Below are 133,483 nucleotides of genomic sequence, written 5' to 3'. Positions count from 1 at the left end.
ATTTTAATATTATTATATATGCATTATTTAGAATATAAAAAGCCTCTCTCACTCGTAAGATGTAGGCTTAATGTTAGCTGAAAAAGCAGTTTTCGTGTTAGGATAAAAGTCTTTTACAAGAACATGACAAAATACGGAATCACAACATATTAATAGGTTAAAAGTATAAAATGTCTATCATAATACAGTTCAATCAAATTCATGATAAGCCACAAATTACGTAAATGTCATAAGCTGAACGTCTATCCTATACTCTACCATAGTATATAAATCAATTGTTACTACAGATGCCAAAGGCTTTTATAGAGTTATCCAGATGGCAAAAAAATCGCCGCCTTTGTGCGTACTGACACATCTGAAAATCAAAATTCGGGCACTATTAACGTCACTGAAGAATTCAATTCCACAAAATCATATGAAGGGCTCTTAATACTACATGAAGATGAAACTATTCATAATATTGACGATTACAATGTGTTATTATCTGAGGACGAATGGAACACGATTGATGAGGAGGATGAAATAGCCTATACTCAAGAGGAGTTTCTACAAGAGAAACTATCACTTTTAAATAAATTAGCGAATTGGGCAATCACCCATAAATTAACTCTGACTTCGGTAACTAATTTATTGAAAATATTGAGATTTTACGGCATGGTGGAACTACCAAAAGACGCCAGAACGCTTTTACAGACGCCCACTAAAACCAAAATTACCAAAATGGGAGAAGGACAATTTTGGTACAATGGGATAAAAAACAATCTATTATCAGCTCTTTCCGATGGCGAAGTTCTACAACCAATGACAAAATCGTTAATTTTTAATATTGATGGCATGTCGCCATTCAACAACTCTGTGTTGCAATTTTGGCCAATTGTATTTATCATTGACGAAATGCCTCATTTACAACCGATGGTTGCAGCGATTTATTATGGCGAAAGCAAACCGCCACTTCAATTATTCTTCGAACAATTCGTTGAGGAATTAAAAGATGCGAATTTTTACTTCAACAATGTGAAAGATTTATTCCAACAATCCAAAGTGAATTCAGTTCATAGGAGTAAAAAATCACTGCAAGTAGAACTGGCGCAATTATCATTTTCCATGCAGTGAAATCTCACTTCTCAAAATGTACAATGTAAACATATTAATTACATTAGTTCATTATTTAAACTCATGAATGTCACACTTATGTAATTTTGCACCATGGACAATTTTAATCCTTTACGATTTCGAAATCGATTAGGTTATTTTAGATCTTTCATTATATAACTTTCCGCTACAACCGCTACAACCTTTCCGTTTCGAAAATCTATGTAGAAACTTGTAATTTGAATAGAATTACTCAATATTTCAAATAGAAGGAAAAAAAAGATCAATTTCAAATAAAACTGCTGTATGGTTTCGTTCAAGTTTTGTGTTTGACTTCGTACTTTTCTAACAAATGATTTTTTTTATGTTATGTAAACTGTTGGATTCCTTGGAAATTTTTACCCTGAAAATAGACACAATAGATTTATTGCAAGCAAATTCTACTAAGTACTCAAAATTTAAAAAAATCCAAAATGGAAATCGCACTTGTGTGACATAAGTGTTGACTGATAGCCTGGCATATAAGAATTATAATCATGTAACAATCGTTATTTGTATCATATTATGGATAAATAATAAGAACTCCGGGCTCAAATGCGGAGTACAGAAGTTGCATGAAATGCACAGTAGTTGGCGAATGGGATCAAAAAGGAAGGCACATGAGTTACCCAAGAATTGATTATTTTCCTAGAACTAATGACAGCTTCCGTAACAAAACAGACGAAAGTCACCATAAAGAAGATACTCCTTTGTTACGTCCCGATCAGACTCCACGATTCTTTTCTTTTTGAATAAGATATAACATTAAATACCAGACCTAGTAAACGCGGGACCAACAAAAATTTTTAAAGAATATTATAACGCCACAGCTGCTTTTCTCACGAGACACCACGAGCTCGAGCCTTCTCGCAGAGAAAAATAGCAGGTGGTATCAATATTTCAAACGACCTTGGCCGCTCAGTGTGCCTATCGGCGCCAGAAAAGTCGTAAAAGTCAAAACTTTGCTGTAGCTGGAGTCTTCAGCCGACTTCAGACGTTTAGAGTAAGAGATAAAAAAAACTGATACCAGCTAGCCCATATTCTTGGGATTCCACCTACAGGAATCCTAGCTAATAGATAGGGTGTTACCGAGTAATGATCGGGCAATGACCGCAGTCGCACGCTGAGAAGGTGTGACACTTGACACGGCGCACGTGTTCAGTAGGTGTGGGAAACCGAGATGCATTAGTCATAGGCCGGTATTCATAGTCCGTTCTTATATTTAAGATTGTCTTAAGCACGGACTTATATTCGCTCTCTTCGTCACACATAGATTGTGTCTGACGAAGAGAGCGAATATAAGTTCGTGCTTAAGACGATCTTGAATATAAGAACGGACTATGAATACCGCCCATACTCTCTACGCGACTCCAAGGTCCGTATTTATAGTCAAGTCTCAAATCAATACTTAAGATGATTTTGATGAAGTCGATCTTATTCAATTCAGACCGCCTTAAGGCTAGTAGATTTCATAGGGCGGTATTCATAGTCCGTTCTTATATTCAAAATCGTCGTAAGCACGGACTTATATTCGCTCTCTTCGTCACACATAAATTGTGTCTGACGAAGAGAGCGAATATAAGTTCGTGCTTAAGACGATCTTGAATATAAGAACGGACTATGAATACCGGCCAATAGTCATAAAATAAGATAATTTTCGCGAAGATTTTGCTCAAGTAAGTCTTATTTGATTTGAGATCGATTTGACGAAGACGTACTTAAGACTATGCTTATTCTCAAATCGGTTGTTTCCGTACTATTTCTGTTAGTTCCTCCAATAGAAACACTGGGCCGTTTTATGAATTATACGTCCTATCTTATGCATTATTAGCCATGATCATATTTGATACTTTTCTAACCTCTGACACTAATGATGGTGACTAGACCTTTGCGCCGCCGCACCACGCCGCCGCCGCCGATAAATTATTATTCACCGATTTCGCCGCCGCCAATTTTGAAATTTTTGCCGGACGCCGCCGCCGCCGCCGCCGAAAATTAATATGACACGCCGAGAAAAAGCAAAATGCTATATATAGCTTCCTTATCCGGATAAATTTGTAAAATCGCATAAATATATGCATAAGGAAATTGATTAGCCCATAAACAAATGCATAAGGAAATGAACTAATCAATTTCCTTATGTATATGTTTATGCGACTATGCAAGTTCGTCTGGATAGGCTCTTAAGGCCATAACATGTACAAAAATTTTAGTCGTGATCGTAAGGGTGCCATCACATGAAGCGTAACTTGCGTAAGCGTATCTTGTGTTAGCCAATCAAATCGTTCAGATACTATACGCAAAATTTTGCATATGATAGCTGAATGATTTGATTGACTGACATAAATTACGCTTACGCAAGTTACGCCTCATGTGAAAGCTAGAGTTCCTATAAGTAGAGTTAAGACACCGGGCTATCAATTGCTGATTGGTTGTTCCAAGCCGCCATATGCAATAGCCAAACTAGCGGAAAATGTAAATTTATAAAGTCGGAAATTTATAGATATGTGCTTTTATTAACAAATATTGTTTTCAAAACAAAAGATATTAATTTTATTTTAAATAATTAATGTCTATATAAACTATTTTTATACAAATAAAGAGTGATCTAAAGAAAATTGTAATTTATACCGATGTAAACATATACTATATTCTCCTTGCTACGTTAGCAGTCATAGGTCGTAGACAGCCACTTCTGAAATGTTTCGTAGTCAAGCCTAGCAATGCAATATAAAATTAGTTTGTGTTACTGTTTATAGTGTATTTATAATGAACAAAATTTGCGTTAATATTATTTGGAACAGATATTATAGAAAAACATTTCAATAAAAAGTAAGTTTGTTTAATTATTTTCATTGAATTGTGAAATAAAAGAAAGTAAGAACATAACCTTAAAATTAAGTGTGCAATTAAGTAGTCAATGTAATATTTTTTAGGTTGTAACGTCCCACCCTATCACTCTCAGTGGATGGACTGAGACCATCGACAAAATTTATGGTCGACACGGGCGCAGGGCCAAACCTAATAAAACTTAAAAACGTGGATCAAAACACTCGGATCGACCCTGAAAGGTCAATATCACTCAGCGGGATCACGGAAGGATCCATAAGAACCATGGGAATAATAAACGTCAAGTACCAGAATTACAACATCGAACTACAAGTGGTGAGTGACGACTTCCCCATCCCACAGGGCGGGATTTTAGGATCTGATTTCCTGTGGGGGGTCGCTACATTGGACCTGGCCAATAGGATCCTTATTTGGAGGGGCACCGAACTCCCCCTCGACGATTATGAATCAGTAGTGATACCAACAAGATCCCACGGGGTCCTCCCACTTCGTGTCAGTAACCCAAAGGTGATAACGGGGTACGTGCCACGAATCCAATCCGACAACGGCATCTACTTAGGAGATGCTGTCGTCACAAACCGAGACGGCAGAGCCTATATTGGTATCATAAATACCAACGAAGAAGCTCGTAAGATTCCTGTGCCCACCGTCGAAATTCAAGAGATCGAATATTACGCGTCGCATCCCGAAATTGATAAGGTCAATGACAAGGAGAACCCGACCTTAGGGTACGGGGAAACCGAAATCACGAGACCGGTAATGACCACAACGTCCGCTGAACCAGAAGGGAGCCGAAGCGACAGAGTAAAACCTCTGTTACGCTTAGCCCATTTGAACAAAGAAGAAGAAGACCACGTGATTAAACTAATCGACGAATACCAAGATCTATTCTGCCTCCCGGGGGATAAACTACATTCTACAAAGGTATTAACGCACCGGATCCCAACGACTAACGAACAACCGGTGAATACGAAGCAATACCGTTTTCCCCCGATACACAAGGAGGAAATCAATAAACAAGTAGGCGAGCTCTTGGAGAACGGGGTAGTAAGAGCGTCCACATCACCATACAACTCCCCTTTGTGGATAGTGCCTAAGAAGGCCGATTCAAAGGGAAACAAAAGGTGGAGGATGGTGATTGACTACAGGGCACTCAACGAAAAAACCATCGGAGACGCCTACCCCATACCGATTATCAATGAAATTCTCGACCAGCTGGGGAGCGCCAAATATTTCAGCGTGTTCGACCTAGCATCTGGGTTCCACCAAATAGAGATGGATGGGGCACACGCACATAAAACCGCTTTCTCGACCCCATATGGACACTACGAATTTACCCGTATGCCATTTGGGCTTAAGAACGCACCAGCCACCTTCCAAAGGCTCATGGACCAGGTTCTCACCGGATTACAAGGAGTCGAATTGTTTGTATATTTAGATGACATCGTGTTATACTCCAGCTCCCTCATGGAACATGGACAAAAATTTAGGAAGTTGGCAGAAAGATTGAGGCAGGTAGGGCTGAGGCTTCAGCCGGATAAATGCGAATTTCTCCGCAAAGAGGTGACGTACTTGGGACACGTAATCAGTAGGACCGGGGTAAAACCGGATCCTAATAAGCTAAAAGCTGTAGAGGAATTCCCCGTCCCCAAAGGAGCCAAGAACATCAAACAATTCCTAGGCCTAGCCGGATACTACCGAAGATTCATTCCTCAATTCTCAAAAATTGCAAAACCTCTTACAAATCTTTTGAAAAAAGAAGTCCCCTTCGAATGGGGCGAGGCGCAAGAGGAGGCATTTACCACATTGCGCTCGATGCTATGTGCGGAACCAATCTTACAATACCCAGACTTTACAAAACCATTTGTAGTAACCACAGATGCATCAGGATTCGCGATAGGAGGAATCCTTAGTCAGGGACCGATTGGTAAGGACCTCCCCATCGCATACACATCCAGACTCCTGAACTCCGCTGAACAGAATTACTCAACGATCGAAAAAGAACTACTCGCCATTGTTTATACAGTACATCAATTCCGACCATACCTATATGGAAAGCAATTCAAACTAGTGACCGACCATAAACCACTGGTCTGGTTGCATTCCGCCAAAGACCCGAGTTCGCGCCTAGTTCGATGGAGGCTAAAACTGTTGGAATATGAATACGAGGTAACGTACAAGGCAGGTAAAACCAACTTGAACGCCGACGCACTGTCAAGAAATCCCGTACCAATCCTACCCCTAACCACAAACCCTTTATCCTCTAGCTCAGGCTCAGAAATATTCTCGTCTAACCGCGCAAAAACTACAGTAGGTCCTAGCACTAGCCGCGCTATTAGTACATCTCGCGAAGGGAATAACGACGGAAACCATAACTATCCTAACGAGACAAACGAGTCACACTCTGACGACGATTCGGTATCCATCATTAGCGAAACTTCCAACGAACCAGAAGACTCGGACCACGGACTGACCAACGATAGTTCCGACAGCAGTGACGAAGACTGTGACTCGGAAATATTCGAGGTAGGAAACCCATATTACGAAACAAAAAAGCCGGAATTAATCTTCATTCGAGATAACTTTCTCACTCGGAAAGACCATTTGGTCACCTTCACAACCTCGCGGGGTGAACCTTGCGACGAAGGTGCCCAAAGGATTCTACAAGCAAACGATGGATTGGACCTGTCCAATCCATCAATCGGTCGGGCAAAACTAATAAAAACTAGCAAATACAACATAATTTCATTGAATATCAAGGAAAGAGCAAACCAAACAACCGATATTGAGGTTTTTAAAGAAGCCATTCACTCCCTGCTTGACGTTGTAACGGAATTAGGCTTAAACGCTATTTCCATCTGTAAAACCAACGTGGCGGAGATTGAGTGGTTGGATGCAAAGTCTTACATTCAAAAGACTTTCAGCGGGTTACCCGTCAAAATTAACATATGCGAGAATGACGTTCGTATCCCTGATGCGAACGAGCGGCTAAACATCATAAAGGAGTACCACAGCACTGCCATCGGGGGGCATAAGGGTATCACCAAGACCTTTAATCGTGTAAGGCAGAATTACCACTGGCCGTTCATGAAGCGAGATATCGAACAATTCGTGAATAGCTGTCACGAGTGCCAATTAAAAAAATTAGTAAGAGTCAAACCAAAACAGCCAATGGTAATCACCGACACACCGGGTCGCGCTTTTGACAAAGTCTCAATGGACATAATGGGTCCATTATCAGTTACAATTTCCGGAAATAAGTACATTCTAACGATACAAGATATTTTAACAAAATATTGCTTAGCGATACCCTTACGAGAAGCATCAGCAATCCAAGTTGCCGATGCTTTCGTAAACAACTTTATATGCATCTACGGATCCCCTAGGGCGGTACTGACCGACCAAGGTACTCATTTTATAAACAAACTCATGCACCTGATTGCCAAGAAATTCAAGATAACACAATATAGAACCTCTGCTTACCACCCGCAATCCAATGGTTCGGTCGAACGGTCGCATCACGTCTTGTGGGAATATTTGAAACAGATTACCGAACGTAATAATTGGGACGAACATCTCAACCTGGCGTCATTCTCGTATAACACTTCCATACACGAAGGTACAAAATACACACCGCACGAATTAGTATTCGGAAAGACTGTTCGCGTACCTACCAATGATCCACCGATCTCCGATACGATAAACGAAAGTTACGTACATTACCTAACGAACCTGTTTAATCGTCTCAGAGAAGCGCAAGACAACGCTAGGTCTAACCTCATAGCCGCAAAAACCCGCTCTAAAAACTACTATGACAAACGCATAAAACTAAGTAATCTCAAGGTAGGAAACAATGTATACCTATTGAAAGAGCCCCGGAAGAATAAACTATCCGACCAGTACACGGGCCCCTTTAAAATCCTAAAACTCTTACCTAAAAATAATGTAAAACTAGAGATAAGCCCACACAGGGCAAGAGTAGTCCACATGGACAAGGTAAAAATAACTAGAGTATAAGATCCCCCTCCACCATGACAAACCCCCACCCTACTAAGCTAAGATAATATATAAGCGCCACTCCTCATCGAGAGCGACCAGAAAGCTCTGGACCATCAACCAACAACATGCCTCTAAGCATCATCGTCTTCGTGGGAGCCATCTTGGCCACGCCCATCGCCGCCCTAGTCGGATACGACTGCGGAGGAGAAGGCCTGAATATTACGACCCTAGCGCTGACAGGGATCGGAGAGTGCCAAATGGAGTCGCTAGAGCCTCGTTCCGAGAAGACCTACGTCCAATTACTACAACTAAGCGAGTTCGACCACGCCCTAGGGATCCAATGCCGAATAGAAATAGATCGAACGATCTATTACTGTGGTATGCACTCACACATATCAACAGTACAATACGCCAAACGGGAATACCTCCAAGAAATTTCCGGAGACGCCTGCAAGAAGCTCCACGACACTGGGACCATTGGAATAGGAGCAAACACTTGGATCACCGGAGTAACACTCAACTCAACAGCAAGACGCAGCATCACGTTGGCCGGAGGAGTGAACGTGGATGGAAAGTGCATGGGGACGCAATATAGCGACCCATTCGGAAGCTGGGATAACGTGGTGGTACAAGCATCTATAAGGATCACCACACGGAAGTTAGAACTACCGATAAAATACTCCACTAACGAGGTCATCCTACCCGGAGGAGCAAGATGCAAGGCAACCGACAACGAATGCAACGACTCCGACGGGATGACCACATTCTGGGTGACGCTACCCCCGGATAGCTGCCAATTCCGCCGATACGACGTTCTCTACGAAGGAGCCGCCTTTAGGCTCACACAAACAGATCAACCTACCGTCTATACAGTGACCACTAAGGAAACGACATTTGCCTTAGCAAAAACAGTGGAAGAGAAGTTGTGCAGGTATAAAATCATAAAGACGGAACACCCAAAACTATTTATCTTGGAAACGCAACCAGGACAAACGTTCAAATCTCGGACAAAAGTCACAGTGGATAATTTGGACATTTTTTCCTATGTTAACTCCAAGTTTATCTATGTGGAAAAACACTTTAAGACTCAGCTGACCCAACTATATCGTGATATAATGAGTCAAAAATGTCAATTGGAAAAACAAATCTTAGAGAACGCTTTGTCCCTTGCAACCATCGCACCAGACGAGATGGCATCACGCCTGATGAAGGCGCCCGGCTACACAGCCATCACAGCCGGGGAAGTTATCTACATTATAAAGTGCGTGCCAGTAATATGTAAAGTGCGGCAAACGCCCCTGTGTTATAACGAGTTACCAGTGACATACAACAACGCGTCGTATTTTCTGTCTCCGAGATCAAAAATCTTGATTAAAGGAGGGACAACCAGAGAATGTAACGGACTCCTGCCAACGATTTACAACATCGACGAGGGTTGGTTCAGGATGACTCCAAAATCCGTGGAAACTCTCGCACCGCCAGTGATACGACCACTAACCAAACCAAAGTGGAAGTATGTGAGCCCAACAAACCTCGCAACCAGCGGTATATATTCTACCGATGACTTGGACAGATTGAAGAGTCATATAATGTTCCCAATCGAAAAACCTTCTATGCTAGACACCCTAGCACAAGGAGCCATGGGGCGCGCCATCCCACATGGGAGCGTCTCCATGTACAACTTGATGGACCAAGCATCATTGGAGAAAATCGCTGAAAACGCGGGCGCTCGAATCTGGAATGGATTCATCACCTTCGGCTCAGCCAGCGCAGGAATATTGGCGATATTTCTGGTAATTCGGCTAATTAAATTAGTAGTCGACTCGTTGATACGTGGGTACGCACTCCACTCTGTATACGGTTGGAGTATGCATCTTCTCGGCGCCATATGGAGCTCAATCACTCACCTCCTACTGCAGTTGGGAGGCAAGCGACGACCAACACCAGAACCCGGGACACCCGAGCATGAACGACCTCAAGGATCAGCACCACCCGAAGATAGTGTCAGTACCGGGAACCAGAAACCCAAAGACGATGAAAGAAACTATGATGACCCGAATAAGCATCTACAACCCCTACTAGATAAGTAACCTAGCGCGAAAAGTTTGGAACAGTACGTCCAAACTTTTCCTTCTAAGGGGGGAGGTGTAACGTCCCACCCCTTTTTCTACTTATTTCTTTTCGTAATAGTCAAGTAACATGCGCAGAATATAGCCTAGAATGTAGTCAAACAACATGCGTAGAGTATAGTCTAGAATATAAGTCAGGTAACATGAATAGAGTATAGCCTAGAATGTAGTCAAGCAACATGCGTAGAGTATAGTCTAGAATATAAGTCAGGTAACATGAATAGAGTATAGCCTAGAATGTAGTCAAGCAACATGCGTAGAGTATAGCCCAAGGAATGGACAACTAATATTGCGTAGAATATAAGAGTATAGCATAGCGTCTAGAATAAGCTGCGTAGGAGATAAGCATCAGCAAGCGACCCTTCCTCGACCCTTTCCGATCGTAAAACTTCCTCGACCCTCTTCGATCGTAAACCTTCCTCGACCCTTTCCGATCGTAAAACCCCCTCGACCCTTTTCGGTCATAAAACTTTTATGAGACCACTTCCCAACTCCTCGCTCGAAAAACCTTTTCCCCCCCCCCCCCACCCACATGACCCTTTTTCCCTTTCTACCAATGGAAAACCTGTTCACCCACTCACCGAAGCGTTTTCCCTTCCGCGGTGCCCTCCCACCTACGCTAGGCCTTCGAGCCGCCGAAACTATTTCGCCGCAGCTCAGGGAGAGGCATCTCAAGATCGAGTCAGTTCCAGCTCCGATCTCGACCTGAGACCACTTCCAATTCCAAGTTCGAATATCTTCTAACTCTAAAATTAGACTATTGTATCGGTATATATATATATATATATATTTGTGTAAGACTTTAACGTAAAACGCAAGTGTCTCAAGTCGTAAAATCAGACCCTTTCGGGTCGGTCGTAAAAACGCACTCGTCTGAAGTCGTAAACCCAGACCCCTTGGGTCGGTTATAAAAACCCACGTGTAGGGAGGACCACAAGCCTAAGTGTGCTAGGGTCGGAGCCATAAGATCTTTATCAGTCATCGGGACTCTTCTTAACTACACGCCTACGACATATTTCCCCTTGGGAAATCGGTAGGGTTGCCATATGGCTTATCGCCCTATCGCTTGGTGTACTATAGATTTCCTTCACGTGAATAGGGATAATAACCAAAATTCTGAACATTTATGTCGAAGCTGTTTGAGTCTTGATCCTTTAATCTCCACCGAGTCCTATTGTCTTCTAAGATGGCATAGTTTAGTTATTCACCCCCACCCCGAAGTGCAACGGTGCAGTATCTGTCGACAGGAGTTGACTATTACTCGTCCCTCTAGTAACTGTTTTACTTGCTGCATCGTGCTAGCTGATTTCCTCCGGGCTCACCCAACATCAGAAGAAACCGCATTTGAGCCTACCAACATAGCCTTAAGCCAATCGCGCACAACTATCAGGCCATAAAGTCCTCAAATCATTCGTGTACGTCCCTGGGTAGGATCGCGTAGATCCAACAACCCTAAAATTCGTAAATATCCTCGTTACCCACGATTAACATTTAAAATCAAACCCGCGGTCAACGAGGACGTGACACACCACAAATTCATACTTTTATTGTTGCGTCCGTCCGTATACCTGACTCCGCCCCTTTCCCTCCAGGTTAGGATGTAACACAAGAACAAGTTTAATTTCTTGCCAAAAGAGTTCAATATATTACATTATCTTCAAGAAATTATATTATCCAGAAATTATGTCGTGAATACTACTCAGGCTGCATGGGAATGGTTAGAGCAAGCTCCTAAGAGAAGTAATTTAAAATCATTTAAAATAATGCATTATCACGTAAGTTGCACTATCTACTTACTCAGATTTTATGATATTAACTATTCATTAATTATTAATTAGTAACTAAAAGATGTTCTTTAAATCTTCATAGAACATTCAAATGAGACCAATGTAAATATTCCAGATAGGTTGAAAAAATATTCTTTATTATATTCCAGGAATATTCAGAGAAGATGTTTAATACCATCTAAAGAACATTCACTGAATATTCTACTAAATTAGTATAAGTTATAAATATGTGTACGTATATGTATTTGATACAATTTATTAAATACATATAAGTATAAGCTGTAATCTTATGTCACAATTGTCTTTTTAGTATGAGTATATGATAAGACATACGTTAATGTTTTCATTTTTTATCTCTTTTTTTTTATCAATATATGCATTTTTTATTAGTATGATCGATAATGCAATAATAGAAGCTTGTATGCACAATAGAAATCTGAAATATATTATTTCTTTATTACCTTTATTATTGTTACGTCCTGATAGGACTCCACGATTCTTTTCTTTCTCGCGAGTTTATATTTTATTAGAAACGAAACCGTATCCCAAACACGGGAAGTAATAAATTTTAAACTGTTTGAATAATGTCGACATAGTCTAACGAAGCCTCTTTCACGCTGCTTCCGACAAACAAATCAAAAATTATCATTTAACTTACAGGAGCAATATTTAAATCTAAGCTTTTGACAGAACTGACATCATAAATTGAATGTTAAATCATCGCAACTTAAACTTCCTGCAGCTCTAAAGCTAAGACCAATCAAATCATCAGCTCCGCTAAAAAAATTTTTCGCACAAACATAAATAATGTCAATCAGAAAAGTCGACACCGGTCGAGTGTTTGTCAAATCGAATATTTCGCACTGTGAAGGTGTGGGCAATCATAAAATTTGTCAATCAAATTACACTGCGTAAAGACTAAGAAACCACCCTACCATACTCACGTATCACCAATAGAATGCATAGATTCTTCTAAATGTTAGCATTTTATGCCCCACCGAGATTAAAAGGACCAATTAATTTTTCCATTAGACCAACGTCTAAAATTATTAAGTAAGGATGTAAAAGAGAGGAGTAACAATTATAAAAACTCGTGACAGCCCTTTCCGGACGACTAATATATCGGTAGAATTCAGAGTGCGCAGTTAACATTCAGTTTTGCAAAAATTGTTAAAGGAAAGTACATAAAGTGTGAACCAAACCGTGCCAGTTAAATGGGCAACTACCATCAGTAGCAACAACTGAGAAAAACCGCTGATTTTGCTTCCGGAGCCAGAGGCCCCCTCCCAGTCTAAACCGATTAGCGCTACGTGGACTTCCGAGACTTCGCAACAATCTTCAACCAGTAAGTCCCTCTATCAAAATTTTCTTTCTTTTGTTGTACACATTTCCCCTCCCCCTCGAGTTATACAACCAGATTCAGTTCAGTTTTTTTTTCTCTTCATTATAGTGAACTACGATTTGAGTTCAACTTTTCAACCCGTCCGCCGTTTACGCCCGGCTCGATCTCGAGTGATTCAAACATTGAAAAATTTATTATTTATCTCCGGAATAATATCGCTCGCGTCACCGTATTTTATATTTAGAATTAACCGCCTCCGTCGCTCCGCTCGTCATTCCACAACACCAATCACACATACACACACTATCGAGACAAGTCACAAATAACCGACATGACATACAGTCTCCTCCGTCCCCCACACCTCGACTCCACTCCATCTCTCCAGCTCCTTCAGTAGAATTCCTCGAACAAATAATTCTCCTGAGCCTGGGGTTTCACCTCCAAATCAACCCTTCCCTGATTATGTTATAAATCAACCCTTCCCTGAATATGATTGGCTAATAGATTTTCTTCCTGACGAACTCCTCCCTCCAGACTTTTATTTGATACCCACTCGTCGCAATTCACCTATAAGATATTCCACTCTACTTCCACCTTCCCCCCTTTCCCCGCTTCCTCTAGAATATCAATACCATGTAAATTTCTTTAGTCCTTACGAATAGACCTTTGCGCCGCCGCGCCACGCCGCCGCCGCCGATAAATTATTATTCGCCGATTTCGCCGCCGCCAATTTTGAAATTTTTGCCGGACGCCGCCGCCGCCGCCGCCGAAAATTAATATGACACGCCGAGAAAAAGCAAAATGCTATATATAGCCCCCTTATCCGGATAAATTTGTAAAATCGCATAAATATATGCATAAGGAAATTGATTAGCCCATAAACAAATGCATAAGGAAATGGACCAATCAATTTCCTTATGTATATGTTTATGCGACTATGCAAGTTTGTCTGGATAGGCTCTTAAGGCCATAACATGTACAAAAATTTTAGTCGTGATCGTAAGGGTGCCGTCACATGAAGCGTAACTTGCGTAAGCGTATCTTGTGTTAGCCAATCAAATCGTTCAGATACTATACGCAAAATTTTGCATATGATAGCTGAATGATTTGATTGGCTGACATAAATTACGCTTACGCAAGTTACGCCTCATGTGAAAGCAGTCTAAGAGTGAAAAAGGAATGAACGAGGAATTAGCGGGATAACCGTTTAACGATCGAATCAGCGATGAAAATTGATGGGCGATTAGCCTCTTTAATCCAGTACAATCAGTTTTCGCCAAAAAAGTGGACGAAAAAGAGAAAAATTCTACGTAAGTAATAAATATATACTTTACTTATATACTTATATACTTTACTGTATCAACTAATCATAGTCAAGCAATAAAATAGTATAAAACAATCACTGCCTTACTATTGTATGTTTGTGCTACTTAATTTAGGTTATTCTGTTATAAAATTATCAGACTTATTGGTATTTTATTGTTCTCAGATTGTTTATATGCAAAATGTCATTTTTCAATGAAATTGAAGAATCAGCTGAAATACAGGATACCGATGAATTCAAAGAAAATAGAAATCTGGTTGTGAACATCGAGAATTCCTCTCGTACTCGAAGTATTGCTAGAGAATATTTTGGAATGCTAAAAGATAATGAGAAAGGTGCTTTCGTTGACAAATGTCATGTATATTGTAAAATATGCTTTATGCATCCTGATGGACGAAAAGTTTATAGATATAAAAAAGCAGTTAGCACAGGAAATTTACTTACTCATTTGAGAGAAGAGCATAATATAAAAGCAACACATTTATCAAATGAAAGAATCAATATTAAAAGATTCTTTGAACCTAAACAATCTCAACAATCAAGCAAATCTTCAAAAATTACTGACAAACAAAAAGAATTATTTGATAGCATGACCATCTGGTTTTGTAGAGATTTTATTCCATTCTACGAAGCTGAAAAAAGTGGACTAAGAGATTTTTTAAAAATACATGGTGTTATACAAAATGAATCAGATCTACCACATCCAAGTACACTATCTCGAAGTTCACTCTCAAGAGTGTACAATGACTGCGTATTTGCTGTTAAAGCAAAAATAAATGAAGACAATCCAAGTGCAATTTCTATAACTATGGACGCATGGACTGACAATTATCGTCATATTCCATTTATGACTTTTACATTACATTGGATATCACCTACAGAAACACAGTTGAAATCATGTACGTTACAAACAAGTTTTTTGCCACATCCTCATACAGCGGATAATATTGTTGAAGAATTAAAAAGAGTGCTAACGCAATTTAATTTAAGCAACAAGATTATAACTCTCGTAACTGATGGAGGAGCAAATATGGTCAAATCTGCAAAAGATATGAAAGTTGACAGAGTACCTTGTATTGCACATGGACTCCACAATTTAGTGACAGTAGACACTCTTTTTAAATTACCAGAAATTAATAGTTGTATAACTAAAGCTAGAAGTATTATAAAAATTCTTGCTTTTAAAACTCAAGAAATTGAAAAAACAAAAGAAATTATACAGCAAGAGGAAATAAACAACATACTTGATAATGTTGAAAATCTAGAAGAGATATTAGAAGCTGATGTAAGATTTAATTCCACACTTAATAGTAATAACGAGCATTCCTATGCGCAGACTTTTCCTTCATTTATGACATCTTCAGGATTACATAAAGATGTATCAACTAGGTGGAATAGTACACTAGAGATGCTAGCGAGTTTACTTAAAAATAAAGGTAAGTTGAATGTGTTAATGCATATATTCAAATGCAGATATAATTTATTTATCTGAATTTGAATATATTGCACTTATAATATTAAACTTGTAAAATATTATTTAATATAATTATATATATTTACTATTAAATATAATTATAATTTATTTTGTAGAAATAGTAATACGCTGCTTGGAAATGCAAAAACGTTATGATGCAATTCCCACAGATAGTGAATGGAAGAATATTGAAGATATAGCAAATTGTTTAATAAGTATTAAAACAACAACAGAAATTCTTTCTGGAGTAGAATATCCTACAGTAAACTTAGCACTTTTATTTAGGTTTGTTATTTTATTTAGATTTTTAGGTTTAATATATTTTTATATTTTATATCATAAATGTATCTTATTATAAATTTAAAGAAGTTAATTGTTGAATGTGTTGCATAATTTTTTTTTCAGGGCAGAAATTGAAAGCAATATGTGTGAAAATGAAGATGATTCATTTATAATAAAACAATTTAAGAAAACTATTTTACAGAACTTAAAAAAGCGATTTCCAATACACGAAGCCCATGTTTGCGGAGCACTTCTAGATCCGACTCTTCAAAATGTTAAAGGTGTTGCAGAATATCTTGCAGATAAGCAACAATCTGCTGAGGAATTTTTAGTATATATGATCCACAAGATGGTTCCTTTGAATATTAGAAATAAACAGGTAAAATTATTTTAATTAACATTAAGCGATATTTTATTAAACAATATTTAATTATTTAGATCAAATTAATTAGATCAAACAATATTTTAAAAAATTTTTATTAAAATAAATCATATAGTTTACTAATAAATATAAAATTGTTGTTTTTATAATATAATTATATTTTCATGTTTAATTCTGCTTTTTTACAATAGGTATCTAAGAGAGAAACAGATATTTATTCTAATAAATCATGTCAGCTTCTTGGAGTCAAAAAATTACGTTTGGAATTAGCTGCGAAACACGCAAATATTATTCCTCCTGAAGATCCTATTCTTATTGAAGTTAAGAAGTATTTACATATATCAGAATCTATCGAGGATCCTCTACAATGGTGGAATAAAATGAAGTTATCACTGCCAAATTTGTACAAATTGATGTGCTGCATTTATGCTATTCCGATCACTAGTTCAGCATCTGAGCGTGCATTCTCTTCTGCAGGTTTACTTATCACAGCAAAACGTTCTGCGTTAAAACCGTCAAAATCTAACAAAATCCTATTTATTCATGATAATTTTAAATTAATAAAAGATATATATTTAAAATCTATAAAATAAGTTATATATAAGTTATCCAAAAAACATTGCTACAGTTATATAATTATTACTTGCAATTTCTTATTAATTAATGTATAATTTTTAATGAAAAAGTCTTTCATATGTAAAAAGTTAAAAAGTGATTGATATTTTATTTTTGTTACATATGATATTAATGATTAAAAAATGATGTTATTTTGTTTTTTCACGAGTAAACATTAATAAATATATTTTAAAAATAAATATTGTGTTTCATCTTTATTTATCTTATAATCTTATTATAAATGTTATAATATGTATTGTTATATGTACGTATGTAGTTGTACGTAAGTTATATATGTATATGTATGCATAATTATATATTGTTTGCTATTTTTATTTATTTATATTATCTGTACTTATTAAAAACTAAAATTAAAGTTTATTCTAAATTAGAGAAATGTAATTAACTTTGAAATTTAATATATAATTTCTACCATTATTGAACATAATAAACAATTAAAATAATTGAAAGGTAAAAGATTTTGAAATGTAAAAGTTAAATAAAACTAAAGAGAACAATATAAAATAAAACATATATTTATGTTTCTTGATAATTTTCAAATATTATATATCTATAATCAGTCTGTTTATTAAATTATTATATAGTTTAATTCCTTTATTTAAAAAAATATATATATATACGTTGACGCCGTTATTCGCCGCCGCCGCCGATAAATTATCATCCGCCGATTTCGCCGCCGCCGAAAGAAAAAATTGTCGGCGAATTCGCCGCCGCCTAACTATTTAGTATCGAACGCCGCCGCCAATATAAAGTAAAACGGCGCACAGGTCTACTTACGAAGAGTAACATACACATAATACCCACACTTGTAGTTGTAACTGTACTTATCAGATTGTTAACTTTAATGATAAGTCATATTTTTCTTTTGCGTTACGTTATAATCACCTATTAAGTCATGACTCAAATTTCAGTGTTTCACAAATCAAATAGGGAGCTATAATAATTTAATCAAATAATCAAAGAAGAAAATTATAATTAACGATGTAAGTAAAACCTATTTATATAAAAATCAAAATGATTAAATAAAACATAAACAGTTAAAAGTTAAAATACGAGTTCATTAACCTTTAACGAACATATCAAACTTTTCTGGATGTTCAGAACTTGGTCAATGAGTCTCTGATTTTCCTGAAAATCTTTTACAATTAAAACAGCGAATAAAAGTGCAGATTACATTTTAAATCATGTCAACGGATTGTAATTATTTTCAATGGATCCTTAACACATATCCTTAACATATTTTATTATAAAATAATTGAAAATGCAGCATTAATATATCAAATCTGAAGAAATATTGTCAAACTAGTAAATTAACGTTAAAAATATATTTATGTAAAACTTAAATAAACTTGAAAAAGGCCTGATAACATAGGCTGAAACATTTTTGTTTTTATAAGCTATTTTCAAATACACAAACGTGATCATCTAGCTCTGATTGTTTGCATCTTATTTAATTTTGATTTTGAATTATTTACAGCCTTAGAATATATTTTATTCTTAATTTAAAAATTATTTATTTAAAGCTATTTGTAATTAAACTATTATTTTGTTAACAGAATGTCATGCAAAGAAAAAGCTCCTAGAAGTAGAAGTAAACACTACACAAACATGGAGAGAAAAGTATTTGGCCAATTTGTTTCAAAATTATTTATAAGTTGCGACAAAAGCTACCGATATGTCACGGACTGTAACATTATATGGTAGAGGGCGTCAGATATGCATGTGGCGAAACATCTCTGAACCATTGCACACCAAACGCGATGGGCAATGAGCAATGAGCGATATCCAATGAGAACTCTATTTTTTCCGGAAAAGTAGTTTTTAGTAAAGTTGCAAACTATATATAAGAAATATGTTAACCTAAACTTATAATCGTATTCTACAGAATCTCATTTTAAAAATATGTTTTAGTTACAAAGAAAATTGGAACTATATATTACTTAGCACATTTTGGAATCTAAATGCTCTATTGAAGCTTACTAAAATAGGAAGCATAATTCGAAGAATATTAAGTGATCGTAATTATATCATGAATGAGGTATACTTATATTATTATAAATATATTTCTTAATATTCTAACTTTGATTACCTTGTTTATTTGATTATTACACAGATAAAACACCAAAACAAGTGCACATTAAATAAACTAGATACATCTGAGTCTAACAATAAGAGAAAAAAGAATTGTAAGTTTGTTAATGTTTTATTCTAATACAGATAAACAGATATGCTAAACATGTCGGCGCCTCATCGTTCATGCCCGAATTGGTGCCATCTCCTCTTACGTTCGTAATTAATTAATTAACTAAAATTAATTCTTATAGTTCGTGACTAAACTGTGACCATGTGACCAAACTCCTTTTACGTGAGAGCCTGACGCCACCTGTGATAGCGTGCGGATGCATATTTCTCTAAGAAAACAAAATTTAACTGATTCTTGTTAGTGTTACGTAATCTTTCAGCTGTGATAGTTGTATCTGCTTATTTGGAATCCTTCTTGGATTGAAATAAGGTCGAGCTCACATCCAAGGCAGCGATTACGGCCAGCCGTATTCAGGATTTCTCTAACCCTTCCCGTCCACGTGCGCACCATGCCTCGCACCCATCTCTAAAGCGGCCCAAACAAGGGTACCCGGGTGAGTAAATCTCCTAATTCTGATCCTAATTCGCAAATTGTTTCGGACTACAGCGATTCGGATGCTGACAAACTGATGATCCTCCACCTCCTTCGAAAAGGAGGTATGACGCAATTAAATCTGTCACTGACCTTTCGACAATTTCTAACATTATCAGTGTCAATCCCCAAAGAACGACCCCCGATTCAGATTCCTGTTCCATTCGAACCTCTCCTAATGGTAAAAAGGCGTGTCAAAAAAGACCCGCAGACAAAGATCCTAATAGATTTGTCATAGATTCGGTTTCTATTCCTAAGAAGTCAAATAAAGATTCAGATTCTGATTGTAATCAGAAACAAGAACCCAAAAAAAAAAAACATTCTGGACGACTTGATTGGTAATAGATATGCCCACTCGAATCAGGGTCCATATTACATTTATGTAATATTATATAATTACCCTTCTCCTTAGATTCCCTCTCCTCTTTTTCCTATAGTATTACATGCCTTCGGGTCTTCAATTTTAAAATGTAACATCAACTCACAGTTGAGAACATGGTGACTTCAGATTAACACCGCAACTGCAATTTCTCACAATTACATAAGTGATCACCAGTATAGACCTCAATGGTGAATTGAATCAACATAGTTTTAAGGTATGCGACATAATATTAATTATTTATTAAAATAATTTTAAGCAAATTAATATCTTGACCTCAATTTTACATATAAAATCACTAAGATGTATAAACATTTAGATTTAAAGGAACACTGAAGATGGCTGAATGATCAGCCGAAACGTTTGTTCTAACATTGGTGTAATAAAGAATATTTATCAAGAAATACGATCTACTTTGGCTTGAGATCCTCCTACCACTATATCTATTGAAAATTACAAGCCTAGACTTCAAGTTTATTATATAATTACATTTATGTAATATGGACTATGTTTAATCCAATACTTAATATGGGCTATGTTCAATCCAATACCTGCCTCTTCCCCTCCTCCCCCCCCCCGCCTTGCTCATCAATCCACCCTCTATCTATTGATCGATCTCTTAATAAATATGGGAAAAAAGACATCAAAGAGATTAAGAAGCTCGGCCGGAAGCCGGAAGCAAATATCAAGCTCGTAAGCTACTCGCTAATTATCGGTTCGGACCCGCGGACGCGAATTGCATTAATCATCTTGGAGTCGACGATCACGAGGACTTTGAATATGAAGTATTGTTCGCGTCGCACAATCCTAGTATTTGTGACTTCGATCGACGTGAGGGCTACAACCGCACAAAGCCCTGGCCGTATACACTGATCCCGCTGACGCTGAACCTATTACCAAAGGTCACTGGAATCAATCCTGCGGACCCAAGGTGGACTACCTATTCCAATCGACAGCAGGAGTCAAGCAGCCAATAATAGCAGCTATATCCAGTGTTACGTCCTGATCAGACTTCACGATTCTTTTCTTTTTATTAAATACCAGACCTAGTAAACACGGGACCAACAAAAAACTTTTAAAGAATATTATAACGCCAGAGCTGTTTTTCTCACGAGACACCATGAGCTCGAACTTTCTCACAGAGAAAAATAGCAAGGGGGATAGATATTTGAAAATACCTTGGTCGGTCAGCGTGCCTATCGTCGTCAGAAAAATCATAAAAGTCAAAACTTGCGGTAACCGGAGTCTTTAGTCGACTCCAGATGTTTAAAGTAGGAAATAAAAACTGGCACTAGCTAGCCATATACTTGGATTCTGCCTACGGGAACCCTAATAGATAGGATTTTACCGAGTGACGATCGGGTAATGACCACAGTCGCACGCCTAGAAGGCATGACACCTGATACGGTGCACGTGTTCAGTAGGTCTGGGAAACCGAGATGCATTAATCGCACTCTCCACGCGACCCCAGGGCCACGCGACAGTCGTAAACTGTCAAATTTATTAGATCAGTGACCCAAGGCCTCGCGAACTCATATACCGATTCTCAACCCTCCAATCCGAAAGCCGGGAATCGGGGCAAGCACCTCTATAGACCACCCTTCATTCCGTCGTACGGTCTAAAGACTACGCCCACCTAGATCTTAAGACACTGAGATGCACCCCACCTATACTAATTAACACCAACCGGGTTACGCCACCTCAAAAACCTACCCCCATCGCATATGGACCCGAAACGACGCTATTCCTTATTCGTTAGGGCCCCTTTCTTCCTACCCCCATTCCAAGTAACTTAATTACCTAAACCTAATCCTATTAGTTAAAATTGACGCCATCCTCCCCCACATTAAAAATCTTCTCACAAGACTAATTCCTATTCGATCCCCGCTTCAAAAACCTAAGATTTTCCAAATGGATCCACCCCAAGGAAAGGGTATAAAAACCCGTGTTTTGGTGGCTCCAAGAGCAATTATACCCAATTAGTCACTCAGTTATCAAGCAAGTTTTGCCAAGTCCTTAAGACAGTTTTCCGAGTAGTTCTGGCCGCGAAATAAAAAAGGTCGATACTTTGTCACGACCAAGTAGAGGGTTCATCACCCTGACGACACCATCCAGCAGCAGGGTGCCCACACGTTGACAAAAGGGTCCGACGCCTACACACCATCCCTCAACGGGGCGCCTGCTCAAAACCACCGTACACATTCAACTCAATCCGAAAGTATCCTGTAACGAGTAAGTTAGTTCATTTGTTTTATTTTTCCTCTCTTTATTATTATTTTGTGCTCCGTCCCTATAAACTTTGTTGTGCTATTTATCAGTGAGAACTAAAAATTTGCCGCGACTCAACAATCGGCGGAATCGCTCGGACCTTTCGGCATTCGCTCTCTGCATAGCTATATTCCTCCCACCATACCTTAGATACGCGGCGAGGGTCACCGTAAGACCCGTTAGAATTAGGCGACACACCCCACGTATAACCACACACACTCAAACCGACCCACCTCCCGTATCACCATCGATTCCTCAGGAATCTCCTCAACAATCTCCTCAACAATCTCCTCAACAATCTCCTCAACAATCTCCTCAACAATCTCCTCAACAATCTCCTCAACAATCTCCTCAACAATCTCCTCAACCCTTTCTTGACCTTTCACCACTTCCTACCCCCAGGTCCATCTCTCCGATCCTTGAAGAGCTCCTGGACTACAGACCCCCTTCGCCTGTCCGTTTCCACCCTCCTCCAGCAGAGGCTCAACTGGAGGAACTCCCACATAACGATCCGGAGTTTGACAACATATCCGTCAACTCCGAAGCCACCACCATTGAATACGTCGAGCCTCCTCCGCATCTTCCTAACCCTGAATTTACAGGGTTTGATTTCTTAAATCTAGTCCTTTCCCCTGAGGAATAATCCACATACACACACACACACACACACATTTGTAAAGAATACACAAATAAAATTATTAGCACCTGCAATTAAGAATTAAGTTTTGTATCCTAATTATAAATTCAATCAAATTAAAATGTTGTCTTTAATAAATTAAACTTTTGTTCTTCTTCATTTAACCACACCCTCCTCGTTCGTCACCCCCCTCACACCTTCCCTCTCAAATTGCGCACAAAGGTTCCGCCCCGGGTAATAGGGATTCAATTCCTTGACCCAAAAAGGGAACCACGAGCGGTTGACTTGTTGACGGAGTAAAAACGACTCTTCCAGTCGCTGACCCGTCGCAAGTCCTAAACGTGCCGCTCGGCTCGTGCGGTCAGGTCCGTTTACGTCGATCGCCGAGCCCAACGAAAAAAATTCTACATCTATCAGGACGTAACACCAGCAACAACGGCACAGTTTAGTGATTCACCAACATCCAGAAGTGCAGCGGTGTTACATCTGCCGCCAGGAGTTGATTATCGTCCGTGCATCAAACAATTGTCTTACTTGCCGAGTTGTACTAGCTGATTTTCTCCGCACTCACCCGACGCAGGGATCAGAAACCGGGTTTGAGGCTACTCACATAGCCCTGAGCCTAACACGCATCGCTACCGGGCTCTAGAGGCCCCCTAAAATACTCGTGTACGTCATCGCACGTATCCCCGGGTAGGATCGCACAGATCTCGCGACCCGAAAATCTGCGATTGAGTCCCGCTATATCCGGACAGTTTACTTTAAACACCCGTGATTTGCTGGGACGTAACACCTGACTCGATCTCAGAATATAACACTCTTCGTCGGATCAACAACACTGTAACGATGCAGCATACATCGTTACGACTACGGATCGAACATCGTCCGTAGTCAATAAGGGCGCATCGAGCGCCGATCAACTTTTATCATAAACACCGGTGGTCAATCGTCAGACGGTCCCCCACAACCGACCATTCCGAAAATTACCAGGTGGGGGTATTGGGCAATTACTTAATTTCTGTACGCACTGGATGAGCAAATAAAGACACACTGGAGCTTTATGATAAATACACTTTAGAAAATATATTTATTCCTCGAATAATGTCGTGAAAAGTATAAAGAGAGTATGAACTTTATATATTGTAGTGATTGCGACTGTAAGTAAGAATTACGTGAAGAAGCGAAGAACAAAAGAAAGAAACATGGCCGCTGCCATGGTAATAGATAAATAAAATATAATTGGTGGAAACGACAGCATGACCATTGGCATCTATTGGCAAATGGAATTACTATTCTAACACTCCTCCTTAATTCCATTCGACATTCATTACTCCAAATAGCCTCTTCAGTCATTCAAATTGCACATGTCGCGCAGTTTCATAAATTTCTCCTTTGGCAGTCCCTTGGTGAATAAATCCGCCAACATCTCCTCGGTTAGGCAGTAGATGCATTCTATCAGCCCTGCCCTGATGTGGTCCCCGATGTGGTGCATCCGAGTATCAATATGTTTTGACCGTCCCGCTGGTTTCTTAGTTTTGACTCAGGTCAAAACGTTTTGGTTGTCCTCCAATATTTTGGTGCAGGTTTTTCCCTTCCACGAGAAATCACGCAATAAACGCTGCAACCATATTGCCTCCTTGCATGCTTCGGATAAAGCGATCAGTTCAGCTTCCGATGATGATAATGCAACACAGTCTTGCCGCCTGCAAGACCAGCTGATCGGTCCACCCAGCAAGAATATATAGCCCGAATTTGATTTTCGAGTGTCTCGACACTCCGCCCAATCCGCGTCCGCATATCCGATGAGATCAGTCCGATCATCATCACATCCAATCCTTAGTCGCAGGCGAATTGTCGATTTCAGATATTGGAGTACTCGCTTCACTTCCTTCCAGTCTTTCATCGATGGTTCAGACACTCTTTGTGACAATATTGCCGTTGCTGCTGCAATATCTGGACGAGTATTCATGCTGATGTATAGTAAACATCCAATTGCCGCACGATACTTGTTATTGTTAGGCAATTTCTCGTCGCTTGGATCCGAACGATATGATAGGCCTAATGGAATTTCGGACCCTTTTGCACTGTCAAGCTCGAATTTATTAATTACACATTGGATATATTTTTCTTGATCCAATGTGAACGCTCCATCCTGCTTCTTAATTCGTATCCCGAGATAGTTTTGCACTTCTCCTAAATACTGGATGGCGAAATGTTTCTCCAACGATGCGCGTAAGACCTTGACGCAGTTTTCATTGTTGCTGGCCATCAGTATGTCATCGACATATACCAGCACATACGTCATTTCAGTGTTTCTTTGGAGCACGTACAAACAATCGTCAGCGTTACTCTGTTTTAAGTTTGCTCCGATCAATAGTTTGTGCAATTTTTGATTCCATACTCGTGCCGACTGCTTCAAACCATATATGCTTTTCTTCAACAAGCACACCTTGGCCTCTTCATCTTTCTTCACGAAACCCGGTGGTTGTCTCATGTAAATCTCCTCCTCAAGCTTACCGTTGAGGAAGGCCGTTTTCGCATCGAAGTGATGCACTTTCATATTGCGGCTTGCCGCAACTGCTAGCAATGTTCTGAAAGTCGTTTGTCGTGCCACTGGTGCAAATACTTCATCATAGTCAATTCCGTATTTTTGACTAAATCCTTGCGCCACGAGTCTCGCCTTGTATTTTTGCAGTTTTCCGTCTGCGTCCGTTTTGAGTTTGTAGACCCATTTACATCCAACGATGTTCTTTCCCTCTGGCAGGTCTACAAGCTCCCATGTTTCATTTTTCTTCAGTGAATTGATCTCGTCCTCCATTGCCTTAGTCCATTTTTCTGCATCTTTTGATGTGACGGCGTTGTTATACGATGAAGGCTCGCTGTTGGTTACCAAACGAACGTCGTGATACCGCTTTGGTGGCACACCAAAATTTGCTCTTCTTGAGCGTCTGAGCTGGTCACCTTCAATATTCTCTTGCTCAATCAATTCCGTAGACTCGTTTTCTAAATCTGGTTCATTCCGTTGATCTTCGTCTTTGAATTCGACCACTTGGTCATTTGGTGGGGTTACCATGATATTTCCATCCTTCTCCCTTCTTCTTGGTGGCGTAGCAATGGCGTCGTTAACAAATCTGACGTCTCTTGAGATTACGACTTTTTGCTTTGATGGTACATAACAGCGATATGCTTTAGATTCCATATCGTGACCCATCAATATTGCCTCGACCGCTTTCGCGTCGAGTTTTTGCCGATGTTCATTCTGCACCTTCACGAAGCATTTCGCCCCGAAATGCTTTATTTTGGAATACATTGGCTTCCGTTTGAACCAATATTCATATGGAGTTTTGTCCAATCCCTTCCATGGTAACCGGTTCTGCATGAATCCTGCCGTTATAACTGCCTCACCCCAAAAACAATTTTCGAGGTTGGCATCAAACAGCATACATCGTGCCATCTCGACCAATGTGCGGTTTTTCCTTTCAGCAACGCCGTTTTGCTGAGGTGTATCTGGAGCCGATCGTTGTATCCTAATGCCGTTCTTATGCAAAAACTTATTAAATTCAGTCCCCGTGTACTCGCCTCCTCGATCGCTACGAAGAGCCTTGATTCCAAATCCAAATTGATTCCGCGTCAGTTGGTGGAATTCCTTGAATTTCTCAATAGCCTCTGATTTTTTTTTTAGCAAGTAAATCGTTGTGTATTTTGAAAAATCATCAATAAACGTCAGGATGTACCGCTTACCTCGAGCAGTAGTCGTCTGCATAGGTCCGCAAACGTCACTGTGGATTAGATCTAAAACCGATGTTGATTTTGTTCCTGACTCTTTCGGGAATGGTAATCGTGTCATTTTCCTTTTTATGCAGATTTCGCATTCACGTTTGCAATCCGCCCCACAAGCCACGATCTTCATTCCATTAACCATTGATGGAGCTTGCTTGATTGCCTTCATGTCGCGGTGGCCAAGTACTCGATGCCACTCATGAATGCATAGCCCCTGCTCGTCCGCTACAGCATTTACCTGATAAATTCTCGTTCTCAATTTGTATAAGTTTCCATTTATGTCACCAACTCCGACTTGTCGTCTGCCATCTGTAGACCAAATTTCACACGTTGTTCCATTGAAGTTTACTCGAAATCCTATGTCCGTCAGTCGCTTTACTGATACCAGGTTCGTTTCAATTGACGGAACGAATAATACTTCATTCATCAACACCCGTGATGATTCACCAATTGCGTTTGTCAAGTACAGGCGGACCTTCCCTCTTCCGAGCGCTTGAACTTCATCACCATTTGCCATGGTGATCACTTCATCGTGTGTCTCATCCAATTCGATGAAATCGCTTCGATTGCAACCAATGTGGCACGTTGCACCTGAATCTAAAATCCAACCATCAGTCTTTCCGACTAAAAATAAAAGCTCACCTTTGTCGTTGAATTGTTGTATGCAATTTGCCCCGTGCTTGGATCCACCATCATTGTTGCCATGATCCGTCTTCCATCGGTTATATTTTTGGCAGTCACGCTTGAAATGGCCCGGCTTCTTGCAAAAATGACATGTCAATTTCTTCACTGCCGAATTTGTCGCCTTTTGATTTCCTTTCGCGATTATCTTGAGTGCTGCATCACCATTTCCAGCATTCCCAGCACTGTCGCGTGCTGATCTTCTACGGTACTCCTCCATGATAACACTCTTTATTGTGTTGATGTTGATTTCATCCTCACGTCGCGATTGAATTGCTAGTACAAGTCCATCATAGCTTTTAGGTAGAGAATTCAACAATGTTGCACACAACATAAATTCCGGTTCAAAACTGCCGAGTGCTAACAGCTTCTGAAACATCTCGGTCATTGCATGCACATGTGCCAAAATGTCGTCATTCTCATTGGCACGTTTTCCGACGATTTCTGTCAATAATCGCATTTTGTTACCTGGAGTATCTCGCTCATGTATCTCTTTCAATGCTCTCCACGAGTCTTTGGCCGTATCAATTCCACGAATGTGCTTGATTTGGTTGTCATCCACTGACAATCGAATACATGTAACAGCAGCCGCATTTTTCTTTTCCCATGCCGCGGCCAACGCTGCATCTTGTGGTTTAACTTCCGTAATTGCTGTCCACAAGTCCTTGTGTTGGAGAATCGTTTCCATGCGGAAACTCCAATTAAAATAATTCGTATCATCAAGTAACTTTACTTGATATTTTGAGCTGTTTTCATCCAATACGACCGACATCTTACTTATCCGAAATCTCGTAGAAACTTTGGGCTTGTTCGTTTTAGCTGCACTGGGGCAGCTCTGGGTCTGCTCTAAACAAGATAATACAGGACAAACTATTTATCTGTCCTGTATTATCCTGGGTAGAGCAGACCCAGAGCAGCCCCAGTGTAGCTAAAACGAACAAGCCCTTTATTTGCTCGACGCTGCTGGCCCATAACCTATTGGGCAATTACTTAATTTCTGTACGCACTGGATGAGCAAATAAAGACACACTGGAGCTTTATGATAAATACACTTTAGAAAATATATTTATTCCTCGAATAATGTCGTGAAAAGTATAAAGAGAGTATGAACTTTATATATTGTAGTGATTGCGACTGTAAGTAAGAATTACGTGAAGAAGCGAAGAACAAAAGAAAGAAACATGGCCGCTGCCATGGTAACAGATAAATAAAATATAATTAGTGGAAACGACAGCATGACCATTGGCATCTATTGGCAAATGGAATTACTATTCTAACAGGAGGTCCGCCGGTTAGACCGCCGATGCTTGCCAATCCTAAGTCAGTCGGCCGGCAGCCGGGTATAAAAGAGACCCGGCTGTACGCCTTGACACCAGATCCTGTTCGCTGCTTGCCAGCGAATGTCCGATCCCCTGCGAGAGAACTCGTAGTCCGAGCAATCTAAGTAACATACAACGCGCAGTGCGTAAAAAAGAAATCAAGAAGCCAGTATAAACCGAATTCAGAATTTAATTTTACGATATCTTGCTACAACAACTTATACCAACTGATTGCTACCTCAGAAATTAATGCAAAATTTACGGAAATTTGAATTCTCTATGCCTACGTTGAGAAACTGGCAGAAAAGAATTTTACATCGCATCAGTCAACAATTTACAAGACCGTCATAGAAATTCGAGTATTTTGTGAGCAATCTAAGTAACATACAACGCGCAGTGCGTAAAAAAGAAATCAAGAAGCCAGTATAAATCAAATTCAGAATTTAATTTTATATCTTGCTACAACAACTTACACCAACCGATCGCCACCTCAGAAATTAACGCAAAATTTACGGAAGGTTGAATTTTCTATGCCTACGTTGAGAGACTGGCAGAAAAGAATTTTACATCGCATCAGCCAACAATTTACAAGCCAACAATTTACAATATTTTATATACAACGTATACAATACACTTAATGATAGAGAATTTCTTATAGAGAAGCGTTTTAAAGAAGTGTCTAATAAATTATATTTCTAATTATATACTGCATACCTATCCAAAATGCAAAGCATTTATATTAAAATCTATAAGCAAACATCATTTTCAAAAATGGAGTGGTCGTAAAAATAAAAACACCAGAGCGATATCAGTTTTAGGAAGAACAGTAATAGGTCGAATACATCCTGAGGCAAAAAAAATTTAAAAATTACATGTTTTTTTCTATTTTAAAAAAAGATAAAACGCAGCCGAAAGAAACTACAGCGCGACGGAACTAGAATGCTTCGCGGTCGTCTGGGAAATTCGCCGGATGCGAGATTATCTCGAAGGATACTCGTTTACGGTAATCACCGACCACGAGTCTCTTCGGTGGCTCAAAAACTTCGAGACCTCCACCGGCCGACTCGGGCATTGGCTTTTCGAGCTGCAACAGTACAGCTTCGACATACGGTATCGTCGCGGAGCGTTAAACAAAGTTGCCGACACGCTTTCCCGGCAACCGGAAACCTGCGTTGTCCAATCAACAAACTGCGCCTGCGGCCTTGTAAAGAAAATTAAACGAGACCCGAAAGATTACCCTGACTATGTCATACGAGGGGGGAAGCTCTATTGCCACCTCCGGCACGATTTAGAGTTCCGCGACCACACCGAACACGAGCAGTGGAAACGCTGTCTCCCTCGCCAGAAACGAGAGGGAGTCATGCGCTGATTCCACAGCAAACCGACCACCGGACACTTAGGCGTGGCGAAAACGATTCACCGCATCACGCGGCTGTATTACTGCCCGAGATGTTTCGCGACATCGCCCGCCACATGCGGAACTGCAAAAATTGTCTCGCCCATAAGCCGTATCAAGACAAGTTTGCCGGACGCGCCCACGTGCATAACGTCACCGCGCCGTGGCAACAAGTCACGATCGACTTAGTGGGGCCTTTACCTCGCTCCGCGAGCGGCCAGACATGGTTACTTGTACTGCAGGATGGTTTTACCAAATGGGTTGAACTGCAACTTCTGCGCAAGGCCACGAGCGAGGCCATATGTAAGGCAATGACCGAGCGAATCGTATACCGACACGGCTGCCCCGAGCTTGTCATATCGGACAATGAAAGGCAATTCGTGTCTCGCCAAATTAACAACCTGTTAAAATCGAGATTAAGCACCGTAAAACGCCGATATACACGCCGCAGTGTAATCCCGTAGAAAGGACCAATAAGACCGACAAAACGATGATTGATCAATTCGTCGGACGCAACCATCGCCTATGGGACCGTCATATCCTCGCGCTTCAATACGCGTATAACAGCGCATGCCACGACGCGACCGAATTCACGCCCGCATTCGCCAATTACGGGCGCGAATTAGCGCCACCGCATCCAGAAGACCGAACGCACTCACACGTACCGATCCCAACAACGGCCTGGCGGCGCCACCTGGATGAAGCCCGGGAGCTTATCACCGTCAACCTCGCCAGAGCCTTCCAACGGTATGAGCCGTATTATAACATGCGGCATCGGGATTGGCGGCCGAAGATCGGCGCGACGGTGTGGCGCCGAGAACACCTGCTCTCAAATAAAGCCGGCGTGAACGCAAAGCTCGCGCCAAAATACGCCGGCCCGTATACGATAGGTCGAATCGTCACCCCCATTATCTTCGATTTAAAAAATAAGAGGGGACGATGACTGAGGCACATACATGTGCAGGATCTAAAGCCAAAGAGTGGGGAAGATGCCCCTACCAATTAGACGAACAAGGCCGCTCACCGGGCGGAATAAAAGGGCCGATTCCGAGAATTCCAGCAAAGAAATCACTTGAGATGTCTAGCGATTGGAATCTGCTCGACGAGATCGAGATTCTTCTAGCCGAGGACTCAACACCGAGTCCAACACCAAGGCCGGCGCCAAGGCCTATACCGAGGCCGACGCCGCCGACGCCGACGACGCCGTCACCACCGGCTCACCCGGTCCCCAGGGTGGTGACCGCGATTCAACGGTCCGATCGCCAGAACCAGCGCAAGGCTGCCTTCCTGGCTTTGCCGCCGCCACTACCAACCAAGGGGCGGAAACGAGAGGCACAGGACGTCGTGTGCACTATCATGCACACGGCGCCTCAAGAGAAAAAGCCGACCAGGTGTGTTGACCACCATCGTGTTGACCACCACACCAGCAGGACCAACCGCTACCGCCGCTAAACGGCCATTTTTGAAACTCAGCCAGCAACAGCCGTTGCCGCACCGCCGACCCCGGCCATCGCTACTCCACAACCACCGCCAGCCGCTGCACGACCGGCACCAGTCGCTGCACGGCAAACGGCAGTCGCCGTTGCATCACCAGCACCGCCAGCCTTCATGGTGGAATTCGCGAAAGAGGAATTCGCTGCGATCCCTTATTGGTCCGTCGTAGTTTCGCGCGGCTATAAACTGCAAACCGCCGACGGACGGCGGTACAAACTCCGCTTTTCACGAGACGGGCGGCTAATTAAGAGCCGTCCGCAGCCGCCGCAGGCTCCCGCCTCCGCAACAAGGGGGTGATGTAACGATGCAGCATGCATTAAATAAATTAAGTTATAATTCATTACAAGTACACCGCGAGTTTTCTTGATGTGCCCCCAACCGACCGAACTCCTGATCCCGGAGAACTATTCCGAGCATCAATAATCGCACCGTTTCAACACTAGCATCTCATATTTGAGATTTTGCATCAACCGTTACCCTTCGCGAATTAGACAATCAATTACTTGCTACACGCATACACAAACCACAAATTCATTACCCCCCTAATTCGCCTAGATCTTCTTTACGGCCCCCCTCACCTCCTGAATCACAGGAAAATCCTCTGGATGCAGTCCTATACCAACATTTTGCCGCTGTCCTGGAAATTAATCTAAACTATGCCAATCTCCTTTCCCCAAGCGCACCCATAGGTTCCATCCACGATGAGATAAACCTCCCAGTGAATCAAGATTTCTATAATCCACCCACTCCCCGAGATTCTCCGACTCTACTTTATGTTTCTCCAAATCTATCCCTTACACTTTTCCTGCTCCTTCCTCACATAAATAATTATTTTCCCCAAGAAGAATAGACTCCACACACATAAACGCACGAATACTTATCAAATAAAAAAATAATGTCATCACAGATCTATTATTTATTATAATTATTTTATTTTTGTAATTGTTACGTCTTACGTCCTGCACTATCTTTCCCCTACGAAACTTTCCCACGTAAACCAGCAAAAATTTAAAGGAAGGCTCGGTAACAGAAATTTTTTTATTAACCAAAAGGAAACAAACGCACGAACATCTGTTAAACAACTCATAAATACCATTCCGGACAGATGGTAATAGTAACAATAAAATAATAAAGATAATTTTTCTAAACCGAAAATTTCTTTAAATAGGTACGAAGCCTAAAGAAAATTTTTGATTCCGCAATATCTACTCAGAGCAAAACTCAAATGTGGAAATAATAAACAAATAAAAATGGGAAAGAAATGTGACGTGACGCTGCCCGCAGCTGGTCACACGGACAGCAGCCCGACCTTTGGGGTGGGGTGGTATCCGGAGTTGCCTCTCGCCCAGTGATGCGATCTTTCCCACAGCGGTCCCGGCTCGGCTGTGCTCGGCTGCCTCACACAACCTTACAGAAGCGCTACGTCACGTATCCGTGTGCACACGGACGTGACGTAGCGCTTCTGTAAGGTTGTGTGAGGCAGCCGAGCACAGCCGAGCCGGGACCGCTGTGGGAAAGATCGCATCACTGCTCTCGCCTCTGAGAGGGAGCAATCTCCGCCGCTTCAGCGATTGCATTAGTCTGTTCTTGGTATTACCGTATCGTTATTATTAAGTTAAGTGACAGGGAAATTAAGACTCCGTATTAGAACAAGTATATGTAGAAATCTATATAAAATAGACTTTTTTCAAAAATAGTATTACTGATTATATACATAGTAATAAAAAAAATATTAATTAGAAAAATATTTCTAGATATACTGATTTAAATAAATTCCGGTCGTGTGTACAATGTTTTAGTCTCACGATAGGCTTCTTACAGACGAGAACGCCAGAACAGTTGCAAGAAATATTCCAAGGGGAACCTACCGTAATTGCCATAGCTCAAGCTACTTATCCATCTAACACACACACACAAGGGACGTCTCACAATTAATTAAATGGGAAAACAACATTTTGATACATATCTCTCTACGAGGATGAGGAATTTATCCTAGAATTTAGAGGTTTACTTAATACAAATATTGTAATCTTAAACAATAAAATAGATATTAATATTTTAAGAGTTTCATTATTAGAAGATAAAAAAGTTGATTGGAAAGCAATAACTATATTTCAAAAACTATCAGAAAATTTTATCAAAGAGTTTAAGGGTAAAGTTGATTGGTGCGACCTATCTGCATGTCAAATATTATCAGAAGATTTTATCAGAGAATTTAAAGATCAAGTTGATTGGGAAGAAATATCTAAACATCAATATTTATCAGAAGATTTTATCAGAGAGTTTAAGGACAAAATAGATTGGAACAATATATCTATACTTCAAGAACTATGTGAAAATTTTATTAGAGAATTTAAAGATTAAGTTAATTGGACATTTATATCAATTGAGCAACAATTATCTGATGATTTCATCAGAGAGTTTAAAGATTAAATTAATTAGAAATCAATAACTATATTTCAAAAATTATCAGAAAATTTTATCAAAGAATTTAAGGACAAAGTTGATTGGAGCAATATATCTTTATGTAAAAAATTATTAGAAGATTTCATCAGAGAATTTACAGATAAAGTTGATTCGGAATATATATCAGAATATCAAAAACTATCTGAAGATTTTATCAGAGAATTTAAGAACAAATATTTGAACATCAAGTATTATCAAAAGATTTCATCATAGAGTTTAAAGATTAAGTTCATTGGGAAGAAATATCAGAATATCAAAAATTATCAGAAGATTTTATCAGAGAATTTAAGGATAAAATTGATTGGAAATTAATATCTGAATTTCAAAAATGATCAGAAGATTTTATCAGAGAATTTAAGGACAAAGTTGATTGGAAATTAATATTAGAATATCAAAAACTATCTGAAGATTTTATCAGAGAATTTAAGAACAAATATTTGAACATCAAGTATTATCAGAAGATTTCATCATAGAGTTCAAAGATTAAGTTCATTGGGAAGAAATATCAGAATATCAAAAATTATCAGAAGATTTTATCAGAGAATTTAAGGACAAAGTTGATTAAAAATTAATATCAGAATATCAAAAACTATCTGAAAATTTTATCAGGTATTTAAGAACAAATATTTGAACATCAAGTATTATCAGAAGATTTCATCATAGAGTTTAAAGATTAAGTTCATTGGGAAGAAATATCAGAATATCAAAAATTATCAGAAGATTTCATCAGAGAATTTAAGGACAAAGTTGATTGAAAATTAATATCTAAATTTCAAAAATTATCAGAAGATTTTATCAGAGAATTTAAGGACAAAGTTGATTGAAAATTAATATCAGACTATCAAAAATTATCTGAAGATTTTATCAGAGAATTTAAGAACAAATATTTGAACATCAAGTATTATCAGAAGATTTCATCATAGAGTTTAAAGATTAAGTTCATTGGGAAGAAATATCAGAATATCAAAAATTATCAGAAGATTTCATCATAGAGTTTAAAGATTAAGTTCATTGGGAAGAAATATCAGAATATCAAAAATTATCAGAAGATTTTTTCAGAGAATTTAAGGACAAAGTTGATTGAAAATTAATATCTGAATTTCAAAAATTATCAGAAGATTTTATCAGAGAATTTAAGGACAAAGTTGATTGAAAATTAATATTAGAATATCAAAAACTATCTGAAGATTTTATCAGAGAATTTAAGGACAAAGTTGATTGAAAATTAATATCAGAATATCAAAAACTATCTGAAAATTTTATCAGGTATTTAAGAACAAATATTTGAACATCAAGTATTATCAGAAGATTTCATCATAGAGTTTAAAGATTAAGTTCATTGGGAAGAAATATCAGAATATCAAAAATTATCAGAAGATTTCATCAGAGAATTTAAGGACAAAGTTGATTGAAAATTAATATCTGAATTTCAAAAATTATCAGAAGATTTTATCAGAGAATTTAAGGACAAAGTTGATTGAAAATTAATATCAGACTATCAAAAATTATCTGAAGATTTTATCAGAGAATTTAAGAACAAATATTTGAACATCAAGTATTATCAGAAGATTTCATCATAGAGTTTAAAGATTAAGTTCATTGGGAAGAAATATCAGAATATCAAAAATTATCAGAAGATTTTATCAGAGAATTTAAGGACAAAGTTGATTAAAAATTAATATCAGAATATCAAAAACTATCTGAAGATTTTATCAGAGAATTTAAGAACAAATATTTGAAAATCAAGTATTATCAGAAGATTTCATCATAGAGTTTAAAGATTAAGTTCATTGGGAAGAAATATCAGAATATCAAAAATTATCAGAAGATTTTATCAGAGAATTTAAGGACAGAGTTGATTGAAAATTAATATCTGAAATTCAAAAATAATCAGAAGATTTTATCAGAGAATTTAAGGACAAAGTTGATTGAAAATTAATATCAGAATATCAAAAACTATCTGAAAATTTTATCAGAGAATTTAAGAACAAATATTTGAACATCAAGTATTATCAGAAGATTTCATCATAGAGTTTAAAGATTAAGTTCATTGGGAAGAAATATCAGAATATCAAAAATTATCAGAAGATTTTTTCAGAGAATTTAAGGACAAAGTTGATTGAAAATTAATATCTGAATTTCAAAAATTATCAGAAGATTTTATCAGAGAATTTAAGGACAAAGTTAATTGAAAATTAATATTAGAATATCAAAAACTATCTGAAGATTTTATCAGAGAATTTAAGGACAAAGTTGATTGAAAATTAATATCAGAATATCAAAAACTATCTGAAAATTTTATCAGGTATTTAAGAACAAATATTTGAACATCAAGTATTATCAGAAGATTTCATCATAGAGTTTAAAGATTAAGTTCATTGGGAAGAAATATCAGAATATCAAAAATTATCAGAAGATTTCATCAGAGAATTTAAGGACAAAGTTAATTGAAAATTAATATTTGAATTTCAAAAATTATTAGAAGATTTTATCAGAGAATTTAAAGGCCAAAGTTGATTGGAAATTAATATCTGAATTTTAAAAGTTGTCAAGATTTTATCAAAGAATTTGAAGATAAAGTTAATTGGAATAATATATCTCGATATCAAAAGTTATAAGAAGATTTTATCAGAGAGTTTAAAATAAGTTGGACATTTATCTCTCAATATCAAAAATTATCAGAAGATTTTATTAGAGAGTTTAAGAATAAAGTTGATTGGGAAAAAATATCAGAATATCAAAAATTATCAGAAGATTTTATCAGAGAGTTTAATGATATAATTTTATCTAGTTTTATATTCAGACAATAATAACTTTTTATAATTAGTACTCTAATAGTGTTATCAAAAAAAAATATCGAAGTGTAATACTTTTTTTCTAATTTATTTGTAATATTTAATCTTTATAATATTGTAAAATATTTTATATTGTTCATATTTCTTCTGGTATTATATTTCCAATTGTTTTATTTATTTTATGTAATAGAGACATAGACGTGTTAATATCTTTAACTAAATAAATAGAATTATTACTATATATAATGTTACGTCCTGATCAGACTTCACGATTCTTTTCTTTTCATTAAATACCAGACCTAGTAAACATGGGACCAACAAAAACTTTTAAAGAATATTATAACGCCAGAGCTGCTTTTCTCACGAGACGCCACGAGCTCGAGGCTTCTCACAGAGAAAAATAGCAAGGGGCATAGATATTTCAAAATACCTTGGCCGCTCAGCGTGTTTATCGTCGTCAGAAAAATCGTAAAAGTCAAAACTTTGCGGTAGTTGAAGTCTTCAGCCGACTGCAGACGTTTAGAGGAAGAGATAAAAAAAACTGATACCAGCTAGCCCATATTCTTGGGATTCCACTTACTGGAACCCTAGCTAATAGATAGAGTTTTACCGAGTAATGATCGGGCAATGACCGCAGTCGCACGCTGAGAAGGCGTGACACTTGATACGGCGCACGTGTTCAGTAGGTCTGGGAAACCGAGATGCATTAGTCGTACTCTCCACGCGACAGTCGTAAACTGTCAAATTTTTTAAATCAGTGACCCAAGGCCCTGCGAACTTATACACCGATTCTCAACCCTCCAATCCAAAAGCCTGGAATCGGGGCAAGCACCTTCATAGACCACCCATCATTTCATCGTATGGTCTAAAGACTACGACCACCCAGATCTTAAGACACTGAGATGCACCAACCTATGCTAATTAACACCAACCGGGTTACGCCACCTCAAAAACCCACCCCTATCGTATATGGACCCGAAACGACGCTACTCCTTATTCATTAGGACCCCTTCTTTCTTACTCCCATTTTCAAGCAATCTAATTACCTAAACCTAATCCTATTAACTAAAAATGACGCCATTCTTCCCCACATTAAAAATCTTCTCGCAAGACTAATTCCTATTCGATCCCCGTCTCAAAAATCTAAGATTTTTCAAATGGATCCACCCCAAGGAAAGGGTATAAAACCCCGTGTTCTGGTGGCTCCAGACACAGTTCTTCAGGCAGTTTTTTTTTGCACAGTTCTTCACACAGTTTTATTCAGTTTCTTGAAACAGTTTCTCTAGTAGTTCGGGGCGCGAAGTAAAAGATAAAACTGGTCGCGAGTAGAGTCACCAATCGCCACTTTGCCGTGACCAAGTGGTGCATCTCGAATAGAGGGTCCATCATCTTTACGACACCATCCCGCAGTAGGATGCTCACACATTTACAAAGAACAGGGGGTTCGACGCATATACAGCACCATCCTTCAACGGGGCGCCCGCTTAGAACTACCGAACCTACTCAACCCGATCCGAAACTACCCTGCAACGAGTAAGTTGGTTCATTTTGTTTTTATTTTTTTTCTCACTGGTATTCACTTTATTCCTATTATGTGCTCCGTCTTCATTTCGTTTAAAATTTTTTTGTTATTTATCAGTGAGAACTGAACATTCGCCGCGACCCAGCAATCGTCGGAACCGTTCAGACCTCTCGGCATTCGCACTATGTCTAGCCATATTTCTCTCTCCGTATATTAAATACGCGGCGAGAGTCACCGTAAGACCCGTTAGAATTAGGCGACACTCGTCATTCAATAACTCCCGTACAACCACACATACGCAAACCGACCCGCCTCCTGTATTACCAGCGATTCCTCAGGAATCTCCTCAACAACTTCCTCAACCCTTCCCCGTGTTCGACCCTCCACCACTTCCTACTCCCAGGTCTATCTTTCCGATCCTTGAAGAGCTCCTGGAGTACAGACCCCCTTTGCCTGTCCGTTTCCATCCTCCTCCAGTAGAGGCTCAACTGGAGGAATTCCCACATAACGATCCGGAGTTCGATAACATATCCGTCAACTCCGAAGCCACCACCATAGAATACGTCGAGCCTCCTCCCAATCTTCCTTACCCTGTATTCACAAGGTTTGACTTCCTAAACCTAGTTCTCTCCCCTGAGGAATAACACACACACACACACACACATTTATACTCTCAATCACCATTGTAAAAAAAAAATATACAAATAAAATTATAAGCACACATGCGATTAAGGGTTAAGTTTATTTGTATCAGAATTAAAAATTCAATTAAATTAAAATGTTAAGCCTTTAGCAAATTAACTTTTGTTTTTTTTCATTTAACCACACCCTTCTCGTTCGTCACTTCCTCACACCTTCCCTCTCAAATTGCGCACAAAAATTCCGTTCCGGGTAAAAGGGATTCAATTCCTTGACCCAAAATGGGAACCAACGAGCGGTTGATCTGTCGACGGAGTAAAAATGACTCTTCCAGTCGCTGACCCGTCGCAAGTCTTAAACGTGCCGCTCGGCTCGTGCGGCCAGACCCGTTTACGTTGATCGCCGAGCCCAACGAAAAATTCAACTTCTATCAGGACGTAACAATACCAACACTGTAGTATTTTATTTATTTAAGGAAATAAGTGTTTTTAACGTTACTGATATTAAACTAAGACATTTGATAAATCAGAAGACTCAAAATATATTAAATCTCAATAAATATAAAAAAATAAAACCATCAGATATATGGTTAAACAAACTTGATAAATTGAAAAAATACTACAGTAATTATTAAAAAAGTATTAACAATCACATTAATTTATTAACATTCCGCTTTACTTATTTATCAATTTATTCTTAATTTATAACACATTTTAATTACATATACATATTTATCAAACAAATAAAATGTCAATAAAAGTGTATAAAGATTTGTTCATTGAACAAAATGAGGAGAAAATTACAAATAAAAAAATAAATGAAAAAATAGTACAAAATAAAAAGGAGGAAAAAGTAACTGAAGTGACTAAAATATCTATGTCAGATATAGATGAATATGATTATGAATATATAACTAATGATATTAATTATTATAAAAGAATTCTCAAGTAGCTTATATGTTAATTTATGGATATTCCTGTCGGTTCAAAAAATTTATATATGTATATTTAGTCAATATTAGACTCCGGAAGACGCTCCAGAAGACGCTCCCGAGAACGCCTAGGACTGCGGAGAAACAACCTTTGTAAGTCGCTACTCCGGTAACGTTAAGAACTAAGTCCGGACATGGCTGTACCTAGTATCGATGCGTGAGTCTAGTTTGTTTTACTAACTTTTATTTACCGAATTAGTTACCGAATTTATTGAGACTTACGCGAGTCATGAATTGATTGATTAACAATTCGCATGCATAACGTATCATTACCGTAAGGCCAGCCTGCCTCGGGTACCGTGTAAAAGTCTCTCTCGGGAAACCATCGTCGATAGAATAATATTGTCTTGTTCAATACAAGTTTACCTCACTTGCAATATAGAAATCCGGAGCATATACAGAAATGCATATATAGAAATTAAAATATTCATAAATTGATTATCCATTAAAAATTACATTGCGATAAACACAACGATATACCTCGATTAATCAATTATTATTTTTAGTAGAAATTTCCACATGAAATCTACAATGATATTTCGAGATTAAAGTACTTCGATGTAGTGATAAAAAAAGAACGTTGCATTCAGATGAATAATTCGTGAATACATCTACATCCACGTAGTCCACGTAAATGACCTGAATTCGACATGAATGTGACGTAACTGTTTTTGTTGGGTAGTCCACGTTATTTGATGTTTATCGTACCGTATCGTTGCGTATCGTATCGTTACAATAATTGTATGATCGTTTCTGATCTCTTTTGTTAATTGTACGGAATTTGCATGACACCGTCTTCCGCGAGATTGCAATTACCGCAAGTAGATTTCGCGTCTCTGCGAAGAACGAGCTGCACTACGAAATTGCTGCCGTCATCATTTTTCTTTTTGAGCAAGTTACCATAAGAGCGTCCGTTAGGATATTAGAGTTTTGAATCATTGTTTTTCCGCCTTCACGCCGCATCTGTGTACTTGGTCGTTTCGAGACCAAGTATCGAGTATCGAACTCACGCCAAACGTGCTACCGATCGTATACCGAGCTCGTTCTATAAATTATATATATAATATTTATTTTCTCTATCGACTATATCTTATACTTTTACAACCATTCCGAAAGCATATCTTTATTCGCGACTACGTTCCTTGTATTAGCCATCAGGATTATAACCGTATTATATCTGCGCACCACGTCGTATTAAATAATCATAAACATATTACCTGTTGAACCTACTGTACCCCGCTGAATATCCATAAATTTTGTAATTATCTCATCTCACTTTACACTGTTAACTCTGTCAACCCTCGTCTTTAGTTATGTTACGTCCTGATCAGACTCCATGATTCTTTTCTTTTTGAATAAAATATAACATTAAATACCAGACCTAGTAAACGCGGGACCAACAAAACTTTAAAGAATATTATAACGCCAGAGCTGCTTTTCTCACAAGACACCATGAGCTCGAGCCTTCTCACAGAGAAAAGTAGCAGGTGGCGTCAATATTCCAAACAACCTTGACCACTCAGTGTGCCTATCGTTGTCAGAAAAATCGTAAAAGTCAAAACTTGGCGGTAGTTAGGGTCTTCAGCCGACTGCAGACGTTTAGAGGAAGAGATAAAAAAAACTGATACCAGCTAGCCCATATTCTTGAGATTCCACTTACGGGAATCCTAGCTAATAGATAGGGTTTTACCGAGTAATGATCGGGCAATGACCGCAGTCGCACGCTGAGAAGGCGTGACACTTGATATGGCGCACGTGTTCAGTAGGTCTGGGAAACCGAGATGCATTAGTCGTACTCTCCACGCGATAGTTCTAAACTGTCAAATTTTTTAAATCAGTGACCCAAGGCCCTGCGAACTTATACACCGATTCTCAACCCTCCAATCCGAAAGCCTGGAATCGGGGCAAGCACCTCTATAGACCACCCATCATTTCATCGTATGGTCTAAAGACTACGACCACCCAGATCTTAAGACACTGAGATGCACCCACCTATGCTAATTAACACCAACCGGGTTACGCCACCTCAAAAACCCACCCCCATCGTATATGGACTCGAAATAATGCTACTCTTTATTCGTTAGGGCCCCTTTCTTGCTACCCCCATTTCAAGTAACCTAATTATCTAAACCTAATCCTATTAGCTAAAAATGACGCTATTCTTCCCCGCATTAAAAATGTTCTTATAAGATTAATTCCTATTCGATCCCCGCCGCAAGAACCTAAGATTTTCCAAATGGATCCATCCCAAGAAAAAGGTATAAAAACCCGTGTTCTGATGGTTCCGCATTAACACACAAAAAAAAAGCATCATCAGCAGCATCATAGACGCAGACTCACAGTCATCTTTATAACAGTTTCGCCATTTTTCGAGTAGTTTGGGCCGCGAATCAAAAAGTAAAACAAGTCGCTAGCAGTGTCGTCAAGTAACAAGTGCCGTGACCGAGTGGTGCATCTACAAAAAGAGGGTCCGTCTCCTACACAGCACCATCCCTCAGCAGGGTGCCCACTTTGAACAACCCGAACCTACTCTGCACTAATCCGAAACCACTCTTTCTCTCACCGTAACGAGTAAGTTGGTTTATTTTTTTTATTTTCTCTGATTCCTCTCCTTTTCACCGGTATTTTCATTATTATTATTTGCTCCGTCCTCATTTTGTTTTAAATTTTACATTATCAGTGAGAACCGAAAATTTGCCGCGACCCGTCTCCAGAAATCGTCGGAGCCGTTCACGAGTAGACATCTCCGCATACACACCATTCTTAGTTCTTCTCTTTCCGTATTTTAGATACACGGCGGGGGTCTCTGTAAAACCCATTAGAAATAGACGAATATAGATCGAATATATCGAGCCTCCTTCCTACCTTTTTCATCCTGTATTCACAGGGTTTGATTTCCTAAATTTAGTTCTCTCTCCTGAGGAATGACTCTCCCTCCCCCCCCCCCCCACACACAATTGTAAAATTACACAAAAGGGATAAATACACATATGTATATACTGCACACGATTAAAAGTTAAGTTTTTTTTTGTATCAAAGCCAACTACCCGATTAAATGTTAAACCATTAGCAAATTAAAATTTTGTTCTGTTTTTATTCATTTAATTACACCCTCCTCGTTTGTCACCTTCTCACCCCTTCCCTCTCAAATTGTGCACGAAGGTTCCGTCCCGGGTAAAAAGGATTCAATTTCTTGACCCAAAAGGGAACAAGTGAATGGTTGACTTGTCGACGGAGTAAAAACGACTCTTCCAGTCACTGACCCGTCGCTAGTCCTAAACGTACCGCTCGACTCGTGCGGTTAGGCCCGCTTACATTGATCGCCGAGTCCAACAAAAAATTTCTATCAGGACGTAACAGCGGCAATTCCTTAAGTATTTACTTGAGTCCGCGAACACGACTGACGCGTAGTATCTCGGGATAGAATCTCGTACCATGATCCCGAGTACGAATAGTTTTTCACACTCTACAACCCGTAGGAAATGGACTTCAAGCGACGCGAGGGATACAACCCCCGGAAGCAGTGGCCATACGTAACCTCTCACATTGGACTCTCCATGCATCTCTAACATCCTAGAAGACAATCCTCGTCGAGCTCTTTATTCTGTGTAAGATGATCAGAAGGTGGCAAGGAAACCGGTATATCCTAACCGACATGGACAAGAGATCCGAAACTCACAGTGAACAAACTAACACGCGATAACTTTAGTAAATATACCACTAATATTTTATTTCGAATAGTCTCGAATTTTTCACAACTTAGTCTGATGTCTAACCCAGAGCAATGCTGCTACAAAGATGAAAGTAAATTCTTTTGCGTTAGGGTCCAAGGGCAATAAAGCGCACCCTTCAGATAGAGCCATAAACTCGACCCTTTGGGTTCCATCCATAAAAACCTCCAATAAATACTAGACTAATTTTAGCATATGGCATAGATTCAGCAGCATTCGTACATTACTCAAACATCCCTAGTAACACAATATATTGGCACAATACTGAGAAATAATGTGAATGTAATATTATATCCTGGGTGCAAATTGATCCCCAACATTGGTTCAACATTGTAAGGTGGACGCCTCTTCTCATGTAGCAGCAATATTGGACCACTAGCATTGGGCCAATGTTAAGCAATAATATTCACCCAATTTTTCATATTGGACATTAATTGCATCCTAATGTGGATCTCATTATTATAAAATACATTGTTCCCTCGCCAACAGAAAAACACTGCACCAAGGAGGTAATATTTTTTCTCATGTACGCAGCCACTCGATTCGTATCCATGCACGTTTATGCACGTTTATTGCGAGCCAGTGATGTAAACTCGAGCTGGCTAGCGCCAAGAACCAACCACCACCACATGACAAAGGGGACACGCAACAAGCGAAAACCGTGTCCGTGAGCTTCGCGTTCAACTGAGTCTGCGCGGAGTTTACACGGACACGGTTTTCGTTTGTGCATGCCTTCTCCGTCACGGTGGTGGTGGTTGGTCCTTGATGCAGGTCGGCTCGAGCCTCGAGTTTGCATTACTGTCGTGAACAATGATGGTATACGGGCCGTCTTTTTACTCACATGTGTGGCGAATGCGAATTCAGTAAAGTATCTAATACAAGTAAAAATAAGTTATGCCAGTAATCATCTGTAAAATATAATATTTGGCGTTTTTCTGCTTAATTGTTTTATAATGCATATTACAAATATAGGTTTTATATAACGAGATCTTGGTCAAAGCACTTCCAATGTAAACGCAATACCATGGAATTATTGACACGTAACATTGACAGTACTTTAGCATTTCTTCTGTAATCAATATTCATCTTATACTAGGAAATCTTGGCCAATGCACTTCCAATGTAAATCCAATATTATATAATTATTGGTGTGCAACATCAGTAGTACATTTGCATTTATTCTATGACCAATATTGGCTTTCCATTGGGAAACATGGGCCAATGCACTCCAACATAACTAATGTTTAGCCAATGCAGAACCAATGCACTGTGCTATTAGGGATGCTTCATTGCAATATAAGGAAAAAATTTTATATATTTTTATAATCTTTATCAAAAATATTTGCATCTAAAATTTTTAGAGCATTACGATTGCTACTATCATCATTAGACGTAATTACTTGTATTCTTAAGGCTCCTGGGTATTCGTTGCCGGCCATGTAGAAATCGTGACATCAGAGGCCAGAAATGATACGCTGAGATTTCTTGCGTGCTAATTTTAAATAAAAATATATTTTGATGAAATAACACTATAGATCGCTTTAACACACTTGTAAAATTGTCCGAAAACTATGATTTTCTCTTGACAGTTAATAAATAACCATAAAATGAATGTGATACGAATTGTCAAGGGAAGAGTCGTCTGACGTTACGATTCCAACATGGTCGCAGCGAGTACCCAGGAGCTTTAGGCCTTGCGTACAATAAAAAAAATATTAGGAATACGAATAAATATTAAATATTAAGAAGAAGAATTTAGAATTATTTTACTTCAAATAAAGGAACGAAATGTGTATTAGTTATTTTTAATTTTTAATTTATGATACGTTAATACATTCCATTTGTTCTGAAATGAAATAATTCCAATTTTCTATTCCTAGCACGCGCCCTTACTTGGCTCGATGCAGCCTTCTTGTAAAAGATTGCGTGACGGCAAAAAACAGAAAATTACCTTTTTTTGCAGTTTTGGGCTAGGGCGCGTGAGCGAATTTCAGCGTAGGGGCGCCTGAGACAGTTGCAACGGCTCCGTCTGTAGCCTCCGTATCCTTATTTTCGAAATTATTATAATCACAAAAATCGATATATTTATGCTCTATCTCGTTCCATAATAGTTGCTGTCGTTCCTGCTTTATCATTCAATTCTTTTAAGCCACGTAATTGAAAAGAATCTGGTTTTGATCAACAACAGAAGTCCAGTTTCTTATAGCAGATGTATGAGGCAATTTAAATATTGTCCTGTAAAAATTAAAACATTACTAAAATAAATAAATAATGTCAAATTTTAAAAAATTAAAAAAAAAATACTCAGTAATTGTAATCATTTATTTCTTTGAAATTATCATGATAGTCTTTTTTAAACATGCTCTGCAATTCCAACTGCAATTATAATAATAAAAAAGAAACACTAAATTGTGATTATATATTTTTAAAATATTATATATAAAAATATATATGTATTATACGATTAGTTCACAAAAATATTTTTAATATCTCATATAAAACAAACTGTAAATTTATCACACAATATCAATAACTCTATTGTTAAATTTGAGTCCATTTTACACCGGCTAATAAATATAAAAAAATCATACTGTAAAAAAAAAATAAATATGTAGTACATAATTACAGCTAAATATTTTCATATTTTTAACAACATCAACATCACATAACAATTTATAACTTATAGTGCATGTTATGCATAAGCATATACAACATATTTACATAAATATATAGAATAAAGATATGTTTTAGCAATTATTAATTCATGCAGATTTGTTATAAATAATGTTTCATAACATTAAGAAAATATTATATATATAAATTCATGCTTTTATAAATAATAAACTTGCTAAAGAAGCAATTCACCTACTTATTAAAAGTAGTTATAATTTTTTATTTAATTTTTTTAATAGGTCTATTAAATAATTTTAGTAAAGCAAGAGCTTATTTGGAGAACTTATGTTTCAAAATATCTTTAACTCAAATTTGTTGAGATATTATATTATTAAGAAAATAATGTGTTGATATTAGTAATTATTGTAAAAATTAACATATATATATAAAATTGCTCACGCGTTAATGTAGTAAAATATTTTTAATTACTGATAAAGTTGGTAAAGTGAAATAGATTGCATTTCGTTATTCCAATATGAAAAATCTATACTTAACGTAAACTACAGATTTTCAGCACTGGCAGTGAATAATAAAATGCAGCAAGAATAGAAATACAGAACATGCTAACAGTATTCATACTTTACAGTATTCATACTTTAAGCGAATGGCAATGCACAGTGACAGCAAATCGTTTTGCCTACTTAAGCCTTGTGTCCACGATGCTAGAACTCAATCCGAGATCTCGGTCCGAGTCCTTGAACAATAATATTTATACTTGGCTGAATATAGTTAGCGTTGTAATCGAGTTACGATTCTTTACGATGATTTTCTGATCTATGTTATATTGCCAAGTTGGTTTATAGATATCATCAAGTGATGCACCGCTTGATTTCGAATGTTTTATTTTATTTAGATGGTCCAGATATTGTGATCTTAAATTATTAATTTTTTTTTTGCAATTTTAGTTGTTAGTGGTTGTTCTGTTAATTCTTTGTACTGATTACAGATTATCTGTAAAGCTTGATCTCGTTTCATACGATTATGATAATCAACACTTTTTGTAACATATAAACAAGGATGTTGTTGATATAACATTAATAAAATTTTAACATTTTCCTTATTATCCATTTTTTATTATAAAAGAAGTTTTTACTGAAAATCAATTTTATATATTATTATACTTTTCTTGTAAAATAATATGTATATATAGGTTATAATATATTTTTAATGTCTAATTTAATCTGCATTAAAACTAATAATAACTACTTATGTAAATCTTATTAATTATTAATCTTATTAATTTATTTTATTTAAGAATTATATTTCTTTTATTTTTTCAATTCTATAATTACTTACTAAAATATTATTTATATTATTCACAGTATCTCGTATCACTATAAGTATCTTATATTTTGTCTTGAAAGATAGTAAAAGAAACTAGTAAAATCTAATAACTCGCAATAACTCGTACCGAAAAATGGGACGCAACGCATTTTTTCGTTTGAGCTTCTTATTCGAGTTTTGCATCCAAATTCAGTGTGTACATGATCCGAGTTCTAGTAACTTTCCCTCAGTCCAAGATCTCGGACCGAGTTCTAGTATCGTGAACACAAGGCTTTAGAATAACGTCGGCCTTGACAAGATTTATTCTTATTCCTTTTCTCATTTTGCATTAAAGGAATAAGTAAGTCACCAAACTTATTACTCAATTTAAAAGCATCGTCTTTTGCTAAAATATTGTTATCTATTAAGATTTAAAAAAAAAGTCTTAAATTTTTAATATTTGTCTTTTTATGTTGTATGCTTTGGAAACTTTATTTTTCTTTTTCATAAATTCCAAGCTATTTTTTAATGCAGCTTTTTCATTATTAATAATGCTATGAAACATGTTTGCTTGTTGTTTTAATCATTCTTCATGTAATATTTTTAAATCTATTATTTTCTGTTTTAATATTTTATTTTCTAATAATAACTTGTCATAATTTGAACCTGTAATATATTATCAATAATTAGATAGTTATAAAATAAATAATTAGTATATGTATATTAGTATTAGTATGTTAATAAGTATATGAGTACTAAAAAATTACTTTTTCTATTGTAAAATAAAAAATTTACACATACAATTTGATATCGTAAAAATATTATTTTGTTTCTCAGTGGGCATGATATCACTTTGATTAACTTGTTCATCAATAGGCATGACATTATTTTGATCACTTTGTTCCTTAGTGATGAGCATGATATTATTTTTACCAATTTGTTTTTCATTAATAGATATGTCATTTTTTTATCTATAATAAATACTTATATTATTTTGTTTATTACTGTATGTAATGTATGTTTTATAAACTTTCAATAAATAATAAATAAAAAATTTTAATACACATATATATATATACCGGGTGTTTTAGACCACCCGTCCCACCCTTTTAAAACGTAGGGATGTGCTTGTACAAAAAAATGGTTCAGACGAAATTTGCATGATTTCGAGGGATCTATCTGATGGTGACCTTGACTTTGACCTCGCAGTTGATTTTCAAGGTCATTTGAAGATCAGAGTTATTTTTTTAAATGGAAACCCCTATTTTTGATTCCAAAATCTAATAGCTGGTGTCAAGAGCTTTTCAAAACACTATAATAAAGTTATTTTTCATTAAGTACTTTTCGAGTTATGAGGCTTGTAAATTACAGTATTTTGACATAAAATACAAAATATCTTGTAAAATATTCAATTTTTGGGAATCTTACCTTAATACTTTTATGCATAAAATAATGAGACGAATCAATTGGTATAAAGAAAACACATAGTTGCTTTCAAGAAAAAATATGTAGTTTGCAACATGCAACTGCATAGTATAGATTTTGGAATCAAAAATAGGGGTTTCCATTTAAAAAAATAACTCTGACCTTCAAATAACCTTGAAAATCAACTGCGAGGTCAAAGTCAAGGTCACCATCAGATAGATCCCTCGAAATCATGCAAATTTCGTCTGAGCCATTTTTTTGTACAAGCACATCCCTACGTTTTAAAAGGGTGGGACGGGTGGTCTGAAACACCCGGTATATGCACACTTAAAATACTGTTACTCACATTTGTTGATTTTATTTTTATTATTTTGTAGCATTTTAACAATATTTTGATGTACATGTTGCGTTGGAAATATATCAGGTTTCAACAACTTTTTGGCTTGATTTGTTGAAGTAAAATAATCATTATTTATAAAATGTAAACTGTATATTCGTGCATTCGAATATGGAGTTCAATCATTTCTTCCAGTAGCCGCAATCCAATACTTGAAACATTTTTCATATTGAAGTGCAAATCTAAAATATTATTAGAATATACCTATAACTTCTGAACGAATTATACAAAAGTTATGGTCAAAAAGAATATTGTACTCTTGTGATTATATGTATATACTTACTTCTTTAAAATAAAATAAAAAAATATAATATAAAAAATATAATATAAAATGAACTGTGACTAATAAAAAATATATATATTGCTATAAAATAATATATTGCAAAACAAAATAAAATATATGTATTATCTCCTTTAAATTTTATTCAATTATTTAAAAAAATACTTAACCTAAAAAAATAACTTAAAATATTATAGTTTAAAATTATGTTCTTTTGGTATGGTATAGTATCAATAATTTAATTCTAATACCCCGTAACTGAAAAATCCAAATTTTACAGGAGATGTTTTATTTATTATTTTTTTAATTAATTGATAAATATTAAATTTAGAAAATGTTTTCTAAATTTAATACTTATCAATTAATTTAAAAAAAAATAAATAAAACATTTATAAAATTTTAATTTTTTGTTAGGATGTATTTGAATTAAATCGATATTCTGAGAATATCCTCAGAATATCAATGGGCTTGTTCGTTTTAACTGCACTGGGGCAGCTCTGGGTCTGCTCTAAACAAGATAATACAGGACAAACTATTTATCTGTCCTGTATTATCCTGTGTAGAGCAGACCCAGAGCAGCCCCAGTGTAGCTAAAACGAACAAGCCCATTGTACTATCTGGGGTGTGATAAAATTAATTATTTTTTAAGCAAAATTATTAACATTATTTTAAAAATACCTTGATTTTTTTACGCTTCTTTGATTTAGGATGTCGTCTTTCCACTGATTTCATAGTTTTTTTTGTTTAATATCTCAATATATCAGTTATATGAACGAGCAACGTGTTAGCTACTTGACAGAAAGAAGCGCGTTATCTCATTTTCTTTCTCTCTATCATAACTTTTAAGCCTCAGCATGGCTTTCAATTTCCCATTGCGCAAAAATTTACAGCGGAACAGAATACGTGAAGCCATATAGAAGCCACGATAGATCTTTATTAATAAGAAAACACGTATATCTTGTTACACGTACTATCGCACAATGCCTCGAGACGAGATCACCGAGATTCGCATGTAACGGCTGGTTGCATCATCCTTGACCAATAGGCGACGAGTACACGGGCGCTTCTTGTAGTGCAGCGCCACTCAGCCAATCAGGCGCTTGACAACCGCAACGTGCGCAATACATAAGTGTGAGCAAGAAAAAGTAAATGTGTGTAAGAGAGATAACCTATCGGTGGACGAGTTCTCTCTTACAATATGCTTATGTAAGGCAGCGTTCGGAATTAGTTGCCGATTCCTGAGACTATTGGCCGGAGCACAGACTTTTGCATAAAGCATAACGCATAAGCATAAGGAAATTGATTGGTCCATTTCCTTATGCATTTGCTTATGCTTATATATAGACCAATCAATTTCCTTATGCTTATGCGTTATGCTTTATGTAAAAGCTTGTGCTCTCGGCTTATGCCTCCTGTTCCCCCATTACCGTTCGGCCACTGGCGATCTTAGAACATATAATATTAAGGCAAGATCTATAGCAGGGCTGCACAACTCAGGCGAGCCGACTAGCCAAGTAGTAACGCTGCGATATTTCCGACGTCCCCACGATTGACCACGCGCCTACCACTATATCTCGCGCCGACCTCTATATCTACATACGTATGCTTGAATTATTAGGTGTAAATAAATATTTATATTTCCAATTATTTTGAAAATGTCTATTTTCTTTATCGATTTTTCGCTGCATATTGAAAACTATGCGGTAGTTCTTATATAGCGATGCGTGATGCGCACGAAATAAAGAGCTGTGAGCTGTCTCGAGAGAAACAAAAACGATCGATGCACGGGTCGATATTACTACCACAACCATCCTCTGGCGGCTGCTCCGCCAGCGCTTTAGGCGATAGTGGGGGAAGCTTCTACGCTACGAGTGAAGGCAGGGGAACAAACGCAATAGCCAAGCGTGGCTACTGGGCCGCCAGTTGTGCAGCCCTGATCTATAAGCCGAGAGCACAAGCTTTTACATAAAGCATAACGCATAAGCATAAGGAAATTGATTGGTCTATATATAAGCATAAGCAAATGCATAAGGAAATGGACCAATCAATTTCCTTATGCTTATGCGTTATGCTTTATGCAAAAGTCTGTGCTCCGGCCAATAGGTTGCGTTCCGTTTTGCGCATAGCACGCATCGTTCGCATCGCTAATGCTTAGCGCATTGGCTGCGTTTCGTTTCATTATGCGCATGATACATGCTTGAAACGGAACGATATTGAACGCATTAGAAGCGGAAAATCAAAATGGATTCCACAATAAATTGCGCTATCAATGTGACAATGTTTTTAATTGATGAAATGAGTGACAGTATTAGTAGTGAATCATCAATAGGCTTGTTCGTTTTAGCTGCACTGGGGCAGCTCTGGGTCTGCTCTAAACAAGATAATACAGGACAAACTATTTATCTGTTCTGTATTATCCTGTGTAGAGCAAACCCAGAGCAGCCCCAGTGTAGCTAAAACGAACAAGCCTAATGACTCTTCTATTATGACTCTTCCTATTTTGACACTTTTTACAATATCGCTATCAATCGCCATATGCAATTACGCAATCGCATGGAACGCATAAGCTGCTGCAACTCAAACTTGAGGTAGCTGATGCGTGTATTATGCGCTGCAGGTGGTGGGGATCTAGGGAATTCTAAGCGCTGTTCATGCGCGCATTGAGTGAAACGGAACGTTTTCTATGTAATTCGTGCGCATAATGTGCGAAACGGAACGCAACCAGAATACAATGGTCGTGAAATCACCTTATATTCTTAGGGCGGTATTCATAGGGCGGTATTCATAGTCCGTTCTTATATTCAAGATCGTCTTAAGCACGAACTTATATTCGCTCTCTTCGTCAGACACAATCTATGTGTGACGAAGAGAGCGGGTATAAGTCCGTGCTTAAGACGATTTTAAATATAAGAGCGGACTATGAATACCGCCCATAATCCGTTCTTATATTCAAGATCGTCTTAAGCACGAACTTATATTCGCTCTCTCTGTCAGACACAATCTATGTGTGACAGCGAGAGCGAATATAAGTCCGTGCTTAAGAACCACTTTTCCAACGTCGGTTAACTTTAACCGACTGGTAACCCCCCAAAATAGCCAACTAAAAACTCGAAACTTGTATATACATATACATATACAAATTTCGAGTTTTTAGTTATTTATTCTGAAAAGTTACCAGTCGGTTAAAGTTAACCGACGTTGGAAAAAGTGGCCCTAAGACAATCTTAAATATAAGAACGGACTATGAATACCGGCCTTACACCGGGTGTTTACGATAATTCAAGTTCGAGTTAGTTTCACTAGGACCGAAAAATGAGATAGACATAACCATCTAGAACTTTTATGATTTATGACAACTCGACGCTGTCTTGTATTGCTTGAGTTAAATTCATTGAATTTGTTGAGTTTATTGAGCAAATTTTATTGTAATAAAAAAATGTCAACTGCAAATCAGTCTATGAAAGAAACAAATAATGTTGGTATGTATGTTGGTATACCTCTTTAATAGATATAATTTTATATATATATATATTTATATGTATATAATTATATTTATTAAACTCAACAAATTCAATGAATTTAACTCAAGCAATACAAGACAGCGTCGAGTTGTCATGAATCATAAAGGTTTTAGATGGTTATGTATATCTTATTTTTTGGTCCTAGTGAAACTAATAGCGTTTTCGAATAAACGGGGTTTGAACGATCTAGGATTGATCAATCACTATTTTACTATAAATGCAAGTCTTTCATTGGTGGAGAGGTTGCAATGACGTCATTAACCAATCTTGGGTCGTTCAAATCCTGTATAATCGAAAACGCTATAACTCGAACTTGAATTATCGTAAACACCCACCGTGAACTAGACCCAGCTAGAGTCCCTATATATAGAGTCTGGCCACTCGATTAGTTTTGGAAAAACATGGCGACAGTATACATGTGAACGTTGTTTGTGTTAAGACGTTTATAAGTGTTGTTTATAAAATAAATATAAGTTTTATTGCTTTGCTACAAATAATAAAGTAAGTAAAATTATTCTGTATGTGGTTTCTAAATTATAATAAAAATTATGGTCAAAAAATTGTGATGTCATAAAAAAATGTTATTTGTAATAAAAATTTTAATTTTAACCTCATATTGTTCGTAATAGTATCTGAAAAAAACAATTTTATAAAATAGTACAATAAAGCATGAATTTTCAGATTTCAAAATGCCGTCTTGTTGTGTTCCACAATGCAAAAATTATTATGAAAAAGGATTTTTGCTTTATTTGCTTTCCGCAGATCCCACTAGAAAAGCATATAATACAAGTTTTAAATATGCAAAATTTGTGCACTTAAAATGTTATCAAAATAATACTTTATTTTTTGTAACTACAGATGTTTTTAAATATTTTATTACCATGGAATTTATTATTCGTCAATATTTGCCTCATTTAAATAATATTAAATTTAATTTAATTAGTGTTCTTATGGAAAAAATGAAAAATGTTTCTTGTGCAAGTCTTAAAAATTGTTATCAATTAAGTTTAAAAATTATAAAACGATTTATTGCATATAGAATGAAAATTTCATGTACAAAAGGCTGACTAGTGAAACCAATATATAATAGTAAAACTATGGCTATGCAGTCTATAATTAAGTAATATTACAAAATGTTTATAGAATAAGTGTTTTATTTATGTGTTAATGTAAATTTTATTTTATTACTATGTTATTGTGGCATAGAATATATAAGTATTATTATTTTGAGTATTAATAGTAATTAGATTTTGTTTTTCAATTAAAAAATTTCTGAAAAAAGGAGTAATATTAATTGTTATTAATGTTCTCATTTTACTCCTTTTCAAATTATTATGCTTTCCACAATAATTTCTATTGGTTCCGCCATGTTTTTTCAAACCTTGTTTTGACCAATAAAGAAGAACACGCACGTGGCCAGACTCTATTGTATAGGGACTCTAGACCCAGCATGCATGCTTTGGCAGAACAGACAAAGAGGCAAAATATAGAGGAAGATTTCTTTCTTTGTTTGCGCAGGTAGGATGCGCAGTCGCTATTGACAGCGAGCGTGACAGCCATGTGACGGCTGTTAAGCCTTGTGTCCACGATGCTAGAACTCAATCCGAGATGTCGGTCCGAGTCCTCGAACAATAATATTTATACTTGGCTGAATATAGTTAGCGTTGTAATCGAGTTACGATTCTTTACGATGATTTTTTGATCTATGTTATATTGCCAAGTTGGTTTATAGATATCATCAAGTGATGCACCGCTTGATTTCGAATGTTTTATTTTATTTAGATGGTCCAGATATTGTGATCTTAAATTATTAATTTTTTTTTGCAATTTCAGTTGCTAGTGGTTGTCCTGTTAATTCTTTGTACTGATTACAGATTATCTGTAAAGCTTGATCTCATTTCATACGATTATGATAATCAACACTTTTTGTAACATATAAACAAGAATGTTGTTGATATAACATTAATAAAATTTTAACATTTTCCTTATTATCCATTTTTTATTATAAAAGAAGTTTTTTCTGAAAATCAATTTTATATATTATTATACTTTTCTTGTAAAATAATATGTATATATATAGGTTATAATATATTTTTAATGTCTAATTTAATTTGCATTAAAACTAATAATAACTACTTATGTAAATCTTATTAATTATTAATCTTATTAATTTATTTTATTTAAGAATTATATTTCTCTTATTTTTTCAATTCTATAATTACTTACTAAAATATTATTTATATTATTCACAGTATCTCGTATCACTATAAGTATCTTATATTTTGTCTTGAAAGATAGTAAAAGAAACTAGTAAAATCTAATAACTCGCAATAACTCGTACCGAAAAATGGGACGCAACGCATTTTTTCGTTTGAGCTTCTTATTCGAGTTTTGCATCCAAATTCAGTGTGTACATGATCCGAGTTCTAGTAACTTTCCCTCAGTCCGAGATCTCGGACCGAGTTCTAGTATCGTGGACACAAGGCTTTAGGCTTCTTCCAATATCCACACGCACTGCACGTCTTTATTTTTTAATATATTTATATATATGGTATAATAATAGGGTATAATGTTCGTACACATAACACGTAACTTATGATATCCGACTTTCACGTTATGACCAGTTGACAATTGTCGGCCATTATTGTCATGATGCGCGCGCAAAAAAAGGACAGAAATATCCCCTATGTTTTGCTTCTCTCTCCGTTCTGCCAAACCCAACGAATATCATAGGGTGTTTACGATAATTCAAGTTCGAGTTAGTTTCACTAGAACCGAAAAATGAGATAGACATAACCATCTAGAATCTTTATGATTTATGACAACTCAACGCTGTCTTGTATTGCTTGAGTTAAATTAATTGAATTTGTTGAGTTTATAGAGCAAATTTTATTGTAATAAAAAAATGTTAACTGCAAATCAGTCTATGAAAGAAACAAATAATGTTGGTATGTATGTTGGTATACCTCTTTAATAGATATAATTATATATATATGTATATAATTATATTTATTAAACTCAACAAATTCAATGAATTTAACTCAAGCAATACAAGACAGCGTTGAGTTGTCATGAATCATAAAGGTTCTAGATGGTTATGTATATCTCATTGGGCTTGTTCGTTTTAGCTGCACTGGGGCAGCTCTGGGTCTGCTCTAAACAAGATAATACAGGACAAACTATTTATCTGTCTTGTATTATCCTGTGTAGAGCAGACCCAGAGCAGCCCCAGTGTAGCTAAAACGAACAAGCCCATTGTCGGTCCTAGTGAAACTAACTCGAACTTGAATTATCGTAAACACCCATAAAGAAAATACGGCATGCTGGATCTAGTTATATATGTCTATGGTTTTACTTCTATTCCGACAGAGGTGCTAGTTTCACTCTTGTCGACCTTTGAATAGTCGAATTTAGTTCTTTTTTATGTTGGCAACTTTGAAAAATGGTAACAACGTAAAACGTCTCTAGGTAATAAGTTTCTAGTAATTCATATCCATTCGAAACGCACGTGCAGAACCGTGGAACCGCGCGCGCGCTTGAGTAGTGTGTCGCCCCTTGAAAAAGTTGGACATCGTTGACGCTCTCCGTTTCGATTGCACCGGACGGATTTAAAAGGTGTGTGTGCGCGTATCTGTGAATCAGAACGAAGGCCTGCAAAAGAACGAAAAGACACCGGGAAAACGAGTTTTATATGAAAAGAGCGACACTAGAAAAGAGAAAACCGTGCTTAAACCTTGTTGTCAACCTCGTCATTTTCTTCGTGCCGTTGTCGTTGGTATCGTCTTCGTCGTCGTCGTCTAAATGGTTGCGGAAATGGCAGTCGGTGCACAGATCGACACGTCCGAACGAGAGACCGGCAACACAAAAATCCCTTTGCTGAGCGGTGATCAGGAACACGAAACCACAAAAGCGATCGGTCAGTATCGATATATATTTTTCGCGCATCATACTAAGCGCACGAAGTGCTACAACGCTTGTTAAGGTTAATCTCGAAAAGAATCAAACGCGTTCTATCTCGCTTGCGTTATGTAATCTCTGACGAGGGCATCATTCTCGCACGCATTTCATTGTGGCTGTTTTTCGGATTGTCGGGACTTTTTCATTTCATCATTCGGTTCAATCGAGCAGTAAACGTAAAGCCGGCCTCAATCGAGCGAATGCGTAAGAGAGAGCGAGATGGAACACGACTCGTGTTATGTAACCCTCGAATTGCGCGAATCTCGGCGCATGGGGTCATGTGAGCTGCTAGTAAGCACGAGGAGGCGAGACGGGAAGGGGAAGCCTAGCAGAAGACACATCGCAGCGCCAATAAACGAATTTTTTTTCAATTGCTTAAGCTTGCATGCGAAAATATTTCTTAATTGAATATTGAGTGAAATTGTAGTTTTGGATTTCTGTTGCTTCTTCTTTAGAAGATTTATATTGAATATTCGAGATATTCTGCGAAGTACTCTGTCTTTGAAATAGTCGGAATATATATCAATGGGAATACATATCTCAATACTCGTGAAATAATTCAGCAAGATAGTGTGAAGGATAATAATGAACGTATTTAGTGAAACATTTTTCGAGGTTTCGAGGTTATCTTTTCGAGCGTTATTCGAGAACGTCTTACATAAGACTAGTGTAATGTTCGTCGAAATATTCAACAAGGAATTTTTCAAAATCTTTCGAGTCGCAGTCTCCAAAAGAGGAAAATACTCGACTTTGACGAATCGTATTATTTATTTACAAGATATTCAAAAACAGTTCACGTAATAATATTGGTAAGTGGAATATGAAATTACAGAATAGACTGTAAACCGCTTTTCATGCGGTCTTTTAATTTTATAAATATATAAATTGCAATTAAAATTAATATTTGTTCGCGTCTGCTAAATTTAGAAACATTAGCGAGGAATCTATCGGGCGAGTGAAAATATCAATAACTTTGCAAGCTGAAGCAGTAATGCAAATTATTAGAATTTCAACGGCGATAATTAGCCGGCAAACAGTCGGCGAATGATAAACTTGTCAACGAGTTTTTCGAACCCGCAAATTTTATTCTAGAAAAAAACTAATGATGGATTGTTGCTCGCACGATGAAGTGAACGGTATGGACCAACGCGTTGCAAATGCTTGCATGAACACATGTTGCGATTGCGTTTACGTAATACGTCCAGCTAGGCTCAATCCTTGACAATAGCACACGTTTTGCATGAAAACTCGATGTAACATCGACATTTAGAACGAATTTTGTTGTATGACGTAGCATTGTTTAAAATGTAAGATACAAAATATTAACAGTCGGGAAGTGAATACATCAATATTTGAGATAGGGAAGCTATTAACATTGCATTTATAAATCTCAATACAATGTAATGCTTAACGTTTCAGAATAAACAATTAGATATGATGCAACATTGAGATTTCAAGTGACGTCAGTTCATAGTACAAGTCATTAATATGTAATGAATATCAATCTATGGTGCAAGATCTACTGATATTGCAATGAATATCAACATGTAGGAACATCAATGATATTTAGAATTAATTTCAATAGATCAATCTTGAGATAAATAAATAATTATTGGATTATTGATATAATAATAAAGCAAAAAATACGGAATAATCTTCTAGTACCAATTTCACACAACTTTTTTAAATAAAAATTAATCTTTTTGTTAGGGTAATAGCATAAATTCTTAAAATTCCAACAATAAGTGATAATTGATTCTTTTTTCTTTATAAACACGAAAGATCTAAATAGGAAATTTAGAAAATACATGTTTCTCTTCTAAAAGAATTGGGAAGTTATTTTCGAAGATCCTAGCTCGTCTCAATATTGTTAGGCATCAAATTACTTTCTCTTTTCCCAGAACAAGTTTTTTCTGAACAGATGTCGAACAGATGAAAAGTAAACGCTCATGTCTGGCTTAAGATTAGATATTTCTAGAATTGATCTTAGATAGTGTCGCTAAATATCTACAAACAAGGATCAGTATATAATTGTCTTCTAAACCTACTAAACTGCAGTTTACAATCATCTAAACATGAAAAGTTGCCTGAGAAATGCATTTGAAGTGTTGGAAGAGTTAAAAAAAACTATTCAAAAGAGCGCCATTATTGCAGAATTATTTGCATACTTGCAGATGTAAGTAGAAATGAGGAGGGAAATGAGGCTCGGTTTAGCGATATACGCCTCTTACTCACGTGTAGTCGAGGGAACAATGGCGGTGCGGAATAGTGAACAAGTATCGATAACAGAGGTTATCAGTGCGTCGACTATTATATTGCTGCGGGATCCTACGTCAAGCAAACATCCCCTAATGATAACCGAGTTGCCGGGCTAACCGGTACAATTGCAGCGCACAGCGAGGCCCGTACTTTCACCTTTGAGCTTGCATGTTTAAATCGATCCTCCTCACGTGTCTCCGACGCGTCGTGACTCGCATAACTCTCGTACAGTAAACCCATCTCGTTTGGATTCTATATTTAGCAGTAAAATAGTTATCCACGGCATATCTATCTTTGAGCTCGCATTAACGCTTTCTAGTTACTTCACTCGGATTTTGTAGTTCCAATAGATAGTCTATCTTCTGGGAAAAAGAGCTCGGCAGATGTAAAAAGATATGTAAAAAAATGATACCTGAAAAATTAGGAGCGGCTTTGAAATTTCTCGATATTCGTGCTGTCTGAAATTAATCTTAGCAAAAATAAGCATGCTTTACAATTTTTTCCTTGATGTAAAAAAGTTCTGAACTCTCTCTTATTATCTATTTATTTAAAAATATATAATTTTCTTTAATTTATAATGTGAATTTTTCCCAAAAATTTATAATAATTACGTATGTCTTTCAATCTTTTCATTCCTAACACGAATATACATACATGATTACTATACTTTTTTATAATTTTAAATTCTTTAAATTTATTGAGCTACTTTTAAGATATCTGCTGATTTGTTGTTTTGTGAGGTAAATTCAGAAGGATGTTGTTGCGAGACTGATGAAAGTTATACAATCGTATAAAATTGTTTGAGAATAATGGATTGTTCTCTCACTCTTGCAAAGATCAATGGATGCCGCATTGCAGTTCGGGGGACACCATGAATTAAATTAAACGGTGGCGATTTAACAGGGAGGAGAAAAGCGCGGCGATTCGTTCATTAGCGGGAGCATCAATGGTCATCTGGTCGTAGATGTTTTATGAATGACATTAAAGCCGCGCGCGTTTTCGCGCTTTCGCGTGAATGAAACTAATGATACCATTTATCAACGTGTTTAAAGAAGCACAAGCGATAAACGATCGCGTTTGTTTGCCATAATTGTTAATAATAATATTCTGCCAGATGTAAACCATAAGTCGATTTCGTAAATGCTTAATGAATTCTATTTGCTAGTTATAAACGAATTACTGTGTAACGGCGAGTTTCATTATCACCTGTTGCGTCACTTAAATATCTCTATTTTAACGGGCTTTTGTCTCGAGATTCAATAATAACTAATTTTATTTATAGCAGTTAAAGCGTACGTAAGATAAATTTTTTTCTTACGAATTCAGTAACTTTTCAAATGTTGTTTTGATTAATTAATTTTATATTCTTATTTAGCAATATTTTGAATGTTGTTAAAATATCACGAAATAATTAATAAGCTTGAAACAAAATTTTATTTAAATTGCAGCCAATTAAATTTTCATTAAAAAGCCTTAATTCTACATTCAACATATTTTACACACCCAATATATATTAGTTTTAAATAGTTTTAAATTAAATCTTAATATTTTCTGTGATTTTTTGTAGTCTTTCTTTTCTCATTTTGTGATATTTTATCTGTATTCGATTACGTGCGTTGTAACAAGAGTACAATAATTTTACACCGAGCGATAGTAGCGGAACGCTACTTGATAACGGCGGTGATAAGATGACGAAACGGGCGATAACAGAAAACGAAAAGAAGTTAAGGGAAAGAAAAAATTATGTACGAAGTAAAATTCTGTAAATTTCTTATCTAACCATTTAAAAATAGTTCTTTTGGTTCATTACGCGAGACACGTGTGTCTCTCTAATCGCATCTAATTTCTTATTCAAATATTCACCTGCATAGAGCGTTGAAGCATTGCTGAGAAAAAAATAATTAATAGAAATAAAAACATATAATTTATTTGTCCTTGTGAAGTGCAAATTTTTGAAGATCCTTCTGTTGCTTTTTTATCGTAGATTTATATATCATTCTCTGCACTTGAATTATGACATAGTTTACTTATCAATTACGCAACTTGCTGATTATTAGTTGAGAATTGCTCAAGAAAGACCGATAATATTTGCGGAACATGGCTTATTGAAGCGCAAAGTTAATTGCGACCACCTGTTTTTATAAAGTTTTTCCTAGTAATATTGATATAATTAAACACTATCTGATGTAGTTAAACATTAGCTTAAGAATTCACGATCAAATTGAAAGTGTTAAAATACATGCGATAAATAAGATTGTAAAACGAAAGGCATTTTTTCGTTATTTATTACAATATAATGCGCATTATAAAGTATTTGACAGTGCTTTCAACTGAAAGAAACTCATTGCCGCCAAAAATCAATTAATAGAAACTAATATAATTAATAATTTGTTATTTTAATAATAGTATATTTATTTGTACAGTAAGAATCGAGCTATGATAAGTGATGAAAATAGAAAGGAAGAAACAATGGTTTAAAGACTACAAAAAAACATATTTTAGTCGATTGAAAAAAAACTAATTAAATAAAAAAATTAGTGTAATTTTAACAATTTATATAATAACGATACTGACAGATAATAAAAAACGGAAAAATCAAATATTACTGTAACAAAACCACGTCACAATAATTACAGTTACTAAATCAAATGACACAAATCATTGTTGCCGCGTGTCTCTTTGTCAGATATATTGCAAATACAGGCCCCAATATAAATAGTACAGAATTTCAGTGCAAACTATTAACTTCGTCGCTTATTTATATGCGCATCGATGAATGCAAGAGTGGCGAGAGAGCGCATAAGAGAATGCATGCGACAAAACGAGACCACTTTGAGACTGCGGTGTATTTATATCCTCTTCGCGAACGTGTCGCAACCTTTTCAGTGTCAGGGCGAGAAGTGAATTATTATAATATTTTGCAATTTATTTATATAAATTAATTTTATTCATCTTGGATGTTTAAACCGACCTGCTCGAGCTCCGATAATTGTATGTACGCATTTAACTGATTTACGCGATATATCTAATGAGATTTTGGCAAAATACATTAATCACAGATAGAGTATAATGAACTGAATAAAGAGCCAAAACAAGGTTATTGTGCTGCAAAAATGTATAATTAATTAAAGTATAAATATTTACATTAATTAAAGTATAAATATTTATACTTTAATTAATTATACATTTTTTTAGCACGATAACCTTGTTTTGGTTCTTTAATTCATTATACTATATATTTATTATTTTTCAAATAGAAGAGTCTTGACTTATTTTAATTTTTGATTGCCCATAAATTCTTTGAACACATTACAAAAGATTTATAAAATAATTTGCAAAATGATGTGTTTCTTATACGATGAACTATTTACAGAAGTGAAACAGAAAGCAGAGGAGAGCGGAAGTACAAGCGGAGCCACGGAGAACGTTGTAGAAAAGGGGGAGGTTGAGGCGACGAAGGAAGGCGAGAAGGAGAAGGATAAAGAGGATAAAAATAGCGGCAGGAACGAGAAGGAAACGGAGACTACTGATAAGGAGAAAGATGCCCCGAATGATCAGGAGGTTGTCTTTATTCAGGACATGGGCTTCACCGTCAAGATTGTCAGCCCAGGTTCCGAACCCTTTGACATTCAGGTTTCTAGCATGGAGCTTGTTCAGGTAATTGTATACGTTTTGATGATAAAACAGATGTGATTATTTCAGCCCGAAATTAATTTCACCGGCTTCGTCTTATCTATTACTCAATTTATTTCGCGTTTTCATCAATTTTATCGAAATATTTTGAAGAAATACTCCAAATCTGATTCCACCGATGCGTTTTTTCATCGCAGGAGATCCACCAGCTGCTCATGGACCGCGAAGACACTTGTCACCGTACGTGCTTCTCCCTGCAACTGGACACCAACACATTGGACAACTTCGCCGAGCTGAAGAATATCGAAGGCCTGAAGGACGGCTCGATCATCAAGGTGGTGGAGGAGCCGTATACGATGCGGGAGGCGCGTATACACGTGCGGCACGTGCGCGACTTGCTCAAGTCCGTGGACCCCGCGGACGCTTACAACGGCGTCGAGTGCAGCAGCCTGTCGTTCCTCAATATCGTTACGAACGGCGATATTCTGGAGAAGAAGAAGACCCGGGCGGATTCCGTCGACTGCACGCCGCCTGATTACATCATACCCGGTTGCAAGGACAGGCCTCTGTTGCCCCTTCAGCCGCAGGCGAAAGAACAGAAGTGTCCTCCGTGTTTAAAGGTTGGCGATTCTTGATAATAAATCCAGTTAATGATTCTTAATCAGTTTATTAACACGTTTCGTGTCACGTGGCTCGCGCTGAACTTTCCGCTCAGGCTGTTTAAAACAAAATATTTCTCTCATATTTGGTGTACGACGCATTTTGTATATTACACTTCTTTTTCGTTGATTTTCTAATTGAAATCTTGTATAACATATATAATAAATTTCAGGACACAAGTAGAAAGTCACGTAAAATCAGAGCACGGAACGTGTTCATAATTGTAAGACTTGAGCAGATAAAATAAAAGGTAAATTGATTATATTGGATAATATATCAGGGACAGTTTTTCTTCTTTTTTTTCTTTTTTTTTTTTCTTGAAAAGTTCAAACAAGAAAGCCGAAAAAGCTCCAAGTCTTTCAATATATTTTGGAAAATAAATTTTAGAAGACAGATTTTCTTTTAGAGACGAAGAAGTCTTGGTAATAAAGTTTAATTAAATTTATCAAAGAAACGTAGATATATTGTATAATATATCTAGCACAAAGCAACGCAGATTATTTGTTCCGAAAAAAGTTCATTAAAAGATTTCTTTCTTATTTCTTTCAAGATTCAAAACGAGATTTTACTTTCGTCTGAATAAGACGGAGACGAAGAGTTTCCAAGTTTCTTTTACATTTCCCCAGGTTCTAACAACGTCGGGATGGAATCCACCGCCCGGCCATAGAAAACTTCACGGTGACCTAATATATTTGCATGTAGTGACACTGGAGGATAAGCAGTATTACTTGACCGCGTGCGCTAGAGGCTTCTTCGTCAACCAGTCAACCAAGGAGATGTTCAATCCCAAACCGGCCACGCCTAGTCACTTGTGCCACAGCCTAATCGAGCTGCTGAACCAGCTCAGTCAGGCCTTCAAGCGAGGCTTCGCCGCTATGCAACGACGCAGGACTCAGAGGCATCCCTTCGAACGAGTGGCCACGCCTTATCAGCTGTATGCCTGGAGCGCGCCGCAAATCGAGCATACCATCGATGCCATTCGCGCAGAAGACAGTAAGTGCTGCCAAAACTTTAATGACGTACGCATATACATCGCCTTTGATTAATTCTAATAAATTCTCTTCATTCAATCGATCCCTTCTCTCGCCCTTAGCCTTCTCCTCCAAGTTGGGATACGAAGAACACATCCCGGGACAAACTCGCGACTGGAACGAGGAGCTGCAGACTACGAGAGAATTGCCGCGTAAAAATCTTCCCGAGAGATTGCTGCGAGAGCGAGCTATTTTCAAGGTGCGCCGTCGATCTCTCCTCAATATATCAAATGACAGATAGTTTTCTCTTCAACAATCAATTCTTCTCTTCCCATTGTTCAGGTTCACAGTGACTTCGTGGCGGCAGCGACTCGCGGAGCGGTGGCGGTGATCGACGGCAACGTGATGGCGATCAACCCGGGCGAGGAGGCGAAAATGCAGATGTTCATCTGGAACAATATCTTCTTCTCGCTCGGCTTCGACGTGCGCGATCACTACAAAGAGTTGGGCGGCGACGCCGCGGCTTTCGTAGCGCCTCGCAATGATCTACAGGGCGTCCGGGTGTACGCAGCTGTGGACCTGCCCGGTCTCTACACCCTCGGCACCGTCGTCATCGACTACAGGTGCGTTTTTCGAATCTTACGATTTCACTTTGCGCTTTTATCAAGCTTTAATTAATGAATCCTTTCGCAGAGGCTACCGTGTCACCGCGCAATCCATCATACCGGGCATACTGGAACGCGAACAGGAACAGTCGGTAGTCTACGGATCGGTCGACTTCGGAAAGACAGTCCTCACGCATCCCAAGTACCTCGAACTGGTAAATGTGCATGCGAAATCGTAGTGAAATCAGTAAGAAGGATGGTGAAAAAATTGAGATACAGATAGCACGCTAATGTCTACGTTGAGAAAAGATAATGCAATCAATTGAACACTCGATCGCTTTATTTAGCTGAACAAAGCTGGGCAGCAGCTGAAAATCCTCCCCCACAAAGTGATCAACGACGCCGGCGAGGAGATTGAATTGTGCAGCAGCGTGGAGTGCAAGGGTATCATCGGTAACGATTCGCGGCATTATGTGCTGGATCTGTTGAGGACCTTTCCGCCCGACGTAAATTTCCTCAAACGTGAGTCGAAGAATCCTACGATAATTCGAAAAAGCTGTGCGTATTCCGGTTATGCGAAAGATATTCCGCTTCAGTTGAAGGTGTGGAGCTGAGCAAAGAGGCGCGAGCCTTGGGCTTTCCGGTGGAGCACAAGCACAGATTGGCCTGCTTGCGTCAGGAGCTCATAGACTCGTTTGTCGAGGCGAGGTACGTTCAGTTTATCAAGCACGCGGCCGTTAATCTGCAGCAGCTTACGTCAGCTAGAAGATCTCAAAAGGAAAAGGAGGCGTCTGCTAAGGTAAATATGTATGGCTTTATCGCAAATAATTCGAGATCGTGATTATAAAAAAGAGATAATGCGAACGTTGGCGAACAATATGGGTTTTAGGAGGGCAAGAAGGAGGACTTAACTGTCGCCGTAGCTGTAGACAGCAACAAAGAAGACTGCACTCAGTCGTTGATAGAAGCCGATGAAGCTAAGAAAATCGTCGAGAGCATCACCGACTCGATCACGGGCGGTGAAAAACAAGAATGTGCGTATCATATCTTTTTCTAGATGTATTAATTATTTTATAGAGTTGATAAAAAAGAGTGGCTCTTAATAAGAATTCTATCCGAAGAAATGTTGCACGTCGAGAAGAAAGAAGGAAAGAATATCAAAAATTATGAATTGTAGAGAAATTATTATATAAAAGATTGCACAATTTAGAAGAGAGCGAGGTATTGGTCGTGTAATAAGTTTTGTCGCTTGGCGATAGTGGAGGAGAGCACGAAGGAGATAGTGCGAAAAGCCGCAATGGCGGTGGGCAGTCTGCGAGACGCCGAGTTCGACGTGAGATTCAATCCAGACGTTTTCTCGCCTGGCGTCAAGCATCCGGATGCCAACGGTTCCGACCTGAAGAAGCAGAAGCAATTGGTGAAGGACGCCGCGGACTTCCTGCTCACGATGCAGCTGCCAACATTCGTAAGTTCGTCGTCGGATTGCGCGAAATCTTGGCATTTTTGCGATTCGATTGGAAGCTACACGTATAATTCTTTATTCTAGATTCGAGAGTGCCTGGATCACACAGCAGCCGCGATGGACGGCAGCACGTTGGTGGAGGCTCTTCACGGCAAGGGTATCAACGTTCGATATCTCGGCAAACTGGCGGCCATGCTGGCCGCGGTGCCGCAACTGCAGTATCTCAATCGCATCGCCGTGTCGGAGCTGATCCTTCGATCCGCCAAACACATCTTCACTTCTTACATGCAGGTATTGATTACTTTTGGAGGAGCGGAGTCCGAATTTTTGGGAGAGCGGAACTAGAAGCGTATTGTTTTGCAGGGCACGGAACTGATGAGTTTGTCCGCAGCCGTCAGCCACTTCCTGAATTGTCTGCTGTCTTCGGCGCAGATTATACATCCTCAACAAAATCTGGAAGAGGTACAGCAAGCCATGGCGCATTGAATCACATGACGCGTATATTTAATGCATAATTCAGAAAACATCGCGACAATCGACAGTTGAAATTTTGCACTAATTACTTGATCAGTGATCGTTTCTTATTTCAGCTTCAAAGCAAAACTGCCAAACGCCGCAACAAACGCAAGGGTAGAAATAACGGGCCGCAGCAGTCGGAGGTGGAGTGGGCGTCATTGACGCCTAAATCGCTGTGGCAGCAAATCAAAGGTGATCTGAAAGCCTATTTCGACTGGGAAACGCCGAGTCCGGAGTCCCTGGATGCCACGATAGAACACTTTCATTTGCAAAAGATCTCGCTGCTGCGTGGCTTCTGCACCAAGGCCGGCATTCAGATATTGCTGCGCGAATACAACTTCGAGAACAAGAACCGGGCTACGTTCTTCGAGGAGGACATACTGAACATCTTCCCTGTTGTCAAGCACATCAATCCCAGGGTGAGCTGCTAAAGCACTTGAAAAATCTAATAGCTTTGAAACTTTACAAGTGATTAATTTATTGCAACAATGATCAATTTAAAAAAAAAAAAAACAGTTTTAAAAGAGTTTAATTTGGAGATCTAAAAATGTTTGAAGAGCTAAACAATAATTTTTACTCAAATTAGGGATTCGAGTAAATTCTAACTCGATTTCTTTCAGGCCAGCGACGCGTACAACTTTTACACCACCGGCCAAAGTAAGATCCAGCAGGGTTATTTGAAGGACGGCTACGAGCTGATCAGCGAGGCGCTGAATCTTTTGAACAACGTGTACGGCGCCATGCATCCCGAGATCGCGCAATGTCTCAGAATGCTGGCGAGACTGAATTACATAATGGGCGATCACGCGGAGGCGCTCGCCACTCAGCAGAAGGCTGTGCTCATGTCGGAAAGAGTCAACGGCATCGATCATCCGTATACCATCACAGAATACGTAAGTCTTCTAATGCAATTATGATTAACGTTATAATAGTGAAAAGATGATAAAAGTTTTAGGTTATTTTGTCAACTTTTGACGATAAAAGTAATATTAAGTGACAATATTATAATATACAACTAATAATCTACATTCGCAGATACATCTCGCCTTATATTCCTTCGCCAACGGCCAGGTGTCTGTCTCGCTAAGACTTCTGTACAGAGCACGTTATCTGGCGCTGCTGGTCTGTGGCGAGGATCATCCGGAAGTGGCCTTGCTGGATGTAAGTTTGCCGAGATGAATTTCACAAATCTCTTTCATGAGAAGTTCTTGTATATCCAAAGCTACATCTCCAAATGAACGTTTGAACGATGATACTCGACTCTTTCAGAGCAATATCTCGCTGATCCTGCACGCGGTCGGCGAGTACGAGCTGTCGCTGCGCTTCCTGGAGCACGCGTTAGCCCTGAATCTGCGTTACCACGGTCCGCGCTCGCTGAAGGTGGCGGTTTCCTATCATCTGGTCGCGCGCACCCAGTCGTGCATGGGCGACTTCCGGGCGGCCCTGAACAACGAGAAGGAGACGTACGCGATCTACAAGCAGCAATTGGGCGAGGAGCACGAGAAGACGAAGGAGAGCAGCGACTGTTTGCGCCACCTGACCCAGCAGGCGGTCGTGCTGCAGAAGAAGATGAACGAGATCTACACGGGCAAGTCGGGCGTGAGCTTGCCGCCGATTCAGGTGCAGGCGCCGAGCATGGGCTCGGTGCTGGATATGCTCAATGTGATCAACGGCATCCTCTTCGTGCAAATCAGTCAGCAGGACATCGACAACTTCAAAGCAGAGATCGAAAAACGGCAGAAGGAACAGTCGCCGGACAGCGGCGAGGCCGTCAAAATGATCACCGAGACGGACGCCAAGAAGGACGACAGGGAGACGAAGAAGGCGTCCGCGGAGAAGAAGATCGAGCAGAAACCGGAGACCAAAAAATTAGACGATAGCAAAGAGGACACCCTGGAGCCGGTCGCGGTGGCGGAGAGCTGAGTTCTTTGCGCACCGACGACGAACGTCAGTAGTCTTTCCTTTCTCTTTTTTTAAATCCTAGTCCTCTGCCGCGAGGGACGACTTCGCGCGCGCTCGAGGATCATTGCGTATATGGTTATGTGTATGTATGTGTGTTCTCATACGCAGCATACATATACATACTTCGTATTTGTACTGTTTTGTTGTACTTTTCAAACGCAATCGGGTTATAAGACTAGTTTAAAAAAAAAAAAAATGGAACGAGATGCAAGTTTCTCATCGTTTGCTAAGAAAGAGGCGAGAAGCGCATATATTCGTCGAGGAGTTGAATTCACACGCGATGCGCACACTCATTTTGTTATAAGTGTACATAACAGACAAGGGTGTCGCGTCGCTTGAAGGAACGATCTTCGATGCGAGTGCGTTAGATATACAACAAAGGATTGTTTCCGCTGCGCGTCGCAGAATCGAGGAGCAATATGATCTCTTCATCCGTGTGATCGCGCATTTTTTCAAGGAAGAGCTCGTTATTCGTCGCTGCAACGCCGGTGATACGATGCGTCGACGATTCCGACTGTTAATTCGTTATATTTATTCGTTAATCGGCGACGTTTCACTCGATCATTTTTAATAGGTATCGGAAATCATATGTCTCCTTTTTTTTCTATTTACAGCGAATTCGAGTGCACTAGTGTGCACTGGTGCACACTAACCCTTTGCGGTCGAATTGCGCTTAATAATGACTGTCCTACTGATCGCGTTATTAAAGATTGTCCTGCGAAAGACATGAAAAGATTTTGCTAAGAGATAAGAATACAAGTGAAATCTTGTGCGATCAGCCGCGAATGAGAAAAAGAGTACAGCTGATTGCCGTGTAAGAAAAATGCGCAGCGAGTCCAGTTTGTCACCGCAAAGGGTTAAATTATACTTAACTATAAATATACTGGGTCTGTCAAAAAGTTCGGTTCGATTTTTAGTATGTATCGCTAAAATTGTTTAATACAGGAAAAGCTGTTAAAAAATGTCTTTGCATTCTCAGCTGCAATTTTGATGCAAAATTAGTTTGTTTCGATTAAAAAATGAGCGTCGAAAAGCTGCATTTGCGTCGCATTATGTTCAAGTTTCGAGAAAATTCGAATGTTTCTGCCTGAAAGCTTTGTAAAGTGTACAGAGAGCCGCTGTAACTTCCAAAACAGTTAGAAAATGGTTTTGCAAAGTTTCGACGCGGTGATTTTGATCTCAATGACATGGACGCTCCACGGAAATGGATGATGACGCAATTTACTCGAAGCGAACTCGCGAATTTTGAAAGGTCAACGAAATTATTTCATTGATTAGCGATAAAGCGATGTGTTTATTAATAAAGCGATTGAATTTCCTTGAAAAATCGAACCGAACTGTTCGACGGACCCAGTACATAATGTATGCGAGCAAATTGGACGCACTGAACATTTTGGGGGGGGGGGGGGGGTTCGGTATAAGTTTTCCTTTTACCCAGATTTGTTTTTAGCAGAACGCATGTCGGACACTATGGGCATTACGTTACGTCATGTTATTACGATTAGAAACGTGTACAACGGACGATGCACCAGCGCGCACTGGTGCTTTCAAATGAGTTCAGCAATCCGGTTCTATCTGTCCTTTTCCGCAAGGTCGCCGTTTAGGCTGTTGTCGCCGCATCCTAATTAATACCAATGAAAGAAGAAAGTATCGTGATATCGAAATCCATGCAAATGTAACGCACCGTCTTTTATTTCGTACAGCAGTTCGTATGCAAAAGTGCTTCCTTTTACTTTCATCAGTGTCCTCGAATTGTGCAGGATTTTATTTTTAAGCAATATACTTCTCGTTGATGCATGGGTATATTATACATCAACACTCTCAGTCGTGAGAAGAGTGGTGATAAGAGTAAACGCTGCAAGAGCGAATGACGTTGTTACCCGATTATATTTGTTAATATAAAAAAAAAAAAAAAATACAGCGATTGTTGATGAAATTGCTGCGATTGTAATAATCGACTTCGAGTTTTACGATTATAGTCCTAAGACGATTATGTGAGAATTGAGAATGTTACCGTGCTGTTAATGTTAATTTTCGTTCACTTCGTCCGCTCTACGAATTTATCCGCGGTTCGATCGATGAGCGATACCGCGATCAATAATCTTAGCGAGTAGTGTGAGAGAGAGAGAGAGAGAAAGAAAGAGAGTAGTCACGGTGTCTCGCCGAAGAAAATAGTGCTGATTATTTTATTGCAGCCCTCGTCGATTCTCAAGCGAGAGTTCAGGCCTGAAGAGAGTACTAGCAATTTTTTTTGTAGCAAGAGTAGGAAAAAAAAGCGAACGATCGAACGATCGTTAACGAAATGTTGTATCGTCATATCGTGTGATCTCTGTCGTCCCGACAGACTCATTTTCACGTCGCAATAATAATCATTTATAGCGAATAAGTACAACGCGCTTGTTAGCCACATTGTACTATAAAAGAGGAATAGTGATTAATCATAAGGTCTATTATACAAATAAAAAGTTACAAACTTGGTTTACGTATATCATCTTGTTACTTTCAACATGTTGAATGAAATATACATTGTTTTACATACGTATCACAGCGTCAAGTTTGGTTTAAGAGCTATCGAAACTTTTCGCGTCTTCGCCAATCGACAAATCTTTCTCCGACTGAGATCGTTCGATTGCAGTACCGCCGCTTCCGCCGGGAGCGTTCCTCGTCCTTTTCCTCCTTTTCTTCACAGGCTTCGACAAACTATCGCCAATTTTTTCTCTCACTTGCAATTTGTTTATCAAGTACTGTCGCAGCGATTGTAACGCTTCCAGACCGCCGCTTCCATTCTCAAATAGCATCCATATTCTGAACACGTCCTGCATAAGTGTCTCTTCGTCGCATTCGGGACTTTCGATCTGCACGCAGAGTTTGCAAACAAGCAGGGGAACACGTTTCTCAGGTACTTTCTTAGCAAAATTTTTTTCATTCGAACTGCTTGTATCATTTCTGACTTGAACTGTCGATGATGATGGCTCGTCTGAAGGATTCTTATTCACTTGTTCATTGTTGTCATCTTCTTTCGTGACTGTGCTTGAAATCTCTTGAATTGCATTCGTTTTAATACACTCGTCACTTTCATTTTTTAACCTTTTCAATGCAGTTTCTCGCTGTGCTAGACGCCGTTTCCTGCGCGAGTGCTCCCATGACTTTTCTCCAGCAATTATTCGACACATCCAGCCGTCAAAATTGTCCTCATTAACGGGAACGTCTTGTAATTTAATCTGTAATAACAAACAAATAGATGATTACATAAATTTTTAATTAAAAATAATTAACAAATAGTAATTTAATACTAAAAGTAAGGACGTTAATGTATTACATTGATTTCTTCCGCCGTTGTTTTTAGGAAACCAATTAAATCGTCCATGCGGAGAAATTTCTCTTTCACAGGAACCGTTATCGAGGTTTTATAATTCTTCTTCAAGATCTGCGTCATAGATTTTCCGCTCTTTCTAATAACAGGTGCAGTGCTCAAGTCCACGATGCTTTTCGGTAGGAAACTCCAAGCTAAACCCCATCTATTGATAAACGCAGCTATAATCTCTAAAGACTTTATTTATTAATTTAATCATTTATTAAACATTAACTAATGACAATTTATATTACTAGTTTACTAGTTAATTACGCTATTAATTTGCTGCAACAAATTTTAAAATATCAATTTATTTACCGTGTCGTGTAACCTTGGCAAAATTCTGTCCACGTTACGTTTTCTATGTTCCTCGACTTTATCAGCTTTTTGATATGAAACAAATCGGCTTTTTTACCGATCATTGTACTGTAGATCTTTATTTGATCTCCCAGTTCGATACTTTCGTCAATCATTTTTGTCACGAAGGCCACTTCGCCGCCCTCGGTTTTCAGCTCACTGTCATTTCCGGTGGGCGCATTTCTCGGTGGCAGGGCCTTAGCAGTCTTTTCCCCGTCATCTTTGTTCTCGAAAAACGGCGGGTTGCACATCGAGAAGTCATAAACTTTCTCGTTCTCTATCGTGTCCTTAAAAATTCTATCGGAGTTCACTGTAATTACTAAATCGGAAAATCTCACGTGGAATTAAATTTTCCAACTTTAGTTCTAAACGATCCTTCAACTGTTATGAAAGTTACTAACAAATCTTACCTTTAATTAAATCTTGCAAGTTGTTTCTTCTTATGCATTTCTCTGCATAATCCGTGCTCTCTTGATCCACTTCTGTGCCAAGCACACGACATCCATAGATTTTTGCCAGCAATAGAGCATATATGCAAATCGCTCCTGTTCCTGTTGAAAACAAATCTTTTTCAAGCAAATGTTTCCCAAGTAATCTATATATTTATCTATAATTTACATATCTGGCAACCCACACACTAAACATTTAAGTAAATTGCAAGATGAGCAGTAGCAAAATATCATTATTACAAGCAAATTCTCTAAACTCTTTTCAAACTCCTAACTTTTCATCTTCGATAAGAAATCTTTATGACTGCTGTGATTAGTGTTCTAATTATTCTATATTCATTAATTTTTAAGACACAACTTTTGTTCTTTGCGATAAATTTCACACAAAAATGATCTGCTCAATACATGTAAAAGCGAGGCGCGTTAATTGATGTTGGAAAAGCTATTTTAACTGTATTCTTAATTGTTAGTCAAATAAACTTCTTGTTTCTCTTGTTATTTGAATTAATCGTCAGAAGTATTTTATTACTAACACGCCTTATAAGAATTAAAAGGATCAAGTAGCTTACAGATGTTTTAAAGATGCAATCATAGACTCACCAATGTCGACACCCATGACTTTATTCATTTCCAACTTGGAGTGTCTCATCAAATCCTCGATCCACAGAATGTAATTCATGCGCAAAGTAATCGCCGGATTTAGTTTGTTCGACGGTATGCTCACGTGAAGATCGAAGTCATGTTTCAGAAGTGTTTCTGTAAGCACGCGTAGACTCTTCTGATTTTGGAAGTCAATCCTGACTTTTCCTGTGAAATCCTGAGTGCCAACATGGATGGAATAACATAAAAAAGATATCATCATTATTGTAAAAATTAAATTGTAGAAAATTGTAAAAAATAAAGCATGAAAAAATGCACATAATCGTATAGAATGCATAGTTCTTTATATTTACAGAATTTCTAACCTAAACCACACATTATGTATACAAGACTGCACTATTTTGTAGATTAGAGAAAATATTACAATACCATAATTGCAACTTCGCGAAATTCTGGATACATGATTGCGAGTTGCTTGTAATTCGGCGGCTTCTTGTATTTGTTTCTTGGGTGAATATACTTCTTCACGTTCATTTTGATCTCAACAGAGATCAATACGGATTGATGTCAGACGACACACCGCAGACTTCTGTCACGAATAATCATGGAGCTTGATTGGTCAATTTTAAAAACTGTTGCTTGGATTGAAAAATCGTAAAAAACTTTCCTATTTCGTTTTTTGAGAACTTTCATGTTGTAATATCTTGATTTGGGAATTACGAGACACCATGTATAGAATAAAATTTTTATAATTTGCGCACGTGTTTTCAGATATGCCTTAGAAACAACTCTACATCCACAAGATAACATGTGTAAACATCGTCGAAATATTTTTGTTTACATTACAATGATAGATTCGACATTTGAATTGCTTGGACATAACATAAAAGAACTCAGGTCAAGAGATTCAACGTACAGAAGTTGAGTTAGGAGCAACTCTTATGTAGAGGACTTGCAGATACAAGAATAGCGTTAATTGAATGTACAACGTATAGCGCGTATAACAAGATTACTGCGAAATGAATTTGACTATTATCCCTTATTTTCTAGGTGAGTACAATTACTGAATTTACTCGCGTCAGTTAATATTTATCGCGCATAAAATCATGTAACTATTATATGCTATATTATATGCTTTAACAAAATAATCCAAGTTAAAAATATTTAGCGAAAACAACATTAATGAATTTATCTACTTTTTTTCGAAAATGCAGCATCCACTTGCATTCGTATCTTTTTTTCCTATTTTAGGACGATGAAATATCTGAATTAAAACAGTGTTTTTATTGAAAAAGAAATCAAGATTCCCTTAATTTAGACGAATCGTATACAAATCCAATTATAAAGATTAATGTTATATATTGATGGATATAATATTTTAATATTACAACTGATTGAACTTTCTATTTGTTTAGCGGCCACAATCGTTGATGACATGTCTTGGCCCTTGGGTCCAGAATACATATTTGAGGTAAAAAAGACCACGTTGTCATACAGGAAACCACTTACAACAGTAGAGATGACCTGTAAACTACTATGTCAACATAGAATACCGGACAGCCTAATCTGTTCTATGCCAGACATTCAATTTCAAACGATGATAACGTATGCGAATTCCACCAAGTACATTTCACCCGTCGAGTTGATCGATGTACCGCATTTATTCGAAATGAAGTTTAACGAGCACGGTGTGCGGAGTGTGTTGATGAAGCCTAGCACTTACCTAAATGCTGTAGGTATCATCAGACAGATCGCTGAAGTGTTCAATGTGAGCACCGATCTGTACAGCAGAAGAGCCACGTACGGACCGTCACAGTTGCAGGGTAATTTTTTCCTGATCGACGACTTCTTCAACTGGGAACAGACATTAAGAGGCAACTGCAACACTTACAACAGGGTCATGCATGATGATGATTATGAAGGGACAGTTGAAGAATCCAAGTTTTACCTCACCGTGGTGCCGTTAGCCGATTATTTAGCCAAGTGGAAAACCTGGGCGCCTGTTTTAATTGAGAAGTCTAGGGAAGATTGCATTTTTTCAGACCGATACGTGGAGTTACTAAACCAGATGAAAGTGGTACGTATTCTCCTCTTTCGTTCTTATAAAAATGAGAGAAAGTAATGATAAAATTGCAGCAGTTATGCCGATAAAATAAATATATATTCACTATTTTTTAGTGTAATAATATGTGGTTTCAACTTTCGTATCAAAACTTACTTATCTACGATTATTCTTACAGACGAACTATGCCAGTGCAATGAAGGTCATGCAGCAGCGGTTTGAAAGTACCGTCGAAATAGTTGTAAGTCTCATACCTAATCTATGGGAGTCTGAAGAAAGTCGTGTGTTTAGCGAAAAAGTTAATCTTTCACTAATCGAAGTGATACCCGCACTACAGACGTTGCCAGTTGTTACGAAAGGCGAATGGCTCACTCTAGATAAACTACTTTAGAGATACCAGACAACGATAAGAGACCAAAGACTAAAAAAAGACAAAGCATATAAATAGATTTTAACTAACTATGATAATTGCTCAAGTTAGATACATAAAACGATAAAAAGATATTATTAATGTAAAGTACAACATAAATAATATAAAAACATTACAGAGAGAGATGTTTTAATAAAAAATAGTCTTTATTATTTATTTATCAAATTTTATGACAAAATATGAATAACACAACGATTGATCAGTACATTTAAGCACTGATCAACAGTAGTTTATTACGAAGTGATTCCGGCATCACTCACAGTCACGTTACAAAACGAATGTTCATCCAATCTCAGATCCTTCCAAACCGAGATTCTCCGGATTTCACCGTGCCGTCTTGTTAACAGCAATCTCGTGGCTGGTATCCTCATCCAGTATTTTCCCAAAGCTGGTTTTACGGCGGCTAAATCCGTTTGCTCGGGAGAATTCCATCGAGTGATCGAGTTTACCGTAATCACCGTTGCACGGCACTCTGTTGTGAGAAACCGACATGCTTCGGCAAAATCATCGAGCTCGTATATTGTCTCGTGACCAACTTGGTGCGTGTCTCGCGTTACCTTGAATGATAAATAGATTGTTAGAAAATGAGCGCTCTCACATAAGAAAACTTAAATTCATAAAATATATTAATTTGTGACTTTACAAACATACGTACGAGTGCAGGAATGCAGAATATTAATAATAAAGCAATCATTATATATATTAGCAAAGACATAGTATTATTTTTAAACGTTATGTTAATTACAGCATGTCTAAAAAGAACGTTTCTCTTAAAATGTTAACAAAAAAATGCCATTCCTTTTAGACGTACTGTACTTATATCAATTATATGCTGTGGACGTGTGTGTTGATATACGAATATTCTATTAAGAAATGGAAATGAATATACTAATAAAATAGAACCGACAATATTCGAGGAGTTGTATGAATCGTCAATAGAAATCTATCTATTGGCACCTTGAAAATCACTGCCGGCAAAGAGTCGATAATTACAAGAAGCTTCCTTTTTTCAGAAGACTCGTCATCCTCCCCATTTTTGCACACAATTCGCAATTGTCGCAGGGCTCGTATTAATTCATCAGAAGAATGCACATAACAGACTTTTGTACGTTGCATTGCGTCTTTTATATTCTGAAAGAAAAGAAATATAGTTTGTCTAATATTCAGCAGTAAAAAATAAAATCCTGAAATATTGTTTGCATAATGTAATATGAAATAAGTCAATGTATCAAGTATTTTAAAAGCAATAAATATAAAGCTTTTATCTTACAGAAATTTACTATTTCTTTCTTTTTAAATTATTTTCTCTAATTATACAGCTATAATTGTGAGATACATGTGCATAAGTGTTCAATCTAAATTTGCATAAGTATCTATTTAATATTTGACTATCAACTCGATTTGCTAGCGAGTGTCAATATCATTAAACATTTAACATTACCACTTTTTGCTTAAAGTTTCTCGCTTTCAGAATCTCTTCATATCGCAAGCTGGAAAAGTCTCTCTTTGAGTCAAAGTACCATACAACGACATCTGACTGAATAACAGCATTGGCAGCTATTGTCAAACATAATTGAGTCTTTCCAGAAGATGACAACCCACACAGCTCATACAATTGTCCAGAACACAGGCCACCTTTCAGCAATTTATCCAAACTGTGCAAAACTCAGACATTTGATACTAGAAAATAAACCTTTACCTGAGCAATTATTATTCTTCTAAAGTGGTTTTCTCATTATTTAGGCATTAAGTATTTGTGTTCATCAAAATCAATTCCATAAAACACTGATTTGTCTCAAACATACCATGTTATATTGGTCGAAATTAGATGGCTGCGCTCTATTGCAAGAAGATCAGTCGCATTTCTTTCTATACCGCTAAATTTTTTCAATATGTCCTGTTTTATTTGTAATATATCCTGCAAATGTAAATAATATATTAAATTTGTGAGTGAGTGAAGTAACAATGTTCTATTAATTTGTTTTATTTTACCAATATTTGTACTGAATACATACCTTATAAGTAAGATCAGTAAAATTCATCAATGAAATTGGATTTGCAGTGACAAAATCCACAATTGTAATCACATTTCTCCGTCGTAAATTCTCTATAACCATCTCGGACAAACTAGGATGAACACTTGCATTCAATTTAGTCATCTTTGGTGATATCAAATACCTGAAAAGCAAAGTCATTATTTGACAAAGTTTATGAAGAATCATATTAAAGACAAGACGAATAAATATGAATAAGTTAAATTAAAATTTGTGTATAAAATAATACAGATCTTTCTGTTTACTTAGATAAATGTATGCCATCTAAATATTAATATAATTCTAATAATTTGACATTCGTAAGCTTCCAATATGTGTAAGAATAAATATTGCTTATACAATAAATTAATTAATTTTTAATTATTTAATTTCAGACGTAATATTTACCTCAAATGCGAGAATGGCGAGAACGAGTTATGACTTTAGTGTGTTCTAAAACAGCATCAAGTAAAAAGTTGCAATCTTTTTGCCACACTTGAAGGTACATTCACAAACTTGCATACGTGTTAATTAGTAAATTGACCAATCATATTTCTACTACAACTTCACGTAAGACATGTGATTGGTCCATTCCTGAAACATCGCCATACATATTCATGCAGATTCGTCTGAACATACTTTTAACAACGCCATGTTTTCATTGCGCGTATTTTAAAAAGTGTTATCGCGCATACTACGTGATTCAAGCCATTTCCCAGCGATATTTAGTGTCTCTGCCGCATTAATCGAAGAGTCGCGCTGGTGCGCGCGGTAGTGTTCGGCAGCGGTGTCGGTCATTTCGACGAATGTTCCAGATGCATGTAGTTCGTCCGTCTTTACAACGGTTCTCAACGGTGACCTAAGCTCATCGCGTTCTTCCTCTGTCCTGAGGAAATACCGGGCTCAGTGTCGAGATGGCAATTGTAATCGCGGCGGCAGTTTCCACATGCAAAAATGCCGCTCGGCGGCGGCACGCGTTCTCCCGTGAAAGACACACGTGCGCAGATTCAGCGATCGAACGGCACTACCGCACCGCTCGGCATCGACAACACGAAGCCTCGAGTCGAGCAGTACTGACGATTGTGGAGTGAAAAAAAGATCGATGCACGTAAGTTGATACAATAATATTACACAGTTCGATTACCATGAAACGAAACTTGCGGGCCACGTGGTTAGTGCTTGAGATTAAATCGTCGATACTTTTTAGCTTTATTTTCTGCGTGCTCTTGTATTTGCTTTTTCTGTCTAAATATTTTATTTGGAGTACGGAAGGTATGAGTAAACAAAATTTTTTTCTATTTACGCTCTGCAGCGCTTTTTATACTTTCTACACTTTAGAATATAAAATAAGTATATATTCAGAATTTGAAGACGCGAAAAAATAAATTAGAAAATGCAAGCAAAAGAATAAACTTTATTTTAACCGTTTTTTTTATATTTTTGCATAAACAATTTTTTTTTTTATATATTTGAGTGCCTGTAAACTGTTACAATTGTAGTTAACCAAATCTTAACCAATTTTTCTTACGCAAACGGTGCTGCAAATGAGGCTTAAAACAATTTATTTCAAGTGCAAAAAGTGTAACGTAATAAGTAAGGAAAGAAATAATCCGAGCGCCGGAAGTGTCCGTCGCAAGACAACGGTTGCTGATTTGATTCAGTATTCCCTTAGTTCGGCCTCGGCCCGGCCAAAGCGCGACCAGTAGAATTCGAGACGACGTACGAGCGGGTCGGCCAATAACGTGCGATCGTCGATGCCACGTCGTTCGCGCAGCGGTTACGCTCGGCCAATAGGAGAGACGCGCGACGCCATCTGTCCAGAACTGGCACAAGCGCGAGATTGCTAGCTCGTTTCGGTCGCGGCCGAAATTTGTCTCGCAGCCGTAGCCATGTTTAGAAGTGTGTACGCGTCCTTGGGCGTGCGGTGTGATAATGTATCGTAAAATGTTAGATATAGCTCATGCGTCGTATGTTACGTGAGGTACCCAATTGCGAGTCGACGCACGCGGACCACGGGCGTGACGATTATTCCCATGGATGGTGCACCATCATCGCGGAAAATTGTGATTACACGATGGTAAGTCCGGAACAGCCTCGGAGCTAACGCCAACATGGCGGACGGGAGATTTCCTTTGTATCACGCCGCGCCGCGTCTTCCCCACCCGTCGACGCCGAGCGTCGTCGGCGAGGCTGCCTCCTCGCGTGCGCGCGCGCGTTCCTCTCCACACCGCCGGTTTCTCGTCGTGTCTCGCGTGTCCCGAATATTTCGTCACCGGCGCCCACCGCGATATTAATCGCCTTCGATTTCTCGACACGCGCATTCGTGCGACGTTCACACGGATAGCTGTCGGGACGTCAGGCTGCCAACCTGGTTTACCGGTGCGGGATCTCGCGACTCTCGCGATGACATCGCTTCTTTCCTGGTATTCGCCGATCCCCGACTCCCCCTCGTCACTTCCGACTCTGAATTTCGCGTATGTATACGTCGTGTTCTGCGCAATACCTGGCTTTTTTTTCGCGAATCGACAGCGAGATTGTGCACAGTCTTCTCTGAATTCGCCGCTCTTCCCCCTCGATTTACCTTCGCGATCAATGTCCTTTTCTTCGTTGAGCAAATACTCTCGCCTGTGAATTCTTAGTATTAGCATTCCTTCTCTTTTTTTCTTTTTTTAAACGTATTTGTTTAGAACGTTTCTGTGCTTATTTTTGTTAATTTCCTTGATAATTTGCAATTTAATAATGATTGCAAGTATTTTGTGGATTTTTTAAACAGTGTTCAAAATTTGTACCAAGTAAACTAAAGATCTGCAAATTTGTTAAAACATTTTTGCTGAGATTATTTTTCAACATGTTTATTCACTCAGCATATTTTGCTAGCAAACATGATACTTTTGTATTTTTGTTGTTTTCTTTAGTCAGAACAATTCAATAATGTTATTGTAAATTTTATGCCGATATTCTGTGCATTATTTAAAGAAAATCAACAGTTTTGTTAAACTGAATATTCTGCTTTCTCTTTTGAACTCTATGCTGTGTTTTTATTGTTATAATTTTTCTTCTGACATATTTACTTGCTTATTTTAATTCTGTTATTTTTATTTGCAATTGTTTTTTATGATATTTTGCAACAAGAATTCAAAATTCAATATTACTATAACAGTTTTTATCTAGTTAATAACTTATTGTTACTAGTGCCACTTTTATTGTATGTTTTAATTTAGTGATTTTTTAGCTTGGTCGATTTATTTATTATTTCAACAGTAAAAATACCAATTTATAAGAAAATATATAAAAAATCAATATATGCGCATAGATAAGTTGCTTCTTCATGAATACTTTTCAGTTGTTTTCTTAAATATATTTTTGTATTTACAAGTTAATGATCAGTATCTTTTATATCTACACTTTAGTTTTTTGATGTTTTTGCATTTTAAATTCTTCTATGTATTATGTCAAACAAGAGTAAAAAATATTTAGTATTAATATTTCATGCTTTACTTTGTGAATAATTTAAATGTTTGTGACAATATGACTCATTGTGATTTATTATACAATATAACTTGTTTTGTTTTTTTTTTCAGCATAACGTGCAATGAGTGATAAGCAAAGTGCATCTATTTTACCACCCCTTAGTCGGGGTGCGGCTAATAATGGCGGAAATAACGGAAGTACGGCTCAACAGACTGTTAGTCTGCAGCAAGTTTTCGCTACCGCTCAAGGCCTCAACATGCTTGCTACTAGCAGCAGGCAACAATTTGTTATTACGACTCAGGTTCCTGGCCTCACACAGGTCAGTATTTATACCGTACACATTCCTAGGACTGGAGCATATGTTTTAGAAAACTAGATGAGTTAATTTCTCTTAACAAATGAAGAACGACAAAGATTTTTTTCGTGAAATACAGAATATTATGCGATTGTTTAAAGTATTTTTATTGATTAATAATTAATTTTAATAATTAAAATATTACAATTTTATTGGCTCGAATTATTAAAATAAATCATTAAAAATAAGCTACAGAGCCAGAGCTAGATTATCATGCTCAATTTATTAATTATTATTCAGTTAATTAATATACGTTTCGACCATTGGATGTGGTCATTTCAGTACATATTATTCAATTAACATTTTCTTAAAAAATACAGTTGTTCAAATAACATTAAGCGCAGTCTTCTAGGAACATAAAACAGTAAAACATCAATTAAAATCGTTACGTTTTAAAATTTTTTAGCTCTGGCTCTGTAGCTTATTTTTAATGATTTATTTTAATTAATTTTATTTGTTATTACTTTCTTATTCAATAATCATGTAATAATCATTCAATGCTTGCTCATTTTTATCTTAATTAATTAACAATTGTCTCTCATTTCGGTAATAGCTGGCAACACTTAAGCTTGTAAATTGTAATTATTAGTTCTATTTGCTAAGAATTATTTAATTATTCGATTATTTCATAATTATTAATTTATTTACACTTGACGCAAGTGTATACCAAGGCCTGCACTGTCTTAACTAACACTCGCGTGATTTTTATCTACAGGTCATATCGAACAACGCCACGACTAACGCAAATGGAGCGCAACAAGTCGGCGTTACGAGGATCGTCAACATTGCGGGCACACCGCCGCGTAACGCGGCGGGAGTGGTGGCCGGCGGTTCCGGCACATCGCCGCATTCGACATCGGCTGTATCGCGCCCACCAAATTCTACCAAAGTTGTGTTAGCGACGTCGCCAAAGCTCGTGCGCACCTCTATAGGTAATGTGTTCGTGGCGCCAATGTCGTCGTCATCATCATCTTCACAAGTATCATCGCCGCATCAAACGCAAGTGCAATCGCCGTCGCCGCCAGCGCGAAAGCGGTTAAAACTGTCGGAAACGACGGAGAAATCGACCGCCTTCGACGTCGGTGGCTACCGCCGGCGGATAATGGAATACAAAATGCGGCGGATGCGCGCCATGCGCGACAAGTACGCCGAGAACGCGTCGGAATTGTTCTTTCTACACGTGGGCGGTAACATGATGGACTATCAGAACTGGCGGAAGCGTCCGGCGACGTCGCAGTACGTAACCTTCCTGCGCCAGCACCCGCTCGACCCGGACGACGACGACGAGGACCTGACAGCGCCGTTGCCGTCGATGCCGGAGTTCTCGCAGCTGTCCGCCGTCACCACCGCTGCCGCTGTCACCACTGTTACCACCACCGCCGTAATTGCCACCGCCACCGTCACGACTACCGTTACGTCCGACTCCACGGTGGCCCAGAGCTCGGGTCAGAGCACAGAGGTTAAGATCTCCGGTGTAGGCGTCACGCCAGTGGCGGTGTCGACTTCCCTGCCCGCTGCGGCTCTAGCGCAGCTCAGTCAACAAGGTAAACACTGTCTAAATGAAGAAATGTGTTAATTCTTTGTTTCGATCGATATCGACAGTTTGTTCATCCCTTTTGGGAGAACTAATATATATTTGTCTCTCTTAAACTTTATTCCTGGTGTTATTGACTTCGATATGTTTGGAGTTTGGGTGTTGAATAATTTGAAAAGAGATTACGACTAAAATTGTTCTATGTATAACAGGCTTGGTTTCCTGTTGATTGATTTCTTTGACATTCTCTTTGTTACATTTTAAAATAATGTAATTATACGACAGAGCTACATTTCATTAAAATCATGTTTGGATAACATCGCATATTAGATCTCATGAGTTGTGAATGCGAATCGTACACTGAGAATGTTTTATTCATGGCAACACACACATATATCTTCCATACACAACTTTCCAATTTTTACCATCTGTACTTATCTGTATTTATGTTAGTCAACAAGAATGAATCATTGTCTTGTCAATTTTTTCTTTTTCTTCTGGGTTAACGTTACGCATAACAAGTAAATCATAATCCGGTTCACTGAACTGTTCTTCGAACAAAGAATGATTTGTAGAATTATATTAATGATCGAGATTTATTATAATCATGTTTCTATCTCAACTGCTTTCAATATTAGAATTTTTAGATCGATCAGTCTGATTTAAACAAAGCAATTATAATCTTTCAATGGTTTTGTTATATTTAATATTCTAAACAGCTTAACGTTACGAAAGCAGTTTTTGAAAGAGCAATAGAACATTTTTATTTTGCTCAACGACACGTATTTATGATAGATAAAAAATATTGTACATAATTTAAGAGCCGAGGAAGAATTCGGACTCGCGCCATCTTGAGAAAGTATCTTTTTAACATTTATTATTCACGAGAGGGTAAATGGCCTCTTGACGTCAGGCTTTTAGTTGTCTAAACTGAAATCCGGCTGTTGCATACCGAATAAATGATCATTTGCGCACTAGGACAAGTACCAGGTAGGCCTCAAGGGGGCCGTCATGGCATGGTGTTTGCCATCCGTGCGGCAATCCAGTCTTCAGTCACCGTTCACCCTCCATCCGCTTCTACTCTAGCACCCACGCTCATTATAGGTGATTACCGCAGGTCGCCTGCCCGTTTGTTTCTTCGTACTTTTAAGCCGCTCCGGATATCGGTTTCGCTTTCGAACAGTCCATTAGTTTACTCCAAAGTCTCTGAATTTTCTGTCGTCGAAAGCGATCGGTTATACATTTCGTATTGCATATGTCTTGGATTGTTCGAACGATGATCAGGAAGTGTTCGCCAAAAAGTTGCCTGCTATTGTCAAAGCTGCTCTATTCACGCTCGTGTAGAAGCTTGTATCTTTTCGTTGAGTATTGATGTATCAAAATGTCCCAGAATTGGCAGAAAGTGAGCAATTTTTGGTCAAATTTTCATGAGTTTACAATTCTCTTCACTGGAACACTTGGATATCTTGCAAAAATCCGTCTATTGTCTAAATTCACGAGTTCCAACCGAGCGTCCAGATATCTAAAGTCATGGTTTACGATTTTTACATTGATTTTGTGTTTAAATGCAATCACTTTACGCGAATTCTATAGAAAGAGCCAGACAAATGTAAATAGCATAGAAGACTCTGGCGATCAGCCTGATCATTAACAAATGCAAACGCATGTTTCTATTTGAAGCTTGGTAAGAGCAATATACATCTATTCCTCCGTCATTTCTACGTTTACACACACATATGCGCGCCATTCTCTCACATGCAAATAGAAACGATTAGTTCACTTTATTTTAATTGGCCTATTTCTCTAGGAGACTGTGTTTTCGTTTCTCGCTTTGTTATTGCCGACCTTGTAGATACACGTCGTCTTAACTTTTTGCTTGTCTTGTGGAATTCGTGTTGTCGCAGGTTTTGTCATTCGTCTGTTTTCCGTTCATTCGCGTGAGATGTATAATTTCAGTCTCGACGGCGATCGTGCCGTTGTAATCGTTGCTTTTCAGCGAGAAATGAAATACATCTCGTGCGAGTAAATATGTAAAAAGGTAACAGTGTGTGATGTAATGGAGGGCTAATTTGTAAATGATATTTGCCGAAGTCTTTCCATTTCTGATGAGATTTTGAACGAACAATAGAGCGCTAACAGATTAAAATCGTTTATTTTAGAGAGTCAACGAAACTCACTTTTCTTAGTTGAATTGTTTATCGATGTACTCGTTATGATCGCATCCGATTCTTTAATTTTGTGATTTGTTTTGTATTTATTATTATAACGTTTCTCAAAACGGGACTATCGTTTCAGGTGGAACGTCCGTTGCTGACGCGTCGAAACCGACGGCCGCGGTTGCAAGCCCGATAATAGATAAACCATCGTCGTCGACGACCACCGCCGCCGCCACCACTCCGAAAATGCCTACGGCAACAAGCGTGCTCAACAACCCCCAACCTATAGTTAAGCTCGTTAAGTTGTCTACTACCCCTTCTACCGTAGTTACTTCCTGTGATATTACGAACAATCAGGAGCAAATTGTGGAAAAAGCTAAGCAGGTAATTATCGTTTACGATTGTTTTTCAGTAGCGTCCTTTTTTTGCCATACAAAAGGAGTGCAGCAACCGTGCGAGCGTTTTAAATTCTTTATTGTCTTAAATTAAACATCTTGAAAAAATTAATTATTAACGCGTTCTCTTGCAAGGATTTGACATTTGAATTTCACGCTAAATTGTCGCGATTGTCCGGTTGCAGGAGGCGTATGTGATGCAGAGGATCGCCGAGTTGCAACGCGAGGGCTTGTGGTCGGAACGGCGATTGCCGAAAGTGCAAGAGCCGGCTCGAACCAAGGCCCACTGGGACTATCTGCTGGAAGAAATGGTCTGGTTAGCCGCTGACTTCGCCCAGGAACGTAAATGGAAGAAGGCCGCGGCCAAGAAGTGCGCGCGAATGGTGCAAAAGTACTTCCAGGAGAAAGCGATTCAGGCGCAGAAGGCCGAGAAGTCGCAGGAGCTGCGGTTGAAGAAGATCGCGAGCTTCGTCGCCAAGGAGATCAAGACCTTCTGGGCGAATGTCGAGAAGGTGAGTGAAAAATGTGCGATTGTAAAGCAAATCGACGAGCTGATCGATTCATATTCGTCAGCCTGTATTTAAAAAGAATCTTGAAATATTTTTTACCCCACGCTAATTAAGCCGACCTTCTCGATGCATTATTATCGGAAGCGTGTGCTCATTGTGGGAACAGCAAAGTCTGCGCATTGTGTATAGTTGCTTGATTTTCTAAATTCAACTAAAGAATTAGCGCAGGACACTTGTTCGACGGTGTAAAAAGAAATCCGAATGTCTTAGGAAGACATTGAGAGATTTCTTATCAAAAGTTCTCATTAAGGGGAACCTAAAGTGGTCTGTTTTACCTATTTTTTTTCAAATACACTTCACTTTTTTTTGGCTGTGTAGAATACAGATACGTCTCTGTTTTACCTTCTATTTTTCGTAACATTCGTTTTTTTTTGGCTGCGTGGCTTGAAAAATCCTTTTAAATCGACCATCCGTAGTGTAATTAGCATATGTACTTTACTTACAGAAAAGGACTTTTTATTCTACACAGCCAAAAAAAAATTAAGTGTATTTGAAAAAAATAGGTAAAACAGACCACTTTAGGATCCCCTTAACGATAACAATAATTGAGTATAACTCGTGGACGTTTTAAAGAAACAATTGAATTTTACGCACGTAGAGGATGAATATGTCGCCGTTTGTTAACAGTTGGTGGAGTATAAGCAACAAACGAGACTGGAAGAGAAGCGAAAGAAAGCGTTGGATCAACATTTAAATTTCATTGTGGGACAAACGGAAAAGTACTCCACGTGGCTGACAGAGGGTCTCAATAAGACCGACGGTCCCCAGAGTATTCCAGCTTCCATGAACAGTTCGCGGATCTCGTCGCCAATTCCACAAGGAAAATGTCATTCCGATGGTACGTTTAACTCGCTTCGTTGAGTATAAATTTGGAAACAGATTGTAAATTATTCTTGAAGTGCCGTAGCGGATTGCGATAAATTATTTAATCGTGTTTAATTATATCACGTGGATTATTTTACATTACAATTGCATTTAGCTTATTAATTTACTATTTTTTTTATTGCTATTTTAATTACTTTGGATTGTACAATGTACACGTTTTGCATTACAGAGGAATTCCAACCAAACCAGAGTTCCGACGACGACGAGGAAACAATAGCTAAAGCCGAAGAGGAAATGAAGACAACAAATCACAAAGAGGAAGTGGAATTGTTGAAGAGAGAGTCGGAAATACCTTTGGAGGATCTTCTGAAGGACTTGCCGCCGAATTATTTAGAGGATCGCAACAAAAGCTTGTCCCCGCAAAACGAAATGATCGAAGAGGAGCAAAATGTACGTTTGCAAATATATTGCACACCTTATTTCTTACAATATCCTGCACAGAAAGAAATTACTGTTTGCAAAGCATTTTATTCAATGTTAATGTAAATGAAATTATTGCATTTCTGATAGAGACATCATTTTTTCTGTCGTGTATTTTAATTATTTCAGGAAAGATTAAATGCTTTCTAAATTTTAGTTGTGTTTCAATTGGTCAGAATTCAAATTTTTAGGAATCATTATTATTTGGTTTATCGTTAAAAATTGAAGCAATATTATGATTCTCATTGCAGGAAAATGAGGCAACTGATGCGGATGCAGACTTTGTCGCAGAATCTGGCGAATCCTCAGACGAAGAGGAGACGATTATGGAAGAAGAAAGACTGGAAGGAGAGATCGATCATAAACGGGAACTCGATGAACTCAAGGTATGTTATTTCAACATCGAGAGATAAACGATTGCAAATTACAGACTTAAATAAAAATATGTTTCTGTTTGTTCAGGCTGACAACGAAATGTCCATCGATGAACTTGCGGCTAAATATGCAAATATGTCGGACATGCTGATAGACATGGATGCAGAGGCTGAAGGTAAGTTTCTAGCATTAATACAGCTAATTAGCAGTTTTTCAATAATCATTGATCGATTAATGATGAACTGAAGATAAAGTATAACGTTAAGAAAGTAAAAATTGAAATAAATACAAAAAGAAATGGTCTCAAAATTTTTCTATTTAGACTTTTTATTTGTATGTTATAATTAGGTTTATTATAATTATTTCTTACTATATTTTGTACACTTTATACTTCTTTTCTTTCCATTTTTTTTTCTTTGATCAATTTTCAGTGACGATACCATTACCAATTCTGACGGTATGAGATATTGGTTTTCATTTATCTCAATTACCATCTGTGCTGCGAAATGAGGCATTTGTCTGAGAAACTTCTAGATATTTTATTGTATTATTGCTGAAAGAATGAGCTGTGAGCCGACTGAATAAAGTTGTTTCTTATTTTTACTCAGGTACCGATAAGGAGAACAGTGACAAGGAGGCTGCGCAAGAGACCGAGGACCAAACGAGCAGCAGCGAGAACGAGGAAAGCGATCGCGAGAGTGACAAGGAAGAGACTCAGATTCAGAGCGATGCGGAAGCGGACGTAGGACTTCAATCTCTTCTCGAAGATCCGTCGGAAAAGCAAGGAAAATCAGACAGCAGAGTAAGTTATGAAAATATAATTCAAATTGCTACAATTCTAATTATCGATATAAACAATAATTTTTTAACAAATTTTCATATTGTAACAACACACACACACACATACAAAGTGCGATATAATTTATATTTTATGCAATAAAATCAAAATAAATGACATCTCTCTTTTGTATAATAAAAAATTACATTTATTTCGTAACGAAAACTATTTAACTTAATTCCAGTGTAACAGCTCTAAAAATAAGTGATTTTTATGAATTTTTTTAAAGAAAACTATATTAATAATATCCGAGTATATTTTTTCGAGATATAAAAAGTCATTTTTAGAGTACAAAAAAATTTTGGTTTTTTTTTTTTTTTTTCAATTTTTATTATTTACGGAATATCATAATGTTAACCACTTCTGGCGGTGCACCCGCTACTGGCGTACAATGTAACACTTGTTACAGTCATCTGAAAGTGAAAAATCAAAAATATTTTTGAAGTTAGATAATTTACACTGAATCTATTTAAAACAAAAAAATTGAAAAGTTGTAGCGTTTGTAAAAAAACATGCTTCTTTCGACAAGAAAATTAATGTTTTATTGTTTAACAAAAATGTTATAAATAAGCAATAAAATTAGAATGATGGGTTCAATATTTGGAGAAGTTTATATGCGAAATTGATCGGTCGATTAGTTTTGAAGTTATTCTGTACGCCAATTTGAAAGAAATGATTTCGAAAGGCGTTTGATGAAATTTTACGATACTTACAGTTTAAAAGTCAATCCGAACATTTAATCTGCCATTCCGGGACCATAAGCAATGCCTTCCTCTTCCTCGAGGTCCTGCTGAATAGTTCCTTTCATTTTACGGGCCGCACGAGCCTCTCGAGGCCTCTCTGAACTACGATGCTCCGCTCTCAGTAACCGTTTCTCGTTGTACGAATCAACGAATATTTTACACTGCTGTCCGATTACAATGCCCATTGTTTCCATAATTTTCAATACGGGATAATAACCTTCATTAAATATCGCTGCAGCCAGACGAGCGGCAATTTCAATTGTCTGCGAGTCACAAGGAAGATGTTTCGGAGCCAGACGCCAGACGGTCGCGTTGAAACTTTCGGTGGCATTCCGCGCGCATCTTTCTAGCAAGTCGTCTCTGGCCAGATCTTCGTAAATCGGTAACAGGTGGTCTTGAACCTCTTTGGAAACAGCTGGCTGATGTTCAAACTCGTCGAGTCTCCCGGTCACCCTTGCAACTTGCCACTTGCACCAGCTTTCAGCTCCCGACGGGCAGTACTGATGCTGCGGATTTTCATCAGTCGAACACGCGTGATGATAAATGGCCATTATGGCCCTCTTCATTTCGCTCGCGGAATCCGGATGTCTTCCCATCGCCAGGCCGTAATATTTCGTCAGCTTCCTGACGAGCGCGTCCGTCAATTCTCCCTCCCCTCCAAGTTTCGCCGCTGCTTGAACATTTCTTAATCGAGCGCCCATCCTCTTCGCGCATTCGACGCATTCACTTTTCTTTAATGTCGCGTGCTCGCCGTAAGGTTGCAAGTCCAGAAGTGCTTCTAAAGTTTCCAAGTCACCGATGTAATCGGTGTACTTCACGCCGAACTGTTCCTCCGATCTTGAAAACATTTCTTTCGTCGAGTCGACTTTGATTTTCCCCGCCGATCCGGAACGATTAACGGCGCACGTTTCTTCGTGACCTTCGAACCACTCGAAATATTCAGGAGTGCCCTCTTTGTTTCTCCAAAAGTGGCAGGATTGGCAATGGCTGCTTCTTACGACGAGGTCGATTATCTTTCCGGTGTTTTGTCCCGTGAGCGTCGTTACGCCAAATAACGACGAGAAGCCGTACGCTTTCCAAGTCCCGTCGCCGGAAACGACGAAATTCAGCGATGGCTTTTCTTTTCGCGAATTCAGTTCCTTTTCTTCTTCCACGGCTTTGCGAGACAACATGTGGAAGACTGCGCTCGTTGAAGTGTGCATGTTTTTCACGGCGGCGTAATATGTGGTATTGTTTAAACCTTGACATATATCCATGAGACCGCAAAAGAGATCGATGCCTTCTTTGCAGATTCCCAACAGTCTCATAACGAATGTGATTCTTCGATTAATTTCGAAGGCATTGTTTATGGAAGGACTCGAAGAAATTTTTCTGACGCCGCACGAGCACGTGACGGCGATTTTGAAGCCCAATCCGCGATTTCCCGTCTCGCCCAAACTTATACTTTCCTTACACTCTTTACAAATTAACATTTGCGAAAGAGCGCTGAAGACGGTGAAAATTTCAATAAATCGATAGCCGTGGGTTTGGCTTACAATGAAATCGTCGTCTGTGGAGTTCAATTTTTTTGCCGCAGAACTCGTTGCTTCGGTTTCCGCCTCAAGAGAATATCGATTTCCGGGAGAGTTTCTCTTTCGCAGGCTTGATGGATGGAGACTTTCATATTTGCTTCTTTTGCGAGGCATGTTTAACGTCTGCACGGGCCAAAATGCGAAGTAATACTGAGAAAGGTCGATGCGAACCTATTTCACGCACATAAATAGAAAACTAGAAGAAAGTTTTAGAGGGTTTCCGAACACAACAAAAGACCGACCCTAAAAACCGTTATGGTTTAACTGCTTGCCGTTTCGAACTCTGCGTCTCACTGAATGGGCTGTAACTTCATTATTGTTGTGAATTTGACCTTACAATTTTAGGAGCGTATTTTTGAAATGTTATACTTTTGATTAACGCAACAAAAATTCGATTTTTTCGACCTGTTACACTAGAATCTTCCTTAATTTTGATAGATAAATTTGAATAACGAAATTATGTCTTAGAGATTTCTAGCTATTAATTTTAATCGTCGATTAAATATTTCATTGTTTATGAATCAACATTATTAAGCATGTGATAAGACGGTTATCATCTTCTGTTCTGTTTAATTATAAGACTTGTTACAGCGAAAATGGTTTTGTAATTGATCAAAACATTTGTAAAGATTTCTTAATGTAGCACAGATAATTTGAGGATTAATTTTATTGCCATTGCACACATGTAGATATGATATCTTCGACCTGTGACCACATATTTGATTATATTTTTGTTACAGGAAGCCGATCATTCGGCCGCTCATGATGAGATGGATAATGTCGCTGCACTGGCCGAAAGCATCCAGCCTAAAGGAAATACGTTGCTCACTACTAGTGTAAGTTTCCATTTTTTTTTTTTTTTTTTATTATGTTTTACTATGCAAATGGATAAAATTATGCGAAGATCTTCCCTTACAATTTGAAGTTAGTTTTCTTATCAACAATTTTATTCGACACTAATTATGTCGCACATTGTTAATATAAAACATTTGATATACTGTTATTATAAATCGAAAAAATCGAAATTGATAAAGAAAATAATTTTATTTGTATGCGTACTTCTGAAACTTATTTTACGAAGATTAGTTTGTTTTTAATCGTCTATGGAGGATAGTTGATGCTTGAGTCAATAATTTTAATGAAACAAAAGTGTATTTGAAAATTTTGATTCCTTTGTTTACTTGCTATTTTAAGATATTTGTAGTATTTAATGTGATCCTTTCAATCCAAGGTGGTAAGCAGTAACTTTGCTCATCATCATTTCTGAAAGGAAAATTACTAGTGATTTTTTTCCATAGATAATTGCGTATATTTTGCGCATATTTCAGAAAATAATCACTACAAGATTCTTAATCATAAATTTCATAAAACATAAAAGGATGTCATACTTACACAACTATTTAATTAAACATCAACATTTGATTTTTCTTCAAGCGTTGAGGCACCAGTAGTTTTCAATTTACACGTCACGATATAAAAAGAAGCGGCTAAATTTTTAAATTATTAATTTAAAAAAGTAGAGATGCAAACAACAATGAGCCATTGACTTTTGCAAAAAAAGTTGAAAAATTCTCAAAATTAAATTCCTGTATGATGACATCCTGCATTCAGAGTTTCTTCCATGTGTTTCACTAACGTTGCATGTATTTTCAGGTTGTCACTAAAATACCGTTTCTTCTGAAGCACGCTCTTCGCGAGTACCAGCATATAGGATTGGACTGGCTCGTCACTATGTACGACAGAAAATTAAACGGTATTTTGGCGGATGAGATGGGCCTCGGTAAAACTATACAGACGATCGCGCTGCTGGCTCACTTGGCTTGCGAAAAAGGAAATTGGGGGCCGCATCTTATAATTGTGCCGACCTCTGTGATGCTCAATTGGGAAATGGAGTGCAAAAAGTGGTGTCCCGGATTCAAGATACTGACGTATTACGGCACGCAGAAGGAGAGAAAACAAAAGAGGACGGGTGAGGAGATTTTGTAATTGCTTGAAGCAGAATGACACGCCATTTTTTACTATTTAACTATTCGATTAAGCTTCTACATAATTGAAGAATAATATCCTTTAAGGTTTCTATTATTGAAGCGAGATAGTGTAAAACTCGTGTATCAAAAATCCTGTCTGAAGGAACAACTATAGTAGAATAATCATTGTTTAAATTTATAATAAAATATGACGTTGTTTTTACATTTGTATTAAATCTAACATTCTTTTGCAGGTTGGACGAAACCAAACGCTTTCCATATATGTATCACATCTTACAAACTGGTGATTCAGGATCACCAAAGTTTTCGGCGGAAAAAATGGAAGTATCTTATTTTGGACGAGGCGCAGAATATTAAAAACTTCAAATCACAGAGATGGCAGTTACTTTTAAACTTCCAGACACAACGGTAATTAAATAATCCGTAAATTCGTCGAAATTAATTTTAAGATTAAGAAAATTTATTTGAATCTTTCAAAGAATCAAATTTATATTTGCTCGAAAGATTTGTAAGAAGAAACCGACTTCTTTTTTCTACATACAGTTTTTATATTGTTATATATTTCACTCTTCTGTCACTTAACGCACGATACTCGCTGCCGACTACAGACATTAATCCGAAATGATGATGTCCGTATTTTTTCACAGCGAAATAGTAAAAGTCTCTAATAAAACTCGCCTGTCAAAAATTGATAAGACGAATCCTGTCTGGAGAAACATTGCTAATAATGAACAATCGTGCGAATTGAACATAAGTGAAATTCTTTCCTCGAAACGTTACTGCATCGCTTTTATCGTTGTCTGTTTCAGGAGATTACTTCTTACCGGCACACCTCTTCAGAATAACTTGATGGAGCTGTGGTCGCTCATGCACTTTCTTATGCCTAATGTATTTCAGTCTCATCGCGAGTTTAAGGAATGGTTCAGCAATCCTGTCACGGGCATGATTGAAGGAAATAGCGAGTACAACGAGAATATAATCCGTCGTCTGCACAAGGTCTGTACGTAGTTTTTTCTAAATCTCTTGTCTTTTGGATTTTTCTTTTTTTCTTTTTTTTTTTTTAACTTGTGAGCTTTTTCAAATTTGTGATATTAGTAAAGAAATTTGAATTTTGTTCGAGAGATGCACTGTGTACATCAAATTTTTTATACAGCGTATCCGAGATTTAATAAACGACATTCTTTGCAGGTGCTGCGGCCGTTTCTCTTGAGACGATTGAAAACTGAGGTGGAGAAGCAATTGCCGAAAAAATACGAGCATGTGGTCATGTGCCGTTTGTCAAAGCGTCAGAGATTTTTATACGATGATTTTATGTCTAGAGCCAAGTAAGTGAATTCCTTTTTTAATGCTTTAGGATTTATGTAGCAATTAATTTCGTAAACAAATGTGAAAAAAATCGTGGTACAGCAGAACTTTTTTACAACTTCGACAAACGAATGTTCAATTTGCCTGTTAATTAAGCTGCGTTTTGTGCAAATTTTCTTTTTGTACACAAAAAATACTTTGTTTTTATTCTTATCATCTACTAAAGTATTTTACATGAGCAATTATAAGTAAGCATGTTACGTTTATTGTTTTTATGTATGATATTTATAATTTTTGATTGCACAAACGCATTTTTTTTGTATTTGAATTCAGATATTAATTCACTATTATTGTTAAAGGACGAAAGAAACGCTCGCCAGCGGAAATCTGTTGAGCGTGATCAATGTGTTGATGCAATTGCGGAAAGTGTGCAACCATCCGAACTTGTTTGAAGTGCGACCGACTGTTTCGCCGTTTCAAATGGAGGCGCTCGAATTCGTGACCGCCTCGTTGGTCTGGAATGTGCTCGATTACGATCCTTTCAAGGTAAAATAATAGGCGACAGTGTTGCGTTGACACACACAAACGCTCTTCGCGTATTTGATTATTAAAATCTAAAGCGACCGAGTGTCATCCGATTTCTGTGAACTGTGATTTGAATTTGCAGCACGTCCAACTGTCCAGCCTGAACCTTTTGCTATTAGATCTGGAGCAGACGGTTAGTGCGTTTGTTGCGCACAGAGTGAAACGATTGCAAACACCCAGGAAGCTTATAGAGGAGATAGATAGCCAGCCGGAACCGCCGCCTAGATGTCCGTCTGGCCGAATTAAGATCAACGTTAGATTGTCGAATCAAGCGAAACCTCAGTCGAATGCGCAGCAACAACAAACACAGACCAGACTGAAAAGTCTAGCCGGCGTGCTGCCCACGCCAAGAGTGGGTACGTCTCCATTGATAAGGTCGTTAAATGCCAGCCAGGCTTGTTCGGGACAAGGTAGGTGTTACTTTATCGCGTTATTTGTTCACATTTTTATGGCCGAATTGCTAACAAAATCATTCCATCGCCTCCGCGAATTTAAACTAAAGAGCGTTTGGTAACAACGTTTCCTTTTTTGGTTTTTAGGTTATAAAAATAATAAAATAAAATATTCTGCGTACATATAATGCAGTTGTAGAGGTTATAAATGCACTTGTCGAGCGATAACAAAATTGGAACTTTGGAAAAATCGTGAATTATTTTTCATGAAAAATAATTCTGTTTCTGTCAACGCAAATCTGATAACATAAACAATATGTTAGTCTCTATTAGGTGTGCCAAAATTAATGTAATCGAATCTGTGAATTGAAGAGAGCAAACTTTAATCAGGATCATTAATACGGGATTTTAACAAGATTATATATAATGCAGACGCAATAATTTTCAGTTTTCTAGCTAAAGCCATATATTAAGTCTTGCTAACAGAAGTTAAAGATAACAGCAAAAATTTTAATTGATACCAAATCAATTTTTTTTTTACGATTTATTTCTTATACTTTAACAGTAATATTTTCAGACGTCATTAGTGTCGTTTTGAATGCTAAACGTAAGAATTGTTACTTTTAGGTGTTACACTCAGAGTAGCAGGTGGCCAACAATTGCAAGGATATTCCGTGCAACTGGTAGCGCAACAGGGAAGCGTGAAAGGTGTGTGGTTTTTATTCTTTCATTTGTCTTTCAGTGATTCAACTTTCAATCGTATATTATTTTACAAACCTGTGTTTTATAAATCTCGACTATATGAAATTGTCTTCTAACAAAACATTTGTATTACATTTGTATATATTTGTATATATTTGTATATATTTTTAATTTTACATTGACCTGCATATTGCATATGAATATAAAATTTAAATGATTGTGCATCATAGATCAGCGGTTGTTGCTGTGAGCATGGTTGCTCGCTAGGCAACCGCTTTTGCAGTGATGCTAGAAAAACTGCCCCTTAGGCCAGCTTGTTTATAATTTTGTCATTTTATAAGCATTCTAGAACCAAGGGTACATTTTTTAAGTAGTCTTTCGCAATAAAATATATTGGATGTGTAAATTAATTTGCGACCTTAAGTTTTGATTCTTCTAAAAATACCACTTTGGAATTAGACAGTTAACTGAAAGATGACTAAAGGTAACTGATGAAAATTATAAAACACTTCCAGATTAAAATTGTAATATTTTCTGTAAATGAAACTTCATTTTTCACAAAAGATTGGCGAATTAATTTAACTACATAATATTTTTACTTTGTTTTCTTTTGACATTTCGCTAAAAACACGACGTCCTAATGCAAAGTTTCTTGTAACAGCTATTCCTGTCGCAACTTTGGCACATAATCCGCAAAGCACCACTGTGACGCCGACCACGGCAACGACCACCGCGCAAAGAATCACAGTGGGCAACACCGGCACCAAAGACGGCATTCAACGATTGGCAACGCAAACCGTCACTCTGAAGCAAGGCGATTCCGTCCAAAGAATAGCGGTGCCCGCCAATTTCGCACAGCTGGTTCAAACCTCCGTCGGCAGACATATCATTTTGACGAATCAACAGAACACTAACACAGGTTCGTCACTCTTCGATCACTGCCGATAGCGTGAAACAAGTTCGAAACGAAAAGTCAATGAAAAGTAACGCATTTTGTACTGTAGTTTCGTTTCCAGTCATGACTTCGAGCGGACCAAGATTCACGGTGCTGTCCAAATCATTGATGGGCCTGTCCACCTCGGCTGCCACGACGATGAACAAAGTCGTTGGCGGGGTGGTGACAACGCCGAGCGGTCGGCCCGTCATGAGGGTGCCTCCTCTGAACGTCAGCGCCTCGCAGTCGTCGCCGAGTGGAAATAACAGCCAGCAGCAGCCGCAGCTGCAGTCGGTTCGCAATATTCACACGAGACAGGCGCAAAAAGCGGCCAGCAAGGCGCAGAGCAAGGAACAACCTAAATCCGAATTTCACTTGGTAATTCAACTGTCGATAATTGAATCTCTTCGGAGGACAATTGAGGATTTTCACTTTAATTGTACACAATTTTTTAGTTGCATTTTTTTTTTCTTTTCCAGAAAGGAATAAAACTTAAAATCTTTCGACAATTTTTCTGCGTGTCTCCTCAATTGTCTCGTTGGGCGTTCCGATTTTTAATCGATTTATTGATCATTTTACAGCCACAACTGGAGGAGGAGAGACGGCAGAGAAAGCAAGCGAAGCTGCGCCTCGTAGCTAATATCAATGAGCGACGATGCGCGGCGTGTCCGCTTTACGGCGAAGATTTGTTTATAGCCTTGAGAATCGGTAAACCGTCGACTGCCTGTCGCTGGCACGAGGGCTGGGTGCATTGCGCGACGGCTAAGGAAAACGCTCGCACTCGGAAAGAGTTTTTCTCGCGCACGGAGGCGCTCGCCGAAGCGATTCAGAGCACGGAACAGATCGTTGAAGAGCTTAAGGAAGTGTTCGAAAGGTTAATATGCGACATGTGTGTCGAGTCATAAATTTACAAGCTTTTTCGAATTCTTTTATGATTTTTGCTTAACGGATATCATTGGATTTTATTTTGTCCTCACAACTTTCAGTATTAAACACTCCAACATCCAAGTCTCGCGTGAAAATTCCACGGCTGTTACAAAATAAAGGGCCACTTTTTTCAACGTCGGTTTAACTTTAACCAACCGTTACAGGATTGCCATCATGAAGAATGAAATATTGCAATTGAAAGAGAAAATTTCTCTCATAAGCTAAATATTATATATAATATAATAATATAGTTAGTATTGCAAAATCTTTTTTTACAGTCAATTTCTATACATTTTTTATCAATATACTGAAATTTTAGGATTGACGACATACAAGTTTCGAGTTTTAAGTTGGCTATTCTGAAAAGTTACCAGTCGGTTAGAATTAAGGGGATCCTAAAGTGGTCCTTTTCTGTAAGTAAAAATCCTTTTAAATCGACCATCCGTAGTGTAATTAGCATATGTACTTTACTTACAGAAAAGGACTTTGTTCTACACAGCCAAAAAAAAGTTAAGTGTATTTGAAAAAAATAGGTAAAACAGACCACTTTAGGATCCCCTTAACAGACGTTGGAAAAAGTGGCCCAAGGACAGTCATCTGTTTTATTCAAATTTCTTTCGTGTACTTTTCGGAGTTAAATAATGAACTTTCGTGCGTTTTTCGATACAGATTTGTGATCCACGTGCCGGCTGTGCGCGCGCCGATACCTCGATTCCACGTGTCTCATCCGCCGCCGCACAAGTTGTGGGGCGAGCGTCGTCTGCGGACGGAGCTGCAGCGGCAACTGTCACCGAAGCTGGCTCTGTACCATCCGATCACGAGCAACATGCTGACGCAGTTCCCCGACCCGAGACTCATCCAGTACGACTGCGGTAAGCTGCAGTCGCTGGATCGTCTGCTGCGGAAGCTCAAGTCCGAGAATCATCGGGTCCTCATATTCACGCAAATGACCAGAATGCTGGATGTGCTGGAGGCTTTCCTCAATTTCCACGGACACATATACCTGCGACTGGACGGCACCACCAGAGTGGATCAACGTCAGGTATCGATCAATTCATCACGTCGACGAGATACTTTATTTTGGTTCACTCAGTTCTTTCAATGTTGATTTTATTTGGACTTTTAAGCAGCGACAGTTCGCGTTGGAAGTATTTAATTGGGTTGTGTAAAACTTTGTTTTTTAGTCAAAATTCCTCGTGAATCAAGTTTTGTCCGATTTTGTTAAGATTTTTAAATGTGAAAGACATTTTTTCTTCGAGCTGCTCTTGTTGCAAAAATTAACCACGGCTCGTGATTCGCAGGTTTTGATGGAAAGATTTAACGGCGACAAGCGAATATTTTGCTTCATCCTGTCGACGAGATCCGGTGGTGTCGGGGTGAATCTGACGGGGGCGGACACGGTGATATTTTACGACAGCGACTGGAATCCCACGATGGACGCCCAGGCGCAGGACAGATGTCACAGAATAGGTCAAACGCGGGACGTACATATCTACAGGTACGCAATTTGGCGCGAATTAATCGATATAACGATGAAAAAAACAATTTACAATGATTTACTGCTCAAAGAATATTTATTATCACAATTGTGAGCAATTTATAGTATCTGATGTAATGTTATGTGTTACAGTTTATTAAAATACAGACAACCAGTCTGTACTTTGATAAAATTAATAGCACGACGGCAGGTGTGCAATATAATAATTTATATTTCAGATTAGTCAGTGAAAAGACTGTAGAGGAGAACATCTTGAAAAAGGCGAATCAGAAACGACTGCTGGGAGACCTCGCGATTGAAGGCGGAAACTTCACTACAGCGTATTTCAAAAGTGTAAGTGTTCGAGTGAGAATTTTTAGACAAATTATTGATATTTCTGTTATTTTATCTTTTTTATTACAAATTTAGAAGCAAAATTTATCGTACGTTGACAAATTTGACATATATTTGGCGAAAAAAAATCCCGCAGTTAAATACAATGTTTTGATTATATAGAAACAGATAGTTATTGTTTATCTTTTGCATAACAATAAGATTGTTTGCGCAGTCCACCATTCAAGACCTGTTCAACATCGATCAAACGGAGAACGACGCGTCGATGCGAATGGCCGAAGTGCTGGAACAAAATCGGGACCGAGAGAAGGCTTGGAACAAGGACGCGGCAGCAGCGGGACCCTTCCAGAGCTTCGCGAACCAGCACACGGAGGATAAGGCAGCGATGGGCGCTCTCGAGAACGCTCTGACCGCCGCTGAGGAAGATCTCGATGTTCAGGCCGCGAAAACTGCAAAAGCCGAGGCCGTCGCCGATCTCGCGGAGTTCGACGAGAATATTCCGTTGGAGGACGCCGACGACACGCAGGTCAGCAAGGCGGAACAGGAGGTTCAGAATTTGGTTGCTCAGGTAGGACAAACGTTTCTCGACATCTCGTCGAGCAAGCTAAATCGACTCGATCGAGTCTTCATTAGTTGTTTTACTTAATTCTTTATCGTTACGTGCACTTTTCAATTATATCGCTTTTATTATTATTTGAGAATTGTTTATTTTGAAAACGATGCAAGTTCACGTTTCCTTGTTTCGAAATATTGAAGGATTTTAAAATCCACGGCTCATTTCATGTTTTACTCTTCGCGCCTGTCGAATGTAACTTTATAATGTCTATTTTCAGATTTTGTTTTCAGAAATACAGATTTATTTTTTTATATATATTAAACGTCTTCTAAATCTAAATTTTCCGCCCATGATTTGCAATATCTCGTTATGTCTAAAGATTACTTTTGAAATAACATAAACCTTTTCTCTGCTATCTTATTTATATGATTGAATTGCTTCTTTCTCGAATATTTTTTTCTGTGCATTCACTGTAACCTTTACGCCTAAGATGGTTATAAAAATCTCAAGACAAGACTAGTCTGCATTCTATTGTACACCAGACTCACGCGATGTATAACATTCGATTCAGTTAACTCCGATCGAGCGGTACGCCATGAAGTTCGTCGAGGAGTCCGAGGGCGCGTTCTCGGCGGCGCAGCTGGCGGCAGCCGAGCGGGAACTCGAGCAGCAGAAGAAGGAGTGGGAGCTAGACCGGCTGCGGGCGCTGCGCGAGGAAGAGGAGCGGCGCATGCGGCTGGCCGACGACGACGAGAAGCCGCTGACGTTCGGACGCGAGGATGCACAGAATCAGGTTAATAGCGTCGCCGCTAAAGGCGGTTCCAAACGATTAGTCAGTAAGCGATTAGCGGCGCCGAGTAGAAGGAGTTCGCGCCGACGTGGCGGTAGGCGACGGGTAAGCGCGCGCGAGTCGTCGTCGGAGAGCGAGATCGAGACCAGCTCCGAGTCGGACTCGGAGTCGGAGTCGCAGGAGGAGGAGGACGTGGTCGAGGACAGCCTCGACGAGGAGTCGAGTCACACGGAGAGTCAGAGTCAGGGCGACGACGGCGAGGAGGAGGAGGGGGAGGGCGGCGAGGAGGAAGAGGAGGAGGCCGGCGAGGGGAACGAAGACGGGAGGACGAACAATCGCGATGATTCCGAGCGAGGGGGCGGTTTCTCCAGACGGCGGAGGGGTCGTTTGGCGGGCTCCGGCGCCTGCAGTCGCAACCACTTCGACCTGAACAGCCCGCGCACCAGGTCACGCGGCAACGTTCAGATCAATCTGTGGACGCTGGACGTGAGCCCGATCCTGCCGGGCGTGAAGCCGAACTTCCGTCGGCAGCGCAAAAAGTTCCATCGCGCCAAATCCGAGGAGGTTCTCTCTTCGCCGTCACCGTCGGTCGACGCGTGTCCCAAGAAAGGCGGCGGTCGGCTTAACGCCAAAGTGCCGACGATCGCCGACAACTGCGATCAGAGCGCGAAGGACGAGCGGCGAGACTCCGTGCCGCCGTCGATCGGCTCGAACGGCGTGGAGCGACGCGTCAGCGAGTCCGACACGGAGCGACCTGCTGACGACTGCGCAAACCTGACGACGCCGAGCGCCGAGACACAATTGAACGAGACGAAAACGTTGGAATCGGACGGGGCGGATAATGTCGACGGAGACGTTGCGAGAGAGAAGGAGAGAAACGACGAGGAGGTGAACGGAACGAGTGGCAGCAACCTGATCACCATTCGCTCTGTACAGACGACGCGGTGCTCGCAGAAGGTCACGTCGGCGATCAACAGGAAGCACGAGTCCGACGTGAATCGCAACGAGGACGCGGAGAACCTCGACGTGAACGTTAGCGCGCGCGATTCCCGGTCTCCGACGGCAGCGCAGTCGGACGCGACGCTGAAGCGCTCGCCGAAGGAGGCGACGTCCAGATCCGAATTCGGCGTGCCGACCAACAACTCCGTGTGCAACAACGCGCGCGGAAAGCTCGCCGCGGCGTCGAGGGAGCCGGAGAAGAGCGTCGTCGAGTCGTCCCCGAGCCGCTCGATTCCGCTCTTACGCTCGAAGATGCTGCGAAACGGCAGCCCCGACGTGGTCGACAAGATCGCGAAACCGGTGCCGCGCGGCGTCGCCGCCGCCGCCGCCGCCGCCGCCGCCGCGCAGAGAAACTCCAAAGCGAATGCGAACGTCAACGATCATCACGGTAACGCGATCGAGAGCGAAGGTAAGGACGGCCTCGACGAGAGCAACGACGACGCCGAGCCGATAGTGTTGCGCAAGTATGCTAGTCAGAGATTGAATTCGAAAAGCGACGCGCGAGCGAGTCCCGACTCGAGCGTCTCGTCGCAGACGCTGGACAAGAGAGTGAACGACGTGTCGGACGCCTCCACGCGCTCGACGAAAAGCGACGCGAGCTCCAGCGAGTCGAAATGCAAGATACAAAGAGTGGAGATCATGATCACGCGAGGCGTGATGACTCGCAGCTCGAAAATTCCCTCCATCATCACGATACACTCGGAGGACGCGCGTCAAACGGACGACACGGCCGACTCGGAGGGTAAAAGCGGCGGCACGCAGATGAAAACCGGTCAGGGGACGCGGAGAGCGACCGACGTCGTGTCGTCGTCGTCGCAACACGCGGGCGGCGAGCAGAGTAGGATCACGCGATCGGCGGGTCGCCCGTCGACGCCCACGGCCGACGACGAGGCGACGGCGTCGCCGAAGCTGACGCAGAGACGACGGGCGGATACGCCTTTCCTACGGCCGGTCACGAGGTCCGCGGCGATCGTCAACTCCTCCGTGAAGATCGACGGGGTGTCGTCCGCTCGGGGCGAAAAATACGTGACGACGCGGATGCTCGTGGTCTCCGCGAAACGTCGCCCGGACACGCCGCGGCCGCACGTTCCGCCCAACAACAACGAGCAGATGTCGAGGGTGACGCGCTCGGGTGCGTTGGTGCTGAATTCCGCCTCCGCGGCGAAGATCTCGTCGCCGTCGTCTTCCGTTTCCGCGCTGAGGACGAGCGCCAAGCAATTGCGAAATTCGCCGATGCGCGGCGGCGGCGAGAGCGAAAACAGCGCGGACTCGACGTTGTACGAGAAGCCTCAGAGAACAGCGAAGGTCGTGGCGATTCTCACTCTCGACACGAGGAACAATCATAACAGCGGCAAGGCCTTCTCATCGATTCAGTCGAAATCCAATTGCGAGGGGAAAGTCCAGGACAAGGAGTTTCTCGGCGCGTCTCGGTTGTCGGACGCGCTGAAGGATCATCAGGAGACCGATCGCGAGGAGGCGAGCGATTCGACGGACACCAAGTCGAGAAGACTGCGCAGGGAAACGAAGCGCGCCAGAGTCGCGTCGACGTGCTCGCTCGACGGCGAGGACGTCTCCGACAACACCAGCGACGAGGAGTCGTCGCAGAAGAAGTTACGCTCTTCGCAGCTCTCCCCCTCGCCGTCCTCCTCCGCCGTCCCGGCGACGCGTTCTGAGAAACTGAGAAGTGGCGCGATATCTTGAGCCACGCTGAGGTGTTGTTGTGGTAGTCGTCGGCGAGACGCAAGCCGCCTCGTCGGGAATACCGTTGCTGTTCAACTATTCGGTCGAGTATAATCAGCTTGCTATACGTGTGATGCTGGGTTTACGCTCGGCATTTACCTTCGGCATGATACCTTCTCGTTTCCGACGATGTGCTTTCGTTAAACATTCTTTCACGCAATACACAATGCCTGTGAAGAGTTCTTCAGCGTTTGCATTCGTGCGGTGACGTCCGGAGAGGCAGAAACGTTAATCTTGTTTGTAATGCTTATTTTTCTTAAGATACTTTTAAAATGATGTTAAAGAGATGCATCTTTAGTGTACAGATTCGGTTCGCATTGGATAAATCTTATTTTTCTTTTTTATTTATATTCTTTGTGATGTAAAAGAAATTTTTTAATAACATGTCAATATGTTATAAAATAGAAAAAAATGTTAAAAAGTTATAAAAAGTAAAAATGTTAGGTTAGGAAAAGAAAGAAAATTGTTGTGCAATTATAATGAAAAGCTAAAGTATAGCAGCATTCATTTATTGCAATTTAGAATAAAGTTGAAAAAACATTTTTTTCATTCACGTTTTAATTTGGACAAACCGACTCGGTTTTTTTGTTATTAGTTGTTAAAAAAAAGAGAAAAGGTGGCGCGGTAGAAATGACAAGTAACATTGTTTTTGTTATAAAAAACGTTGAAGAATTACTCTCGAGATTATTACATGAGAACGTTCATGAGATTTACGTCAAAAATATCATGAGATAAAAAATGCCGAGTTTAAACTAGCTCTTAGAAGATAGCTATTTACTTGCGCGGCTCACGCGCATTGAATAACGCGATTTTCGCCCATAATTAGCGCTTAGTGTGGTTATTTGATTCTCGTAATCGACATCCGCACGCGATTTTTGTGACAAAGTTTCTCACATGTGTACGAACTTTCTTATATATAAAATTTCCTTCGCACTGTATCGTTGGATTTTCTGTCCGAATTTTCCTTGCAATTTTTATTACTCAATTTTAAGAAACTGAATGATAAAAGCTAAGAGACAAACTCCGATAAAAGATGCAACGATATTAGCGCGAGAAAATTTTATACGCGAGAAAAATCGTTAAGTATGAGAAAAACTCTGCGCGAGAAGAATGAGAGGGCAAGAACAAATAGGCACGTTTAAGCGCTAACGCCGGGGGTGGAATCGCGCATCTTTGTACATAATCGATACGGTATGATTACGATAAGCAATGCGTCGTCATCCGGTCTGCACTGGGTAGATGCCGGATGTAATATTTGTAGCGTTGTAAATCGTGCTACGCGATTCATCGCTCCTAATCTCACCTCATCTTATTTCGTTGTAAAAATTTATAGGTGGATCTTTTCCCTCTGACTGCACTTTCCCACACTCTCGAATCAGTCTCGCTCTTCTCCCCCTCACTTCCCGTCAAGAAAGTCTAGGAAAGTGCAGACAATAAAGGCAAATTTTTAGGCGCGCGCGCGAGAGATTGTATGTTTTGGACGACTTGTGATTTATACAAACGGTATGACGAGCAAAACGGACGAATGTATTATATTGGGGAAAGACGAACCAGTGTAAAACTTTAGTCAAGCGATTCTCTAGTGCGCTACATTAAACACTATACGTACACACACACACACACACACACACACATACAGCGTGGGCGCACGCAGGCAGTAGAACACGCGACGCGAGAAATGAAAGGATTGCAAAAGTCGTGCGGGACAGAGCGCGTAATTTTATTCTGCCCTGATTATTTCCGTTACTTCAGCACTTCGGTAACTCGGACACTCGATTCAAGGACACTGATTTAATTGACAATAATTAGGGTGACAGAGAGTTGCGCCGTTCACCCGGTATTCCTAGGAAGATAAAACGAGAAAGAGTTTTAATCATGAACTACGTAACTCGCAGGACACAAAAAATGACCTGATTATTATATTATATATAATATGATAGCGTAAGATTATCCTTCCTCCGCTGTTTCCACTCCTTCCACTACACACACACACACACACACACACACACATACACACACACACACACACACACACACACACACATTGTAATATTTAAGTTGCGTGCCTGTATTTTGTATGATCGAGCGAGAGTTCGAAGAAGAAAAAAAAATAAACGAGATATTCCTTGCTATATATGAAAATGTGTTCTCTTATTTCTTGATGCATTTCCAAGTCTGTGTCGATCAAAGGTTCAGTTCCGTTTTGGTGTCAAATCATTCTCAGCTCAGTGTGCTTGTTTATATTATATTCGCGATTTATTACCGAGAAAAACGAGATTTTCTCTCGATGTCAGTTTGGTGTGGCAAGGCTATCATGACCGCACATCTTTCGAGACGAGATATGTACTTTAGTGTACGCGTAAAAGAAAAAAAAAAGAGAATAAGAGCTCCAATAAAAATGATTCGTAAAAATGGCACCAAAACACTGCCTTTGCCATTCCAAACTTGGAGTCCGCAGCAAGAATATAACAGGCACATGAGTGAGATACGTTTGTACGTTAATGCGTCTGTTTCTTCATGTATCATACATTATATACGTATGCTTGTGTATGTATGTAATGTACAGATACACGAATAGGAGTGAAGGGAGACGCAATAACGCATAGATCGAAGGAATATATCGTAAAAGAATTTTTTTTTTAATATTTAGGACGTAAAGAACGAGAACCTTTGAGCGTCTGCGTCCCACAAATATCACTTCGTTTTTATAACGAGTTTTTTAATGATGCATCGAAGTTAATGTTTCTTTGATAAAAAATCGAAAAAGTTGGTTTTAATTTTGTAAATTTTCCAATATTTTAAATATGCACTGTTTGGAAAATTAAATTCTCGACTAAAGTTTTACAAAAAAACTATATAAATTTCAAATTGGGTTTGCTTTTAATCTACAAATATAAACTTTCACATCACGATATATTCAGAAAAGACTACTCGATGTTAAAAATGAATAAAAATACGGGAAAGAATAGTCTCTCATTCTTTCTTATTCTTTATTATTTTATGTTACATATTTATCAGCCTTTGAGGTATTATATTTCTTTTATTTATTTTTATAAACTGTCATATTATTTATTGCTTGTACATACAATTTGTTAAAAGTTTAATTTTCTGCTTTGTCTTCGCGATTTAAAAGAGCAAAGGCGAAATTTTAAAGTAAAATCTCACGTTTAACTTTTAACGTCTTGCAGATTTGGCTATCGGAACACACAATGGAACAAATGCCGGTACGTACAAAATGATATTTTAAGCTTTTCTTGTATAAACTTACGAAAATGAAAAAAGAGACATTATCTGCACAGAAAGAACACTTGCTGAAAAATTGGTCTGAGAATAAATTTTGTTGGACATTCAAAATTTATGAATAGCGCACTCGATCTTGGTCGATGGATCGTTAAAACTTTTTACTGCGATATGAAAAAGATCGAGCACTCTATTGATCAATTTTGATTGTCCAGCAAAATTTATTTTCAGATCTGTATGTGGCATAATTTTTGGATCTTTCAGCAAAAGTGTTCTTTCCGTATCGGATAACAAAATTTCTTCGGTTTCGCTGATAACAAACGTTTTAAAAAAACCACACGAATTTTGTTGATCACTATAATTTTTTGATAATACATTTTATTGTACAATATACTGAATTATTATCTTTATTGGTAGAAAAATATTCACGTTATACACGAACATAAATGCAAAATAAGCCATTGTGGAAATTTATAAGTAGATGTAGCATGCGCATTCAAGAGGTGATTCAATGCACAGAAAATTATTTGCTTTCCGGACAATGCAATTATTAAGTTTGTTTCTTCTTCAGATGTGGTGTCCACCGACGCCTCCTACAACAGACAATGACGTATACATCGATTATTCTTTGAGCTTTCTCTATGAAAATATTCCAATGACAGAGGCTCAACTACCACCGATTTACATCAAGAAGGAACGCAACAGAAGCAGGATTGAATCCGGCCTCAGCGATGATGGTGAGTTGAAAAAGTTGCAGACATTAAGAACCGTAGGATAAATAATATAAAGCAAATAGAGCAAATAAAGCTGGATCTCAGTGCTCAATCATTTATTTTAACATTAAACGCTTATACGGTCAAACGTTTCGGCTATCTTCAGTATAAAGAAAACGTTAACGAATACAAATAAAAACGCAACTCGTAGAATGACAGTAGTATGCGAAATGCATTAATTGGCCGTATTCGGATTGACAATCGTTTTGTATAGTTAGCAGCGGATTTAACAATGTCAAGTAGACAGTCAATATATAATATTAGTAAAATTAGCCGTAAATTTGTCAAGTAGTGTAAACTGTGTGTCAAATTTAAAAAGTATAAAATATAATTATATGACTTATATGACTTATATTCTACAGTTCGTTTAATAAAGAGACGGTAAAAAGAAACGTACCTCAGATCAGCAATTGTTGTCATATTGTGAGCAATTGAAAAATATGAAATCACAGAATTAATAACTACTTAAGGATTTATAATGTGTGTATCCGTTAACGTTTCAGAAAGGGACAGAAGAATGTAAAATTAGATGAGAAACGTTAAGGAAAATAAGGAGAGGAGGGGGGTATTAAGAAAGGATATTTTATAGAGTGGGGAACTTCCTAAGGTAGATATGTGTTCGGTAAAAGTTCGGTGTCGCTCTGTTTATTTAGCCCTGTGTTTTAAATTTTGACGCAAGGTCGGCGTTCTATTACGTACGGACAAATAGGTTCAGATTTCATTCTGTTGTTGAAAGACTTTAGGTAATAATTTATACTACTTGACAAATTTACGGCTAACTTTACTGATAATTTTATACATCGACTGTCTACTTGACATTGTTAAATCCGCTGCTAACTATATTCACAGCACGATTGTCAATCCAAATACGGCCAATTAATGGATTTTACATACTACTGCCATTCTACGAGTTGCGTTTTTATTTGTATTCGTTAACGTTTCCTCCACACTGAAGATGGGTGAAATATTTTACTGTATGTATAAGCGTTTAATGTTAAAATAAGTGATTGAGATCCAGCTACGGCTCTATTTGCTTTATATTATTTATCCTATTATAAAATAATAGAAGAGCCTTCAACTATTATTAATTATGTTATTAAGAACGATTTTATCTTACTTTTCCAATCAACCTTACGTCTCGCTCTTCTCGCAGGCTGCCGACCGGCCAAGACGCGACACAAGGAAGAATCTGTCTTCGCGCCCAGGTCGCTGTTCGACAGACCCTCACCAGCGTTAATGAAGATGCGTCGCGATATGAAAATGCACAACAAGTATCGCACGATTGCGCGTGCGCCGGTGCCGGTGTTAAAGACTTCGTCGCACGTGACGAAGACTTTGCCGGAGCCGGATCACGCTGTGGACTGGCTGGTCTACGAAGAGTGGGGTCTGTTGCATCCCATCCAGAGCTACCAGAACCTGCCGTTGAACACGATGATTCTCACGCCCGGTCACACGCCCAATTGGGACATGGTCGCCGACACCATCAACAACTCCGCGCGTCTGCATAGATCGCCCAAGCACTGCAGAGGCCGATACGAGACCGTGATAATGCCGCGAGAGGAGGGCAAACTCATGTACGACGTTGCGCCGAAGAAGCAAAAAAAGCAGAAGGGTAGCGTGTACAAAACGCCGCAGGTTTCCGAGAGCAAGGCCAACAGAGCGTTGAGAACGTCGCAGTTGCATAATCAGGATAAGAATAACTCCTTCACAATGATGGGAAATCAGAGGTACGAAACTGTCAAGTCGGTGTCCAATAAGCGAACGCCCACCGCGAACGTGAAGCCGCTTCTCGTCAATTCGTTGATGAGAAATCCCAGTAGCGCAGCCGTTCTACTGGAAAGTGGTATACAAGTCGAGAGCCCGATGGTGCCGGTAGATGTCGCCACCAAGCGCGCTAATAGAATAGCCAAGGAAAAGCAAAAGCATGCGTCGCAGGTCTTGACTCAGCAGCAACAGCAGCAGCAGGTTTCTGTGCGGCTTCTGCAGCATCAGCAGCAACAAGCGGCGCAGCAGCAGCAGCAGCAGCAAGCCCAGCAGCAGCAGGCCGGACAGCAAGTGGTTGCGAACTCCGTCGGCTCTCAGATTCATCAACTGACTCAGGCAATCCCGACCGTGACGAGTGCGAGCGGCGCCATAATCAACGCGAAGGCGGCCGCGGCTAGTGTGAGCTTGAGCAACGTGCCGACCACCACGGTGGTCACCACGACGGTGAAGGCTCGGCCCGGCGGGCAGATGACCATGCAGGACGTGAGGACGACGTCGGCGAATGTGGTGAATCTGCAGCAGACCACTCAGCGAATCGCGGCAGCCAACTTGATATCTGCGGGTCAAGCTTCCGCTAACGCAGCGAGTGGTCAGAAGGGCGGCCTGGTGGGCGTGACGGTAGCGGCGTCGGCGAATAAGAACACGGCGCAGTTACAATATTTCAGACAGCAGCAGGTGCTGATGCGACAGCAGCAGCAGCAACAGCAGCAGCAACAACAGCAGCTCAAGGTGCTGCAAGCGCAGGCCGCCGGCGGACAGAAGGTGTCCGTCACGGCGATGTCGGCCACGGCGGTGGCGGCAGCGGCGGCGGCGGCGCAGCAGCAGCAGCGTACGGCGGCTGCGACTTTAATGAAGCAAAGTATCGCTGCGGCCGGTGCTACGGGCGCCGTGGCGGCGCAAACTGGCAAGCAAACTGTAACTAGAACGGTGTCGGACACGGAGATGGCTGCTTTGCTGAAGCGACAGGCGCTACAGCAGCAAGCGAAAGCGGCCGCTGCCGCAGCGGCAGTTGCGCAGGTCCAAGTGAGTGTTGTTTTTCTTTCTTTTTCTTTTCTTTTTTCCTTTCCGCAGGCGTAAAAAAGTAAATCGTTGATTCTATCGCAGGTGCCCACACAAGCGAACCTCTCGACGGCGCAGATCTTCGCCCAGGCTGGCTTGCAGATGCAACAGGCGGGGACTTCCGCTGGCGGCACTCCAGTGGCGACCCTCGTGAAAACAGCGAACGTAGCGGGCGTTCGTACCGCGACGCCGCAACAGATCCGCCAGCTCGCGCTTCATCCGCAAATCATCGCCCAGCGGAAGCTGCCGGCGCAGAAAGTCGCACAGCTGGCGCAGGTCGCGAGTAAAGCCGGCGTGCAGACGCAGCTGATCGTGCAGCAGAAGTCGCTGCCCTCGGCCATGACGGTGCAGCAGATCCAGCAGGTGATGAAGCACTCGTCGGCGATGCAGCAATTCAGCCATGTGCGTGAAACATATTACGCCAATCGATATAATTGAAGAACGTCCCGCCGAACAAAGTAACAATTGACAATCTTGCAGGTTTCCACGGGGCAAACGGTGTCTCAGGCCAGCCAGGTGGTGCTGGCCAAATCGCCGCTGCAGACGCGTGTGATACCAGTCGCATCTGGAGCGTTGAAGCAGACCATTCAGGTGGTGACTGCTAGTAATGCTCAACTGCGACAGGCCGCGCCTATTCAGGGAAAGCCGGTTGCTGGCGCGGTAAGACGGAGTCCCGGTCCGGGCCCGAACTCGGGTGCGAGTCCGGGCTCCTCCACTTCTGGTCCCAGCGGCGGCGCAGGTGCCAATCCTGGCGCTGCTTCCGCGACCGCTTCGAATCTGACTTCCCCCGTCGGCCTTGGTCAAGTAAGATTGCAAACAATGGGACACTCGCAGCAACAGCAGGCGCAACAGCAGCAAACTCAGCAGGACGCTCAATCTAAATAGCTTTGGATGATCGCAATGGGACAACGATCGCTTGAATTAAATTGGGAAATTCAGAAACTGGATTGGCTTTGCGTATGTTAAGAAAAATCTTACAGATATTGTAGGCTAAGGATTAATCATTTTTAGAGTCTTTCTGTTTAGAATACACGTAGAAGGGAATAATAAGTGTGAGATATCAGTATATTACGAGTTACACATGATTATTAACAAACAGAAAAATATTAATTTGAAGTGAAATGTTAGAATATTTTCGATAAACTGTTTAGTGGAGAAAACAATGGTTGGAAATTATTTTGGATTTATTAATGGCGAGAATAAAAGTTTGCCCAAAATAAAATGTTATTTGGTCGTTTTGGTCTTTAGCCGATTATTAATGAAGAAAATAGATAATTATTTTTTATGAATAATATTACTTTAAATATAAGTAAAAGTTTCTAATTTTCCCAATTTAATTAAACGTCAAACATTAGCAAGTTTAAGTTTTTCTTTTTCAATATTAGTATAATTTTAATAATCAAAAGTAAAAGTTTGAATTTGACGATACATGTCGGTGCAATAGTAGCCATAAAAAACAAAGCATTCCAAAATTTGCCGCAAACAGCCGTATATTTTCGACATAAGAAGTGACGTTCGTTTATAACTTTGCTTTTTTGCCGTTTTATTTTTGTTTCTAGGAAGAATTAATAATTAACCGTTCGAGTGCCGAACGGCGCGATCGCGCTTCTGCTGTTTCATGACAAAAAATGCTAAACAACGTAATCGACGTTACAAAACGAAGAGTTTCGATTTGCTAAAACTTCGAGTTTTGTAACACAAATGATGAACTATGATAAAATATCCAAATTGGTTCGGTTTATCACTGACAGATGATACGGTAGCATTTTTAGATACGGAAACAGTGCTCTCAGATATACCGGGCTGAGCGCGTATGCGAGGCCTAATGAAGTATTTAATACGCGCGTCCGGCGACTCGTTGTTAACACGTGAGCGGCAAAAAGGGAACAGTGGGTGTCAGTCATGAAAATCAAGCCGAAAGTTGCAACTATGTAATTTCCATCTCTAAAGTATTATATCGAAAGGAGATGCTATATGACTCCCTTTAAAAATTGCTTTCAAAAATAGGTAAAAAATTAATAGGCGCTTTACATGATAAAACATATCTACACGTTAAAATAGTATATATTTTCTTTAGGATAAGGAGCCATCCTTCAAAACCATTTTTGTCTAACCGTGAAGAAATTTGTTTGTTTTCTATTAGCTCCTTTCTTAGCATTATTATCCATATTATATTATTATATAATTTTTATATTATATATTAATTTTAATATTATATATTACAATATTAGCCTTCTTTACCATTCACTTACTCATAATTCAACCCTATCCTGTCCTGCGTATGCGCTGGAATTCGTTAAAAGCGCGCCACTATCTTCGTTAGGCCGTGTACGCGCGCCCAGCTCGGCATATCTGAGAGCACTGCGGAAGCAGTGCGATTGCGCCACGTCGCACTCGAGCAGTTAATATTTTGAAGATTATAAACTTTCGGAAGAGAGCGTGTACTAGTGATAGCGCAACTGAACATTGATTGCTCTAAAACGTAGAACTGCATACCAAAATAAAATACTATAATCAATATTCAGTGAAGAATGTGAAGGAACGATTACAGCGAAAAATAAAGTATTCTCGAGAAAGAAATGATTTAGTAAATTAAAAACTATTAATTCTCTCATCCATCTTTTCACTACGAAACAAATCTGTATTGCAAGGACGATGACGTAATTTTTTTATTTTCAAGAACGATCTTATTCGGGGAAGAGTATCTTTTCCCAGCGAAGAGTGTGAGGCGGTATTTTGAACAATATTATGCGACTAACAAATAAATTTTGAATTGTATAAAAAAATACTTTTATTGAAAAGGAGAAGTAATTCAGCGTGACAATTATTATCACGAACGGAAACTGTTGATTATGATTTCAATTTAGCGGAAATTAGACTCACCGAGATTCGATTGTTTGTTAATCTGCTATTGGAATCCGTCTCCGTTTCTAATAAACATGATGATAAAGCTATTTGAGGCTTCCGAATTAGGAGACTCACTCAGCGCAGTAAATATGAATATTCGCAATGTAAAATATTTGAACTCGTTGTGGCATATTTTGCCAAGTGTATCCTTCTCGTATATACGCATTGTTCTTTTTTTTTTATTTTTTTTTTTATTTGAATGGCGCAGGAGATTAGATTATAGTTTTAAAAAGTACGCTTAACTCGTCGACTACACTAATTCAAGCAACAGAAATGTTCAAGAGACGTCTAAAAGATTTTCTTTAGAGTAATGTTGGAAAATTAGAATACCTTTTAGATGCTTAAGAGAGATTTGAGAAATTTGGGGGGAGGGGTGACATCTTTTGTGTGTTTAAAAAATGTTTGAAGGAAGTTGAGGGATATCTTGAAAATTAGAGAGCTATTTTACACACGTTTAATTTAATCTAAAGAGCCATAAATTGAGAAATTTAGAATACTCTGAACATAGGAACGAGATCTGAAGAATCAGAATGTCATTTAAACGTCTCTTGAGAATGCATCTCCGTATGCATTTTTATATTTATGATTGCTCGTAGGGCAATAATGAAATTGCTGCAAGAACGTGAGACATTTATATTAGGAGTGTTGTAAAGTCGCGTACGATATGAAGGTCTTCTGTTTGCCGGTCGAGTCGTTTAAATGCGAATGCCAGTCTCTGGAATAAAAATTGCGACGAACATGGCGTGCGACGAGAGAATAACTTTCCTTAAAACGCGTCTGTTCGTGCGCAAAGGAGAGATTTCGATATTTCGCAATGAAACGTCTCACTCTGTACACACAGTATTGATTAAGGAAATGATTTTATGAATGTAAAACAAACCTGTCGGATTAATTTCGAATGTGTTATACGATACACTTTATATTTTCTCTCTCTGTATGTCGGCACCTTGTATGTACGTGTGTACGATATGTATGTATATATGTATGTATAATTTATGTATTATAAGTGCTGAAATAAATCTCGTAAAGCAATGAAGCAGTCAATAGAGATTTATTTTTTACACAATGCTTCACAGAACTTGAAATATCTTCATTCTTGCAGGAAAATTTCAATCTAAGAAGCGTCTAAGAGCAATAAGAATAAAGAAGAAATTTTTAGATTTGCATGTTAATTTACACAGAAGATACGAGGATCAATCAAATATCAAACCGAACTAACATTTGCGGCTGAGATCGAGTGAAGATTAGTAGACGTATCTAGACTCCCTCTCTCGAGATATTGCAGTTTCGGGAATTAAATCGAAGACGCGAGTCTACATGGCATAAGGCCGGTCCGTTTCACCTTTTCGTTCGTTAAAAGCTTGATTATAATGCGTTACGCAACGACTTTAGACACTGCTCGCTCGCTTATCGTGCTAGCTAATAAACAAACGAATGCGAGGTGGTGTGCACGGCAAAGAGGGAGTCTAGATACGTCCACTAATATCTCCACTCGATCTCAGCGAACGTTAATTCGGTTTATATTTGATTCATCCTCAAATATTATTTCAAAGGGCCTTTTGATGAAATATTCTTGTACATATGTACAATATAAAAGGATAAAAAGGTGTGGATTTTAATATAAGAAAATAAATTACGAAACTTAAGGAAAAAGCTGGTCAAAAACCCGAGCTGGCTTATAATCGCTCTTATAATTCTCTATCATTCAAGTGTACAAACCGCACATTTTTAGTGGCCATCTTCAGTGTACAAACAATTTTATCCTAACGTATAATTATAAAAACTAAGCGCGCGCAAATTATAAAATGTAGATGAAAAATATTATCCCAGTCGTTAAAAAAACAGTGTTGTTATCTTACTTGATAGTTGCATCCTCGTAAAACAATACGAACCAATTAGTTGTACATAACTTTTTAAATTTGTGACACCACTTTGGCTTTTATTCGTTGGACTCTTTATGTTGGACAACTAATTAGTTCGATTTGTTTTACGAAGATGCAACTCTCAAGTAAGATGATAACACTGTTTTTAACGACTAAAATAATATTTTTTATCTATGTTTTATAATTTGCGTGCGCTTGGTTTTTACAATGATACGTTAAGATAAAGTTATATGTCACGTGCGCTTGGTTTTTATAATGATACGTTAAGATAAAATTATATGTACACTGAAGCCGCAAAAAATGTGCCGAAACGTTTGTACATTTGAATAATAATACAAAGAATTATAAGAGCAATTACAGACCAGGTCGGGCTTTTGTTTAGTTTTCTTTTAATTTTTGTAATTTATTTTTTTTAATATTCTTGTATTTATCTATATCTTATGGCGCTATATTTTAATCGAAAACGTCTGATTAGGATAAAATCGATTTATTACACTGCAAATTTTTTGTTGTTATCTCTAATTACATAAGTACTTACGTATATTTCTTACGAACCAGTTGCAAGACCGACGTAACAAGCTTACCACCAGTTATCAATTATAAAAAGCCCATCGAGTATTGCACTGAATTCAGTGTCCACCTATCTGCCCATCTACGTTGTCGATTACTGTTCGAAATGATGATACTCGTTAGTCTTGTATTGATTGTTACGGCAGTAATACTTTTCTTGGTATACGCCAGGTTAGCAAAGTAGAGAAATAATATTCAATAATAATTAAAGTTATTAATATATAATATAACATATAAAATATAATTTATGATATTACAATAAATTATAGAAGTCTGCTAGATTCAAATTGTATTTCTAAGTGCATATTTTACATCAAATTCAGAACATTTTTACTCTCTACCCTGATGGAAATATTTTTCTGAAAATATAACGAAATTTTGCTGAAATGTATTTGGAAATTTCTCTCAATTGATCCCATTAATTAATTTCATAAATATTTTAGCAATTTTTCAGTAAAAAGTTTTCAGTAACAGTTTTCAGTTTAATTCAGTAAATTTCATAATGTTTAATATTTCAAAACTTTTTTATTACTTTTTAGCAGTATATTTTAACTTTCCTTATATTTCATAGCATTACATTAAATTTTCATACGAAAAATTATGATTTATTTTGAAATATATTCAGTAATTTTTTAAAAACTTTATTTTACTTTTCATTGATTTCATAGTACTTTCAGCAAAATATTTCCATCAGGGTAGAGATCGTATCTCGCCATTAAAATCGATTATTAATTATCGACAAAGCGTTGCAGAATTGATTATTGTCGATAAACATGATAGAATTAATTATTATCTGCATTTCAACTGCAAAATTTGGGTAAAAAGGAACAGAACAAGGAAAAGTAGTCGTAAAGCAACTAAACACACCTGTGTTCAGTGTTTCAAATATACGCTTCACTTTACTCATGCAGAGGCAAGCTTAATTACTGGAAGAAACGCGGCGTCGAGTCCCTCGAGGGCGATCTGATCTTCGGCAACTTCAAGGACGCCATACTCTTCCGCTCTGCACCGGGATGGCATATCGGTCAGCTGTACAAAGCCGCTCGGGCGGACGCGGCTTACGTCGGCTTTTACATCTTCCACAAGCCGTGTCTGCTGTTGCGCGACCCGGACGTCATCAGGCAGTTCATGATTCACGACTTCGAGAACTTCTCCGATCGCCACTTCGCTGGCCCCAATCAGAAGGACAGTATTGGTATGAAAAATCTGTTCGGTGTGAAAAATCCGGTCTGGAAGTACCTGCGCACCAAGATCGCGCCTACGCTGACGAGGAACAAGCTGAGGCAGATGTTCCCGCTGATGATGGAGATCGGCACGCCGATGATGGAGTATCTGGAGAAGCAGCCGGCGGTCCGCGACAATGCGAAGCTCGTGGACGCGCAGGAGCTCAGTTACAAGTACACGACCGATTTGATCGCGTCCGTCGCCCTCGGCACGAAAATGGACACCTTTCACCATCCGAACACGGAGTTCTCGTCCGGAGGTATTAGTTTTGAACGGCTGAATGCGCGACAGAACAATTGATAGAGACAGCTGTCGTGTTATTAACTGCGACGCAACTTTTAACGCTACATGCGCAATAATTTTGCAGTTTACAAATTCTTTCACTCGTTCAAGAGGATGGTCGCTCTGGTGACGGTGTTCTTCATGCCCGAGCTGGTGGAGCTGATCGGGGCGAAGATACTTTTCGACTCCTCCTTCGTGCGTAAGGTTTTCTGGAGCGCGATGGAGAATCGCGAGAAAACCGGCGAGAAACGAGGCGATTTCATCGACTCGTTGCTCCAACTCAAGTACGGCGAACAGAATCCTGTTTACAGTGAGTAAATTTGTGCTTTAAATTTTTTATTATTCATTCTTTGTATCTTGGCAATAGTTAGCGGAATATTATTATTATACGTTTTTAGTACAATCTTTTACGTTTTCCATTTTCTATTTTTTGTACGACCTTCCTCTGATAATTTTTATGATCTTTTTTTTTACCGTATATTTTACTACAGTTAAATAAATCAAGAGATAATATAAAAATTACAATCGTCTGATGTTTACTGCAGAATTTGAGGGTGAAAATCTGCTGTATCAGTCCGGCACTTTCTTTTCCGGCTTCGAATCGAGCGGTACCTGCATGTCCTTCACCCTGATGGAACTAGCGAATTATCCAGAGTGTCAGGACTTAGCCAGGCAGGATATCAATCAAGCAATCGCCAAGCACGGCTGGTCGTACGAAGCGTTCAACGATATGAAGTATCTTGATCAAGTGATAGCCGAAGCTCTCAGACTGCATCCACCAGTGTCCACCATCGACAGATACACTCGTCAGGATTACAGAGTATGTCCGAAGCGTCATATCTTTAGACATCTTTCTCTTCTGAAATATTTAAGTCGAGATTCAAAGCCTTTTCGAACTAATGCTGTTGACTCGCGCAAATGTCAAACAAAAAACTTTTCTCGAAATGTCCTTTTTCAAAACTCTAAATCATTGCAAACTTTGATATAAAATTATTTAAGATAGTGGAGAAGTATAATTTTTTAAAACTTATACGTTTAGAAGTTGAATACTGTGAAAGACTTAACAGAGATTATTTATTACAAAATAATCTTGTTCATAAAGTTTACTCTCTTAGAAATAAACTCTTTTGTTCACTCTAATAATTTATTAGAATATCGAAAAAGGTGTAAATGTGTTTCAGATTTCTGGCACCGATATCATTATCGAGAAAGGAACACCGGTATTTATTTCTCTGTATGGACTCGGTGAAGATCCAAAGTTTTGGTATGCGCCGGAAGTATTCAACCCTGACAGATTTGCTGAGAATAACCGCGACACGAGCGCTTACCTACCGTTCGGATTAGGTCCCAGGATGTGCGTAGGTAAGTAGTATATTTGCATTATAATAGTAATTTATTCTGTTCTACAATTCTTGTAAAAAATACACAAAAAAATTTTTTTATTATTATAACAAAAAAGTAGCATATAAAAAAGAAAAAACGTAAGGAAAGATAAAGACTGTGACGAATTATTGTGACTTTATTGAAATTGATATCGAATTTATTTAGAACAGAAATTCAGAATTTTATTCTCTAGAGATTGTATCGCCATTGAAATCGATAAAGCCCGATAAAATTAATTATCGATAAAGCATTGTAGAATTGATTATTATCGATAAAACGTGACAGAATTAATTATTATCTGCATATAAAAGCAGATAGATTTATATTGCAAGCTAATCGATAAATCGGATGATATAATCGGTGAAACGTAATATACAGGGTGGTCCATGAAACCCGGTCGGGTTCTAGCACTTGTTCTGTTGAAAATAGAAAAAAAATGGTGCAGGCAAAAATTAAAATCTTTCATAAAACTTCTCTAAAGTTTTTGGCGAACCACGCTGTATACTTTTTACCTTATATTTATGGTAAAAAGGAAAGATTATATCTACATTTTCGTTTGATTATACATATATTTTTTCGAATAAAATAATTTCATACATTTTAACTTCCATTAATTAGTTATAATTATCTCTACTGTTTTTACTTCAATTTTTCAGTTGAATAGCGCTTCTCTCAAAGGTTTTTTTCTTTTATTTGAAATTTTTTGGAAGGCAGTTGAATAGAGTTAAATATACTTGAGCTTTAATTCTTGGGTTTTATAAGTAATTTCGAATTTGCAATAGATAATATCATTTTTTTACATTGAGAAAATCGATGCAGACAAATCTTCATTACACAACTTCGGCAAACGAACATCTCATTTACATGTTAATCAAACTTTACTTTGCCTGGTAAAAAAAAATAGACAGATTTAATGGAAAAACCTCGAAATTACTTATTGCACAACTCAAGAATTTCACTTGTTTGCTGCTTACTGATAAGACGCTATCACGAAAAGCATTTCTACAAAAATTTGATAATCGTTACTTAATACTTCAGTTATTATCAATCAATCAAATCAGCGGACGTTTTAACTTGATCTCTATTAATTCGCAGGAATGAAGGTAGGTCAGCTACACGCTAAAGTTGTCTTAGCGTTGCTTCTACACAATTACGAAATCTGGCAAACCCAGGAGCACAAGAGCGTTCTGGATCCGCGATCGACCTTCACGGCAGCGGCCAACGGGATAAACTTATACTTCAAGAAGATTGCCCAATAACGCGTCTATCAAGTCTGTCGAGTAAAATTTTTCACTGTACTTCTCTAGTACTCGAAGTACAGTGAAAAATTTTACTCGACAGACTTGATAGCATTTCTACAAAAATTCAAGCTACGATTATTTATTTAACACTTCCTGTCATCGGCACATTAAGCCAAATAAATATATAAGGTACATACACAATAACGCAATTACATGTGTTACAATGTACTATAAAAACCATAATAAATAAGCGTAAAAAATATAAACGGAAAACCACGCATCTTCCAATTTTAGTTCTCTCTCAATATGACATTACTCTTATATTTTGATTTCTACGATATACAAAGAATAAATGATATGTTAACTAAAAATAAATGAAAAAGAATCGATAAAGTGCAAAAGATATATAGATTAGATACTGAAGTGGCTAAAAAAGAATTTGTTATATTATATCTGTTGTATCATACTCAGACAGTTTCTAATAATCTTTATCCACGCATCATAGTCTGCGAATTTCAGAAGGAAAGCTTCAGTCTCAATAGAAAAAACAAATTGAAGGTTAAATAAACGATAATGCCGGAGCAACAATTAATCAGTGTGAACTCATGTCAATGCAAAGAGACTTACGAAATGAACATCTTCAGATGTGACACGCATTTTTTTCGATATAAATTTATAGAGCGTTAAAAAAACAGGGATACAAACAAGGTAATTTATTCTAATTTTAACAGTGATTTTAAAAATAAGATTAAAATAAATCATGCTATATATATTTCTAATTGCTGACAGAATATTTAAAAGAGTAAAAACACTTTGTTAAAATTCAGTGGTGAAAATCATTTTCTTCGCAATAAATGCCAAAAATTTACATATCGATCGTATTAAAACGATGGCCGCTATCTTGTGGCAGCTTGTTGCGGCATGCGTGTATTGATGATGTCACTATTTGAGCACTTATTACGTAAGAAAAACATTACTACCATTGCTTATCATATCTGAATAGGTTCCTTATGAATTAAAAGAAGCCTAGTATATGTAGACCCACCGAATGCTGCGTTAAGCGAATTCTTTTCTCCCTCACTTTACTGCGCGAGAAAGATTACATTATCGTGAGACAGAGTTACAAAGGTGTTACAATTAGAGTTTAAAATAGAGAAACGTAGGCAAATTTTGCGTAAAACTAAATAAGTGCATGCGATTTTCTTATTCCGAATAATAATTTCCAAATATGTACAAAGATTTGAAGTCTGGTCAAAAATTCAAGGTTTGAAATTAAGCAGCTGTCCATAATTTGATTGTGTAGTTATACAAATACGGTAATGTTAGTGCATAATTCTGCAATGTGAATGTTATCATACTATGCATGAGTCAGACGATTACTTTATTCAATGATAAGCTGATAAATTTCTCAATAAACTCCTATATCTTCGTGTCAACGTTTTACATTAATATGCGATGTATTTTGTATCTTGCGGTTTTTCTAAAGTTTACGCCAAATTGTGTCCAATTCACACATAAAATTCAATCGCACAATCTTACCAAATTTTCTACACAGAAAATTTTATCAGAAATCAATTCTCAAAGTCGTATTTGTAAATAGACTTTTGTATCAAGTTCGGTGCGGACGATTTGAGCAGAATTTTATTGGAGTGAATTTTGCGCAGCTTGCAGAACATGGCGATATTGACCAACTGCATCTATTTGGATATACTTTTGATATTCTCATCGCTTTTGGCAACGCTTTACCTGTGGATGAAGTGGAAGCATTCCTACTGGCAGAGATGCGGGATACGTTCGTTGCCCACACATTGATTCTTCGGTCACTTCAAAGACGCGATCCTGATGCGCAAACCGCCAGGAGTGGTTCTCGGTGAACTGTATCAGCAAGGAAACGACAAGGATGATGTCCTGGGAATTTACATTCTATTCAAGCCATTTTTGCTCGTGAGAAATTCGGAACTGATAAAGCAAATAATGATCAAAGATTTTAATGTGTTTTCGAATCATCATTTCGTTGCAAGAAGCAACGCTGACAAAATGAGCGGCTACAATCTTTTCGGCATAGACAATCCTGAATGGAAATATTTAAGGTAAAAATATATAAGACATGTCTCATAATTTGGATTCACAAGAGTAATAACACAGTACAACAAAAATAGACAAACTTTTTGGCCTAAGAACAAAACCAACGGTTTCCGACATATTTTTGATCGCTGAAAATGATCCCGCTTTCAGAATTTGCCAATTACGTCACATTTCCATGAAAAATGAGATGAGAATTTCCTTAAAAAAAATTATCTTTGACGCAACAACGTGTTGAATATGATCAAAATCGACGTTTTTAACCTATTTTATCCTATTTTTCATGGAAATGTGACGTGATAGGCAAATTCTGAATGCAGGATCGTTTTCAGCGATCAAAAATACGTCGGAAATCATTCGTTTCGTTCGTAGGCCACAATTGTGTTGAACTGTGTAATTGATATTTTAAAGTCGTAAATTATTCTTTAAAATAATATTTGCAAACCGACTATTGCAAAATATTATTAAAAAATCATTATAAGAGCTATATCAAAGAGATATTATCAAAAAAGATAAAGAGAATACATTATTTAATACTTATGCTTTATCTTCTTATTTTATATATTGTAGTTCATTGATTTATAGTATTTACTTTGTTTCTATCAGTATTATTTGATTCCTTATCTCTTCAAGATCAAGACTGTTAGCGCTTGCTGCTTTCGATGTGATTGGAAAGAGAATTAAGGAACGATTTTATCCGTTTTTTGTTTAGAACAAAAATGTCACCGGTGTTCACGAGCGGCAAATTGAAAAGTCTATTCTTGTTGATGGTGGAATCCGGAGAACTGATGGGTGCGCATCTACGTAGTCAATTCTCCAATGATTCCAAGTTCAAATCAATTTCCATCAATATATAATATTATTAGTAAAATTAGCCGTAAATTTGTCAAGTAGTGTAAAATGTGTGTCAAATTTAAAAAGTATGAAATGTAATTATATGACTTATATGTACAGTTCATTTAATAAAAAGACGGTAAAAAGAAACGTACCTCAGATCAGCAATTGTTGTCATATTGTGAGCAATTGAAAAATATGAAATCACAGAATTAATAACTACTTAAGGATTTATAATGTGTGTATCCGTTGACGTTTTAGAAAGGGACAGAAGAATGTAAAATTAGATGAAAAACATTAAGGAAAATAAGGAGAGGAGGAAGGGGGTATTAAGAAAGGATATTTTATAGAGTGGGGAACTTCCTAAGGTAGATATGTGTTCGGTAAAAGTTTGGTGTCGCTCTGTTTATTTAGCTCTGTGTTTTAAATTTTGACACAAGGTCGGTGTTCTATTGCGTACGGACAAATAAGTTCAGATTTCACACATTCTGTTGTTGAAAGACTTTAGGTAATAATTTATACTACTTGACAAATTTACGGCTAATTTTACTGATAATTTTATACATCGACTGTCTACTTGACATTGTTAAATCCGCTGCTAACTATATTCACAGCACGATTGTCAATCCGAATACGGCCACTTAAGGGGGGACGCCTACCTAGAGAAGTGAAAAATACATGCTTTTTCGGGAATTTTTTTTTAAATACTGAATAAATTTTTATTAATAAAAAGTAGATTATTATAAAATATACATTTTTGACATACTATAATAATTTTTTTATGACCAAATTATAAAAAGTAATTGAGATATTCATCGATACCGTGGACGTCCTTTTTTAGAGGCGTTGTGCGGTGACCACTCTATCTCAAAGCAGGATTATCTGAAATCAAAAAATCGAAAATTTTTAGTTTATATATTAAATTATCTAGGTCTCTACGGGCCGCATTTTTGAAAAATTGATTTGAAACAAAATGGCGGCGGTGTAAAGTTAAGGTATCGATTTTGACCAAAAAATTGCTCTTTTTTTGTGTATAAAAAAAAAGTAAGCAAAAAAAAGGAAAAAGCCCTCGTAGTGACCTAGATTTTGATCTCTTAAATAAGCCTGTAAAATTTGAAATAAATCGATCGACTGATTTTTGAGTTATGTTGGTCACCGACTTTGAAAAAGTGATTTTGAGAAAACGCGTTTTAAAGTTTTGTGTCATGTTTACACCTAAATAAAAAATTAATTTTTTAACTTACATTGAATCATCTATTCCTGGTCATAACAATCTTTCTGCATCAGCTGCCATCTCCAAAACTTCAAGCTGGTCTTGCCTACGACCCTGTCTTGCTTCGTGCGTACTTGCTTGCGCGCAAACATTAGCTTTTTGTATTCGCTCCTCATCCTTCTTTGCCGCATACAAATGAATATTTGGGCCACAATTACTCCCATGGCTTCAAAAATCTTTAATAATGAAGAAGTGCCTTCATTAAAGATGCAGGTTGCGATGTGCTGCTATTTCAACAATATTAGAGCCACTGTGATAAATTTTTGGACTTATCTTCCAAATGAGCTGGTTGAAGCTCTCATTATTATTTTGATTAAATCCACCAATGCATCTTTCTAATAAAGTATCATTGCTGAGGTTCTCATAAATAGGTTTTATTGCTGCCAACACATCTGCAGGAAGAGCTTTATAATCGTGCTTGAACGAATCAAGCTCGCCGCTCGCAGAAGCACGTTGCCAGCTACACCACGAGTCGGCTCCAGATGGGCACTTATTATGTCTCGGATTTTCATCGGTCGAACTATAATGGTCATACGTTGCCCAAATTGCTTTGTGCATTTCTGGGATAGAATCACAATGTCGACGAATAGCTAGTCCGTAATACACCGTTAACTTGTCGATCATTTTCGCCGTAAGTTTTCCTTTGCCGCCGAGTCCTTTCGTTGTTTTCTTGCACGTGCGTAATCGTGTTCCCATTTTTTTCTGTACATGCCCAATGCATTCTTTTTTTTTAATAGAAATATCGTTGCCATAAGGTTCTGAATTTACGATGCTTGCGTAAGTCTTCGAATCTCCGTCACCAATGTAATTAACATATTTTACATTGTAATTTTGTACGGAGCGCTTAAAAATTTCCGTGATTGCGTCAACTTCCATCTTTCCCGCCGATCCTTCATGATTTGCTGAACATACGGATTTATGTGACTCAAACCATTCTTCAAATTCTTCAGTGCCTTCCTTTTTACTCCAAAATTCACATATTTTGCAATAAGAACTTTTAATAATAACATCGAGAATTTTGCCGCTGTAGTATCCAATAACTCAGCGCTCGGAATTAGTTGCACATTTCGGGCCGATTTCCGAGACAACGCCTCCTGTTCCCCCACTACCGCTCGGCCGCTGGCGGCCGAGCCGCCGATAGCTCTGGCTCAGGAGCGTTTTATATTAGAAATAGGCTGGATTGTTTAGGCATCTTTCGGGAAATTGTAACATTTTCTTCACTACATAAATAATGTTTATTTTTATTAATACATAATATATATATATTTAATTATTAATGAAAATAAACATTATTTATGTAGCAAAGAAAATATTACTATTTTCTGAGAGGTGCCTCAACAACCCAGCCTATTTCTTATATAAAACGCTCCTGCGCCAGAGCTATCGGCGGCTCGACCGCCAGCGGCCGAGCGGTAGTGGGGGAACAGGAGGCGTCGTCTCGGGAATCGGCCCGAAATGTGCAACTAATTCCGAGCGCTGCAATAACTGATGAAACACCGTAGAGAGAGTTGAAGCCTCGTTTTTTCCACGTTCCGTCCCCGGAAATTGTTAATTCTGATGTTTCTTCGATGCTATTAGCTTTGCATGTTTTTTCAATTTCTTCTTTTACAGCATTTTTGAGAATTAATTTACAAACACTTTCGACAAAGGAATGAATATTTTTTAAAATAACATCATATGTGCTGTGAAATAAAAACTGCGGCATATCCATTAGGCCGCAAAATTTTTGGCAACCTTCAAGTCCGAGGCCGAGAACTCTCATTGTAAATATAAATCTTCTGTTTATTTCAAACGTTGTTCCAATGTAAGGACAGGAAGGAATCAATTTAGAATCACACGTATCGCATTGTATTAGTAATTTAAATCCAAGGCCTCGCGTGCTCGCTGTCAAAAATTTCACGTCCCCATTACACACTTTACATTTAATATAATTAGAAATAGCAGCAAATACTGTTATAAAATTTAAAATTCTATATTCAATATTGTTGTCTTGCGGCACTATAATGTCCTTTTGCAATTTTAATTTTTTTGCAGATGTACTTTGATCAATGTCAGTCTCCAACTCATGAGCACTTTTAGGCTGCTGTCGTTTTTTACTTCTTGATAATCGAACATTTTGAATTGTTCTTAACTCTCTTGAGCCTTTACGTCCCATGGCAATTTATTATTCACGAGCGAAATGAAAACAACTGTTCTGCTGTACAGCTCAAAACTAACTGACCCTCTCTAAATTTTATGTACGTTAGCCTCGGACCGTTATATTTACTAATACAGGTATACAGGAACCTTCGCACAAAACGTCTCACAAAGGAGGTTATATTGGGTTATGTTGTATAGGTTTCAACGACCCATAGATTCCTGTTTCGCGATTGTTTGAATACCTGCTCGAACGCTCGAACGCTCGAACGCTCGAACGCTCCTTCCGAGTAACATTTAGACGCCTATAACTTTGTCAATTTGATTCGGATTGACTTGAAATTTTTAGGAAATATTTTTAAAATGTTGTACTTCAAGAAAATATCAAAACCCAAAAATCGATTTTTTATTTGTATTCGTTAACGTTTCCTCCACACTGAAGATGGTTGAAATATTTGACTGTATGTATAAGCGTTTAATGTTAAAATAAGTGATTGAGCACTGAGATCCAGCTATGGCCCTATTTGCTTTATATTATTTATTCTATTATAAAATAATAGAAGAGCCTTCAACTATTATAAATTATGTTATTAAGAACGATTTTACCTTATTTTTCCAATCAACCTTACGTCTCCCTCTTCTCGCAGGCTGCCGACCGGCCAAGATGCGACACAAGGAAGAATCCGTCTTTGCGCCCAGGTCGCTGTTCGACAGGCCCTCATCAGCGTTAATGAAGATGCGTCGCGATATGAAAATGCACAACAAGTATCGCACGATTGCGCGTGCGTTGGTGCCGGTGTTAAAGACTTCGTCGCACGTCACGAAGACTTCGCCGGAGCCGGATCACGCTGTGGACTGGCTGGTCTACGAAGAGTGGGGTCTGTTGCATCCCATCCAGAGCTACCAGAACCTGCCGTTGAACACGATGATTCTCACGCCCGATCACACGCCCAATTGGGACATGGTCGCCGACACCATCAACAACTCCGCGCGTCTGCATAGATCGCCCAAGCACTGCAGAGGCCGATACGGGACCGTGATAATGCCGCGAGAAGAGGGTAAACTCATGTACGACGTTGCGCCGAAGAAGCAAAAGAAGCAGAAGGGTAACGTGTACAAAACGCCGCAGGTTTCCGAGAGCAAGACCAACAGAGCGTTGAGAACGTCGCAGTTGCATAATCAGGATAAGAATAACTCCTTCACAATGATGGGAAATCAGAGGTACAAAACTGTCAAGTCGGTGTCCAATAAGCGAACGCCCATCGCGAACGTGAAGCCGCTTCTCGTCAATTCGTTAATGAGAAATCCCGGTAGCGCAGCCGTTCTGCTGGAAAGTGGTATACAAGTCGAGAGCCCGATGGTGCCAATGGATGTCGCCACCAAACGCGCTAATAGAATCGCCAAGGAGAGAGTAGATTGGCGCTGTTTGTTTGTACACGTGTTTTTCCTTCCGGATATATTTATTTTTATATTCTGGTATTAGGGCGTGAGCCCTCATCCTGATATTAATATTAGGATGAGGGCTTACGCCCTAATACCTATTTATAATTTTATATTTCTAATTTAATAGGTTTCTCATCCATAAGGATCGGGAAACATTTTTGTGTATTTATTTTGTGATCTACTCTCTAAACTACTAATAGAAAGAAAAGATTTACAACGGATAATCTCAATCAGGCGGGGGGATCATTTCTGTTCCCTCGCCGGAATTCGAAAAGGCCTATAACTCGTTGGTAAGTGACATGTTGCCTTCTGATAGCTACGATTCCATCGAGGAATCAGATGAAAAGAGATTTATAAAGAAGCTCAAGTTTCCAATCCCCAGAAACGTGATCGCAAGGACTCATCGACTTTAATATCACAGACGTCAGAAGATAATGCATTCCCTGCAAAAAAAGGCTCAGAAAAAAAAGATAAGAAATTGAGGAAAATGGCTAAGAAAGAGAAATCAACGGATACTATAACTCAAGGAAAGAACAAATTCAGTCAGCAGTCTACGAAGATAGATAATGATTGCCTTTACAACAATTGTTGTCGTAGCCCATACATCATTTTCACAGTGAAGACTTCACTAAATATAAAATGGGCAAAAAAGAAGAAACCAAACTATCCAACGTAAAATTTAGCAGAAAACTTCTGAAATGTAACGTCCCCTTCACAAGCATGGAAACGTATGCCAAAAACTTCTGGAAGGTCACCTTTGAAAATTTCAGAACTGCCAACGACTCATTAAGAAATAGATATCTTAAGGAAGCCGGTTTCACTGTTTATATTTCCAGATATAAATTATTCAGAAAAGGTGTCATCCACGAAATTCCTTTGGACGTCACGATGGACGAATTGAAGACTATATTCTCTAAAGAAAACCCAGGGTTCCAAATTAGTGATGCCTTCAGACTAAAAAGGAAAAACAAGATTACCAAAATATGGGAAGAATGTCAATCGATCTGTATCACTATTAAAGGTGAAAATCTTCTCGGTAAAATCATTTTATGGCGCTGTGTTACACCAGTTCATGCTTACATTCCTAATGTTAGGATCTGCTATAATTGTGGTCGCCTGGGTCACATTAGTAAGGCATGCGAAAGTGAGAGAGTATGTTTGACCTGTGGCATCTCTCATCTGAGTAAAGAGGAAGATTTTAAATCATGTACTGCAGCCAAGAAATGTGTCAACTGCGGTGGCGACCATATTTCATCAGACTTCTCGTGCCCGGCACTTGTGAAGAGGAGGCTTATCAACAGGATTATGACAGAGGAAAACATCCCTTTCCTGGAAGCAAGAAGGAAATCTGACCGTGTCAACCATTCATGCAACTCTAAAAACTCATACGGATCCGATTTTCCTCGGCTGTCAAGCCCAATGTCACTAAGAGACTCAACGTTTGCTGACGCTGTAAGATTTGCAAATGCGGATCAAAATCTCATAATCTTCCAAATAAAAGTCCTCATATTTAAAAAGTTCCGCATATATATGGGGCATTCTTTCTCAGCTTTACACCCATGCTGCCCATTTTCTATTTGATCTAAAAATTTTAGAAAAAATCTTAAAGTTTACAGAAAAATGTAAGCTTTCCAATGGCGCGTGGCAAAATTATCAAATTCAATTGAATCATACTTAAAATTTCAAAAAACCGAAAAAAAAAATAAAAACGGTAATTATTCAAGTGTAGCGATTATTCATTTGACGTTTTTCTCTTCCAATTAACACTTTCGAGTATTCTGTTTATCTGTGCACTGTCACATGAGTCTAAATTAAAATGGCGGATCCAATATGGCCGTCAAAAATTTAAAAAATTTAAGAAATTAACGGATTTTTGTAAAACTTAATACCAAAGAGTTTTTCTGTATGCTGAATACAAATCTCAAATCGGATTTTGAAAATTCAAAATGGCAGATCTAATACGACCACCAAAAATATTGAAAAATTTAAGAAGTTAACGGATTTTTATAAAACTTGGTATCAGGAGTATATTTGGGACGCAGATTTTAAAATTTTATCATTAAATTCGTATTTATCGACCTATTTGGTCTAAAGATTATCGAAAAACTATTAAAATTTATAACAAAATTTAAGTCCTCCATGGGCGCGTGGCAAAATTATCAAATTCAATTGGATCATTATTTTTTTTTTGAGCCTAGTCAAAAAAGTTTCATAAAATAAGATCGTGAAATCCATTTTGTACACATTCGAGAGAGTTTCTCTGCCGCGATATTATCGCCATTTATTACAACATTTTTACGTTAAAAAACGTTTCATTGTGATTCCGTAAATTTTTAAACGCTTTAATATTTGGATTTGTATATCCGACTCCCATAGTTCTGGGCTTTTTTTGTGCTTTGAGCGTTTCTCTGAGGTTTTCTTCGAACAGTTCTTTTCAGAGCTATTTTTAACCGTTCTTTTAGGACTGCTCTCAGAACAATACTACAGAAAATTCTATTATCTGTATTATTTTTGATCGTGAATCTTAGAATTTGATTTTCAATATGTCCAGTATACACGGGTGATAGATGTTGCAATCCCTACAATGTGGAAGGTCACAGAGGGAAAGATCTTCGACGCATTTCGAGTGTTATCAAACGATTATTCCCAAAATTTCCAGATTGTTCTCAACCCGAATAACCTTGATATCCGAGTTGCGTTTTCGCGTATTCGAATAATAATAACTCTTTCGTATAATATCAATGTTTATTGCAGATCCACAAAATAATTGCTTATTAGTTATTCACCAACAATTGAAATCTCGCAAACTTTAGAATCAGTGATCTCGTTTTACGAGATGCGACAACGCCTAGGAACCTTAATGGTCCTGAGTCGCTTCCCTGCTTAAAATAATAGATAGGAGATGAATGGATTTCATTACTATAACATAGAATCTTTATGTTGATTGATACGACGAGTTTTTAACCAATGTCACAATACATACACTTCCAATATAGTTTAATGATATTTTATAATATTATTTCTTTTAATACTATTGAATATGAAAATTTGTATATCAGTTAATATTCTTTTATATGTAAAGAAGTTTTGTCATTTATTTATGATTATTCTATAATAAACTGCTTATGATATTTTTTCATAAAAAACTTGAGCTAAAGCTATTTCATAATAATCTATAGAAAGTTTAATCATAATCTATATTTTAAAATCTTTAGAAAATTTTAATTCTCAATAAATCAAATTTAATGTAAAGTTACTTTTCCATTTTGATGCCTCTGTTTCATGTAATATTGTTAATAATATTTAGTCATAAAAATATACTGTGCGATATACACTTTGTATCATAATGTATATTTTTAAAATTGTATTCTGATTATAAGTTACATGATGCATTATTTATTTTAATACTTCCGATTTTAATATTTTCTTATAATAAACAATTTATAATATTCTATAATAAAAAAACTTGTTTAAATCTCATCATATTGAATTAATATATTTAATTATATAGAAATCATCTATATGTAACACTCTGATATCATGTAAGTATTAAAAAAGCATATTTAACATGTAAATAATTTTATGTTACTTTACATACTAATATGGGACTCTATGTTACTTTATATACATGTGTATATGTGATTCTATGTTACTTTATATATGTGCGTGTATGTGATTCTATGTGACTTTACCTATGTTTATATGTAATTCTATGTTATTTTACATACGTGTGTATATGTGATTCTGTGTTACTTTATATATGTGCGTGTATGTGATTCTATATTACTTTATATATGTGTGTGTATGTGAGTCTATATTACTTTATAAACGTGTTTGTATGTGATTCTATATATGTGTGTATGTGATTCTATATTACTTTATAAACGCGTTTATATGTAATTCTATATATGTGTGTATGTGATATTATGTTACTTTACATATCTGTGTATGTAACTCTATGTTACTTTATATATGTATATATGTAATTTTATATTACTTTATACATGTGTGTGTATGTGATTCTATATTACTTTATATATATGTGTATATATATATATATATATATATATATATTTAAAACTGTCTTAATATATAAACCAATCATAAAGTCGAATTAGCATCTAAAGACATTACTTATAAGATAGTAGTCATCAAATAAGAACGGCCTATATCTAGAAACTATGTATATATAGAAGGCACAATAATACATGATATAAAGCAAGAACAACTAATATGATATGGTCTGATATGGAGAATAGAGAATGATAAACTACTTAAGCAAGTAATGGAGTGGACCAATAGAATAAGACAAGAGAAAAAAACCTAAGTAAACAGATAAAGGAAATAAAAAAA

At 38.2% G+C, this 133,483-nt stretch overlaps 10 protein-coding genes, 1 non-coding gene and 1 pseudogene across 16 annotated transcripts in view; 6 read left to right on the top strand and 6 right to left on the bottom strand.

The window, feature by feature from the left end:
* Positions 1 to 57,173: 57,173 nt before the first annotated feature.
* clu (clustered mitochondria protein homolog) lies at positions 57,174 to 72,178 on the top strand. Its single transcript, XM_012363475.2, has 17 exons — positions 57,174 to 57,583; positions 63,257 to 63,540; positions 63,714 to 64,136; positions 64,803 to 65,169; positions 65,270 to 65,406; positions 65,490 to 65,770; positions 65,841 to 65,967; positions 66,100 to 66,274; positions 66,349 to 66,551; positions 66,642 to 66,786; positions 67,012 to 67,217; positions 67,299 to 67,505; positions 67,578 to 67,676; positions 67,805 to 68,149; positions 68,351 to 68,623; positions 68,766 to 68,891; positions 69,000 to 72,178. The coding sequence occupies exons 1-17, from the start codon at positions 57,469 to 57,471 to the stop codon at positions 69,651 to 69,653; spliced, it is 4,167 nt and encodes a 1,388-aa protein (XP_012218898.1). The 5' UTR covers positions 57,174 to 57,468; the 3' UTR covers positions 69,654 to 72,178.
* LOC137000637 (uncharacterized) lies at positions 72,167 to 75,164 on the bottom strand. Its single transcript, XM_067357803.1, has 6 exons — positions 74,880 to 75,164; positions 74,451 to 74,667; positions 73,812 to 73,952; positions 73,363 to 73,720; positions 73,012 to 73,210; positions 72,167 to 72,913 (listed from the first exon to the last, which is right to left on the bottom strand). The coding sequence occupies exons 1-6, from the start codon at positions 74,982 to 74,984 to the stop codon at positions 72,254 to 72,256; spliced, it is 1,680 nt and encodes a 559-aa protein (XP_067213904.1). The 5' UTR covers positions 74,985 to 75,164; the 3' UTR covers positions 72,167 to 72,253.
* A 149-nt stretch (positions 75,165 to 75,313) lies between these two features.
* On the top strand, positions 75,314 to 77,098 carry LOC105670134 (uncharacterized). Its single transcript, XM_012363477.2, has 3 exons — positions 75,314 to 75,500; positions 75,866 to 76,527; positions 76,691 to 77,098. Exons 1-3 carry the CDS (start codon positions 75,470 to 75,472, stop codon positions 76,901 to 76,903), a joined length of 906 nt encoding a protein of 301 aa, XP_012218900.1. The 5' UTR covers positions 75,314 to 75,469; the 3' UTR covers positions 76,904 to 77,098.
* Rad51D (Rad51 recombinase D) lies at positions 77,068 to 79,530 on the bottom strand. The gene is made up of 6 exons (XM_012363479.2): positions 79,384 to 79,530; positions 78,958 to 79,120; positions 78,748 to 78,860; positions 78,384 to 78,597; positions 77,900 to 78,073; positions 77,068 to 77,499 (listed from the first exon to the last, which is right to left on the bottom strand). Exons 2-6 carry the CDS (start codon positions 79,099 to 79,101, stop codon positions 77,176 to 77,178), a joined length of 969 nt encoding a protein of 322 aa, XP_012218902.2. The 5' UTR covers positions 79,102 to 79,120; positions 79,384 to 79,530; the 3' UTR covers positions 77,068 to 77,175.
* A 205-nt stretch (positions 79,531 to 79,735) lies between these two features.
* dom (domino) lies at positions 79,736 to 115,815 on the top strand. Of its 5 annotated transcripts, XM_067357801.1 has the most exons (31): positions 80,158 to 81,052; positions 82,557 to 82,765; positions 83,517 to 84,345; positions 86,631 to 86,875; positions 87,072 to 87,398; positions 88,083 to 88,293; positions 88,510 to 88,730; positions 89,012 to 89,146; positions 89,223 to 89,310; positions 89,744 to 89,937; positions 93,028 to 93,123; positions 93,941 to 94,256; positions 94,509 to 94,683; positions 95,085 to 95,271; positions 95,464 to 95,600; positions 95,940 to 96,126; positions 96,248 to 96,575; positions 97,185 to 97,265; positions 97,921 to 98,178; positions 98,264 to 98,571; positions 98,775 to 99,067; positions 99,790 to 100,162; positions 100,422 to 100,618; positions 100,837 to 100,951; positions 101,166 to 101,519; positions 102,079 to 102,300; positions 108,225 to 108,260; positions 108,848 to 109,013; positions 110,203 to 111,836; positions 111,918 to 112,274; positions 112,353 to 115,815. In XM_067357801.1, exons 2-31 carry the CDS (start codon positions 82,568 to 82,570, stop codon positions 112,755 to 112,757), a joined length of 8,673 nt encoding a protein of 2,890 aa, XP_067213902.1. In that variant the 5' UTR covers positions 80,158 to 81,052; positions 82,557 to 82,567; the 3' UTR covers positions 112,758 to 115,815. The 5 variants fall into 5 exon arrangements, with proteins under 5 accessions (XP_012218895.2, XP_012218897.2, XP_012218894.2 ...); XM_012363472.2 differs by lacking the exons at positions 80,158 to 81,052; positions 108,225 to 108,260; positions 108,848 to 109,013; ... (1 more) ...; positions 111,918 to 112,274; positions 112,353 to 115,815 and adding an exon at positions 79,736 to 80,083 and having other exon boundaries at positions 102,079 to 107,178; XM_012363474.2 differs by lacking the exons at positions 108,225 to 108,260; positions 108,848 to 109,013; positions 110,203 to 111,836; positions 111,918 to 112,274; positions 112,353 to 115,815 and having other exon boundaries at positions 80,157 to 81,052; positions 98,276 to 98,571; positions 102,079 to 107,178.
* Positions 87,493 to 87,627, top strand: LOC137000919 (small nucleolar RNA snoR639/H1). The gene has a single exon (XR_010891076.1). It is a non-coding gene; the product is annotated as a small nucleolar RNA snoR639/H1 (small nucleolar RNA).
* LOC105670133 (uncharacterized) lies at positions 89,147 to 92,964 on the bottom strand. Its single transcript, XM_012363476.2, has 2 exons — positions 90,687 to 92,964; positions 89,147 to 90,386 (listed from the first exon to the last, which is right to left on the bottom strand). Exon 1 carries the CDS (start codon positions 92,399 to 92,401, stop codon positions 90,710 to 90,712), a length of 1,692 nt encoding a protein of 563 aa, XP_012218899.2. The 5' UTR covers positions 92,402 to 92,964; the 3' UTR covers positions 89,147 to 90,386; positions 90,687 to 90,709.
* A 149-nt stretch (positions 115,816 to 115,964) lies between the features above and the next one.
* Positions 115,965 to 121,793, top strand: LOC105670135 (cytochrome P450 6k1-like). Its single transcript, XM_067357804.1, has 6 exons — positions 115,965 to 117,403; positions 118,144 to 118,715; positions 118,824 to 119,048; positions 119,284 to 119,558; positions 119,920 to 120,100; positions 121,217 to 121,793. Exons 1-6 carry the CDS (start codon positions 117,339 to 117,341, stop codon positions 121,378 to 121,380), a joined length of 1,482 nt encoding a protein of 493 aa, XP_067213905.1. The 5' UTR covers positions 115,965 to 117,338; the 3' UTR covers positions 121,381 to 121,793.
* A 1,437-nt stretch (positions 121,794 to 123,230) lies between these two features.
* On the top strand, positions 123,231 to 129,230 carry LOC105674174 (E1A-binding protein p400-like). 2 transcript variants are annotated; one of them, XR_010890903.1, is made up of 2 exons: positions 123,231 to 123,452; positions 124,157 to 124,290. XR_010890903.1 is itself a non-coding variant. In XM_012370323.2 (2 exons), the coding sequence occupies exon 2, from the start codon at positions 128,352 to 128,354 to the stop codon at positions 129,168 to 129,170; it is 819 nt and encodes a 272-aa protein (XP_012225746.2). In that variant the 5' UTR covers positions 123,231 to 123,452; positions 128,335 to 128,351; the 3' UTR covers positions 129,171 to 129,230. The 2 variants fall into 2 exon arrangements, 1 of the variants encoding a protein (XP_012225746.2); XM_012370323.2 differs by lacking the exon at positions 124,157 to 124,290 and adding an exon at positions 128,335 to 129,230.
* On the bottom strand, positions 124,291 to 126,586 carry LOC105674167 (uncharacterized; annotated as a pseudogene).
* LOC137000638 (uncharacterized) lies at positions 126,499 to 127,793 on the bottom strand. The gene has a single exon (XM_067357805.1). It carries the CDS (start codon positions 127,704 to 127,706, stop codon positions 126,906 to 126,908), a length of 801 nt encoding a protein of 266 aa, XP_067213906.1. The 5' UTR covers positions 127,707 to 127,793; the 3' UTR covers positions 126,499 to 126,905.
* Positions 129,231 to 131,856: 2,626 nt separating the features above from the next.
* LOC137000636 (uncharacterized) overlaps positions 131,857 to 133,483 on the bottom strand; it is a 7,845-nt gene continuing 6,218 nt past the window's right edge. The window contains exon 4 of the mRNA XM_067357802.1: positions 131,857 to 133,483. This exon is cut by the window's right edge and continues 3,066 nt beyond it. The gene's annotated coding sequence lies outside the window, so the exon portion shown is untranslated.

Source organism: Linepithema humile, chromosome 6 (assembly GCF_040581485.1).
Source record: "Linepithema humile isolate Giens D197 chromosome 6, Lhum_UNIL_v1.0, whole genome shotgun sequence".
Taxonomy (NCBI): Eukaryota; Metazoa; Arthropoda; class Insecta; order Hymenoptera; family Formicidae; genus Linepithema; species Linepithema humile.
The sequence above is the reverse complement of the archived record's forward strand: the minus strand, read 5'-3'. Positions and strand labels throughout refer to the sequence as shown.

Coding starts and splice junctions, on each gene's coding strand:
- clu (XM_012363475.2), top strand. CDS start 57,469: ATGGTTGCGGAAATGGCAGTCGGTGCACAGATCGACACGTCCGAACGA. Junction 57,584..63,256: donor CGAAACCACAAAAGCGATCG/GTCAGTATCGAT, acceptor AACTATTTACAG/AAGTGAAACAGAAAGCAGAG. Junction 68,150..68,350: donor TCAAGCACATCAATCCCAGG/GTGAGCTGCTAA, acceptor GATTTCTTTCAG/GCCAGCGACGCGTACAACTT.
- LOC137000637 (XM_067357803.1), bottom strand. CDS start 74,984: ATGAACGTGAAGAAGTATATTCACCCAAGAAACAAATACAAGAAGCCG. Junction 74,668..74,879: donor TTCGCGAAGTTGCAATTATG/GTATTGTAATAT, acceptor GTTGGCACTCAG/GATTTCACAGGAAAAGTCAG. Junction 72,914..73,011: donor CAACGGCGGAAGAAATCAAT/GTAATACATTAA, acceptor TTGTTATTACAG/ATTAAATTACAAGACGTTCC.
- LOC105670134 (XM_012363477.2), top strand. CDS start 75,470: ATGAATTTGACTATTATCCCTTATTTTCTAG. Junction 75,501..75,865: donor TATTATCCCTTATTTTCTAG/GTGAGTACAATT, acceptor CTATTTGTTTAG/CGGCCACAATCGTTGATGAC. Junction 76,528..76,690: donor TACTAAACCAGATGAAAGTG/GTACGTATTCTC, acceptor TTATTCTTACAG/ACGAACTATGCCAGTGCAAT.
- Rad51D (XM_012363479.2), bottom strand. CDS start 79,101: ATGACTAAATTGAATGCAAGTGTTCATCCTAGTTTGTCCGAGATGGTT. Junction 78,598..78,747: donor ATTTCGACCAATATAACATG/GTATGTTTGAGA, acceptor AGTTTTGCACAG/TTTGGATAAATTGCTGAAAG. Junction 78,074..78,383: donor GAAACTTTAAGCAAAAAGTG/GTAATGTTAAAT, acceptor CTTTTCTTTCAG/AATATAAAAGACGCAATGCA.
- dom (XM_012363472.2), top strand. CDS start 82,568: ATGAGTGATAAGCAAAGTGCATCTATTTTACCACCCCTTAGTCGGGGT. Junction 89,311..89,743: donor CATGGATGCAGAGGCTGAAG/GTAAGTTTCTAG, acceptor ATTTTTACTCAG/GTACCGATAAGGAGAACAGT. Junction 100,619..100,836: donor CGGGACGTACATATCTACAG/GTACGCAATTTG, acceptor TTTATATTTCAG/ATTAGTCAGTGAAAAGACTG.
- LOC105670133 (XM_012363476.2), bottom strand. CDS start 92,401: ATGCCTCGCAAAAGAAGCAAATATGAAAGTCTCCATCCATCAAGCCTG.
- LOC105670135 (XM_067357804.1), top strand. CDS start 117,339: ATGATGATACTCGTTAGTCTTGTATTGATTGTTACGGCAGTAATACTT. Junction 118,716..118,823: donor CACGGAGTTCTCGTCCGGAG/GTATTAGTTTTG, acceptor ATAATTTTGCAG/TTTACAAATTCTTTCACTCG. Junction 119,049..119,283: donor CGAACAGAATCCTGTTTACA/GTGAGTAAATTT, acceptor TGTTTACTGCAG/AATTTGAGGGTGAAAATCTG.
- LOC137000638 (XM_067357805.1), bottom strand. CDS start 127,706: ATGGGACGTAAAGGCTCAAGAGAGTTAAGAACAATTCAAAATGTTCGA.
- LOC105674174 (XM_012370323.2), top strand. CDS start 128,352: ATGCGACACAAGGAAGAATCCGTCTTTGCGCCCAGGTCGCTGTTCGAC.